Source organism: Eretmochelys imbricata, chromosome 9 (assembly GCF_965152235.1).
Source record: "Eretmochelys imbricata isolate rEreImb1 chromosome 9, rEreImb1.hap1, whole genome shotgun sequence".
Taxonomy (NCBI): Eukaryota; Metazoa; Chordata; order Testudines; family Cheloniidae; genus Eretmochelys; species Eretmochelys imbricata.
The window spans coordinates 74,553,767-74,697,945 of NC_135580.1; the positions used below are offsets into that span (position 1 = coordinate 74,553,767).

The window sequence follows — 144,179 nt, forward strand, 5'->3', positions numbered from 1 at the left end:
ACAGCTAAAACAATTCTTTCTGAGTACCCTTGTCATGGTGGCATTCTGGAAAAGAGCTGGTCTGTGAAGTAACTGGGACCCTTTTAAGGCTTACAGACAGTAGAAAGTTACTTGAATTTCATCCAGAAGTGAATTGGCAGGCAGTGTAGAATATACAGCAAAGAAGCAACATGATCCTTTTGATCTGTCCTACCTAAAAGGCAGACAGCTACATTCTACACTACCTGAAGCTTTTAAGTACATCAAAGTTAGTCCCAGATAGAGTAAGTTGGAGTGGGCATCGCTTTAAGATAACAAAGGCATTGATGATGGTGGCTAGGCCTCCATCTAGAAAGAATTGGCATACTATCTTAGCCAAACAGAGATGAAAAGGGAATTTTCTTGATACTTGGGCTATCTGAAACTTCAGAGAAAAGAGGCATCTAGCAGAAGCCGAGCACTACTAATTACTTTGAGAAAAAGGTGGGCAAGTGCCAACATTTGGAAAAGAGATGTAGTTTTTTGCCATTACTTTAAAATTCTCTCTTTCAGGACCATACCCTTACAAGCCAATGGGCTCAGTGACCTAATACATATCTTCCAAATCGCTACTGTATCTATTTATGTCGGAGACACAAGTCGGTAGAAACAGTACCTGAGCATCTCAACCTTCTATGTATTTATCCTCCTACAGGTAGGGCTATTATCCCCATTTTATATATGACAAACTGAGGCACCAAGGGGCTAAATGACTTGCTCAAGATTACACAGGAAGTCTGTGGCAGAACAGGGAACTGAACCCACATCCTAGACTAGTGCCATTAATCACTAGACAACCTTTACTCTTTCCAACTTCTCCTCACCTACCTGTGCTATAATAAATTGGCAAGTGTATGGTTTGGATGGAGTAGAAGAACAGATATTTCATCTCATATAATAAGTGAGACACATTCTGGGACTAGCTGAGGTGCCAAGGGCAATCACTACCACCTGCTAACAGCAGGAGCAAGTCCTATCCATGCTCCAGCCTCTGGCTATTAGAAATTCAGGCATGCAGCTCTGAGATCCACAACCCCGCCTCTTTCTCTAAGCAGGTTAGCAATGCATACATGCTACTTTATCTTCTGGACACCTGCAATGTACTGATCTGCAGCCTCTGTGGAAGCAGTGCATGCCTGTCCCCTGGTTTCACCTCTCTTCAGCACTCTCCTTAGCATAAGGCATTTAGATGTGCCTATAGTAAAACCAAACTGAAGATTATTTAACAGAGCTTGAGTTAGAGATTCAAATTAAGGCAAATATAATGGTTTTGAAACATAAGGTTTCAAGTAAAACAAAAATGTAAGACAATCTATAGCCTATACTTATAAACAAGTTACTTCTTAGTCTAATAGGGTATTGCTCACCCAAAGATCAGTCCTTGCAGCACTTGCCCAGCCCAGAGAGCTGGGATCCCCCTTTCATGAGCTACCCCCATGACAGAGAATCTCCACCTGTAACACGGTGGATTGAAGATCTTCCTGAAAACGCCATCCTGGCCACTATGGATGTAGAAGCCCTCTACACCAACATTCCACACAAAGATGGACTACAAGCCGTCAGGAACACTATCCCCGATAATGTCACGGCTAACCTGGTGGCTGAACTTTGTGACTTTGTCCTTACCCATAACTATTTCACATTTGTGGACAATGTATACCTTCAGATCAGCGGCACTGCTATGGGTACCCGCATGGCCCCACAGTATGCCAACATTTTTATGGCTGATTTAGAACAACGCTTCCTCAGCTCTCGTCCCCTAAACCCCCTACTCTACTTGCGCTACATTGATGACATCTTCATCATCTGGACCCATGGAAAAGAAGCCCTTGAGGAATTCCACCATGATTTCAACAATTTCCATCCTACCACCAACCTCAGCCTGGTCCAGTCCACACAAGAGATCCACTTCCTGGACACTACAGTGCTAATAAACAATGGTCACATAAACACCACCCTATACCGGAAACCTACTGACCGCTATTCCTACCTACATGCCTCCAGCTTTCACCCTGACCACACCACACGATCCATCGTCTACAGCCAAGCTCTGCGATACAACCGCATTTGCTCCAACCCCTCAGACAGAGACAAACACCTACAAGATCTCTGTCAAGCTTTCTTACAACTACAATACCCACCTGCGGAAGTAAAGAAACAGATTAATAGAGCCAGAAGAGTTCCCAGAAGTTACCTACTACAGGACAGGCCTAACAAAGAAAATAACAGAACGCCACTAGCCGTCACCTTCAGCCCCCAACTAAAACCCCTCCAACGCATTATTAAGGATCTACAACCTATCCTAAAGGATGACCCAACACTCTCACAAATCTTGGGAGACAGGCCAGTCCTTGCCTACAGACAGCCCCGCAACCTGAAGCAAATATTCACCAACAACCACATACCACACAACAGAACCACTAACCCAGGAACTTATCCTTGCAACAAAGCCCGTTGCCAATTGTGCCCACATATCTATTCAGGGGACACCATCACAGGGCCTAATAACATCAGCCACACTATCAGAGGCTCGTTCACCTGCACATCCACCAATGTGATTTATGCCATCATGTGCCAGCAATGCCCCTCTGCCATGTACATTGGTCAAACTGGACAGTCTCTACGTAAAAGAATAAATGGACACAAATCAGATGTCAAGAATTATAACATTCATAAACCAGTCGGAGAACACTTCAATCTCTCTGGTCACGCAATCACAGACATGAAGGTTGCTATCTTAAAACAAAAAAACTTCAAATCCAGACTCCAGCGAGAAACTGCTGAATTGGAATTCATTTGCAAATTGGATACTATTAATTTAGGCTTAAATAGAGACTGGGAGTGGCTAAGTCATTATGCAAGGTAGCCTATTTCCTCTTGTTTTTTCCTACCCCCCGCCTCCCCCCCAGATGTTCTGGTTTAACTTGGATTTAAACTTGGAGAGTGGTCAGTTTGGATGAGCTATTACCAGCAGGAGAGTGAGTTTGTGTGTGTATGGGGGTGGGTTTTTGGAGGGGGGTGAGGGAGTGAGAGAACCTGGATTTGTGCAGGAAATGGCCTAACTTGATTATCATGCACATTGTGTAAAGAGTTGTCACTTTGGATGGGCTATCACCAGCAGGAGAGTGAATTTGTGCGTGGGGGTGGAGGGTGAGAAAACCTGGATTTGTGCTGGAAATGGCCTAACCTGATGATTACTTTAGATAAGCTATTACCAGCAGGACAGTGGGGTGGGAGGAGGTACTGTTTCATATTCTCTGTGTATATATAAAGTCTGCTGCAGTTTCCACGGTATGCATCTGATGAAGTGAGCTGTAGCTCACGAAAGCTCATGCTCAAATAAATTGGTTAGTCTCTAAGGTGCCACAAGTACTCCTTTTCTTTTTGCGAATACAGACTAACACGGCTGTTACTCTGAAACCTTACAGTAAGTGTGACAACCAGCTAGTTCTTAGCTCTCAGCAGAGAACACACGGTATTAACCCCTTCAGTGTAATATCAAGAAAATGGTCAGACACAGATGTAACACACCTGCCAGAGCATGTCTGCGTCACAATAAGGAATACAGTTAGTCACAGTGGGCTTATGTTCCCATGAAAGGCAGTAGCAGGGACGTGAGTAAATAGTATAAAGAGTCCTTTGGAGTAAGTCACTCAGCTCCTGTCTTAAGCAACCAAGCGCACTGTGTATATTTACATATGCATTTTTGTCCAAAACATCAAGCTAAAGTTCAAAACAAAAATCATGATATATAGCTGCTAGCTTCAAGGATGTCCCATGGCTTTCGTGATAGGTAGCTTTTACTATTAATTCCCCTTCACCTACCTTCTCTCCCTCATAGTCTATGCGTCTCGGTTTGCTTTTCTACACTGTAAAACAAACCCCAGGGACTGTCTACAGTGAAAGAAAAAAAATTACCACAATTAATTTTAAAAATTCACTGATCCTTTTTTCTTCTTTACCATCCCTCCCCTTTACACTTTTCCATTCCACTTATTGAATACAGACCTCTTAAGCTTCAGCTCCATCATGAACTTGTATACCTAGGCAAACTTCTACTACTGTAAACTACTTTTTTTTTTTAATGTGGCCACAAGTGTGCATATTAACGTATTTTTATATACACATATATATATATATATATATATATTTCTGGTTATTTGATACAAAGTATAGAAATAGCAGCTGTGAACCTATTCTCAGTCCAGAACAGAAAAGGACCTTTGACATGTTTCATTCTATATTAAGGAAGAGTATTTTAATCCAAGAACGTTGTTTCTTCTTCTTCTTCTTCTTCAGGGAATTTAAGAGATATTGTATCATTCCAAAGGAGAAAGCCATGGTAATGTTTATATAATATGACACATTTAAAAACCATTGTGGTTCCCCTGTCCTCAGGGAATAAGAGAGGCAATGTGTCAAAATTTGGAGTCTTGACTCCCTGGCTCAGCACAAGGAATTCCCAGACAAAGTTTTCTGTGATGTCCTCAAGTGTAGAGGTTTTTATGGGGGTTGTTTTATTTATTTTTATCATAGCAAGTGTTAAAAGCTCACTGGAGAAGGAAGGGGAATATATAAAGGGAAAGCAGCAGCAGCATAAAAGATTAAGGATTATTATATACAAAATGTATGGACATAAATAAGGTGACAAGCTTGTTATAAGTCTTAATTAAAGTTTGTACACCACTTTGAAATCCTCAAATGGAGAGCGCTGTAGAAGTGAATAATTATATTGTCCGCCTACTGGCTGTTTTCTCTAACTATATCCTCTTTCCATTCAGATAGCTGAATAACATATGCTTGTGTGCCATCCTGCCAACCAAGCTGAGATTTTCTAGGGCCAGTAGAATTTGGGAGTGATTATCAAATTGTCAGGAAAAGAAAAGGACCTTATTCTATCCAGAATACATGAAATTGGAGGGGGCATATATCTGAACTCCAGCCCTCCAAGCTGGGAATGAATTCTCACACTCCTAAACTATTCTCTTTACCAGGGTTTACTTTAAAGCTATATTTAAAGGGGTAAATGTTTCCTTAATAGAATTTTGGTAGCTGAAGAATATAGGAGCATCTTAGTGTCCTCTTCCTAACTAGTACCTCCCTTTCTTCTGCAATCAGGTAGTTCCTTTGGCTAGCATAGGATCAAGATCCAGGTACAACACTTGACCACAGTTTGTGAAAATGACATGAAAAGTGTTCTCGCTACACATTAAGGGAAGTAGAGGACGGGAAGAGGTGCTATTGTGCTTTTGCAAAAGATATTCAAATAAATATTTTAACTATTAAAGGAGGAGAGAATTAAATGTATATTGTCAAACACCTTATAAAGATTTTAAAATAATAGAAGATGTCCTTCTCAAAACAAAGACCAAACAAACAACTTTTGAATGAAATGACTTCAAACTTTGGATGTAGATTGGTATGCCAAACGTGTAGTGAATTTCTACAACTCAGATCCAAACCTCTAGAAAGAATGGGGAATATTATTATGTTTTAATAATTATACTGCAGTAGTACTGAGAGCCCCAATCAAATTGGGGCCCTTTTGTGTTTGACACTGGATCACCACATAGAAAGACATGATCCCTGCCTCTAAGCATTTGTAATCCAGACCCTCCACCTGCAAACACAGATGTCGTTAATTTTAAGCATGAGAGGAATCCTTTTCTTCCAAAGGGAACATGTAAAATTAAGTATATGAATAATTGTTTGCAGGATCAGAATCTTTGGCTGCGAAGTCTACACTGAAGGCTTGTCTTCACTACAGAAGTAAATCAACCTAAGTTATGCTACTCCAGCTGCACGAATAACGTAGCTGGAGTTGATGTAGCTTAGGTCAACTTACCCTGGTGTCTTCACTGCGCTGTGTCGACAGGAGATGCTCTCTGGTCGACTTCCCTTACTCTTCTTGGAGAGCTGAGTACCAGGGTCGACCGGAGAGTGCTCTGCCACCATTTTAGTAGGTCTTTAGTAGACCCACTAAATCGATCCCTTCTGCATTGGTTGCCAGCCCAGAATAGTACAGGATCTGGACTAAGAAAACAAATGACATACAAAAAAAAAGGGTGGGGGGGAGATATAATATATACAATTATATACATTTGGGGCTTGATTCTCTGTCTGGTTTCAATGGAGAAGGAAGGCTTTCAGGGAGCCAGTCCAAGCTCTCTGATTCTCATCTGCAGATGCCATGAGGTTCTTCAGGTACCTTACGCCAGACGAGAATTAGCTATAGTGGAGCTTTTGCTTATCATGCCCCCTGTCATTTCCTCTCCTACTATGCCTACCCTGTTCCCTTACACAGGGGGATGGTTCTGGTGTAGGAAGCAGCAGAACCACCACCAGTTTTATCCCAGCAGAAATGCACAATGAACAGGGGGAATTTCCCAATGGGAATCTTCAGGAACTTTAGGTTCTCTTTATGCTGTATAAGTGTATGTAGGACAAAATGATATTGGGGGGACTGGAAAATCTGGCTCTTGAAATTATAAATAAATAAAATAAAGTGAATGCTGCTATTCCTATCAGCTCCTCAACTAGGCTTTATTCATTGGCTAATTCCCTATAGGTGTTGCAGAAAAGATGTGTCTGGAGGAGCGATTTGAAGGAAGACATGATGGAACTTCTTACAGAAGCTTAACTTATAACACTAATGGGAGAGTTATTTTTGCTGAACAATTGAAAGAGACGTATTTTAATACCGCTAGAAAGATATTTTGTGCTCAAGCAAATGTATGCCAAAGTGTTCAGTACATATGCCAAAAACTTGTGATTAGAAATAGTAAAATTATACTTTGAAAAACTTCAGGTAGCATGAAAATATAGTTGAAAAATCTCAAAATCACTGTTTAAATTTATGCAACTAAGATATTACATGGTTTGCCAGTAGATGGCATATTATCTTATTATATCACAGTAGGAAATATTCTCATTATCCTCACAAAAGAAAAAACTAGTAGAAAATCATTTGAATTTTCCACACATAAAAATGCTTACATCACACATAGCCTTGTACTGCCTGTTGTATAATTTGTGTGTGTGTGTTTTATAATCTCATTAAAATGAAATTTTGTCTCTCTCAAACAGGATTAAATTTATAACAGTTATATTTAGGTATATTGTTGTTGAAAGCAGGCTCAGCAAAATGTGGTGGGCGGGACACGTGGCCTGACTCAGCAACAACAGATGGACCGCAGCTATATCTGAGTGGTATCCGCAAGAACAGAAATGGCCACGCGGTCGGCCTTCAAAGATGTGGGCTGACTTCCTAACAAGGAGATATGAACAAGCATGGGGAAGGATGGCCAGAGCGAGAGAAGATTGGAAGACATGTTGTGATCGGCTCAGTCTCAACTGATGAAGCACCAACAGTCTACGCATTTAGGTATATTGTCAGTATTTTTTTGCATCTGTGTTTAATGGATTTAAAATTACTGATTTTGTGTAAAGGTCTCTGAAAGGCTAAAGCACAGAATAATCTTACAGCAACTGAAAAACCTTCCAGCAGTTCACAATAAAGTAAAATCTACAAATCTCTCTCTCCTGTGGGAGAAAAGCTATATACTGGATAACAGTTCCCTCTGCTTACACAAGCAGAAAACTCCATTCAACCCTAAGAAAAGGGTATAGAGATGATTAATTATATCCTAGGTCCCAGTTTAGGCCATCTGAAATGTTGAGTACTGATGCATGGGTTATTACATCTTCTAGAAATATATATTAAAACAGCAAAATATTTTACTAGCTTAAAGGACTCAATCATACAGTAAAAAAAACAAACAAGAAAGACCATGTAGACTCGCCATTCCATATAAAAGAATTCTGTATGGGTTCATCCCTTTTAAAATTTTGCTAGATGTTGAAGGGTTCATCAAAAATTAGAGTTATTTTAGGAGCTATATAATAGTTGTTCATTTGAGACCCCACAGAAAAATCAATATGAACTCAGTCCTGCAGCCCTCAGAGGCAAAACTTCCATTAAATTAGTTTTGCCTGTGTAACAAGTACAGAATTGAACCCACTCTGAGATGCAGCTTTGTCCCTTTATGAGAAGATCCCTTATTCTGGATACATTGCAAGACAGTTTTTAAAATATATTTTACGATTTTTCAATGTGTGTTCCAATAAGATATTTAATCTCTCTCAATTTAGACTATTACAGCTTGCACAAATCTGGAAATATTTTTCCTTTATATGAATATTGTTTTATACATTGTATCCGAGTACTTAAAAACATTTTCACTAACATGCACTAAAAATAAATTCTGAATGTGTATGATCTCTAAATTTGTAATAAGAACGAGGAGTACTTGTGGCACCTTAGAGACTAACAAATTTATTTGAGCATAAGCTTTCGTGGGCTAAAGCCCATTTCAATTTATGGTCAAATAAATTTGTTAGTCTCTAAGGTGCCACAAGTACTCCTTGTTCTTAACAAATTTATTTGACCATAAATTGAAATGGGCTTTAGCCCACGAAAGCTTATGCTCAAATAAATTTGTTAGTCTCTAAGGTGCCACAAGTACTCCTCGTTCTTTTTGCTGATATAGACTAACATGGCTACCGCTCTGAAACCTAAATTTGTAATCTACATGCAAATCTGCCACTTTACACTATTGATGCACATTACTTGTATCCCTATTACACTGACCCTACATATAACACGTGCTTTCTTTGGCCACCATTACTGCAAAGTTTTATGCCCAAGTACTCCAATGAAAGTTATTGGTACTATTCATGTGCATAAAGTTAAGCCCCTGCATAAATCTCTTTAGGATCGGGAGTCTTAGAATGTAAATTCTTGAAGCAAGGAGCTTGTATCTGTCTGAATCTGCACAATAGGCCCCAAATCCCAACTGGGGCTTCTGGGTGCTGCTGCGATATAAGCAGCAAATAATAATTTTACATGACCGTCAATGATTCTAACTATTTTTCTCTAGCCCCAATCCTGCAAACAGATGAGTTGGTATGGTGCCTCATGTTTATGTGTAGTCTCATTGACTGCAGTGTGTTCCTGTCATTTCAATGGGTCTTCAGGTGAAGGTGAGGGTCTGCATCAGTGTGGCTCTTTGCAGGTTCAGGATTTATATGAATACAGCACGGTGATACAGCCACCTCAGGGATGGTGAAACACCACCTTAACAACAGTAGAAACCTTAAGCGGTGGGGTGGCTGAAAATAGTGAGACAAAACACTTCACTTGTACGAGAAGTACCCCAAGACTTTTGATGCCCACATAAAGCAGGCAGGGCTTTGGTTGCGTCTCACCTGAAAGATACAAACAAAACATCATAGCAGACTTCTCTCTGTGGAGAAAGTGGAGGAAGGGGTCAGTTGCCCCTGCTAGAAGGCAAAGGAGTCGTTAGGAAAGCCCAGCTATTTCAGACTCCAATGACTGAGCCAGCCCTCCCAGGAGAACTTACTGCCCCACGGAAGAGTCCGCATGCCATGACTACCCTCAGCAAAAGGCGGCAGTGGGAGCCCCGGGACTGACAAGGGAGGAATAGCCACCATGGCCACCGTGCAAGGCTCCTCTCCCAAGCCAAGCAGGGCCGAGAACGCTGCAAGGCAGCCAGTCCTGCCCATGGCCCAGGAGGCCGGGCCCCGCTAGCCTCTGCGCGTGAAACACTTCGACCCTGCCCCACCCATCACCAGCGCCGCGCGGCGGAAGCGGGGCGGCTCCCTGGCAGGGGAGGGGGGCGAGGGCAATGCCGGCCGGGCTCGCGCTCGCGCGCGGCGAAGGCGGCAGCAGCACGCCGGCCAAACCGCCGCTGGCACGCTGTGATGAGCGCAGCTGAGCACAGGTTGCGCGGGAGCGCCCGTGGCCGCGGCAGGCAGGCGGGAGGAAGAGCCCGCCCCCTCCCCAAGGGGCGCAGCAGGGCGTGCTGCGGGTCAGCGGCGTTCCCACAAGGAGGCGAGGGGCGCAGCCCCGCCCCCGTAGGCTGGGGAGGAGGCAGACGACTCCCACCGCCTTCCGCCCGTCTGTGCCCCGCCTCTTCCCTGGGCCTCGCGCTCCGAGCTGGGCGGGGCTGTTTCCTGAGGCAGGCACCCACCCATCGCAGCAGCGCGGCTGTTCCTTGTATTGGCCTCCCCTCCCACCTCAGGCGGGCTGTTCTCTGTACCAGGCGCTCCCCCTGGCGGGAGGGGCGGGGGCAAGGACTGTCCCGGCCGGCGCTGATCTTAGGCTGCCATTGGCCGCTGTCTGCGCTGACGTCACGATCATGATGAGAATTAATGATCGGAGGCGCTGATTTCATTGTGTGACGCCGGGACCGACCCAGCCGAAACCGGCTGAATCCGGAGCCCCCCGGACCAACTCCGCCCGCCCCGCAGAGCACGGTAAGTCCGGCACTGTCCGCGGGGGGCGGGGTATGTGTGCGAGCCCCCAAGGAGGGAGGGGAAGCGCTGAAGCGCTCAGCCTGGGCAGGCAGGGCAGCCAGCCTTGGCTGGGACTGGGGAAGATGCCCCTTGGCTGGGGGCCTGGATGTGGGGGAGGGCAGCCGCTTGGGCTGGTGCTCGCAAAGCAAACTCAGGCACGCATGCGCACTACGGCTCGGTTCTGCTGCGGCAGATGCTGGCTAGCCCCATCCGCCGTTGCGAAGGAAGTGCGCATGTGTACTACCGATGTGTTCTGTATGGGCTGGCAGCTGCGCATGCTCTGCGGCTGTTGAGCTCTGCTGGAGTGAGTGCGCATGCGTATTCACAGTCACTTGAGTGATTTCTGACTTTGTCCGGTCGGAGTGCGAGGCGCTGATTGCAGCTCTGCGCGCTCGCACGTTACTGCGTCTTAGTAGCTGGTCCATGGGCGTTTGCACAGTTAGGGCGTCTTTAAGTCTTTGGAAAATCTTGCGCATGCGCAATGAAGGCTCCTTGATTTGCCATATGTGGGCTGTTAGGACTCAGTGACGCTTTCTAGCTGCAATCTCCTAGTGGCAGGGTTGGGTGCGTGGGCTGGGATTGTGGGTGTCCATCCTGCCTGGATCCCCTTTCCTGGCTCGGTAGTATAAACACTCATTGCTGGTAGCATGGCAGCCTACGCAGTGGGGTGAAGCTGTGGGCATGATGGGGGGTGGCAAGAAAATAATTCAAAGCTCATTCTCCCTTGTCTTGGGGCAAGAGGGGTTGTGGAGGTGCTATGTGCTCTACTTGAGGTGTAAGAGAGTATCCGCAGAAGGCGGGGTAGTGGTGGTGGAGGAGGAGAGATTGGGCAAATAACATTGCTCCTATTGCTGCTGTTGTGACACTCTCACAGATCTTAGGAGACAGGGCAGTCCTTGCTTATAGACAGCCCCCCAACCTGAAGCAAATACTCAGCAGCAGCCACACAACAAAACCACTAACCCAGGAACCTATCCTTGCAACAAAGCCCGTTGCCAAGTGTGTCCACATATCTATTCAGGGGACACCATCATAGGGCCGAATCACATCAGCCACACTCTCAGAGGCTCATTCACCTGCGCATATACCAATGTGATATATGCTATCATGTGCCAGCAGTGCCCCTCTGCCATATACATTGGCCAAACTGGACAGTTTCTACGTAAAAGAATAAATGGACACAAATCAGACATCAATAATTATAACATTCAAAAACCACTTGGAGAACGCTTCAATCTCTTTGGTCATTCGATTACAGACCTAAAAGTGGCAATTCTTCAACAAAAAAACTTCAAAAACAGACTCCAACGAGAGACTGCTGAATTGGAATTAATTTGCAAACTGGATACAATTAATTTAGGCTTGAATAGAGACTGGGAGTGGATGGGTCATTGCACAAAGTAAAATGATTTCCCCTTATTTATTTCCCCTCCTACTGTTCTTGTCAACTGCTGGAAATGGCCCACCTTGATTATTACTACAAAAGGTTCCCCCCCCGCCCCTCACTCTGCTGCTGGTAATAGCTCACCTTTCCTGTTCACTCTTGTTACAGTCTGTATGGTAACACCCATTGTTTCATGTTCTCTCTGTATATAAAATCTCCCCACTATATTGTCCACTGTATGCATCCGATGAAGTGAGCTGTAGCTCACGAAAGCTTTTGCTCTAATAAATTTGTTAGTCTCTAAGGTGCCACAAGTACTCCTTTTCTTTTTGCGGATACAGACTAACACGGCTGCTACTCTGAAATTTAGCCCTTGGGTATTTGCTGGTGAAGGGAGATGGTGGGTGGCATGCAAGTCTTCCAGCTTGTGTTTTGAGGTGGTGCTCAGTGCTGATGGTGTGAGCCTTGGTTTAGGAGCATCAATATGCAGTGGATAAAGAAAATTGCTTCATGCTGCATCCCAGAAGCCTGAGATATGTCACTCTGTTTAATAAGGCCCTTGATACTGTAATGAGTTAAGAATATGCACAATCTACATAAGGAATTGAGCGACCACATGAGCTATTACTGTATAACTGTGCTTGTAAAATTCCCTGTGTAGATGAGGTGTGAAATGTCTGAGTACTGTATTTGCTTTAAAAGGAATACTCGTGTGTAAAGTTATGGATATGTTCAAATTGTTGCAAGATGCAGGTCTAAGGAAAAACCTGTTTTGTCAAGCAAGATTTACTTTAAAATATTTTGATCAGATTTGCTATTAATTACCTATTTTTTTTTTACGAACACTTTGTTGCAGAAGCTGAATGTAAATCTTTATATTTATTAGTGTTTCTAAATGAAGATCCTGTTTTGTGGCTCCTAGCAGTTAGTTGCCCATGGAGCACACTCAGACTCTTAAAATGTTTATGGCACTATCTTCCCATGTGCTCCTTTAAATTATTTGCAAGTAGTGTTAATTCTGCAGATACAGTAAACTAAGAACCAATTACTTTTTGCTTTGCACACGAGTACAACGCCTATTTTGAGTAGTGAGTAAAGTAAGAACGGCCTTATTGGATTAGACCAATGATCCACCCAGCTCAGTATCCTGTCTTCCAACAGTGGCCAGTACCAGGTGCTTCAGAGGGCATGAACAGAACAGGCAATCATCATGTGATCCATCCCCTGTCATCCACTCCCCCCCATCCACTTCTGGCAGTCAGAGGCTAGGGACACTCAGAGTATGGAGTTGCATTTCTGACCATCTTGGCTAATAGCTATTGATGGACCTCCTCCATGAACTTATCTAATTCTTTTTTGAACCACATTATAGTTTTGGCCTTTACAACATACCCTGGCAATGAGTGCCACAGGTTGACTCTGGGTTGTGGGAAGAAATACTTCCTTTTGTTTGTTTTAGACCTGCTGCCTATTAATTTCATTGGATGACCCTGATTCTTGTGTTGTGTGAAGGAGTAAATAACACTTATTCACTTTCTCCACACTATTCATGATTGACTTGGATATATCATATGGGCCCTGATCCTGCTAAGATTTAAGCATGTACATAGCTTGGATACGCCTACTGGACATAATGGGACTACTCATGCTTAAACTTAAGCATTTGCCTAAGTGTCTGCAGGATACTTCTTACTATGTTTTTTTGCATTTCTCTTGGCTTGGAAACGAAAACAGGCTAGTCTACCATGAGAACTTACTGACTTCTGGTAGTATTATTCAAAACACTTTTCATGGAAAAAATTCTGTTGATATCCATATTTAGTAAATTGTCTTTTAGAACTTTTATAAAACCCAAATTTTAGGCAGACCTTTTCTGATGGTGACCTTTTAAAACAACCCGCCCCTTTGGAGCAATTGTAGTTAATTGTTCCTTGCTTGCTTGGAGTATCGTAGTTTTATGAAGTAGGCAACAATAGTGCAAACTTATGTACAAGCTTAACTTCAAGCAGGTGACTAATCCAGTTGATGTCATTAGAACTTTCAAGAGTAAAGTAAAGCACATGCATAAGTGTTAGCAGAATTGGGGCCAACTCTAGTTGGATCCACACATAGAAACATTGCTCAGCTTCAATACAGGATTGAGTTCTAAAAGTTAAAGTGCTGGTAATTCAATGACTGTAGCCCAGGGGTTCTCAAACTGGGGTTTGGGACCCCTCAGGAGGTTGCAAGTTTATTACATGGGGGGGTCGTGAGCTGTCAGCCTCCACCCCAAACTCCGCTTTGCCTCCAGCATTTATAATGGTGTTAAATATATAAAAAGTGTTTTTAATTTATAAGGGGGGGTCACACGCAGAGGATTGCAATGTGAAAGGGGTCACCAGTACAAAAGTTTGAGAACCACTGCTGTAGCCTATTACACAGTGAGCACTTTAGGTAGTGAAAAAGGATGTCAATATACAGTAAAAGCTGTTTTATCCAGCATGTTGGGGGAATGGTGGGTGCTAGTAAGTGAAAAATGCCGGTTAACTAAGAGAGAGGGAGTTTGGATGTGGGAGCGGGTGTGGGGCTGGAGGTTGTGGTGCAGGAGGGTGTGCGAGGCAAGGCTCTGGGAGGTAGTTTGGGTGCAGGAGGGGGAGCTGGGTGCTGGATCCAGGAGGCACTCACTTCAGCGGCTCCCCACAAGCAATGACTTGTCCCAGCTGCTCATAGGCGGAGGTGCAGCAGGCGCCTCTGCCCGCAGCCTCCGCCTGCAGGCGCCTCTGCCCGCAGTTCCCATTGGCTGCAGTTCCCAGCCAATGGGAGCTGCGGACCTAGTGCTTGGGGTGGTGACAGCACATAGAGCTGCCTCTGCCTAGGAGCAGCTGGGACAAGTCGCCGCTTGTGGGGAGCTGCCTGAGGTGAGCATCCCCCTTATCTGGCACCCCGCACCTCCTCCTGTTCCCCAACCTGCTGCTCCGAGCCCTCTCCAGCACCCAAACTCCTTCCCAGAGCCCATGTCCCGCACCCCCTCCTCCGTCCCAACCTCCTGCCGTCCCCACACCGACCAGACTATAAACTGGAATTTCAGTGAAGATCAGAAATGCCGATTTATAGAGCTTTCCAGTTGGTGAAGTGCTTGATAAAACTGCTTTTACTATAGTTAAAAGTAACAGTATCAAATCAATTAGAATACCACATAGTTATTTGGAGTTCTGCTTATTATAGATAACTGCTGCCTTTCCTTTATGTAACTCACATAATATATAATATTCAGGTTATTGTAATTTTGGTCCCTTGTATGCTTGCATACAGACTGTGTCCTTTATTTTTTTTTATGATTTTATGGCAAACATAGAACAGAAAACTTTTGAACTGTTGAGTGGGAGTTGAAAGGGAAGTGAATGAATATAATTTTAAAATGCAGGGCTCTAATTCTGTGGCTGATTCCTAGCATCTGTACTGACAGTTTATTTTGTTTGTATATGTATCTTTAAATATGTTTTACTATTTGCAATTGTCTCATTTTTAGTTTTTTTGTATCAGACTCTTTGGAGATTATAGCGCTTCTGGAAATCTGCATTGTCAAAAATAGAGCATAAAGAGTGACATTGTATCTGCTTTGAGTATCCAGACTATAATAAGTATGAGGGAATATTTACAGGCCAATATGGCATGTGAAAAGATAATTTATGATAAAGAAAGAAGAATTCTGTGGGGGTAAGGTTTACCTGTTAAAATGGATGGAGTAGAAATGGCAAGGAATGAGTACTGTACTTCAAGCCCTGATGCTTCCATTATGTCCATTAATGGTAACATTCTCTTTCCTTGACTATCAACACACTAACTTAATCTGTGTTTTTTCATTTTAAATGATGATTTCTTTGTTTAAGACTATAGAGGCTCCTAGCGGCTCCATAGTTAAGGTTGTGTTGAGTTTTGCACTAAAGTATATATCCTTTTAAATATAATTTTGAGAAATCAATCTGAGAGATGGACTATTTGAAGGATGAACTTTAATTTTCTAAAAAAGAAAAGGAGTACTTGTGGCACCTTAGAGACTAACCAATTTATTTGAGCATAAGCTTTCGTGAGCTACAGCTCACTTCATCAGATGCATTCTGCTCAAATAAATTGGTTAGTCTCTAAGGTGCCACAAGTACTCCTTTTCTTTTTGCGAATACAGACTAACACAGCTGCTACTCTGAAACCTTTAATTTTCTAGGCATTTTTCAAACTCTGAGCTTTCAGTGTGTTCATTCTAAAAGGCTTAACATTCTTAAAACCATCCTAGAGACCTCAATGCTTAGGGTCCCTATAACATCGCAATCTCAAAAGTCAGAAATTACACACAAGGCTTCATAGTTGGAAAAACTGAATTCAGTTTAAATTCTGGGGGAGGAAAAAAACACCTTAAAATACAAACAGTCATTTGACTGCTTTGTGGTAACTGAATATATCTTTTGCCATTGAGCGCTGAATCTTCAGGGAGGACTCCCATTTTTCAATGGCCCTCGTGCTGTGGTTTTCTCCTGAGACACCAAGATATACACCTTTGTTCCTAATTATATGTCTCTAGGTTCCACCCAGTCTCACTTATACAAACTACAAGAACCTCCCACAAAGGGAGCCCTAGTCCTATATACCAAATATCGGCTTTGTCTACACTACCACTTTTGTTGGTAAAACTTTTGTTGGTCAGGGGTGTGAAAAAACCACACCCTGACCTACATAAGTGTCACCGGCAAAAGTGCTGCTGTGGACAGCACTATGTCAGCAGGAGATAACGCTAACGCTGCTTGTTGGGAGTGGTTTGATTATGCTGGCAGGAGAGAGCTCTCCTGCTGTCAAAGAGTGGCTACATGGTAGACCTTACAGCAGGACAGTTGTAGTGGTACAGGTGTGCAGCTGTAGGGTCCATAGTATATAGACATAACCTAAAAGTGGAGGGAGTGGTGGTCACCTCAGGCAAGCTATAGGAGATTCACTCCATTAGGAACTTACCTTTCAACAGGAGCTATGTGCTATGTTTCTCAGGCCAATTTCCTGTGTCTCCTTTTCCCCCACTCCCACCTGTCCTAGCTCCTGCTACAAATAGGGCACATTGACAGCTGGAGAAAGAGGGGGAGTTGTAGCCAAAGATGCTTGAAAAATGAAGTTTCAGCACTGCTGGAGAAGAATCCTCTGCATGTAGAGAACCTACTGTGGCTCATGAGAGGTTGGGTACTGCTTGGACAGACTTCACAAAAGCATTTAGATTTGACTCTTAATGTTCATATTAAACAAAGCTTCAGAGAAGCTGCAAGAGGATGGAGCTTGACTTTTTTGGCCCCTGATACTCACCATCCTTTTTGCCTAGGTCAGTTCCTTGGCCCTGGTGCCTGGCTCCCTGGTTCTTTGGCTTCACTTAGATTCCCTCACTTAACCTCTCTCTGTAGACTGTGTTTTTTGTGTTCATTACATTTAGAAAAAGCCTCTCGAAATGAAGCAAGGGGAGTAGTGGGGCTGGTCATCTAGGCTCAGGATAAGTGAGCAGCAGGGGCTAGAGAACTAGTAGGGAGACCTACTTCCTAGCTTATATTGACTGTTTAGGTCAATCAGCTTTTGTCAAACATGGGAAAAGCTAATACAGATACAAATGAGTATGTCAGCACTGACATGTTAGACATAAAACTGAGTTCTAAATTCCACACGTGTGATACAATGTTAAAACAAATTATAAATGGTATAAAATATAATTGTGCTTTGACACCATAACATTTAGCAAACATAACACTTGATGAAAATTGTCTATCTTACTAGCAAGATAGGCAAATTGCAACTGTTCTAATTATTTCCTCATTATTGTTATCCTGCTTCAAGAAAAAATAACCAGTGCAACCTCAACTCTCACGCCTTGTCACCTAAACATAATACCCAAATTCACAGACTCTTCTACTCTACAAGAAACTACCTTTCAATTCCAACTACCAACTATACAGACATCCAGTTCTTCAGATGCACACTTCACAGGAACATTGTTATTTTAGTCTTGCTGAAGTCAAAAGTCCATGTTTCTAACTTAAAAGTCTGAGATCCAAGTTCTGGTGAAATTGTGAGATACTGGATATGTGCTTTGTGGGTGGCTGTAATTGGAAATGGAGCTGGTTTAAACTGAGGAGTCTGTATTTGAGGCTGATCTGGGTGTTAATGTTGTCTTAACTGCTGACTTTTTTTTTTTTTTTTATGTGATTGCAGTGATAGGAAATACAGTTAAGTTTGCTTTAGTGCAAGTTAAAGATGTCTTGTGCATGGATTTGTATACACATTTTCCCCTGCTTATCAGTGGACTTCTCAAATAAGAAGGTTACAGGCTAAATAATATCATCTCAGACTTTTATGTACCTGTAGCAATTATCTAGTTAATACAAGCTGATTATGTTTCACAAAAGGAAATAAGTGAAATATAGACCTTTGAGAAATCATAAAGATCTTAGAGAAAAATTTTCCATTTAATGGGTTATTCTTCATAAACACAGTTGTGGGAGTTATGGTTAGGGTATTCTGAAATTTTAAAGTTTTCTGCTGGAGAACTCTATTACAGTGAATTGAAGTTTTCTTCATTGTGGCATAGTGAAGTAGTGCCCAGTCTAAATGATGAATTTTAGAACATGTATTGGAGACAGGAAACAGTCAAATTTTGTGAGGTTTTGGTATCCGCAAATATATTTAATTTTTCGGTTTTGTTTCCTGACAGTACTTGGGAGCCTCTTTATTTTAGTGCTCAGTTTTTAAGGGCAGTTATTGACTTCCAAATAAAACTGGATGTTTGTTTATGAAAAAATCCAAGGTAGCAAAATTTCACTTCTAATGAGCTGTTACTGTGTACAAGAACCTATGGATTTTTATATTGTTAAGTAACCAATGTCGACTTATTTTACAATAGCTGCTAGGCTTGTACATCTGTGATGTTTGTTTACTCAGCATTTATTAATTTAACATAAACATTCTTTACATACTTATTTTGGTGGGTTTTAGGGTTTTTTTTCCCTCTCCATGTCAGTACTTTGAAACCCTCATTAGTTCAAATATGGGAAATGTGACTCACTGCAGCTCTTGTATTTTGCAGGATGACTTTCACTTGGTCTAATTAACTTAACTAAGGGATTTAAAACAAAATGCTTCTCATTTATCTCAGTGCAGCTCCTGAAAGTTAATATAGTTCCCTCAAATCTGATAACTTTTATAAAGTTTAACATTTTAAATAGGTACTTGAGGCTCTAGCTATGAGTTACGTAGCTATATTTCTGAAGTGTGAATTAATTACTGGCAAAAATCCAGTGTGAAAAGCACTAGGTGTAAACTGACTTCCAACTACACTTATTTTAATAACTGGAAAAGAAATGTTGCTGATTGCACCTTGGATACTTATTAAACCAGTATTAAAACAGAATGACAACTGGCATACCTTGTATGACTGAATGTTCAGGGCTTCCTACTGTTAATGTCACAAATGGTGTCCCTTTTTGGCATTATGCTCATGGCCAAAAAGATCTCCAAATGGAAAACTTTACTTTTGCTTACTATTCAGTTCCTAAATTGAGACTAGCAGATGGATGCAACTTTTTTAAAATTCTCTTCTAATGTCTTGGGAGACAGTGTGTTTTCCATCTTGCTATGAACATAGACTCCAAACTTTCCTCATTCCTGGGTTTTGCTTTATTTGTAACTCAAATAACAACCAATTATGAACCTCAGTTTAAGCTTTCTCTCCAGTTTGGTCATTTCTAGGTTTTTGCTAAGACCTCCAACCCAGACCTTGGCTCACTTTTCTCGGTGAGATGCTACAACTCTTCTTGTGTCATGGCTGAAACAACAAAAAAAATCCACCTGCTAGTATGACTTAGCAGTAGTAACTACAATGCAGTGTTCAAACACTAATATTAGAGTGTCTCAACAAAGCAGCAGCCCTGTCACCATCCTGTTAATTTCCTTTGGGTTTAAATAATTTGAGAGACTTTTTTGTGTTTTTCATCTGGTTTTCTTTCAGAGTTTTATCACTGAAAATTTCGGCTCAGACTCAAGTGGAACACTGCTTGTGCAACAAACTAACTCAGTTGCTGGGTAACATAGAGAAAAGTCTTCACATCTGCAGTTGTCATTCACTACCCGTATTAGATATATGTTGGACAAGAAAATAGACATGAGGGAAATATCCAGATAATGGATCATTTAAGTTGTTGCACTATTAGTTTAATACATTATATATAAACTTAAACGTGTGTGTGTGTGTGTATAAAAACTAAAGGGATCAAGTCACTGCTCTTTCGTTTCTAAGATTTCAGTTCAATTTAATATAATTTCTGAGATGTAAATAAGTTTGTTCTCAGCTGAAATCTATATTGTAATGTCACAATTTTAATTTTTAATTTAGAATTTCTGCTCACTAAAGAACCTTATACGAAACAAGATTAAGCCTAAATTTGTTCTGCCTCTGGAAAAGGACAGTACTTAAACGTTAGGACAGATGAATTTGAAGAGCAGTGTGAATAAAGTGGATATTCTGTCTTTTTATTTCTCTCTCCATTGACTAGGAGTATCATTGGATAGGTCTTTGAATGAATGGATTTGTCATCCATAGAAATTTAGGAAATGAAAAGAAACTAAAATTAAGGGGGAGAAATCAATGCAGACCCATTTGTTGGCTCTCACTCTTAACAGGTTTATTCAATAAACCTTAGATGCAAATTGCTCTAGTGAACTAATGCTCATCTGTTCTCTTAGGGCTGGATCCTGCATTCCTTGGGCAACCAAAACCTCCAAGTAAGTTAATGATTCAAAACATAACCCTGCTATATAGTTTGATTCCAAAATATCTGTAGGGTTATCTAACAGTCTTCCTGGCAGGAAGTAGGCTCTTGTGAATCTGTTTAGATAGTAATCCTGCAAAGCTACTGTTGAAAGTAATATCAGGAGTAAGAATCCTACCCACCTTGGAAAGTCTCCTCACTTACTCCATTTGTTATGTCTGTTGATTATCAAGATCCTTTGTGGAGGGGGAACCTAATCATTTAGTGACTTTTTGTGGGGTTCTGTGCAAGGGTTTACCTACTGCTTGTCTTGGCAGGATTGGGGCATAGTGTATAACTGCCACATTTGTGCAGCACCATGTATGATATTTTATGCAAATTATTTAAATAGGCTAACATGTCTATGGAAATTCACACATAACTATTAAACACCATAAAAAATGTGCAAGTTCAGTGCAGGTGAGAGGCATGTAGTTGACAGCCCTGATGGATGAAGTTCTCTCTCAGTAGAGCAACTGCAGGAGAAGCAGGGACAAGCTTCTTACACATACCGGCTGCCAGCACAGCTATGTTGGGAAGGGGAGAATTCTTTTAAGAGTAACAGGTAGTGCCAACTCTATGGCCATTTTGAGACTGAGGTAGGCTTCCTGAAAGGATCTTTCTTTTAGTAAATTTTTACCTATAGGGGGATTACATAGGTAGGTTCACCAGCTCTGCACTCACAGGCAAAATCTCCCACATTGTTCTTGCTGTTCTTCAGACAAACTCTATAATTTAAATGCTCCACCCTGTTCCTTATAGATATCTACCATTATCTAAAAATATACAGGTACTAAAAAAAAGAATAAAACAAATACTAGCATAGATCTTAATTCACTTCTAAATGCAACATTTTGCAATATAAAATTACTTCAAAAACTATTTTAGGGTCCTCAAACAAACTTCTATTTCTCCCTCCCCCTTCCCACATAGGTGATCATCAGGACTTGACCCCACAATATTCAGATCCACAGAGAGACCTCTTCTATACACTTTAAGAGAAACTGCTAGGGCAAACATGCTCCTATCATTTTAGTGAACCAGCCCATAGGAGGAGACATAACATGATTTGCCAGTTATACAACTGTTTGTGACATTACTCCTGGGGGAATTCTGAACCACTGTGTGTGCGCAGAATCCATGTCCCCTGCAGATTTCTTTGCTTCCCCGCAGAAAAATGACTTTCTGAAGCAAAGGGAAGCTGCAAGAGCAGTCATGCACCATTCCCTAGCATTGCAGGTACATCATTTCAGGCACCTGGAGCAGCCAGCAGATAGGTAAATCACCATGGGGCTGAGGACAACCCAGCCAGTGGCTCCTATCCTGAGCTGAGATCAGCTGCTAGTCCTGGCTGGGCTGGAGACAGGAGAGGATGGGACTTCCTCTTCCCCTGCAGGGAGTGGCTGGGGCTGTGTCAGACCCACCTGCAGAAACCTCCCCCAGCTGCAGGAAGCTCAGTATCCTCCCCTGCTTCCTGCCCCCATCACTTGTCAGCTGTGTGGGGAAGGGTCACTGTACGGGGAGTTGCTCCCCCATCCACCCAACCCCTATGCATCTGGATCTCCCATACCCAGACACCCCTGCCAAGTCTTACCCTGTACACCCAGAACCCCTATCACTCCATACCTGAACCCCACCTCACTGCACCTCAACCCCTTCATCTGGAACCCCCACAATGAGCTGCTGTGCATCCAGATCCCCCCATATCTAGACCCCCCCCCCACTGAGCTGCCTGCACCCAGATTGTCCCACACAGAACCCTCTCACCCCACACAGGTATCCCCCCACACTGAGGCCCTTCACACTTTGGATCCTGCCTCATTGAGTCTGCCTTCCCCACACCTAGTGCATCTGGTGCAGAGCCCAGTGTGTTTATGGGGCAGGTCCAGGCCTTGTGTTGTGTCAGGGTTAGCCACACCGCTGAGTCTGTGTCCCAGGGGTAGATGGGGGCTGAGGGGAGGCCTGCAGGGTGATCTCCCACCTTCATGCAGCCAGTGGCCTGTGCTCCCCACTGCCATGCTGGAGCCTCTGCATTTATTTATTGACAAATAAAACTTGCAGAATTTTTAATTTTTTTGTGCAGAATGCCCTCAGGTGTATGACATACAGTGGCATGTTGAGTTATCAGGATTTGGTTTCTGGCTCTGTGATGAGAGTGGGTTCTAGTTGTGAGAGCCAGCATCACCAAGTATAACAGATCAATTTGGTCATCTATAGGAACTGAACCTGGGATCTCTATCATTTGAGTTCCATTCATATCGAGGCAGCAGAAGACTCATAAACTGTACACGTGGTCTAGCGTCCAGATAGGGACAAAGATACCAGGGTTCAAATACTTCTTCAGAAAGGCAGTGTGAATCAGTGGATGAAATTTAGGTCTGTAGTATCAGAGAACTGGGTTCTATTTCTAGCACTATTTGTGGGGGGCCTTACGAAAACTCTGTTACCTTATTTGTAAAATGTATGAATGATAGTTGCCTCTCTTATGAAAGGGGTGTGAAGTCTTGCTCGTTAGTGGAAGAGATGCTCTCATATCTTTTGCCTTGTAGTTTGTTGTACATTCCTCAAGGCTACAGAGTATTGGGAGGGATGGTCTCTCCCTCCCCCCAGTGTATGACATTTTACTAGTTCTGCCTGGTGCACGATAGACCTTGGTGCAAAAATGCATGACGCTTGGCAGGTTTGTTAGTGCTGTAAACAACATAACTTCTGTTAGACTGACAGTCTGAGGTAAGGGACGGGAGGGGAGGTGAAATATGGTATGGACAAATCATCTTCAGTCTGCACTGTTGGAAGGAAAGGAATTAACCACCTAATTTTTGAAAGCCACATTAAAAAACTTTGCGAAAATGCCTCTTTTCCCCCATTCTATTTTTTTCCATTATTAGCATTTGGAGGAAAATAAACTTTGCCATTAAAGCTCTGGCCTAGGGAAATAGTGGAATTTTACGTTAATGACTGATGATATTGGTGGTGAAACACCCTGTTGAAGTTTGACAGATTTCAGATCAGAGTATTAAAAAAAATTCCGATCATTGCTTTGACACCTACATTTAAAGAAAATAAATCTCTAGTTTTTCAGCCTGATAGTTTGTAAAGGTACAGTGTTTTCAGTTAACTGTAACATGATTTTCTATTTCTTTTTATTTTAAAGAATTATTTTGCTGAGGGTCAAGTTTTTTCTCTTGTTCAGAAATGTCAGTCTAACATTCTGTTTTGTATAAAACAAGCTGAATTTATTGTTTCTACATGAAATTTTTTTACTTTATAGGAAACTAATGATTGTGGTTATAGTCAAGATTCTGTCTAATATCTACAACCAATTACAATTTTTAGATGTTTTAAATTTTATTTTGAACAAAAATTATTTTAACAGTTTTCTCCTTAAAATATCCCACTAGCTGGGATTGATTTTTTTTTTCTTCCTCTTTTCCCACGAAATGGACTCCTTGTTTTTCTTTTTACTGTGTTCTGCATTTACTTAAAAGTGTAAAAAGAATTTGTATGGTCAGTTGTTCTTTGCTTCCTGAGGCACTATATCAGGTACTTCCAAAACTGGCATCACATGCTATCATGCTCTTCTCCCGCTGCCATCTTTTATTTAAAGCCAAATAAAGGGCCTAGTCCTGAATTGCATGTGTGCTTAAAATTCCCACTAATGTTTTGGATGCATAGGGGTAGTAGGATCAGGCAATAAAATGTTAAATGGTGATAAAGTGAAAAAGCATCCTTTGAGGTAACAACTTCATCTTGCCAGGAGTGAGGGTTTTTTTGGATGATGATGTAAAATAGCATTAGGTTTATGTGGAGTGTGTATTCTTAATTTTATGGAAAAGGTGGACATGTAGACTTTATGCCTGGACTAGTACGTTTTTATGAAGATTTAGCAAAGTTGACTTAGGGCATGTCTACACTACAGCACCACACTATGATGCTGCAGTGCCGCTATGTAGACACTTCCTACATCTACTAAAGGTTTTTTCCGTCAGTGTAGTTGATCTGTCTCTCTGAGAAGCAGTAGATAGGTCAATGGAAGAATTCTTCTGTCAACCTAACAGCTTCTATACAAGGTATTTGGTCCATCTAACTGCTGCATTCAGGATGTGAAATTTTTCACAGCTCTGAGTGACATAGCTTTTTAGTGTAGACCAGGCCTTTACAGCCTTGGTTAAATGTTTGATGAGTCTTCACTGCCCCCAAGGTGACAGTTTGACTTCATCTCATCCTTTGTGCTGCTCCATAGAGAATTTACTAGTGGTTGTTACAAGCAACATTAGCATCTTCAGGAAGAAGCCTTTTTAACTGAAATTAGTTAGAAGAGGTTTTTAGTTAGTATTGCTATAAAAAGGTGACAGCCTTTTTTGATTATATAATTTAACAGCTCAGGTTAAATCCATCTCATAAAGGAAAACTACGAACATAGTTCGTATCAGAAGTTTTGAAAAGTAAATAAAAATATCAGTATGGATAAATTTTTTTTTTTTTTTTTTAGGAAAAAAGTGAGATGTATACACTAGTTTTATGATTGTTTGGATAAATGAGTAATTTCTACAAGTATTAAAATATTTATTCCAACTTTCAGAGTATCTTCTTTTATTTTTAGATGAATCTGCGTTCTGTATTTACTGTAGAACAACAAAGGATATTACAGCGTTATTATGAAAATGGAATGACAAATCAAAGTAAAAATTGCTTTCAGCTCATATTACAGTGTGCACAAGAAACTAAGCTGGACTTCAGTGTAGTCAGGGTAAGTACTGAGGCCTTCCACACTTGAATTTACATAATTATTTAACAAGTACATTTGTTTACATAAAATATCTGTAGGGGATGGAATCATTAACTTTATTTTTTTTAAAAAGGCTTCCATCCCCAGCTGTAATATATGCTCATTTTTTCCTGAGAGAGGGCTGCTTGTAGTCTGTGTTCCTATGAACGCTTTGACGTTATTCAAGTATTAGTAGGGACTTTCATACTGTGCAAGCAGCAGGGGTCTCTTCAAGAAAGTTAAACTCCAAATAGGGTTTTCCTGCTGAAAACCTAGATTATATACTACATAAAGTGAATGTTGTTTATATCAGGAAACCACTTTGGAATAGAATAGAAATTTTGTGTCCTTTAAAAATGACATTGAGAGAGAGAGAGAGAAAACTGCTGTCTTCTCATGTTTGTGTTCCTTGTCATAAGTAGATGGCATTGCTGCTTACTGGTATTTACAGTTATCTCTAAACAATAATATCATTGAGTAGCTTAGTGCTTCTGGGGTCTCTTCTGTAGACACTGAATTCCATGAGAGCGGGATAATGCTCCCTCTATGAAAGAAGAGCCATTTTGTTATCTAATGTTTCACAAGGAAGTAGAAATCATGAAGCAATAATTGAGAGTTGGTACAACGATCAAGCAGGCAGGAGCAGATACAAGCAGCTGCAGGGGGTACATCCACAACACCGTGTGGGAGGGAGGAAGGAGATTAGACCCATTTAGTTATTTCCCAACCCTGTGGACCCAGAACCATGTAGGGGAGTGCCCCTCCCCTCCCATCCCCCCACTCCAGGGGCACCAGCTTCTAAGTAGCCTTGTCTCTCTGGAGAAACCTGAGCTCAGGATAGGAAAAAAAAAAAAAAAAACCCAGGGAGCTCACCAGAAACTCAGACTGGCAGGAGCAGACAAGTAGCTGCAGTAGGGAACTTGGGATGCTTTCTACAGTTTTTGCTCTGGACATTCTCTCCCCTGTGCTGATTGTCTGTTTGCATCAGGTCCCTCACAGTCTCTTTGCCTCACTCTACCTGTAGTACTTACTCCCTGCCTTCCATCCCTCTTCTTTCTTCTCCAATCCCCTTTGCTCTGTTCCCTGAAGGTCCATTCTTCCTTCAGTTTTCTGCCTGTTTAGCCATCACCTTCCTGAAAAAAGCATTTCCACAAAATTTGTGGCAGTAACATGCCATTTGCAGACCAACATACCGTTTGCTGTGCTGGCATTTTGTAATCCCGACCCCTCCTTGTCTAACTGGTCTGTTTAGATTGTAGAAGCAAAGACTATCTCTTACTGTGTATAGTGCCTAGCACAGTGGGACCTAGATCTCAGTTGGGACGCATAGATGCTACCATAGTACTGGAAAAAATTAATAATAATGTAAAAGTCATACAGAAAATACCGTAGTGTTTCTGATGTTAATCTCTGTATGGAGTCTTTGTTAGTTTTATGGGTTAGTATATTGCCATCTTGACAAATTCTTGAATTGGTTTGGGGATAAGGTAAAGACTTATTTTGAGATTCTCTTTAATGACTTATTTTGGTTTGTGATACCAAAAATAAAAATATGCTTTATGACAAAAGTAGATGATGCAATATATTGGTTGTTTCCAAATTAGGACCTGTACAGCCAGTCCTACAAAGAAAGAGGATTTTTTCCTTGCTGGGATACTTAAGCATTCAAACCAAAAGGGATTTGGACGTTCCCAACATAAAAAGTTCAGAAATAAGCTATTTCTTTAATAATTAACATAACTATAGTTGTAAAATATTTTACCAAAGCAGTTTTACTTCAATTTATTGTATGTGTTTTAAAATAACCTTGATTTGACAACTGAGTATTAATTTTGCTGAACGATGAGGTGACTTTTCTATAAGTTCCAAGCTGTGGGGGGTGGTATTTTTTTTTAATATATTTTACAGTTTTTTCTTTTGATATAATTTCAATTTGAAAAGGATGTTATCTGAATAGAAGTAAAACAAATAGTACCACAGGATGCAATAATTTTTCAATTATCCATCTCAAATTTATGTCTGTGATTGTGAGCTAATGGGGAGAGAAATTAATTTGCTTTTTCCTGAAACTTGTGGCTAGTCATTTTGGGGTTGTAGGCTGCTTGTTTCTGTTTTTTCCTCTTAAGAAGAGAGCAGAACTAAAAACATAATGTGAGGAATTTAAGCCCTTCCGAAACCAAACACTTATATACGTAACTATTGAAGTCAATGAGATGATTTGCATGCTTTATCTTGTGCTTAACTTCAAGTGCTTTGCTGGATCGAGGGCTACATATCATTATAATTGTTAAATTTATGTTTTTATACTGATCATTAGAGCTTGTAAATGAGATGTCATCATTGGTATCATTCTTTATTTTGCATGATACATACTAGTAGATGGATGGTAATGCAGAAAGTTGCTCTCTTCTGTTAACATGAGTGTCAGATTACTTTTGTATTGGGGTGAGATTTCCAGTGAAATTCTATAGGTATGAGGTTCAAATATTAAAAAACCAAAACCAACTATGTGGGTGTATCAGAATGTAAGGTGGGGTTGGCTGCTTTTTTTTTTTTTTTTAAGTGCTTTTATAGAAATCCAGAGTAAGTACAGAATAAAATCTCCCTTTAGTTCTGTGTAAAATTGATCACTTGGTTTGCTGAATTTTCAGCTCTTGTTTGAGTTAACTGGTCACCATTTTGCTGCACACCAAAGATCAGCAAAGGGGAACAGCAGAAAAAAAAAATTGCACTATATGCTCTATGTACACACTTAAGGTCTGATCCTGCACCCATAGATGTCTAAGGAGATTTGTCACTAGCTTGAATGTGAGCAGAAGGAAGCCCTTGTTTTCTGGTGGTTCCTTATATATGTAATTCTCCTCTTTATACTGAAGCATATAAATTAGCAGAAATCGACAGTTACAAATCTGAAGTCCAATTTACAGCTTGTATATACTTAAAATGCTTGTGGTACAGCTGCACCACGGCAGCTGTGCCACTGTAGTGCTTCAGTCTAGATGCAACCTATATAATGGGAGGGGTTCTCCCATTGGTTTGGTCAATGGAAGAATTCTTCTGTCGGCCTAATGCTGTCTACACGGGGACTTAGGGCGGTTTAATGCCGCTGCTCAGGGGGGTAGATTTTTTACCCCCTGACCAACATAGTTAAGCCAGCCTGATTTTTCTAGTGTAGACCAGGTCTCAATAGGCAAGAGACAGGATGAGTGAGGTAGTATCTTTGATTGGACCAACTTCTGTTGGTGAGAGAGACAAGCTTTCGAGCTACACACAGCTCTTCTTCAGGTCTGGGAAAGGTACAAAAATGTCACAGCTAAAGAGAAGGTGGAACAGGTTGTTTTGTATAAGTAGTTAACATATTGTACGAGATCATTCAGTGTGGAGTGACCAATTAACACCTCTGCAGTCACAGGACAATAAAAGGAGGATTAGTGGGTTACAGACTGTTGTAATAAGGCATAATCCAGTGTTTTTATTAAAACTGTTATTTTTAGGGTCTAGCAAAGTTATAAATTTAAGCTCCCAGGCTCATCTTTTAAATGTGTTTGTGCAGATTTTCTTTGAGGATGAGGCCGGAGAGGTCAGTTATGTAATGATCTGAAAATTGTGATATTGTGGTTTTTTGTCTTTTTTATAATTTTTCTGTGTGAGTTCATTCAAGAGCATAGTGATTGTCTGGTTTCACCCACATAGTTGTTATTGGGGCACATGTTGTGATAGGCATGTTCAGCATCTTTGTCTACATTTAATTTAAGCCTGGGAGTTTGAATCCATAACTTCGCCAGACAGCGAAAATCATGGTCTTAATAAAGATATTGGATTTATGGCTTATTACTACAATTTGTAACATACTAACCACTGTTTTTTTTCTTGTGACAGCATAGGTGTTAAGTGGCCACTTCACCTTAAATGGTCTCTTAGAATACATGGTAACTATTTTATGTTAAACAACCTATTTCACCTTCTGTTTAGCTGTGACCCTGAGTACCTTTCCCAGACCTGAAGAGCTCTGGGGTAGTCTATGCTGGCAGCAGTGCTTTAACGTGGCTTGTGTGGTCATGGCAGAGTGCTGGGAGAGAGCTCTTCCAGCGCTCTAAAAAAACCACCTCCACGAAGGGCATAGCTACCAGCCCCGGGAACTACACTGGTGTCTACACTGGTGCTTTACAGTGCTGAAACTTGCTGCACCCCTGAGCGAGAAAGTTGCAGTGCTATAAAGTGCCAGTGTAGACAAGCCCTCTCTGTAGCACAGAAGTTGATTCAATAAAAGAGATTGTCTCACCCACCTTGTCTCTCTAATATCCTGACACCAACATGGCTACAATGCTGCAGACAACTTAATACGAAACTGTTATGAGTGTGTAAATTCATCCCACCGCTCTCATGGTAAAGGTTGTTTTTGTAGTACGGATATTGTAACACCATACATGCTGTCAGAGGCGCCGACTTTCTAATGTGCCGGAGTGGTGCTCCCCTCCTGCCCCGCCCCCACTCCACCCCTTCCTGCAAGGCCCCACCCCACCTTGCCTCTTCCTGTCCCTGCCCCGCCCTTGCTCTTCTTCCCTCCCTCCCAGTGCCTCTGCATGCCGCGGATCAGCTGTTCCATGGCGGGCGGGAGGTGCTGGGGGGAGCAGGAGGTTCTGATAGAGGGACTACCAGTAAGTGCTCAGCACCCACCATTTTTTTTTTCCCACGGGTGCTCCAGCCCTGGAGTACTCATGGAGCTGGCACCTAGGCATGCTGCTTCTAATAAGTTACTAGCAACACTCTGTTGAAATGCTGAAATTAGTGTTCCCCACGACTTTCTTAAATATATTTTTATTCATTGGCTTCAGAGCAAGTTTTCCTAAGGATATATTTTGTTTGAAACCAGTCATGTGTTTTTGGAACAATTTTGTACAAAATCACTAAAGAACTCTAGCTTGTTTTCTTCAAAAGAGAGAGACTTTCGCATAAAACACCCTCTACCGTTTTAAATATCTTGAATATAATGCTATATATCTTCACTGTTAGTTTCAGAAATATCTGTAATGGGAAATTATTCCGTCTGTTGAACCTAATCCCCTTAGTCTGTATTATGTTTGTGTAATCAAATCAATTTCTCACTAAAAGCAGCTCTGGAGGTATATGATATAAAAATGTTTGTCTTTTTAATTTAACTTTTTAAAATTCTTTTTTGACCAATCTTCAATTCAGTCCCTTTCTATTGGAAAACTTTTTCCCTTCTTGGGTTTCATTCGTACTTTGAGGACTATGCTTGTATTTTTTTTTATTAAATTAAAAAATAAGAGACAATGGAAGTGTCTGTAGTGTAGCAATTTTGAAAACATTTCCTCAGCTATTGGATAGTAAAGATACTGATTATGCTGAATCTCTCAGTATAGTGACTGATTTCAGGAGTACCTTATTTTCACTAGATGTAAAAGTTGAAATTAGGAAGGGGAAGGAATTAAACACCTAGTGTATCCTTGTTTGTTTGTTTTTCACAATAAAAAATGAAAGGTAAAACCAAGTCCAAATATGTGGAGGAGAAAACCACAAGCTGCTGCCATATTTATGCAAAGATAATTTTAGGGCAAGAAGAGGGGAGATGCAACAAGTTGTATATTCTTTTCTGAGATGGGCCAGAATTGGAAATCTGCACTCTACTGAACTTCAGGCATTTGGATAAAATGGGACCTGGATCCCCATTGTCTGTGGGTTTTGTTTTTGCATAATCAAGACATGTCTCTTTCCCCTCCCCCAAAACTATTTTTGATTGCTACCCATTTCTAATGTATTAGTAATTTAAATCTTAATTGTAAAGACTCTATACATGCTGAAGTCTTTGTAAGATTGTAGCTTTGAATATTAAAAAAAACTGACTGGCTAACATTCTTGTATATTAATATTTTGTATTTGCAGACTTGGGTTGGCAATAAAAGAAGAAAGATGAGCAGCAAGAATGTTGCAGAATCTGGAGGCACCCCACCAAGGACTGTTCCTAGCACCCCTACAGTGCCTCCAGAAGTAGCAGTCAGAAATGTGGTAAACATTGCTCGATCCCAAAGCCAGCAGTCTTCTTGGACATCATCTAACAATGATGTAATAGTAACTGGTATATATAGCCCAGCTAGTTCATCCAGCAGGCAGGGATCCACAAAACAGACTAATACTTCAATGACTGAGATACATAAAAACTCTAATCAGAGACCACCTGGAAAAAGTGATACAGAATTTCAGCAGCAGCATATCCCTGTAGGACGACAAGCACCACATTGTAAAGGTGCTTCGCTGCTCCTGGGGGAAAAAACTATTATTTTGTCAAGACAAACAAGTGTGTTGAATTCTGCAAACTCCATATACAATCATACTAAGAAAAATTATGGTGGTTCATCAGTCCAGACTGCAGAGTTGGTGTTACCTCAAAAGCCAATAATATGCCACAGGCCATGTAAAGCTGAACCAGTGGGGAATCAGAGATTACACAAAACAGAACACACAGCCCTTGCATCACACATCCCATCTGGACAAAGAGCCAATGTTCGAGACCCTTCTTGTAGCACACAAAACTTGGAAATTCGTGAAGTTTTTTCCTTAGCAGTTACCAATCAACCTCAAAGAATTATGGGAGGAAATACAACACAGAAGCCTTGTTCAGTCGAAGGCAGTTGCCTGTCCATTGCAATGGAAACAGGAGATGCTGATGATGAATATGCTAGAGAAGAAGAGCTTGCATCTATGGGAGCACAAATACAAAGTTATTCAAGATTTTGTGAAAATAGCAGTTCCCTTCGAGTGGAGAACCAAAGCACAGCTTTGTCTGGACCAGGCAGAAATGTGAGCTGCAGTTCACAGATGGTGAATGCCAGGGACTTGCCTGACAATATATTATATCATAACAGAGACTATCGCTTGCCTCCACGGACCTCATTACATACACCATCCAGTACACTGTATAGTAGTGCTAATCCATCAAGAAGTAACTTTTCTCCTCATTTTACATCTTCAAATCAATTGAGGCTGTCACAAAACCAAAACAACTACCAGGTAATCTGTAAATTTATTTTTGCCTTTCAGATTTTCAGGACAGTCTTCTCCTGTGAAAGCTGAGAATGTAGACTAATACATCTATGTAGACTAATATATCTTGATCCATTGATGAAAGTTTACACTGTTCCTTGGCACTGTTTCAGGTTTTCTCCTTACATACTATAAGCTGAGTCTGGCATATAGGTCAAATCATATCATTCGCTCCCTCCTTTTTGAGTGCACCCATCCCCTGTCCTTGAAATGAAAGTTTTTGGATTCATTGTTAGAAATGATAAGCATCAGTTCCTCCTTCTATACTACCCCGCTCACTAAACTACCATCTACTCTTTTTTGCTTCCTGTTTTTTTGATGGGGATTGGGATCTCCTTCCAACTATTCAGGGTGTTGGCAGATACCAGTTACAAGGAGGTGAGTCCTTCACCCTTGCAGTTTAGTTTACTCCATTTGTGTTACAGGAAATGTAATGAGGGCATCTCCAGGACCCAAGTTGCATCTCGTTCCCATAAAATATGCTTATAGGGGTAAAAGAGAGAGGAGAAATGTGAGTTCAGGTTACTGGGGGGCTGAAAAAAGAAAAAAGACCTGTGTCCAGCAGTGGCTGGAGCATTGCAAACCATTGTGGATTCATTTGTTGGAGGAAGAGAAACTTCAGGAAGCGTCAGAGTTGGTTTCAAAGTGGCAGAACTGCTGTGCTTTCCAGCATAGCACAGAGCCTGGAGCCTGAGTTAAGGTGCTCTTGATGATCATGATGGGGAGATAGCATTGAGCATTGTCTCCTGACATGATATTGGTTGCTGTTCCTCTTTCAGAGGAACTGTAGTCTTCTAATGGGAACTTCTGGGATGCCTCAACTTTCAACATCTTTTTCTAAATACTTTTCTCACTACTGTGGTTTGTTAACTCTTCAAATATATGTCACTTTTCATCATAAGGTACTACCAGGAATGTCACAGTTCTGTGACAGTTGCAAGTTTTGAAGGCCCATTTTGTGCTAGCATAGACTCTGTCTATAGTTTTTGTGATCTCTATTAATAGGAATTGCAAATCCTCTCAAGCATCTTCTTGCCATTTTGGGTGCATGTGCTATGCTCACCTCTCCTTTCATGGATAGAGCTTTTCTCCTCTCTAGAGGTGGTCAGTTAGCACTTGCTATTAACAAAGTGCTTTTACTTAAGAAAAACCAGATTTGTGACAATGAAGAAAAGCCTGTAAACATATTTTTATTTAGTCATGAGCTGTTAAAAGCTGCAACAGCTTAAGCTGTTAAAAGGCAGTACAGCTTAAGAATTGAAACTTCACGTACCTAAATGTATTTTCTTGTTTTTCTTCACTGTTGTTGCAAACAAATGACATTCTTGGTTTAAAAGAAAAAGAGTACACCTTACAGCTGTAGCTCACGAAAGCTTATGCTCAAATAAATTGGTTAATCTCTAAGGTGCCACAAGTACTCCTTTTCTGTTTGCTAATATAGACTAACACGGCTGCTACTCTGAAACCTGTCATTCTTGGTTTAGTTCATGACATGGTGGCAGTTGTAGAGTCTTTTTGGTGTCTACTCATCATTGGTCTTAGGAAACTAGATATCAAAAGTCCTCCTTAACTTGTTAAGCATTAGGCCAGCTGTTCACTTGAGAAATTAGCAAACCTGTAACCAGCCTTCCCATATAATACATCTCCATTATTATTTTATAATCAGGAGGCTTGAATCAGGTTATTTTTCCACTGCACAAATAGACCAGTTCTTCCTCATATTGCTATAAGAAGACTTCAGACAGCATCAGCCTATTTCAAAGGATTCTTTTGTTCCTGGGAAAGGGAGTCTTTCTATTTAGTCTGAATAGTATGGCTTTGTACTAGTTACCAGTGGTTCAGTATATTCTTTTCTAAAGTATATCTCCTAGGAATGCATCCCTTCCTAGGGAAAGAGCCCTTTTGAATGAAAACTGACTGGCCCTTTGTGTGCAGTGTAGTTGTAGCCATATTGGTCCCAGGATATTAGAGAGACAAGGTGGGTGAGGTAATATCTTTTTTTGGACCAACCTTCTGGTAGTGAATGAGACAAGCTTTTGAGCTGCACAGAGCTCTTCTTCAGGTCTAGGAAAGATACTCCCAGTTTCACAGTAACATGCAAGGTGGAACAGATTGTTTAGCGTAAGTAGTTAGCTACTATCATCTCTTACAATATGTACTAACTACTTACGCTAAACAATCTGTTCCACCTTGCATGTTACTGTGAAGCTGGGAGTACCTTTCCAGACCCGAAAAGAGCTCTGTGTGGCTCAAAAGCTTGTCTTGCTCACCAACAGAAGTTGGTCCAATAAAAGATATTACCTCACCCCTCTGGTCTGTTTTGTTTCCCCTTTTGGAAGATGTTGAGATTCCTCATGCTGGTTCATGGTGCCTGCGGTAGGGTAACATACAGTATAATACAGATCAGAACATTCCAATCATTATAACTTGTACAGATTTGTTACAGTTATGTCAGGAAAAACTAACAAATGCAATTGAACTATTACAATCAAACCTGGCTCTTCATTTAGGGATTCCTTTTCATTCCCTTTTTTTCTATGGCTAGTGGGATGAAAATAAGGTGTATCCTGGTCGGTGAGCCTTAGAAAGGGGCCAGTTTTGCCTCTGTATTTCCTCTGACTTTTTTGTGTATGTCCCTCATGCATGTTTTGCAATGTGCAGTTTTTGGCAAGGCCAGGAGTCAGGGTGTCACCATGACAGGTATGGCTCCAGATATGAGTGCCAATCTCAGGTCAGACTGTCAGAAAACAAGACAGACACCCCAAACTGGTGGTGTATTTTATTATTCTATTTCACCAAGCTAGTAACAAGTGTGAACTTCTGGATCACTGTATTAGTCTTACCACGGAGCTACAGAGAGTCCTCTTTTGGCTCTCCAACCCCTACTTTACCACCAAGACAAACTGGAATTTATGATAAAAGGTTATTAAAACCAAAAGTCACCACACATTAGGCCACTCCTGACCCCAAAGGGCCAGTCACTTACCCTATTTCACTGAAAAAAGAAAAGGAGTACTTGTGGCACCTTAGAGACTAACCAATTTATTTGAGCATAAGCTTTCGTGAGCTACAGCTCACTTCATCGGATGCATACAGTGGAAAATACAGAAGATGTTTGTTTTTAAACACCCATTTTTTCATGATTTGTGTGTATATCACTACAAAAGGTTTTCTCTCCCCCCACCCCACTCTCCTGCTGGTAATAGCTTATCTAAAGTTATCACTCTCCTTACAATGTGTGTGATAATCAAGGTGGGCCATTTCCAGCACAAATCCAGGGTTTAACAAGAACATCTGGGGGGGGGGTGTGTTTAGAAAACAAGGGGAAATAGGTTATCTTGCATAATGACTTAGAAACTCCCAGTCTCTATTCAAGCCTAAGTTAATTGTATCCAATTTGCAAATGAATTCTAATTCAGCAGTCTCTCGCTGGAGTCTGGATTTGAAGTTTTTCTGTTGTAATATCGCAGCTTTCATGTCTGTAATCACTTGACCAGAGAGATTGAAGTGTTCTCCAACTGGTTTATGAATGTTATAATTCTTGACATCTGATTTGTGTCCATTCATTCTTTTATGTAGAGACTGTCCAGTTTGCCCAATGTACATGGCAGAGGGGCATTGCTGGCACATGATGGCATATATCACATTGGTAGATGTGCAGGTGAACGAGCCTCTGATAGTGTGGCTGATTTTATTAGGCCCTGTGATGGTGTCCCCTGAATAGATATGTGGGCACAGTTGGCAACAGGCTTTGTTGCAAGGATAGGTTCCTGGGTTAGTGGTTCTGTTGTGTGGTATGTGGTTGTTGGTGAGTATTCGCTTCAGGTTGGGGGGCTGTCTGTAGGCAAGGACTGGCCTGTCTCCCAAGATTTGTGAGAGTGTTGGGTCATCCTTCAGGATAGGTTGTAGATCCTTGATAATGTGTTGGAGGGGTTTTAGTTGGGGGCTGAAGGTGACGGCTAGTGGCGTTCTGTTATTTTCGTTGTTGGGCCTGTCCTGTAGTAGGTGACGTCTGGGAACTCTTCTGCCTCTATCAATCTGTTTCTTCACTTCCGCAGGTGGTATTGTAGTTGTAAGAATGCTTGATAGAGATCTTGTAGGTGTTTGTCTCTGTCTGAGGGGTTGAGCAAATGCGGTTGTATCACAGAGCTTGGCTGTAGACAATGGACCGTGTGGTGTGGTCAGGGTGAAAGCTGGAGGCATGTAGGTAGGAATAGCGGTCAGTAGGTTTCCGGTATAGGGTGGTGTTTATGTGACCATCGTTTATTAGCACTGTGTAGTGTCCAGGAAGTGGATCTCTTGTGTGGACTGGACCAGGCTGAGGTTGATGGTGGGATGGAAATTGTTGAAATCATGGTGGAATTCCTCAAGAGCTTCTTTTCCATGGGTCCAGATGATGAAGATGTCATCAATATAGCGCAAGTAGAGTAGGGGCGTTAGGGGACGAGAGCTGAGGATGTTGTTGATCTCACACCAAAGACAATGCCGTAGCCAATTACTCTATTAAACTAACTAAAGATTTATTAGCTAAGAAGAAGAAATGAGAGTTACTGAGATATTAAAGCAGGTAAAATACATTACAGGTGAGTTAGAGTTTTTACTCCAAATGATAGCAGAGCTGTAGTATGCTAGTTCTCCATGAGTCTCTCAAGGTTACCCAAAATGGCTTTGGTGACCTTTCCAATTGCTCAGGTTTCCCCCTGTTGGAATCCATCAGTCCAGAGATATTGGATCACTCCTAGCATTTCTTCTGATAGCTACTTTCCCCAGAAGGCAATCTGGCAACTTCCCATCACAGGATGAGCCCTCCCTTTGCTGACTAAAACAGACAAAGTTTTTGTGAATTTTCCATTGTTGAACATAATGATCTATACTTTGAAGTTAACATGCTTCTTCATTTACAGTTCAATCCTGTTTGATGGGCAATTCAGTTACATACATGCACAATGCATTCAGTTACAGCAATCAAGACAATCTTCATTAGTTTTCATGAACAATGTGATAGCCAGAAACAATCCTTCATTAGTCTTCATGCAGTTTCACACATTAAATAAATTCTCATCTACACGCTAGGGACGTAAAATAGTAAACAGTTAACCGGTAAGCATTAGTATTACCGGATAACCCAGTCTAACCATTAACCCCCAGCCCTGGGTGGGCCGGCACAGCACCAGCTGCACTGCCCTGCCGACCCCAGCCCCCGGCCCAATGGAGCAGCCTCAGCCCCGCGCTAACAGGAGCAGCCCCAGCAGCAGCCCTGAGCCAGGAGGCCAGGAGTCGGGGTGGCCCCTGGCCCCTCTCCCTTTAATCGGTTAACCAGTTAAACGATATAATTTTAATGGTTTAACTGGTTAACTTTTAAAACGATATTTACATCCCTATTACATGCTAATACATCCTTCTGATCTAGGGCTAATTAACTACAAGGACAAAGATAATGTGAATCAACAAGTTACAGATGAATGAAGACAATAACATTAACATTTCTTTGAACTACTTTAGCAAACTAGTGAATTAGTCTGATCACAGTACAATATCTTTTGACACTCCTTTGAGTTCTATTAGCATTGGAATGAATTAGCCTGCTGCCTTGGTCTGAGCTGGCAACCTGCTAGGCAGCATCACAGAGGGAACAGCTATATTTTTTTTTCTTAGTGCCTTTGACCCTGCGCCCATTTCCAGCCTTGCAAAAATGTTGTGACTAAGTTAAAACAGACCTGTCAGCATTAATTTACTTGACACTGGCCTCTTTGCTGTGAAATCCAAGATGGTAGATTTGGGGGGTAGCAGTGTGTGATGAGGGGGAAGGCAGGAGCTCCTGGCATCCTGGTTCTGCAGAAAGCATGTGTCCGTGGTGGGGATATTGGCACAGGTACTGTGTAGATCCCACGGGATCTTGAGGGAATCTGCTGGTTTTTGGGAGCTGAGTACTATGATGCTTTCTGGGGGTACACAGGGTTGGGAGGCATTTCACTACCACCTGCCCTTAATATAAGGAAGCCTTGTCGGTGTCTGCAGTGAGTCAGTTCCCCATCACCACCAGGCTCTGGCGTCGCAGGCCCTGCATTCGAGGCCTCCACAGGTCCCGCTTTCTCTTTGCAGGTTAATGATAGGCACACTCCAACTTCTGAGCGTCTCCCTGGAGTTTCCTAGCCCCTGCTACTCAGGACACTTTCAGAATTCCCAGGTCCTCTGTTTCTAAAGGAACAGTATACCACAGCTTACTAGTTAAGCTGTAGAGCACAGTTCTGCTTATCACATAGCACTTAGATTTGTTTACGGAGAAAGCAAGTGTAAGTTTATTTAACAAAGAACAGAGATTCCAATGATAGCAATCATAAACACTGGAAACAGAGCGTTACAGATGAAATAAAATTGCCTACTAAACTTACAGCCTAAACTTAACTAATAAGACATTATGTCATAAGAGCAAAAGCTCACCCAAAATCCTTCCAGTGTATTAAAGCCAGGGTTGTGATTTTTTGTTCATGAAGCAAGCCCACTGTCAGCGTACTCCCTAGGTGAAAATTATTGTGTGTCTCCTTGCATTCTTCTGATATACCAAACTAATTCTTTGATCTTAGTCATAAACTGGCAACCCTGCTGTCATGTATTTCTTCCTGTAGATTTTGTGGTCTCTTGTAAACTTTGCAATCTTGATTAGCTGGTGATACCGTGTTCCATCAGACTTCTCTTGTAAGACACACAAATGTCTCCTATGAAGATAAGTGTCTGTTATCTCTTGCCTGAACAGAACCAATTTATCACCTTCTGGTGACCTGTCTCGTTTGCCTTAAGAACACAGTTTTCAGCATATATACATATTACTGTACATGCACTTTTCAGTGATGATCAGTGTGAAAGAGGCTTTCAGTAGAGACCTTACATGACACTCTTTGAAAGAAATATGGAGCTACCAGACCCAGGGGATCCCAAACCATATGCAGCCCTATGCCTTCTGCCATTTGGCACCAAGAGGTTCCTGAGTCACAGGCAGCCTACCACTTCCTCAAGTGGGGCTTCTAGAACATTTACCACTTAACTTTACTTATGCACTGCAGTAATTTATGTGTTGATTATTTTCTTATATACATTTTTGTACGTGGCAAGGATCCACTTTTAAATTTGATCTGTTTTTAATACTTAAAACAAAAAGGCACATGTCTAAAGCTCTGATTATCCTTTAAAATCACATGCATCATTGGATAGTAGAGCACCCCAACAAGTGAGTAACCAATTCCATCTCTGACCCTTTCCCCACAGAGGGTATTTCTTGATGGCAATAATTTCATAGTGAGAAAACTGCCAAGATAGGCTGGCTTTTTGGCTAAGAGCTAGGATGGTATCCCATTAAGAAAATCTACTTTCATGAATATTTATGACATATTATGCTTTTACATATTAAAAGCTTGAGGGAACATAAAGCATATTTTGGTAATGGTTTTTCAGTGTCAGCTTTTATTGTTCTTTTGAAGAGGCATTAGAAAGAACCTGGAAAAAAAGAAAAAGATTTTAGATTTTTGTGGTCTGACACTCTAGCACATGCAGTCATTTATTGTTCATGTTTTTGCTCAAGTGTAATATAATTTAATCCATCAACCTGGGAATGAATATCCTTATTCTTAAATTCCTGGGAAATCCTTCAGATTCAGAACATATGAAGCTTGAGTTACTGAATTGTTTGAATGCTCAGTTATTATAACAGGTAGCAATTGAGAGCAAGAAGTGATGAATTCATTACTGTTAAACGTTGGTGGGATATCTAATAAGCAATTAGTCATAACCTCCCCAATTGAAATCATTTAATCAAATTCATGCTAATCTAACATAAGAACAAATGTAATAATCAATTTTTATGACACAAAGGGGTTCCTTGGAATTATTTATCCAGTTATTTATTCATCAGAAATTTTCTGCTCAAACTATTAAAAATGAGTAATCAGTGTCTTAAGACTTTTTTAACATGGAGCAAGGCAATTTTACCAAGTTGCATGACTTGCAGGACTAAATTAATGTCTGACTTTTATTTGGGGGCTGGGAGGAGGGAATAAAGTGAAATTATGTATTTAAGCTTCTTTGTAGAAAATGTTAGGATTTCATTTTAGCTAAATGTAAATGAACATGGGATGCTTTTTTGTTTAATACATTAGCTTTCCTTGTTTGGAAACATTATTGTTAATCCTGTACTGTGCTGTCTGTAATTTGCCCTTATTTTGTACATGAAAACGTAAAACATTGCAGCTAGGTACAGAGGAGGGCTGGGATACCTCTTTAAAATGTTAGTTATAAAGCTATTAGTTTATTTAGTGATATGGCAATTATGGGTTATGTTTTCTACATTCTTTTTGAAAAAAAGAACTGGTCCCACTTTATTTTTCTTATGAAGAGTTGTTGAACACATGAAAATGTCAAGATAGACATTCTAGATTTATCTGAAATTAACAGTAGACTGACAGATATAGAAATTGAAAACACCACCTGTAGTAGAGAATGGTGCTTTTTTTTTTTTTTTTTTTTTTTTAAGCAAAACAAGTATGGTGTGGGGCCTTTTATTGTCTAACGTGATTTATGTCAATTAGGACAGTTCTCTGTAAATATCAGCTTTTATGTATTTGTCTATTCATACTACTGTGTTAATGTAGGGCCAGGTTCTGATACTCTTACTCACATTGAGTAGTCCCATTTAAATCCAGTGTGATTGCTCAAGGAGCTAGATACTGTTCTTCATGAGTATGAGTACTGCAGTTTAGCACCTAAAAATTAATGTGAATCACATAAGCAGTATAACAGTTTGGTTTAGCTTCTTAAAATTATGTTAAAATGAATTGGTGGACAAATGTTAAAAATATACATAGTATCTTTAAATTCTTGATTTTTTTTTCTTCTTGTTTTGTATTGAAAACCCTACCTGACAAACTGCAGATACTATGTAAATACAAACATTGCCTTTACCTTACATAATGGTGAAAGTAAGCAATCATTGATACAGTTTACCAAGGATTGTGGTAGATTCTCCATCACTGACCATTTTAAAATCAAGAATTTTTTTTTTAAGAGAGATGTTCTGGAAATTATTTTGGGGAAGTTCTATGGCCTGTGTTGTACAAGAGGTTAGACTAGATGTTCACAATAATCCCTTCTGGCCTTAGAATCTGTGAAAAGGACAATGTGTGCATGCAGCAACCACAGAATGGTATTTTGACAAAAACACTGGTGATGTTGACTTTCCTCTTTCCCTCCCCTTATAGGGTGGCCAGGTGTCTGGGTTTCGACCGGAAAGTCCGGTTGAAAAGCGGACCGCCACAGTGGATACCCAAAGTCCAGTTACTGCAGGTGGGGAGGCACCGGGTCATTACCCGCGCCAGCCCCTACTCAGCCAGGGCCGCCTCCTACCTGTGTTGGGCAGCTGCAGCTCCCAGCCCCGGCTCTGCAGGCGAGTCCCTCCGCGGGGGGAAGAGAGCAAATGGAGGCGAGGCCTTGGGGGAAGAGATGGAGCAGGGGCGGGACCTCGCGGGGAAGAGGTGGTGATGGGGGTGTTCCAGCACTCCTGCTGGAGTGTCACGTTTTTAAATATTACAGAGTTGGCAACCCTACCCCATTGTGGTCCAAAGTGAGTGGGCATCCTAATCAAGCTAGAAGACGGCTGGCTAAACAGGAAGTTTGGAGAATCTTAAAGTGTATTTTTCTGTACAGAAGTGTCTTAGGTAGCAAGTACAAAGGATAAACTTTTAGCTGAGGAAGATATAATTATATTTTTGGATATGCATTTGTTCAGAAATTAGTAAATGTTTTTAATGATGAGTATAATTCAGAGGGAAATATTATATTTACCATATTTTGAAATAGGTGGATTAAACCTATGATGGATTTCTTGTCTTCCTTTTATTGAACTGTTTGAGAGTCTCTTCAGTTTCTGTTGTGCATAAAAAATGCTTGTACCAGAATCTAAAACCAGCCTAGAATGTTATTTCATACCCTGCATGTTTCAGTCAGAGAGAGAAAGAAGTACACTTCAGGTTTATGTAAGCAAATGCCTCTTTGGAAGGGTGGGAATTTGTGGTGATCAAGAGGAGAGATCCCCTGAAAAAGATCACTTATTACTCTAAAATGCAAATTTCTGCTATCTAGAAAAGTTTGATGCTGAAAACCACCTGTTCTGGATCTGGTACATTTATTAATGTTCCTGGAACATTACACGAAAAGCAGTACACATAACAGATACAATTGGAAGGTGTGTTTCGGCAGTGAGTGGTTTCATTCACTTGGCCCATGAGCCAGATCCAGCCTGCTTGATGGGCCTCTATGACAAACTCAAATGATGTAGAATTCAAGTTTTCATTTCAGATTTCTAGGCCTCATCTGAATGTGTCATGTAACTTTGTCTTAGCCTGAAACAACTATTTTCCAAATTTTGACTTTTACTTTCATCTTGTTGAGGTGTTACTTCTGAAACCTAACAGTGACACTTTAAAAACAAGAAAATTTAAAATAATTTGGGTGTACAACTTTGCCTAACTTGCAGTTACTGTAATTGTGCGTTGAAATTGGGTAATGGCACATGCCACTAGTCGTATATACAAAGGGCAGAAGTGATACTGATTTTAGTGCTTTGTATCCTTTTTTCCTGCCACGTGCAACAGTAGCTTTATTAAGAGCCAAATTCTGCTTTCTGCTCTCAGTTCCACTGGTGCATCTTCAACTACAATAAATGAAAGTTGCATCCATATAACTGACTGAACAAATTGGCCCTTAAATAATAGTTATTACTGAGGACCATATTCTACCCATAGTCTTTATGCAAATCTCCCACTGGGCCCGATCCAACGAGGTGCTAAATCTTTGTAACTCAATGATAGTATTCAGAGTAACAGCCGTGTTAGTCTGTATTCGCAAAAAGAAAAGGAGTACTTGTGGCACCTTAGAGACTAACAAATTTATTTGAGCATAAGCTTTTGTGAGCTCACTTCATCAGATGCATACTGTGGAAAGTGTAGAAGATCTTTTTATACACACAAAGCATGAAAAAATACCTCCCCCCACCCCACTCTCCTGCTGGTAATAGCTTATCTAAAGTGATCACTCTCCTTACAATGTGTATGATAATCAAGTTGGGCCATTTCCAGCACAAATCCAGGTCCCCCCCCCCCCCGGAGTGGCTAAGTCATTATGCAAGGTAACCTATTTCCCCTTGTTTTTTCCTACTACCCCCCCCCAGACGTTCTTGTTAAACCCTGGATTTGTACTGGAAATGGCCCACCTTGATTATCATACACATTGTAAGGAGAGTGATCACTTTAGATAAGCTATTACCAGCAGGAGAGTGGGGTGGGGGGAGGTATTTTTTCATGCTTTGTGTGTATAAAAAGATCTTCTACACTTTCCACAGTATGCATCCGATGAAGTGAGCTGTAGCTCACGAAAACTTATGCTCAAATAAATTGGTTAGTCTCTAAGGTGCCACAAGTACTCCTTTTCTTTTTTCAATGATAGTAGTAGGTGCTCAGCAGCACTCAGTATTGTGGCCACTTTTATTAACGGGAGATTGGCTGGCTGTTGATTTAATTTAGTAGTTCTGTTCTACAGACTATAATAAAAAATGTATTTTGGCCAGTGCTACAGAATAAATTTGATACTCTTTTAGTAAGGGCTCTGTAAATGTTTTGATTTCCACATCATTTAAAAAAAAACGTTTTAGGACTGGTGTTACTATAATATAGGACAAAGTTAGTCCTGAAACTTTAGTTCAATAAGAGCAACTCTGCTCACCTAACTTGTCAAAGGAGTCCCACAGTAATCAGGCTACTCACATGAATAACACACAGAATTTGGCCCCCTCTGAAAATCTTGCAAGCATTTTTCTTAAGCAGAAAGGAAGAGTATTTAGATCTGGACTCATGTTTATAGACACTTATCACAATGAATACACACTCTTGAAGCTGGATTATTTTGCACAAGTCATGCAAAAGCTGTGTACATAGTATTATTTGCCATACCAGCAGTCTGAGAGTGTGCCTTATTGGTAATTGTTTTTTTGCTTCCACAGATTTCAGGAAACCTCACTGTGCCTTGGATTACAGGGTGTTCCAGAAAAAGAGCAGTAAGTACATTTCACTTGAAGCAGCAAATGAGCTAAGTAAAGGCATGAAAACACATTTAAAAAAAAATTGAATGACCTCTAGAAAAATGTCACTTTGAGTATTTGGTAAAACAGAAATGTGTGTTTTTTGATTTATTTTATTTTTTGTTCATAGTAGCCACAAACAGTAGCCTGTAAATATACCCCATAAATAGCTGTACAGTATCTAGTGTGTTAAAAGCCCAAAATTGAAATCCTAGGTCCCATCATGCCACCTTTGCACATGTAAGTAGTCCAAGTATCTGAAGTGCACAAATAGGGATTATTTCCATGAGTAAAGACTGCAAGACTTGATGTGATTTGTGTTAAAAATGAAACAAAGGCTGGTCATGACTCAAAAATTCAGAGAGGGAAAACTAAACTCATAAGGAGACAAATCCTAGTTTGTCAGCCTGCTAGATCCTATCTGTATGTCTATATATAAAATATGAGAAGCAGGATTTAGTCTAAAATGTATGTCATAGTTATCTCAGGTGTATTTTTTATCCACATTTTAGTTTTTATACCGTTTCCTATTAAGCGAAATCAACCAGATTGGTGTTCTGAAGTCATAAGGCATTCCTAAATATAGTATAAAACTATACTTCTGTTCATATTTACGAACTTTTATTGAAAATGTCATAACTTTCTTGTCTTCCAGCTCAAAGTCTATTTTTCTAAAATAATCAGGGTCAGTGTTGCGGTATAACAGTGGGAGGAAAAATATTTGCTCTCAGTTATTTACATGTAGTAAGGTTCTGAGTGATAGAATGTATCAATTCAGCCATCAGTAAATCCTAACTAGATATAAAAGCACCTCTATTTAATACATCTAATATTACTTTTTAAAGATAAAAAGTTAGAGACAGCTGTTCGTGCTTACATGTTTCCCAAAGCATAAAAAGAACTTTAAGATAAAGATGAGAAATAGATATGCTTTACACAAAGGAATTTTTAGTAAAACATTGTAGTTTTTAAAAAAAATTTAAAAAAACCCTAAACCTAAATGTTGTGAGCTGGATAATTCAGAGACATTCCACATTTTTAATAACTTTGCCCTTATATTCTATTATGCTGTGCACTCTACACATAAAATTAGTCTGAGCTTGTGATAAGCATGAAAACGGTTGAATTTCACATTTGAAAAATGATTAAAATAGGGGGAAAAATGTTTTTCATATTGTAAGCACATGCCAGTTTCTTTGATGTCTGTTAGCAGTTCCAGTGATGGGCCATGGAGGACTTTCTGGCAGACTACAGATGTTCAGTGAGTCACATGTGGCCTGCTCCGAAATCCATTGAAGTCAATGGGAGTTTTTCCATTGACTTAAATGGGATTTGATCAGGCCTATGATATTGCCTGTCATCCTCATTCTCAGCTGCTAAATTACATTAAAAGACAGCTAAAATTAATTAAATACTTGTCTAATTGCTTTTTCATGTAATCAATTGCTGTAGTTGCCAGACGGGCTTTATGCTATCCTGCTTGGGAGGGCAGGTGGGCACAAGACAATCCCTAGTAAGTTGCATTCCACACTATGGGGGAAAAGTGGGAGCTTCCCCTGCTGTGTAGAGTAAATAGTTCTAGCCTTTGGGACAATGAGATATTTAGGGGGCAATATTTGCAGAGAGGGTTAGAATGGTTGTATGGATTCTGTATGGTTAAAGGGGTGTTTGAATCCATGTCAGGCATAAGATCAAGAGAAGTATAGTGCTGTTTTTAGACTTCAAAATGTTCAAGGGATAGGATGTATTGTGGTTCACAGTGAAATAGTGGTTAGAAGGGTGGGTGTTTATAGAATGTATGTAGAGGGTAAGATAGATATGTTGTGATCTCATTAGTGAGAAGGTAGGATATCAGAATGATCGTTCTTAGCCAATATATGAAGGATAGGAGATGAGATAATGATACAAAGGGAGAGCAATCTGCAGGAGGGTGTGTTCTGGTGTAGGTGGATAATGGTTGCACATGTTGTGGAGTAACACAATATGAAGAGTATGGGATAGTATCAAGGGTACTTTATATAGGAACGTAGCTTATACTAGAAATGGTGAAAGGATACAATATGAGGGTATAAAGGGGCTTTGGGCATGTAATAGGATGGTCAGGGATGTGAGAGTGCACGGTTAAAAAGTTGTCTGACAAACCAGAAAGGACAGTTAACTTCATTTTCTCCCCATCCCTCACTTACAAAAGACATGTAAGTATTTCCCTGTTTGCTGTTAATGACCCATCCAATTTGACTGCATCCATTGTTCCCACATAGAGTAAGTATTTAATTAACTCAAAATTGAGCTGGTTCATTTCTGTAGTGGCTGCCAGTGCCTACAGGAGGAAATTTCCACAGTCCATTTATCTCCGACATGGCTTAATAAACACACGTGTTTCATATCTTTACTACTCTTGTCACAAGAATGTTTTTGCTTCAAGATTTGTCTTCACTGCAATGTTAGCTTGAGTTCTCTACACTTCGGTAACTACTCTCGAGTTTCCTTAGTTCAAATGAGCGTGGTAACACTGCAAAACAACATCTGAGCAGCACAAAGTGGTAGTATGAGCAGCACAGAGTAGCTGCATCGTTAGCAGGACTCATGCTTTTTTGTAAGCTCTCCGGGAAAGGAGCCATGTACTACTCTGTATTTTGTACAGTGCTTTCAACAATGGGGCCCTGTTCGCGGTTGGTTGGCACTACCATAATAGACATGATTAACAATTCATATACCCTCTGATGGGTCAGTCAGCACTTGAGCTGGAAATTTTTGTGCATGAGTGGGAATCTGGTATGGGGCAGCACTCAAGTTATATTTCTAGCTAACACTGCAGTGTAGAGAAGTCCTCAGTCTCCTGAGCTGACCCTGACTGCATGTGTGCACGTGTATGCACATATTTATAAAAAATAATTTTCTGAATGAAACTAAAACTGACGTAGCTCTTCTCCTGATTTCCTGCTCTTGGAATGTGCAGGAATATTCTCTGGCATTATTTTCCTGGGGAATAATCGTGTTCCATAAATATAATGTCAAGATGGATTAGTTTTGTGTAATGGCCTCAGAAACCATTGTTTTCCTCATGTACCACTGTGACGATTGGAGTTACAGTCCCTAGAGTTAAGCATCACAAGGTTGATGGTGAGGTGCTCAGCTCTAGCATTCGTTTCCCATCTAATCAAAAAGCTCATGTTTTATATATATTTAAAAAAAAAAAAAGTGAGGTTTGGGGCCCATGGCAAGATCTCTGTCTTCTGATAGGCTACTTCACCAGGGGTAGAAAGCTGAGGGGTTCTTTTAAATGTAGGTTTAACTTGTCTGTATGTCCCTGCTTTGGCTTTCATTACTGCTATCTACAGAGAAGCTAATTTGTTTTACAGTAGGTTGCATAATTTACAGCAGTCAGTTTCAGAAACAATGTAATAGTGAGATACTTTAAAGTCACTATTAGCAGTCCTCCCTCTGTAAGTCAGAATGCAGTAGATTTTCAACGGTAGAATAACTCTAGTGACAGACTGATGTCACAAAGAGCAACTGGGAAACCCAGTGGAGTGAAAAATAGCTCAGCACAGTTCTTTAGAAATGCAGCATAAGACTTTGTTTTCATTTTTTTTTTTAAAGCCCTGCTAATGGAAAGAGCAACGAAGCTCCCTCCAAGAGAGCTCCCTCAAAATGAAACTTTTTACCTACAGTTTCTAAAATTAGTTTAAAAGTAATGTAAAGTTCTTATTCTCCTAAATCTTAGATAATCCTTTAAATAAGCTTTGAAATATTCTTCTGTTTTTATTTATTTTGCTTTATTTCATTTTAATTTACATGAACTGAAATCTTAGATTGTAGATTAGCTTGGCATGTACAGGAACTAAAATGTGCTGATGTAGATCCATAAATGTTTTAGCTTATGTAGTAACTGTAAATCTGCTCTGGACATACAATAATGTGTGTGCCAAGACTGCTGTTTAGTAACCTTGGTTAACTATCTTGCTATTAATCTGTGTTGTTAAATAGCCTGAATCAGTGCAGTTGAAGATGCTTTGTAAACCATTTTTGACTGTTGCAGATTTACTAGTCTAATGAATGACCTCAGTTTCCCATCTTTCACATAATCTCACACAAGGCAAATTGTCTTCTAATGAGATTCAAGAAAAGGACAAAATAATTTGTATTTGTCTGAACATGTGGTAGGAAAACAAAATATCTAATTTTGTGTTGTGATTTAGAATAATCTAGGGTGGGGTTCTAAATAGAGTTGTGTAGAGAGAAATTGGAGAAAAACAGAAGGCTGTACAGTGTTAGTAGGTTTTTAGCGTGTACAGTTGAACTTAATTTGAAGTGGTATTTCTGGCAGCCTTTAAATTTAGGGGTTGTTTCCACATGGAGTTGTTCCCAATTAGCTGTTCCTGATTATTCAGGAACAAGTCTATGTGTGGATAAGCCCTCAGATTATCTCTAAAGCAAAAAATAACTTTGCAATCGAGAAAAATAGTAGGCTATATGTAACATCTGTTTAGTTCAAATATCTGAAACTTTCGGGAGGTAATATATTAAACATTCAACACCCGATCCCTTCAGTTAAGGGCAAAGAAAGTTCACAATCCGCATCTGTCCGAGGAGACCTCCGTGGACAGAGAAGAATTAAGACTCCTCATGTGTTTCAGACAGAACATTTCTATTTAAAAGAAAGCAAAAAACCCCTACTACGTTGTTTGTTTGTGAAAGGTGCCCTGAGTAGTAGATGGATTCCTCTTCATGTCATTATAAGAAATAATCACAAAAAGAATACACATACATACTCTTGGTAGATCACCTTTAAAAACCGATAAAACTAATAAACTAATAAAAAATGAGGAAGGAAAGCAAAAATAGAAAATATTGTTGTGGAGTTTCCTTGTAGACTTATGTCATTTGACTTTCTGCTATCTATAATAGTATCCACAGGCCCTTCTGAGGAACTGATCTAGAGTCAAAACCACAGTCCTTTTCCACACCCATGGGCTGTAGATTGGAAATCCTATTGGTGCTTCCTGTGAGATCTGTTTCCCTTGAGAGTTTTAACCTAATATAAGTAATTGGTAATTTACAGAAGAAGAAAATAAATAAAATTGTTGGATATTAAATATGTGGATTATATATGCTGATGCTTCTGTCATTTGTGTACACTAGTGGCAAGTTTGTATGTACACACATGGAGGACCTGGTATGAAAAACAAACCCTGGGAATTTAGGTGAGAAATGTAGTTTCATCTGAACAACTAATTTTTTCTTATGATCTACAGCTTTAACACTAGATCAGGGATTGGCAACCTTTGGCACGCGGCCCATCAGGGAAATTCGCTGGCTGGCTGGGACAGTTTGTTTACCAGCAGTGTCCGCAGGTTCGGCCGATCGCAGCTCCCACTGGCTGCGGTTTGGCATTCCAGACCAATGGGGGCCACAGGAAGTGGCGGCCAGCGCATCCTTTGGTCCGCACCACTTCCTGCAGCCCCCATTGGGCTGGAACGGCGAACTGCGGCCAGTGGGAGCTGCGATCAGCTGAACCTGCGGACGCTGCAGGTAACTAAACCATCCCGGCCTGCCAGCGGATTTCCCTGACAGGCCGCGTGCCAAAGGTTGCCGATTCCTGCACTAGACACTTCATCAGCTTTTAAACTACTATTTTCAGTGGCAGATACTAGTGTTCATTTTGAAGTAACTCCTACATACTTGCTTTCTTGCTTGCATTTTAATTGAGTGGCATGATGGATAAATTGCACTCATTCTAAAAGAATATTCACAAGTCTTTCAGTATGGTTTTAGGTTTCCATCTGTAACAGGTCATCAGAAGGAGAAATGGAAATGACTTAGTCTGATCTTCAAGCTCAGGACCCCAGGTGGGAAAGCAAATGTCGATTAAGGCCACCTTTGTCCTCCTTTGGCATCAGTAAGAGCAGCCTCAGGGCTGCTGTTACACATTTTGGATGCAGTGGCCCCATGGGGCTGCTCTGCTGGCTGGAGATTGCCAGAGGGCCTCCTCTCCCATCCTTGACACATTCCTGACAAGTCTCCTGTGAGGGGAGGAGGCTGGGAGTGGATGGCACAGACTTAATGTATAATGGGTGCTCAGCACCTTCAAAAAATCAGGGCACTTATGGCCTTGCCTAGGTATGGACCGACTTGCCTAACTTTAAACATTCAGGTTTGAAAATTTTTGCCAAAGTGTGCCCATGAGATTTGCCCTCATCCTACCTGAAAACATATCCCTCCGTTCATTCTTTCTTGTCTTAAAAACTTTCCCTATGTGGCTGAGTTAGCTGGATATGTAAGTGTTGTTCAGCCTTACTTCTCTGTACAGTGGCATGAATATAACCCTCACTGAAGAGAAATGCTTTTAAGTGTTCTAGTGAAATGTGGTTGATTTAACCAATTCTTGACTGAAAAATTACATGCTCTGTATGCAAAGTTATTAGAGTGATGGCATGTGTCCATTACACAATGGTTGCGTGCATCTCATGCAATGGTGCCAGAGGGTTTTCTCTAATGGTGCCCATGGGGGTGGCCGTATTTATTCACTGGTGCTCCTTGTGCTCCCTCTGAAGCTATAAAGGGGTGAAGCTTTCCTCATCCTTCAGTTCCTTCCTACCATCCATGTTCGATCGGAGTATTCTGTCTGTCTGTTCCTTCAGTGGAGATTGCAGTGAATGTTCAGTTTTTAGTTAGTCCTACTTAAATAGTAGGAAACCATCCGCAAGTGCTACATACCTTAATAAGTGGAAACATTTCTTTATCTGGGTGTGTATGCCTACACTGCAATTAAACACCTGCAGTTGGCCTATATCAGCTGACTCAGGCTCACAGGGCTCTGGCTGTGGGGCTGTAAAATTGTGGTGTAGATGTTTGGTGTCCCGCCTGGACCCTGAGCTCTGGGACCCTTCCCCGTTGCGGAGTCCCAAAGCTGGGCTCCAGCCCAAGCCTGAACATCTACACTGCAGTTTTATAGCCCACAACCTGAGCACCGTGAGCCTGAGTCAGCTGACATGGGCTAGATCTGGGCATTTAATTGCGGAGTAAATATCCCCTGGGTCTCCTATGCAATCTACTATTCAATAGATTTTTGATTATTTCTTACACTTAAGAGTAAGGTTGGTGGTCAGCTCTATATAAAAGTGCACCTTGTCACAATTTTGGAGTTTCACTCTCACGTCATGGGACCGCATTCTCCAATCCTATGACCACCTTAACGGTTTCTTAAAGGCCTAGAAAGATTGTTCCCTCCTATCAGGGACCCTGCTTCATATTGGGATTGGAATTTAGTGTTGTGAGCCCTTATGGGCTCCCTTTCGAACTGTTAATTACCCATTTGTTGCACCTTTCTGCAAAGATGGCCTATCTAATAGCCATTGCCTCAGCAAGAAGAATGGGGGAATTACATGCTCTAGTGACCGTCCGTATAGTTTTTTTACAAGAATGCTGTACAGTTTAGGCTAAACCCTAAGTTTCTCTCCAAAGTAGTATCTGATTCCACCCCAACCTATCTATATATTTACCAGTCTTCTTTGCAGGGCCTCATACTCAAAAAGATGAGCAAAAGCTCTGCACTCTGGATGTTTGCTGAGCACGAGCTTTTTATCTGAAAAGAACAAAGTCTTGTGGGTCTCTTCCCAGTTGTTTGTCTCCTACTCAGGATGAATAGGAAGGCATCCTATCACAGTACAACTTTCCAAATGGATCACTAGCTGAATTGTTATGCGCTACAGGATCCAGAACATCGCGCTTGTAGAAAAGCTCTCTGCACACTCAGTCTGTACAGTATTTGTGGGAAATGTTCCTGTCGTGGGTGTCTGTATAGAGCGTCAACATGGTCTGCAGTCCACACTTTTGCTAGACATTACAACCACATCAAGAGAAGATGCTCATGTAAGAAAAGCAGTTCTGCAGTCTCTCTTCCACTGAGACTCCTAGCTCCCCCAGAAACTGCTTGGGAGTCACCTGGTGTAATAGACATATGCAGTTACTCAAAGAAGAAAAAACAATTACTCACCTTTGTGTACCTTTCACCCATTGAGATGTGTTGCATGTGTCCGTTACCTGACCCACCCTCCTTCCGCAATGCAGCGAAGTCTATCATCTAAAAGTCTGGTACGAAGGAACTGAAGGACACACAGGGCAGCTCTGCCCCTTAATATTCTCAGCTTGGTGCATGAGGAACACCAGGGTGAAGGCATGGCTGCCCCTATGTGTCTTGCCAGGGGAAGCCCTCTGGCACAGGTACCTGGGAGGTACACACACTTAGTGTAATGGACACATACAAAACCCCTCGAAGAACAACAGTAGGCGAAGGTGGATAACTGTTTTTTATGTTTGCACAACTTATTCACAAAGCTTATAAAATGTACAGAGAAGGAAGGCTGCACTAGGCATACAGGTGCGGCTGCACAGTAAAAAGTTTTTCTGACCAGGAAAAATTCCTGCCCATTTCAGCTATAGTATGGTCTTTTATTTTTAAGTTGAAGAAATGTGTGTTGTGTTTTGCTTTTCTTAAAGTGACTGGATCATTCTTGCTAAAACTTCCTTTAAAATCACAAAGATAGAAGCAAATCCTGGAAAATTTCAGCCCCAAATGTGAAAATTCGAAAAAACAAAGCTGAACAATTGAGAAACTAGAGTGGAAACAGTAATATAATCTTAACCATAGCTGTTACTGCTACTCCACATGTAATTAAGGTTATTGAGACTTGTGTTTTGATATGAGTGAAAGCTTGGATATTTTTGGGTGTTGTGGGTTTTTAACTTCTGCAGTTTAAAAAGAAACAAGTATTCATCCAACAGCTGTGATAAACAAGACAGTGTTGCAAAATCTCTACTCTAGTTTATTCACTCGCACTCTGAGATGGACATTGTAGTACCCATTAAACCAAAATAAGTTAACTAGAATGATACTTCCAGACTCCCCTATCTTTACTCCATCTACAAGAGTGAAGCTGGAATTCTGGTATTCCTTAGTTCTGTTTTAGTTGCCCACAGTCAAGGGTAGAAGTTGGTCTTTTTGAGCCACAGCATTGAAGTTTTGCCTAGAACATGGAATCACAATGTGAGGGGTTATGGGCTAAGCATTGCTGGAATACAAAGACACTCTGAACACAAGTTCAGATCTCAGCAGAGGCCTTTCAGCCCTTCTTCCTTCTCAGACAGATGGGTTAAGTCTATGCAGTTTACTGTATGTGTGTGTTATGAATGAGATCTTAAAAACAGAGGTTCTGTCTGCTTTCCGTGTATGATAAGAGTCAGACTGTGGCTGGTCCATGTGTGGGTCATGGAGAAGCATCAAAGCTGCAGGAGACCTGCAAGGGAACTTGTCCTGAATTGCAAAAAGAAAAGGAGTACTTGTGGCACCTTAGAGACTAACCAATTTATCTGAGCATAAGCTTTCGTGAGCTACAGCTCACTTCATCTGATGCATAAAAGTGGAAAATGCAGTGAGGATGTTTTTATACACACAGACCATGAAAAAATGGGTGCTTATAACTTCAAAAGGTTTTCTCCCCCCACCCTACTCTCCTGCTGGTAATAGCTTATCTAAAGTTATCACTCTCCTTACAATGTATATGATAATCAAGGTGGGCCATTTCCAGCACAAATCCAGGTTTTCTCTCGCCCCACCCCACTCTCCTGATGCTCAAATAAATTGGTTAGTCTCTAAGTACTAGAGCCACAAGTACTCCTTTTCTTTTTGCGAATACAGACTAACACAACTGCTATTCTGAAACCTGTCCTGAATTGCAGGAGCTTTGGGCAAATTTATTTTGGAGGACAATTCTGCTACCTTTTGAATAGGTGCAATGTATACCTCCCCCACCTTGTACTAACAGTTCTGCTGGCTAATGGGTAAGAAATCAGGAGCAATGGGACTAGACTCACCCCATCCTATCCCAGTCTTGTCAGAGTAGCTGATGCTGGTGATGGCTGGAAGCAGTCCATATGCTAAGGGAGTTCAAGGACTATTATTACTGGCCTTTGTATGTAGACACCAGAGTAAAGGGATGAAGACCCTTTTGTGTCTTCTTTCACCACCTCCCATTCCTCAGACCAAGCAACAGTTTAGGCCAAAAGATTTCATGGCATTTCTTTGTTGGTTTGACTCAGTGTCTGTGGCTACAAAGTTTCGCTCACCTTACGCTGTGAACTGTGCTATGAGACAGATGGGTGCTGCCCTTCATCCCAGAGATGGTTGCACTTTGCTGGTATCCTGGCATCAATGAAAAATGCATTTCTCACTTCCCAAATGGATTGCGGCAGTGTTACTCTGGTGGTCCCTTCTAGCCCTGTGATTCTATCTACTTGGGTGCAGATTGTCAGTCTCAAGAAAACTCCATCTAGTCTAGTACAGAATGCATTAGCACATCTCCTCGGTAACTTGGTTTGCCATAAGTACATCAGACCTGTCCTCTGCTCTTTACACTGGCTCCCCATTGAATAGTATGTCAAATTCAAGGTCTGCGTCCTCCTCTTCAAGACACTCAATGATCTGGGCCCAGGATACCTAAAAGGTAACCTCCTGCTTTGTGGTAAGAGCCATGGCCACTCAGGCACAATGGAACTGACTCTTGCAAGGTAAAGCTCTTTGGAGACAGTTTTCTTTGGGATCAGTCCAAAACAGGAATGAACTCCCATAAGAATAAGAACCACTACTAGCTTCACCATATTCCAGTCAAAGCGTACTTCAGCCTTGCTTTTGCTAGCATAAACAGACAGCAGTGTACATATACTATATTAAATTATTGGTGGTGTGGGGAGACCACACAGTTTCTCCTTGGGAAGACAAAGAAAGAAACCCACACATTACACATCCTAGTCATGTCGCATAATGAGAAGAGGCATTCAGATTCTTATGAACCTGAATAGAATGGAAGGTCACAATGGTTAATGTATTTGCATTGTTGAATTACTGTTAGGATTCTCCGGGTTTACGGTTCTTTGCTGTAATCTCTGGATCACTGACGAACTCTTCTTTCCTCCTCGAAGATTCCTATACATCTCTATAGAGAGTCCCTCATTATTTCCCCAACCTGCTTTTTTTTTTTTTTTGTATTTACTTTGCATTGAACTATCCTCACCTGCAAAGCCCCTATTGTAGGCAACATTCTTTTGGACAAAATAGGCAATCAGTACTGCCTCTTAACAGCAATCTTCTTAATTGAGGTGAAGGAAGGCAAGTTTGAAGATCTCTAAAATTCAAGCAATATAATCTTTTTTGGGGCCTTGTTTATTTCATGGCAAGCTGGACCTAAGTTCCACTGCAAGGTTCCCTGGTTTCTGTGGTAGGCCAGTGCAGCTGACAGGAAATTCTTTGGCAGCTGCAGGCAAACTCAAAAAGTGAGGTTCAAAATGAATTAAATACGAAAACAAATAGAATCAGTATGGAACCACTCTGATATCTATTTTGCTGTCAATTTCTATTTACTTTACTTTGACCTTGAATTTTCAGCATTCAGTGTCTTGCAAATTTTTGTATTGAAAACACGTAACTGAATTATAGTTATGGGGTTGGCGGATGGGTGTGGAAGTTGATGGGTTTGGAAACTCTGTAGTGGGGCAGTTGGCAGTTATAGCCTTCAAGAGGCCTGGGAGGCAGTTTGTTTATAAACAATACCTCTGTTTTTGCACTGATTTAACTATGTTGGTTTAGAAACTGATACAGTTAAATTGGTGTAATGACCTTGTATGGATGCAGTTCTGTCAGTATAAAAGTGTTTATTGGTAGGGCTAGATAACACTTCTATATTGATATAACTGCAGTAGCTTGGTTTCTAAGCCAGTATAGCTAAATCAGTGCAAAAACTGTGTGTAGACCAGCCCTGAGACTAGGGGATGAGTATCCTGGTTGAATGGTTCTAAAACAGGGGTGGGCAAACTTTTTGGCCTGAGGGCCACATCACAGCATGGAAATTGTATGGAGGGCTGGCTGGGGCAGGGGATTGGGGCTCACGGGAAGGATGAGGGTTCTGGCTGGGGATACAGATTCTGTGGTGGGGCTGGGGATGAGAGGTTTGGGCTGCAGGAGGATGCTCCAGCCTGGGATCAAAGGGTTTGGAGGACAATCAGGGCTTGGGCAGGCAGTTGGGGCATCGGGGGGGGAGGGCGGCTCGGGTGCAGGATCCGGGTGGCCCTTACCTGAAGCGGCTCCTGGAAACAGCGTCCTGCCCCTGCCTCCGACGCAGAGACGGGACCATGCTGGTCTTCGTGCTGCCCCGTCCTCAGTTCCTGGCCAATGGGAGCTGCAGAGCCAACCCTTGGGGTGGGGCAACGTGTGGAGCCCCCTGGCTGCCCCTGTTTCCGGAAGCCAAATGGAGCTGCTGCATGTGTGGAGCAGAGCCAGGCAAGCCACCGACCCTGCTCCCCAGCTGGAGCACCGGAGCGGGGAAAGCTCCCAACTCTGCTCCCCAGTAGGAACTCAGGGGCCGGATTAAAAGGTCTGGTGAGCCGGATGCGGCTTGTGGGCCATAGTTTGCCCACCCCTGTTCTAAAATCATCAGTGAAATAGTTGGCAAAATATCAACACTCTGAAATGAAGACAGGCAGTTTGCACTGTTTTTGGCCTATTGTTTCAGGCTGATCCCAGACTTCTTCCATGCTTCTCCCGCCAATCAGGTTCCAGTCTCAGCAGAGGTCTACAGATGCCCCCCAATTTACGCAATCGTTCCATTCCAGAAAGCCTTGCATAACTCAAATTTTGTGTAAGTCGGAAACATATACCCGTATGTTACTCAAAAATTTCCACAACTCGAAAATCCTATGTCTGGCTTATGGAACTTTTCTGTAAGTACGAATTTGCATAAGTCGGGTGTTGTGTAACCCCGGGGAGTGTCTGTATAAGGTTTTATGTAGCTCTAGGGAGAGTCAAGAACTAGTAACCTCTTAGTGTAACGTGCTCCCCTAGCTATGTGTGGATTCCAAGTGGACGATCTCCTGCCCCACATGCTGAAGTTATTTGTGGTTGTGGTTCACCAGTACCTCCATTTCTAAAAATAAAATGCGCGCGCACACACTCTCTCTCTCTCTCTCTCTCACAACGAGAGTCGGGTGGAGTGTCCCCACTAATTTACCTATATTAATGGGGACTGGAGTGTATGATGGCTTCTGAGGAGGAGTGTTAGAAAGAACTATAGATCTGTTCTTCTGATATAGCTATCCATTACAGGAAACCTATAAAGGATGTACATTTTAATCCAAACACTTGGAACAAAGCTGTTAGGTTTTTGTGGATGTGTTATAATGCAGCTAATCTGGCATAGTGCTAATGGGTCAGTGCTTAAAAAGGGAGGGCATTCTGACTTCTGAAATGAAATAAAGTAAAAACTGAATTTTATATGTTTGAGTAATATGTATGGTCAAAAGATGACCTATCTCTTTTATAAAAAAACAGGCAGTAACTTGTGTTACTGTGGTTAAATATATAGATATAATTTATGGAGTATTTAAAGATACAATATGAGAACATGTAGGGGTATGTGTCCTAAAATCAAGAAGAAATAATGGATAAAAACAGACGTATTATTCTGTTGTCTGAAATGAGTAAAAAAGCACATTGAAATAAAACTATTTTAGTAGGCTTTTGAGATTGATAATCTGCATGCACTAATAAAATATGTTTTATTAAAGTATTTGTTTTTCCCATCTGAGTCTCAGTGATAGAGTTTATGAGGGACAGAGGGGGTATTTGTTTTTAAGCAATTTCATTAATTTAAATTAAATCAAGTCTTGCCTCTGCTACTGATCAAATTTCAGATTTTCATAAAACAAGACATAACTTCTATAAAAGCCATCTTGTTATCATGACAAATACAATGAGACAAAACTAATGAATGATAGATTCCTAATAGAAACTTTATAAAATTGCTCAGCGAACAATTGAGTCTTTCATTTCTCAGGATATAGGTTTGGTCTGTACATCAGAATGAAGTAGATTGTATCTTTAAAGAATAGGAAGGTAATTCTGGATTGTCATATGTCTGTTTTGGGTGAAAGAAAGAAATGAACGTTTTAGTGAGGTGGGGTTTTTTTGATATGGTTTAAAACAGTGAATTTCAGAAGCAATAAATGCAAATTCAGTCTACTTTAAATAAACCAACTTGGGTAAATGGTATTTTTTAGGTGTAAACATCTCCTTTTATGGAAGCTACAACATATAATACCCAGAATTGATATTTAAAAATTCTAATTATTTAATATTGATTTTATTAAATAACTTCAAGTTAAAATGAAGTTATACTGTTCCTGTATAGCTTTGGTACATTTGCTCTGAAACATCTTCAACAAATGCATAAAAGTTGGGAAGTCAGAGCCAGTGCTCAAAAGGCAGTAACATGATAGGAAAGTGCCATTGAAATTTGATGGATCTTACCAACTTTAGGTATTGGTTTTGCACCAAAACTTTTAGATATGTTGTGCATATTCTGTGACACTTGACTGAATGCCAGCAGTGCCCATAATATGCAAACTGGATAATTTCTTATGAAAAATGTTGCCTTCACACACACACACACAGCCATTGTATAAGCCAGTGGTTCTCAACTAGGAGTCGGGGGGCCATGGGCAGGTTTCAGAGGGTTCGACAAATAGGGTAGGTGGTAGTAGATTCACTGAGGCCCAGGGCAGAAAGCTAGTCCCCCACCGCATGGGTCTGAAGCCCAGGGTCCTGAACCTCATCGCTCGGAGTTGAAGCCGAAGCGTGAGCAATATAGCTTTATGGGGGCCCCCTGTGGCATGGGGCCCCAGGCAACTGCCCTGTTTGCTCCCCCCTAATGCTGGCCCAGGCTTTTATATGCAGAAAAACAGTTGTGGTGGCACAGGTAGGCCATGGAGTTTTTATAGCATGTTGAGAGGGCCTCCGAAAGAAAAAGATTGAGAATCCCTGGTATAAGCAGCATATAACCCAGAGTCTGGCAGAGTTGTTGACTCAGTTTGCTCACTAGGACTGCTTTCTGAAGCTAATTTTTGAAGCTTTTCACCAGAAAACTGTCTCACAATCTGCTTTTCAGAATATGGATAACAAAACTGATAAATTTAATTACAGGGGGTAAATATTTAGCCATCATTTGATACCTGGAAGTACAAAGCAAAGACTTGGACCAAAAAGTGAAGAGGTGTAAGAGGAGGAAACAGAAGTTAAAGCAGAAGAGAAGTAAGAGATGGCTTGCAGATGCAAAGGTCTTGCTAGAATTGGGGTTCTAGGGTCTTGTGATGAGGCTTCCCCTTTCAAGGTTTTGAGAGAAATATATATTTCCATTGTGATGTAAAACTTTCCTAGTAAGAATCATTTTCTAACTGAGTACCCTGTCTTGTGTTTAAATATATTTCTTTTCCCCCACCGTCAAATTTGTCTCTGCTATCTGGAATCCTTAGAGTAGATTTTATTTCCTATTTTGGTTGTCATGTGAAGAAACTTGTCCCCCCTATTTCTGCCTAGAAGCAATATCAGCATGCTTTTCCTTATACTTGCTCTTGAAGGAGATGTACAGTAGCAATTTAAAATACCTGATTTGGCATGTAAATGAAGCAAAATGTTATTTGGCTAGTGGCATCTTAAAGACTAGAGTTTATTTCTGACAAGGAGGTAAAACCAAAACTGTCTTAAATTTCTTCTGTATGACAGCAGTAAGTGGAAAAAACAAGGTTTCTGTAGGGATGTTGCCAATGGGCATTTCCCACAGTTTTACTTCAAGACATATTTGCTTTGATTGAGTCCATTCAGACTTTTTTTTTCCTACAGGCAGCGACCCACTAGGTACTTTTTCTGTTGTCTGTGGTGCTTAACAATGACAGGGAGCAAACTACCGTAATTTGATTTCTCTAATAAAAATTCCATAAAAACAATTGTAGGAGATTGCTAACACATCATACAGAGTGCTTATCTAGCTAGAAAGGGTCACTGTACATATGGGTAGGACAAAAGGAGATGACATTGGCTGTACAAGTATAAGCACTGAAGGACAGACAATAGACAAGTGTGAGGTCATTGTGGCCCCCAGGAAGTAATGCCAAAATGTTCTCTCTCACTTGTCTGTCTTTACTATTCCTTTTTCATTGACACACAGCCAAGCACTCTGCTCAAGGCAGACTGGAGTCTTAATTAGCTTGCCCATCTCTACTATTGTGGTCACAACAGCAGGGCTTTTTTTAAAATGCCTTGTGAGAAATGTCAGTGCCACAGATACATTCATCACTTTAAAATATTCTGTTTATTAATATAAAAAAATTAAAACAAGATTTGGTACTTGGGCTGAATTGCTACTTCAGTGTTTTTTCATTTGTCAGAGGGAAAGCATACTGTTAATGTCTGTCACAAATTGTCCAGGGAAAGAGAGTTAACACTCCCTACTTAATTTCTTCATATTTTAAAACACAAAACATCATTGTAAGTAGTTAGGGTTGCTATACACATAACCTACCTGGCTCAAACCCACAAAAATGAGGAAATGAAAAATTAAGTTACTTAACAGAACTTACCCTCTATACTTTCTCTCTTCTCCCTCCCCCTGGAATCATCCTACTGTTCTCACAATTTACTGTACACTGCAACTTTAGCTCTGCCCCCAGTTCTCCACACCACACACCTCATTGCAAAATTAACCACTGCTAATACAGTTAGTAGTGGATGTTTGATCAAGCTATGTGTTGTGTGGGTGGTCAACCTGTGGAACTCCTTGCCATAAGATGTGAAGGCCAAGACTATAACCGGGTTCATATCTTCATAAGTTCTTGGAGGATAGGTCCATCAATCGTTATTAACCAGGATGGGCAGGAATGGTGTCCCTAAGCTTCTGTTTGTCAGAAGCTGGGAATGGGCGACGGGGATGGATTACTTGATGATTACCTGTTATGTTCATTCCCTCTGGGGCACCTGGTATTAGCCACAGGATACAGGGCTAGATGGACCTTTGGTCTGACACAGTAGGGCCATTCTTATGTTCTTATGGGTAATAGAATTCTCGCATAAGGTTGTAGGTATATACTGTTAGGTGGTTTAATTTTAGCAACAGAACCTGCCCTGTCTTGCAGTGGTTGTGTTTTCTCACTTTCACCTTGAAAAAGCTGCCATATTGCTCTGTTACCTTGCAGCAAGAGAACTGTCATCCTAGAATATTGTGAAACATTGGGAACCAGATATCTAAACTGGACTTTGAGCCTTACTACAACTTGGAATAGGCTAATTTAACTCCTGGAGGTTTTCCTTTGCCTCCACCCTCCTCTTTGCGATACAGTAGTGGCTTCCCTCTTCTCTACCCCCAAGGAATAACAGTATAGGGGAGAAAGTGAAATGGTATCTGTTCATGGCCATGAACTGAATCATTGTGTTGACAGACAGCTGCATGGTTTGCTCCCAGGAATTTTTCTCCAGCAGCCAAAGGGTCCAATCGCTTAGAAGGCAATCCAGAAATCCTGGTTCCCTCTCCTCTGCTGTCAGCCAACTCTCAGGCAAAGACAATGTAGGGCTGCCTGAGTGGCAAGTAGCTACAGCAATGATTCCTATGGTATCCGCAGAAGCAGGAGCAGATGCAGTACTTCTTTACTGTCAAGGTTTTAAAAAAAAAATCAGCCTTGAAGTTGAACTAGCTGTGAGAGGGGTTCTCAAACTGGGGGTCATGACCCCGCAAGGGGTCATGTGGTTATTGCCTGGGGGGTCATGAGCTGTCAGCCTCCACCCCCAAACCTACTTCACCTCCAGTATTTGTAATATTAAATATAAAAAATGTGTTTTTAATTTACGGGCGGGGGTCATCGCACTCAGAGGCGTGCTGTGTGAGAAGGGGTCACCAATTCAAAAGTTTGAGAACCACTGAGCTATGAGCAGTCTAATGTCCCCATGTTTTTACTGAAACATTCTTAAATGTCTTCCATCATGCACCTACTCTTACCTTCAGCAGTTCCTTCCGTTCTTTCAGTCACTGGGCTGCTCCTTATCCTCACACCTGTTCCAAGCAGGCAGAATAAGAATGAGGCAGAATACCTCCAGTCATTTTTAGAAGCCAAAAACACCCCATCCTAGTAGGTATAAAAAGGGGGTATTTGATCAGTGGGCCTGGAAGTATCTACTCTGTCATTTTGCTCAAATTAAGTCCATAGGAAAAAAGTGGAACAGTTCAGATATTTGCAGAGCCCTCAGTCTCAGAACAGAGTCCGTTAGGAAGTCGGCATTCCTCTTCTCTTTCACTTCTGAATGGTAGATTGTGAAGAAAGGTTCTGAATTGACTGTACCTAGATGGATGAAACTGTACATAGCAGGGGAGTATTTGGAGTATTTTTTGGTAGTGAGTATAATCTGTTAATACTACACTATACATGTGCTGAATTACATAATCACTCTAAACAGGACATTTTTTTTTTTAGAAAACAAACTATAATTCGCAGAAAGAAAAGGAGTACTAGTGGCACCTTAGAGACTAACCAATTTATCTGAGCATAAGCTTTCGTGAGATGCATCCGATGAAGTGAGCTGTAGCTCACGAAAGCTTATGCTCAAATAAATTGGTTAGTCTCTAAGGTGCCACTAGTACTCCTTTTCTTTCTGTGAATACAGACTAACACAGCTGCTACTCTGAAACTATAATTTGGCACACCTATTTTATATTAATTTAGCACTGAAGAAGCTGGAGTTCTTTTAATGACTTGTTAAGCATTTATTTAAAAAGGGAGAAAACAGCAGATACTTATAACTAAAGAGGTAGATGACATTACTGGATTCTATCAAAAATTTTGTTCCACTAATTTTGCTGACTCATTTTAAAATTAATGTTTTAATAGCTTTTTATTTGAAAATTCTCTTCTCTTTTGATATAGAAATCTTGGGTTTAAATATATAATTCCAGTAATTGGTGTAAATAACAAGTAACTAAGCATCTGCAGATGTGTTTCTGCTATCTCTTCATGTAGACTTCAAAAGTAGCTGCCTCTATGGATTCTTCGCAGCAAGAGGTGGCAAATCTGTTTGTCAGCGTGAGGAAATGGAAACAATGATTAAGATAGTTGGACTAACAAGAGTTACTGGAGCTAATGGTTTTACTTGCAGCGCAGTACAACATACATAACACATTTTTAATACACAACCATACAAATCAAGGAAATGGTAGGTAACCTCGGAATCATTTTGCAGTGTCCTTGTTTATATCTATTGTCTACTATTGTGCAGTTTTATCAAAACACAACATTTGGTAAATCATAAATAGTGAAAACAATTTAAGCTCCAGAGCCTACCATATAAACATAAAAGGATTCCCTTTAGGGGGCTTGGAATCCTTTGAATTATGCATGTATTGTAGTTATCAGTAAGATAAAAGGGTTCTGGCAAAAACAAAAAAAAAAAAGGCAACTTTCTCCTCCCCCAAGGGATAATACGCATAATGGGGTGAAGAGAAAGTAAACAGCTGAAGCAAAAAATACCCCATGATTACTCATGAAACCTTATAAAAATGAAATAAAGCAAATCAAATAAGATGGAATTAAACAATGCTAGCACATTTAAAACGTGCATTGGCTCTAAAACCACCAACAGAGGTGAATCCCAGAGAACTCTGTGACAATCTAGATTGAAAAATTGACATCTTCAGGGAAACTAATATGAGAGAATTTAAAGAACAGAAAAGCTAAGGAAATGGAAGGCCATGAAGTGATTTTTGCTTTTGTAATTCCAAAGTACTTCGTTTGTGAACAAGGCAGTATCACCTGAAAGCCTTTTTTTATATCTTGTTCTAATCATAACTTCTTGTCTTACAGCTACAGGACCGCACACAGTTTAGTGACCGAGATTTAGCTACTCTCAAGAAATACTGGGACAATGGCATGACCAGCCTGGGCTCAGTCTGCAGAGAAAAAATTGAAGCTGTTGCTGCAGAATTAAATGTTGACTGTGAAATAGTGCGGGTAAGAAATGTACAGTCTCTCCCTTCTCTTGTTTCAGAAGCAAAAATAGCATAGATAAAAAAAACCTTTTAAAATTGCTTGAGGTAGCCAGAAATATATTTCACCATATTAAATAATGAATGGCCTGCAAGGATGTACTCTTGCTCTTTCACCAGTCTATATATAGATAAAAGCCCTCAGGTGATTTTTTTAAATTTCTTTCTTTCTTTCTTTCTTAGCAGCAAGAGCAGCTTTACAAAAATTTGACATTCCATTTAGAGTGGAATTTATATAAGATTTTAAATGAGCAGGGCTATCCCAGCAGATTGAAAAGAACTAGCAGTTATGATGGGACTAAAATACAAAGTCCCTCTAGGGATAAGAGAATGCTTTTGGTGTAAAATCAAAAACATGTGAAAGAAATTGATCAAAATGGGCGGGGGAGAAATACTTTGCAGGAACCAGGACAAGATGTGACAAAGTGGGCAAAGGATATTCTGAGGGATACTGGGGAATTTCCATTTAGTAGTCCACATAGTCATCAATGATTCCTTAGGGAAGAGAAATGAATACAGGGTTGATGTGGTTGATCATTTTAGAGAGCCATGCAATATAATTGAAGTAAATAGTAAAATGTTACTGGACACCAGTGAACAGACGTTCCAAAGGTGTAGAGAGGAATGCAATCCTGCGGGCATTCTAAAATATCTGGATTTCAGGATCTGTTCTACCTTAAACTTGGAATGTGGATACTACAGCAGAAGACAGAACTGCAGAATTGTGATCAACATGATGGTCACATATGGGTAGAGTTTATACAGATGCATCATGCCCATGGGTTAGGAAAGTGATAATCTCGTCATTCAATACTAGTGAAATTCTGCCTAAAGTAAAGCCTAAAATTCTGAGCCCTGACTAATAGAAAGTCGGGAGGAATTTAGAGCAATTAGAGGTGGAGGAATTGACTTAAGAGTTCAAAAAAAATGTAATGTGTGTAGTTTGGCTGTATGATGACTAAGAGGGAGCGCAGTTGGAACAGTTTACAAATATTGAACTTGGGTTTGCCAAATCAAGTGATGGAAGTTCTTTTGCCTTACTGTTTTAGAGTAATTGGAGAAAAATGCAGGACAGTATAGTGTAGAGAACAGTCTTTTATTAGCAGAAAGATGGATGTGACAAGTTACTTTGACCTTCACTTTTCATGGTTCTGACAAGTAGGTGTTAATCACAGGATTATTTTTTTATCTTGAGTCCAAGCTAACTGTATGACGATCTTTCATTTTAGTTAACTTGATGTTTCATCATCTTTCTTTAGGAGCTCTACTAAGCACTAATGAAAATATTTATTATTTAGTTAAGTAGCATTTATAGTTTTTTATAAACTATGTGGGGGGGCATGCATAAAATTTTCATCATAAATTGAAATATACACAAGCACTTAAAGGAATGTTTCATTTGTTGTAATTCTGGAATTTTTGGATTAAAGGCTTTTTACCATTGTGTGACCAAAATTTTTTTATTTCCTTTTATGTAAATTTACTTAAATCTCTTTGTGCCCCAGGAGACACTCTAGTGTCATATTAAGTACTGACCAGTACTTGTTAAAATAGAAAACATTAGAACTGAAAAATATAGTCTTGTACATTAATTCATTTTTGAAAGGTTAATTACTGAGACCACTCTCTACATTCACATTTAATAGTGTTGGGAGTTTTTTGAGACTGGAGGTGCTAGAAGAGGGATAGGTAATACATAATACGCTGGGATTTAGGCTACTGAAAAGGTATTATCCTTTCTCAAATATTTGGGTGTTTTACACTGGTCTGTGGAAATGATCAGATACTGAGCATGGTACTGCACTCTTTGGAGATTAGTAAATCAATATTTTTTTGGGCATTATGGGCCCAATTATTTATTTAATAGGACATCTTGGATAGAGTTTGATGGGTCAAGCCCTTTGATCCCTCAATTCTGCAAGCCACAATATGCCTCAGGATGCCTGTGAATTGAAGTCAGTGGAATATTGTATGGATGCAGGGGTCTGGCTGTGTGGTTTTGTTTTCAGCATCAGGCCTTGTGCTCATAAGAGCGTGTTCAATAATAGAAATTATCTAGTGTATTTGACCACCATCTATGGCATTTGTAATTGGGCAGCAGTACACTGACTGAAAAAGATGGGTCTGGATGGGAGAAAGCCACTTCTTGCCTCACCCTTGTCCCTATATAGCCATGACAAACAACTTAATCCCATCAGTAGTAATCACATTGATACCAAAGAAATTCCCCAGATTCTATTTTGTATTTGTGACCCGCTTTTGAATAAGCAAGAATCACTCCACCGTTGGAAACTGCAGGTCACATGGTACTAGGATGACCAGATAGCCAGTGTGAAAAATCGGGATAGGGGATAATAGGAGCCTATATAAGACAAAGCCCCGAATATCAGGACTGTCCCTATAAAATCGGGACATCTGGTCACCCTACATGATACTTCAAAAGTAGGGGAAAGGTCAGCTGAGGTAAACAACAGCTGCATGCTAAAAATAGAACTGGCCATGAGCATGCATGGAATGCTGGCGGTGAGCATGTGCAGTAAAGATCTGACAGGAAGAAATTATCAAAGGTGTCTAAAAAGTTTTGGCAGGACAGTCAGCATGTCAGTGGGCTGATAGGAGGAGAGAATAGGAGCTGACAGGCAAGAAGGACAGAGAAGAAGAGCAAAGCTTGCCTGAGCAGTCCATTGACAGCAGCAGCAGTAGCAGCAGCAGAATATCCTGCCCGATCCAGCAGCAGAGGGAGAAGAAGTAAAAACAACACAGCAGCAGAGAGAGAGAGAGTTCAGAAGAAACAGTCAGCAAGCGTGGAGTGAGTCTGTCAGAAAATATTACAGAATAATATAGTGTAGTGAGTATCGGTATGTATGTGTGCGCTTAGGTTAATAAAGATGTGTGTTTGCGGTGTGCTGTTTGTTAAGAGAATGTATATACATAGGATTTAAAGAAAATTTAAAACTGGTGTCAGCGACCTCTGAACTACTGATCACCATAAGCAGGGCACATCACTTAGGATCATCTCAACTGTAAGGCAGTATGGTTTGGGGAGTTCTTTAACTTGCTATAAGAGATTTGTGTTTTAGATTATTATTGTATTAGGGATTATTATTTGCACCAATAAAAAGGTGCCTTGTTTTGAAAAGAACACTGTCTTTGTGTCAGTCATTTATCAGAAGCCTGTGTCCTCCAGGTATTTCCTTAGCCACCCTGGAGACCCATACATCAGGAAAACAGATTGGTTAGTAGGTGAGCTATTCTGGGGGTACCCTAAATCTGTTTTCGGGGTAACAATATCTGGAATGCACTGCTCTTAATCAAACTCTGCTCTACTTTACAACGATATACAAAAGAATATATATTTTACCAATTCCTGATTGTACCAGTAGGAGTGAGATGGCTATCAGTCCCTCTTCTTCAGTAAAAAATGTATCTATGTGTTTTAGGGTTTTGAAGGTGCTGTGATATGTAAACACCAGTATAATTGATGTGACAATTACAAGTATTTTTCAGCTCAGAGCTAGTGGTCCTATGTGTATAAATCTTCTAGGCCTGACAGTACACCACTATCCAAATTTCAAAGGAGATAAGGCAGTTGACGTGGTGTTGCTACTGGGTCAATATGTGGACATCTTAATATGGAAAAAGATTTTCACCATAATCAGCAAACTTCTGAAAGCCCTTTTTAAATATGCTTCATATCAGAATAACAGATGTTATCATTTAGAGGTTTTACAGGAGCAGGAACTAGCTATGAAAGCCACAAATCATGAAAGATTGGAGGCTGGCAGGACTGCAAGGGCTGAGTTTTTTAAGATTGCTTAACAGACACAGATTTGCAGTCTATGCCTTCATTTAAGTCTGCTGTCAGAACTGTACGTTTAACATCAGCTGGTGACTGCGTGTTTGTTTTTTTTTAAATATTGTTTTCATTGAGCATATTGTTTAGAGTAATACTTCTCAGCCTTAACTTTTAGCTAACAAAGATTTTTTGGGGAGTAATTCCTGTAATCAATGAATTAATAATTTATTGGTTACATTGTTTCAAAGAAGTGAGTACCAAACTTGAATCATAGCACTGAGGTATAGTTACATGAAACAAAAACAAATATTCCCTGTGTTCTTTCACTTTGTGAAGAAGTGTGACAAAAATAAATGGTTTAATGTACATACACAATTTTCACATTTTATGTCTTTTTTTTAAATTTTACTTTTGTTTTAATTTTATTCAGTTGTGTCCTTCCCCCTCCCATCCCCCCAGGCTTTACCCCGTTGCAGTAGGTTTTTAAGGGGGATCATTTTTTCTTAATGATTTATCCCCAGCAAGAAATGTTGTTCTGGAAATGCACACATACGTGATCTATAAACATGGCCCCGTGTATAATTAGAATTCTTTAGCGCAAAGAGTATGAGTAAAAACTATTGCTTTTTCTTTCTCACATAAGAATGACATTTCACGCCTGTGCACCATCAAATTCGAGCAGATTCAGTCCTTTCAGGTTCAATGGTTTAGTTTGTCCCCTGGCTCCAATGTTTCCAAAGGGATTGTGGTCACATAGAGTGACTGCAGGCTGTACATTAATTTTACATATGTTTTGACACCCCCAGATGGTCTTTCATGGATTTCCAAGGTACCAGAAGAAAAGCTGGTTATTTTGTGGTATTCTCAGACATGTGAACTCTGTACCAAAACCTCATAAAATTGTCCAATACTTCTTTCATTTCTTTTTTGATTAATTACGTAGCTTTTTGTGTCTAATGAGAAGTTTGTTTCTTTTTAATCCTCCTTCTCTTGACTGATTTATTCATTCATACCAAAGTTCGGTGTTTTACATTAGAAGAGCTTTCATGGTGATGACCAGGGCTCTCAGACATCTGAATGTCTTGGGAACACAAGGATGATGACTAGAAAAGAAAAACCTTCTTTGCACAATTTCATAATCAGAAATAATTTGAGGAATAGAGGACAGATGCAGGACAATGGAGTTTTGTAAGTAATTAAAGTTTGCATTCTTTGTAGAGTGTTGATTTGAGTTTCTCAAGGAGATAGTATAATGAAGAAATTCAATTAGAATATGTTTAAATCAGTATTCCTCCTAGGGGTGAAGCCAGTTGGTTTAAGGAAAAGAGAAATGTATATATTTAGGTGCATTTCTCAATGCACTGCTCCAAAATATTCATTCTAGAGTGGTGTTTTTTATAGGAAAGCCTACAAATACATGGCATATATTTTCTTTTCTAATTTTAACTTTGGATGCTACAGAAGTGGATACATGTATTTCAAAGGGCATGTTCAACATACAGTAGTGAATGCACGGTTCTATTTTGGCAGAATTTTGAAAGCAGAAATGACACATCAAAAAGAAAAATAAACAGTCTGCCTTGTCCATATGTTCCAATAACTTCTTGCTGGATTTTTTTCAGTAATTCACTGTAGAAGGGAATAAAGAGGCAGACTCACTCTTAAATAAAGGAAAGATAAATTGTGGTAATGTGGCAGGAACCCTACAGTAGTTAGCACCATGCATTGCTGCCATAAGCACAAGGAAGTTAAATATATGGCAAATTATTTTATGAGAAAGTCCTTAACTTCAAATAATTTGCCCATTTTTGGAACTATTGTACATTTTTTATTATGAAAATGTAGATTAGGGGAAGGGGCATATTATCCAAGAGACATCAGAAACAATGTGACGAGTAACCAGTTGGAACTTTTTAAAAATAATTTTGTTTCAAAAGTACTTGATTTTGAAAAAAGCTACATACAGCATGGCAAAGTCTTGTAGGTAAAGCTGGTATCCCTATCTGTTATTAAAGTTGCCAGACACTTTGCATTATAAGACCCTGTTTTTAGTTTCTTATATCTTTGTAAAACTTTAACACTTTGGGCTCAAATTTTCCATGCCGAGTGTCTTCAGGCTTTTTTAAATTTCAGCCAAAACAGTTGAGATGTTTCTGAGAACGAGGCAAGGAAAAATAAATTATTTTGCCAATGTTAAAAAATGTTGGCAACTATTTTTTATTTTTTTAAGCTTTCGTACGCCCATGCATTGGAGCCAGGACTAGAAATTTATCAGAGGATGTGCCTTTTCCATCTCTGTGAAAATCTGCCCAATTTTGGCCAAATTATAAACCTTTGAAGAAAATCCCAATTTGCACATGCTCATTAGAGATGACTTGAATATAGCTGCTAAAAATATCTGAAGATTCCATCTTCACTGAGCATGTTACAGTGCCTCTCAGCTCCTAGTGCTGACCAGACTCTGCATGTGCCATCCACACAAAAAACTGAGCCTGCTCCATTCCCTCACAGCTCATACATCTGACCAGACTCTGCCTGTGCCATCCCAAAGTCAGGGTGGGGCTGGGAATGGAAACTGATCCCAGAGACCTTGTGTCTCCTGTGCTTTCAGTGACTCCCCTGATGACACCCAGGTAGCAAGGAGGAAGAAGTTGCCTGATTTGAATACAGAGGAAACAAAAAAACCAGACTTTAGAGGGAAAGAAGAGGAGTGGAGTGGATTGGAACAAGAAGTTTGTTGAGACTGGGACTGGAGGGGCAAGAAACATGGACTGGCTGGGTACAGAGACCAAGAGTGGGAGCTCATGGAGAAGCTGGGACTGGTTGGGCAAGGAGACTGGGACAAGGAACCAGTTTGGGGAGGAACGGAGGTGAGGGGAGATTAGGTGGGAAGAAAGCCTGAGACTGGCTGGGCAAAGAGACTGGGACATGGAGATAGGGTGGGGTTGTAAAGGGATGACCAACACTGGATGCAGAGCCTGGGTCTGGGACTGAGAGCCAGTGTGGGTGGGGAGGGAAGAGACAGATCAGACAAGAAGCCACAGGCAACCTTAATTATGGCATTTAAAATTTTTGAATGCTTGACTTTTGTAATCTTAAAAATGTTCTTTTAACGTTTTTTGTTCATAATTTAGGAAAAAGAATAAGCATGTTTATTACCAGCTATATGGTCATACTTGTATACTTTTAAGTGTAAATCTTTATCTGTTGAGAGGTGTGGTGACTTGGATTATGTGAAAGGAATGTGAATGGAATGTAAGGTTGTGTTGTCTGATTCTAAGTCACCTTAAGGTTACTTGACCCTGAGGCTACCCCAGGTTCCTGCGTAGTTTGGAGTGGCCTGAAGGTTGCTCTTAAAACCTCGTAAGATTATCTAGTCCAGTCCCCTGCACTCAAGGCAGGACTAAGTATTATCCAGACCATCCCTGAGAGGTGTTTATCTAAACTGCTCTTAAAAATCACCAATGATGGAGATTCCACAGCATCCCTGGGCAATGTGACTGATAACTCCTAAAGGCTATTCTTACTACAGTGGAAAGCCAAAGCATAGTGGTGCTCTGGCTCTGCCCAGTTTTCTCTGGCTATATCCTCTTTGTGGAGGGGAATGAGAGAGAGCTATACCACTGGAGGATTTACAATATGCTGTGCGTTTTGGGCTGCTTTGTTCCACTGGCATGTGGTAGAGCAGTGGAAATTGGGCCAAGGATCTTGCCCTCTCCCTGTCGCACAGAAACGTTCATTACTCTTGGTTTTAGGACTGAGACTTTTGTTACTATTTCTGATATCATCCATTTGTATTTCTCTCTATAAGACTTGGATTGGGAATCGAAGACGAAAATATCGTTTAATGGGGATTGAAGTCCCACCCCCTAGAGGAGGCCCTGCTGATTTCTGTGACCATTCTGAATCTGGTGCTAAATCAGCACTTACTCCAGGAGAGGAAACTGCTACTGAAGTGGGAGATGATAATGATAGGAATGATGAAGTGTCAATCTGCTTATCTGAAGGAAGTTCACAAGGTATTTGAAACTGCAATTGCTACTGTTTTGTTAATTATATTTTGCAATTTGTGTGCTTTTCATCTCTCTCTAGTGTATACATTCAGAAGTGCTTGAAACAGTTGCTTTTCTTACCTATGAAATGAACAGCCTTCTGAAATGCAAACCAGTATTTTTAAAATTACAGTCATTTGGCATTGTCCTTGCCAAGGTGGCAGAGGCAAGTTTTTGAGCTATTATGTAGATTTATACAAACTGTAGCACCCATTCAGCACTCTGACCACTCTTAACAATTTTTTTTCTAAAACACTAAAATAAGTAGACCTGTCAGTTCCTCTTGATCAGTGGTTCTCAATTTATTTACCATTGTGGGCCGCATATGCAGCTCTCTGTGCATTATGTGGGCCACATCCACACTAATCTATATACACACACACCCTACCTGTAGATCTAAATAAAAAAATAAAATAAGGTTTAGTATTTGTTATATGACAGCAGTATGATTCAAACTGATATAGTACCTTTCATTTCAACACTGGCAAATGTTTACCAAGAGCATTTTAAATTAGCAAAATAAGTCAAAAATTAACTGTTAAAATGAATTAATTTACTGTAAGGGTGGCATGGTATGGTGTATTGCCACCTTCACTTCCTCGCTGCTGCTGGCAGCACAGCTGCGGAGCCTGCCTGAAAAGATGGCACCCCCCAAGCCAGGGACTTCCCCCTCGCCCCTCATGTGCCGAGCCACCCCCATCTAGGGACTGCCCCCCAGCCCCTCCCCACATTTTACCCCCAGCCAGGGAATGCCCCCCATCACTCAACCCACCTGGGATTTTACCCCCAGCATCCAGACCCCCTACCCCAACACTTGGGTGGCACACGTGCCTGCCCTGCAGAGACAGGGTGCCCTGTCCAGTGCTGACCCCCCTGCCCACAACACTGCCCTGCTCCAAGGAACTGTCCCCTCCTTCATCTAGTCCCCCACCCAGCACCCTCAAGGACTGCCCCCCCAGCACTGAACCTTCCCGTCCAGGGACTGTGCCCTAATATCTAGCCCCCCATCCAGGGACTGCTCCCAGCCAGCAGTCCTCAATCTAGAGTCTGTCCCCCATGCACCAGCTGCACCCCCCTCCCCGCAACTGTACCCACCTGCATCCTCCTCCCTGCGCAGGCTGGTCTCCTACCTCGACAGTAGCTCAGCTGCCCAGCTGCCCTACCCACCTGCTACTGTGGTCCTACTGATGGGGAGCCTGCTCTAGCTGGGGTCAATGGACCTGCGATCTTGCAGAGTCTGGGGAGTGCTGAGCACCCAGGCCTCCTGCCGATGCGCCTGGGCCAAATCCTACAGAAGGGGGCAGACGCTTGGCCTCATCCTGCACTGCCCCATTTTGGAACTCCCCTCCTGCTGGCTCTGTGCCTGGGGTGGGTGCAGCCCCTGCTCTGCCCTAGTTATGGCCCTGAGAATGTCACGTGGGCCACAGCTGTGTGCTGATTGGGCTGCAAGCAGGTTGAGAATCACTGCTCTAGATCAACTCAAATACACAATCATGTTGTTTAACTAGAGTTACAACACAACCAGAACAGTCTAGTCCAAACAAACCTACAATAGTATTAAAGCCTCTTTAAATAGCCTGGTAACAATGCAGAGAATTAGGCAGCAGAGTCAGTAACACTGGGCTGTTTGGAGGGCACCTAAAGTGTGTGTGTGAGAGAGAGAGAGAGAGAATGAATTTGTTTTCCCACCCCCACAATTTCATGAGTTTGAGTGTTAAATGGGAATTAGATGATCAACTCATTTGCTCTGTCGCACAAAATAGAATGACCAAAACCAGTCTTCTGTGTCCATAAAATTAAAACTCTAGGCCCTAAAGGAGATGAACTGCCACCTTTGCACGTTTCACTGGCTTCAAAAGTTGAACTAATTGCTCCCAGTGCTTCTGATTAGAAGTGATCAATAAGCCCTGGGCTGGCTAAACTAAAAGGAAGTCTGTTTTAGTGCACACTGTTGGAGCTTTGTATGCCACATATGATCTTGTCAATTTGTTTGAATGGTATAGAGGAAAGAGTTAGGGACATTGAGAACTGTTGTGAACAAACTCGTGATGTCTTTGTCAAATTCAACTATAAATAGAATAAGATGATACAGAATTGGGTAGAACTGATTGAAATCCAGGGAAGATGCCAAAGTATGAGAATCCTTGACTTGCCTGAGGGAGAAGGAACTGGTCCAGTAGGATGTTTATTTTAAAGAAAGAAAAGTGAATGTTATGCCATTTAAAGTGAAGGATGACTCAATATTCATTGAGCTAGGGCTTTTGAAGCTGAACACAGAGCTGTAAGGGATCCAGGCAAGGAGAATATCACTATAATAAAGCTTATGGAGCTATGGACAAACACAGGATTTCTTTAGTAACAAAAATGAAAGAGATTTTTATTTTCAACATAAAGATTATTTTCCTACCAGCCACAACCCAGAAAGTAGTTCAAAATAGGTTAGGAGGCAGTAAAGAGAACCTTTATTGGAAATTAAAATGGGTTAATTAAGAATAAGTAAACTACTTTATTAGACCCTGCCCAAGTCTGTGGAAATGCTGTTGGACTAAATTGTAACTAAACCCCCTTTGATATAGTAGTGGACTTTGACTCTGATAATTCTTAAAACTTGAATCTATTTGTGTGCCAAAATGATGATTTCAGTTTTATTGTTGGGTTGCAGACATTATGTCTTTTATTGGCACTGACTGTCACTTGACTTTAAGTCTCCAGTCTGCTAACCCCATAATAAAGACTTTCTGAGAGGAGAGAGAGAGAGGCTAATTATATCAATGAGGGCTTGAAAAAAGAGCTGACACTCCTGGAGAAGATAAGTAGTCCAGAATTACACGCAACAGCTGTTTTATCAGAGCTGTGTAATCACCCTTTTAACTTTTTCGGAAAATACAACTCTAGGTTCCAAAAGGACTTTCAGAGAGTTGAAAAGAAGTACTCCTGCGGGAATTCTGCACCAAAAAAGTAAAAATTCTGCACACGATATTTTAATAATCTGCAAAATTCTGCATATTTAACACAATATAATCACAGCAGTTTCAATAATTTTTGGTCATTTTATTTCAAAATACCTGTCAGCAAGTATGTCTATAACAATACAGGCGACAAAAACAATTCAGGAAATGTTTTTTGACAAATAGATTCCATATTAGGCATATTAATACATAACTCTGAGTAATAATTCATTTAAACTACAATGCAGAACCGTATTTCCTGCACCCCTCAGAAGCAGTGCAAAGGCTTGGGGGAGTCAGGGGTAACAGAGGAGCTGAGGGAGAGGGAAGTGTAATTGCTGGGAAGGAGCCTGGGTGTGAACTTGGGGTTGTTGAGTATGGGTGGGAAAAGTATGGAATAGATTTTTGAGGGGGGCAGGGAGGGTTTGTTAGGGACCTTCTCCCATGCAGACCCTGGCTGACCCCAGCCTCTCCCATTCAGTCAGGCACACCTGCCCCATCTCTGTGTCCTTTCACCCCCATGTGTCTTTGCCCCCTGGCCAAATGTGTCCCTCCACCCCCACTCAGACACCCACTCCCCCCATCCTCATGTGGCACTGTACCCCCTCCTCCATCCCCATGTGGCCCTGCACCTTCCTCACCCCTGTGGCCCGGTGCTGTGAAGAAGGCACTACAGGCTCTTTCTCTTCCCTAGCTAGCCTTGAGTGGTGGCTCTGTTCCAATGCCACAGCACTCTCTGGTGGGAAAAAGACGAAACTGCAGCAACTTTCCAGCCGAAGTTATTTTCTGCTGAGGCTGCTCTGGTCTAGCGCCATAGCACCCTCTAGTGAGCAAAAGGTAGAACTTCAATAAATTTCCAACAGAAGCTATTTTCGGTCACACAAAAAAATATGCATGGCACATGAATTATGCGCACGTGCAGTGGTGCAAAATTCCCCCAGGGGTAAAAGAACTAACTAGGTAAGTGAAATAAGTGGAATGAGGCTGGTGAATGCTGCTAGTCTTTAAAAGTAGCTGATGAAAAAACAAAAATCAAAACCATAACTTGATGCAAAATTAAGGTTATATACTTTATCAAAATGAGAAAATGGAAAACGTTAAGGTTCACTTGTAACATTAACTGGCCCTTTTGTCTTTTGCGTTAGTTATATCCACATTAGGTGTAAATTGGTGCGGCTCTGAGGTCAGTGAGCTGTGCCAATTTACACTAGTTGAAGAACTGATTCTTCATATTGAACATTTGGATTCACTGGTCAAACTAAACAAATGGTGACTGTTGAGATTACAGGGCAAGTTACGCTTTAGATCCTTTTTCAGTCCCCCTCATGTGCACCCCTCTGGTGACAGCTTTTGCTTCCTTCACCCTTGTCTGGATGGAACCAGTTGGTCTACTACTCTTAGACTAGATCTCTGGGCTGCAGTCCAATTGTTTACCACCAGTGATAAATTGACAGACTTAACTGTTTTCAGCACCTGCAAGAACTTTCTCCAGAAGCCTGTGACAAACAGGCGATTGAAGTGACACAAAACAGCTTCATCAAAACAAAATATTAATGCTACATTGCAGCCAGAGAAGTGAGTTAAAACAACAAAAGTCTATGAGAAAATTAAATATCCATCTGGTAAAACTGAGATACATATCCTATGCGTATAAAATAATAAAGATGTCTCCCTTGTTTTCCACAATGACCCTGGACAGTGCAGTAGGATTTTGTAGCTCTTATGATTCAGGGCCCCAGAGGAGCTATGAAGCTTCCTGAATTGAAGCGGCTGCCTTGCACAGATCCATAGTTACTGTGAATATATGTCTGCAATTAGAGCAGTATGAATTAACTGGGAATATAGGGATTGCCATACAGGTACAAACCAATGAGCCATCCAATCAGCTGTTCTGTTTATACCGAAATAATTCTGTATTGTAGACCAGGGTTTAGTGGTTCCAGTACACCAACATGGGGGTGTATGCATGTATGTGAGTAAGATACACAGACAGGCAAACTCACACATATATGTACCCCATATCTTTTAGGCTGGAATTTTCAAAGGCTTAGGGAGTTTGACACCCAACTCCTGTTGAAATTCAGTGGGTGTTGGGTGCCAGACTCCCTTAAGCTCCTTTGAAAACCCAAGCCTGAAGCTATAAGCAGTGAGAAATTGGTGTATATTGTAGGAGAGTAATAATGTCAGGAATAATGTCTGTCTTCTCAGGCAGTGATTGGTATAAATGTGATTTTGAAATGTTTGTGTCAAACATTAATTATATGCAATTTTTTAAATTACAAATAAACTTTGGCTTAAAAGTCATAGAAGACATATCTTAAAGGAATTCCATAAAAAGGGCATAGGGTACTAAAGCTAACATTCCAAGGAAGATATAATAGCTCATTTATTTCTGCAGAAGAAACCAGTGAAGTTATTCAAAATGAAGAAATTGGTCACAAAGAAGAGGACCAAAATACATTATCTGCAGATAATGTGGTATGTACACTTTTTTCATATCCTACCAATTCGACTTTCTTAATTATTACTGTATAAACTGTCTTCCAAAGGCAGTACGTCTAAGTTAGTGAAGATTTTTCATGTCCTGTTAAAAAGAACCCTGTTTTATAACTTTAATACTAAAAATAAGCAGTTATTGATAGAATTGTGCATATTCAATCAAAAAATTTAAAAATATTTTCCATATAATATAATGAGTAGAAATCTTGTGTTTTAGGAGGCTACTTAGTGTAACTGCATTACTACATTCTAGTCTCTCTCATCTCCAAAGTCCTGAGTAATTCTTCTACTCTACTTAGCTCTGGAACACTCTCCCTTCAGTAGAGTTATGCTCTGTGTACAGGGACATGTGGAAGTACTGAAAGAGTGTTTTGTCCTGCTTAGTTTTGGTGTACTAGCTAGGCCTGAAACAGTTTAAATTCAGGTTGATTGGTTAGGCCCTGATCCAGGAAGGAACTTCTGTGTGGTTGTAGAGGTGCCATATGGAGCTCCTCCCAGTACGGATACCTTATTTGATTATAGCTACCCTAAGATATTCTGTAAACCTGAGAGACCAGATGCCCCAGAGACCTCGGTACATGTCTCACTATAATGTGTTTAATAATTTTGTGTCTTGGAAAGCCCAGTGTACTGCATGACAGTATAGGGGCAAATTCACCATTGAGTAATTAGGTACAACTCCATTGACTACACTGAGGTAGCCTTACTTCTGCTGTTGATGAATTTGGTTCATATACTTTTACTATCAATTTATTTTTAATTCTGTCAAGTAATAAGATTTTTATCTGGGTGTTTTTACCTAATTCTATGAAAAATTGGGAGGTTTACACTTTTCAAACATATATCTAATTAAGAATGTAAAAGGCCAGTGTGTTAAACATAAATTCTGTGTTAATCATAAATTCTTTCAATCACAATACAGTATTACTACCATATTTCATGTTGAAAAATGTTTATTTTGACAGTATTTAGCACTTATGCGGTATTTTCTAATGTGTTATATTTTTGAGAAAAAACTCAGTGAGGTGAGAATGATTCTGAAAGTGTGTTATGACAGAACAAAGTGTGTCACGTTTATGGGTTTTTACAATGCCCATGAGGTTGTTTTTATTTTTATTCATATCTAAATTAGATTTTGAGCAGATGGAATGAATATAAATCAGTTTGTGATAGGAGGCTGGCATTCTTGCCAATAAATCAAAGAGATAAACTGCAAACAGCTGAAATTACTGAATCTATATTTCTCGGCTTTTGGATGTGGTGGGATCAATGAGGAAGATAATGGTGTTAGGGCAGGCTTTTATTCTACTATTTCAATCAGTATTTAATCTCTGTGGGCTAAGGTATAATAAATTTAACCAATTTTATTGCTGTTTAATAGAACAGTGTTTGAATTAAATCATTTTCAAGGTTATAAAAATAAACACTGAGATAAAAAGGTGAAGGACATAAATCCACACCGTGTAGAGGTCAACCACAGGAATTTATTACGTACAGCACTGATGGAGTGTCACCTTATTAGGCTCAGAGACACTGTCAATCAATTGATTACAATGGAATATATGGATTTTCCATGGGCGGGGGAAAGTGACGGGGTAGGCAGTCCCACAACCTCGGACAGGTCTAGCAGCAAGACATGATAGCACAATAGCCAATGGTCAAAGGTTACATCATTTCTCTGCCCATGGTCTCAAGTTAACAAATTAACATTTAATTAGTACTTTAATAAATGTATTACTATAAAATATGTATGTTGAATTCTGATTTGGGGTCCATAGGAATGAAGTAGCTCCTTTGATTGTCCAACAGATACATATCTAGGGGTAAAATCAAAGAAACAGTGAAAGTATATGGCAATAAAGATTGTCTTTCAAGTTGTTCATTTGTGTTTTTAGGGCAGGCATTGGTCCCTGGGAAAGGAAGGTGGGAGGAGACCATATCTTATACTGACATGCTTGAACCTTTCATAAACTCACGGTTGGATGTGTGGGAAGAAAATTTCCCTACAGAAGAAACTAACTTCTTTGTTCTATTTGCAACTTTGAATAAGACAATTATTGCCCCCAACATCTGGTGTTTTGCTGACCAGGCATATCTTAGCAAAAGCAAGGCTATTTTTGGTTATTCTGCTTTCTCTTAGCTATTGCTAGGCCTCTGACCTCTTGACCAAACTCTGGACTTTGGGCCTGTACACAAATCCATATACTAGGTTATTACATCAGCAATGGATTTTAACCCTTCAAAAGGGCAGTAGGCTATAGAATTTAGGAAAAATATGTTAATTTTTATGGTAAAATTTAAATACCTTAGAATTAGTGATGTGTGAGATCTCCATAGTTAAGTCACAGTTGAGTTTCTATCATAAACTGGATTTTAGCCTTCCTGCTCCTCTCCCAATCTGACAAACAAAGGAATATTCGCTTCAGGATTGATGGTTGGATCTCAGATAGTTATCGGGATCCATTTGGGGGAAAAAAAACTGAGTCAGCCCTGATGAACCAGTAGAGGCTCTTCAGAAGGCTGAAGATCCTATGTATGTTCATCGGCTGGCAAGCAATACAAGTTTAACTAGAAATTCAAGAGTTTAGTTTTCTGAATGAAATACCTTTCACTTCTATTTCAGAAAATAGAAATTATAGATGATGAAGAAAGTGATATGATTAGTAATTCTGAAGTGGATCAGATGAGCTCTCTTTTGGATTATAAGGTAAGTGATTGAGATCTTGCAATGCTGAGAGAGACATTCCCTTTACACAGAAAGCTCAAACAGGTTTTTTGCAGGGAGGAATGTGGAAGGGTGGAATTCACCCCAACCACAGGAAGACCTCTGTTCCAGCATTCAAACTGTGATAGTAGCTCCGTCATCTATTTGTGGGTTCTTAGCCATTGGATCTTTGTTTCTGCAAAATGAAAGGAACACAGAAAGAAGCAGCAGCATCAGTCCTTCATAGCAGCTAAATTACTATGATTCTAGCAGCTTACAGCTTCCACTGGGTATCTCACACCGAGGCAATTTATTTAGCATTTAAAACATACCATCTTTTTCCTTTAATTTTTTAAGTGAAATCTGCATTTTGTTGACCTGAATTTGATGGGTTAGTTGTTACGGCTCGCCACTGATCGCATCTGACCAGAAGATTTATAGGTTCTTATTCAATTCATACTACAGAGCTGAAGAACTCAGAGAGGTCTATATTGGGAGAGGATTCTTGGGGTGCTTGGCAAGAACACGCACTGAGGACAATACCAAATTGATAAAATCTTTATTGAAATTAACATAAAAATAAGAAATGCAATGAAACTTATAACTGCAAAACAGTAAAAGAATTCCAAAACTCCTGGTGGTACCATTTCTATTATAAGTACCTTAACATACTCACACCCTTCTTTGAGGACCTGGTAATAGGAGGTGAAGGACCAGCCTCGCTCCTGGCATGCCCAATCACGTGATGGTGCTGGCTTTCCCAATGGTTAGGAATGTTGAGTAGTTATACTATACTGCACAAGCTGAGCTGATAGCGTGATAGTAGATAGATAGAGCTTAGAACTTATAAGAGCTGAACTTAGCAGAACCGAACTCAACTACTAAGAACTCAGGCCCAACCTATTATACCCAAATCTTATTTCTGTACCCTAAGAAATTCCGTAGAAGGGTACCCTTCTATAGGTTCGTGGATTATGACACTTACTTTTTCTAAATATATTAATAAGGATTATCTCATTCCAAAACTGGCAACCTAGGCTCTCTTGACGACCTCCCAAGTTGTGGTGTACCCTGCGGTTACCAACTGGTTGTAGAAGCCAGATAAACCTGTGATGTGATGTGGATAGTTCCTCCCTTTGGTTTCCCAAAGTTAAGGGACCATTTTTATCTGTGCCAAAGGTTGCCAGCGTTTATGCTGACATATTTATAACTGATCATACTTTTTTGTTATATAGCAGATCTTACTGGATCTTACAGGCCAGTAGGCTTCTTGCATTTCAGCAAAACTTATTATTAGGAAACACATGCCTCAACACATTTTCCAAGGAATTAATACTGATAAAATATAAGAATAAAATGGATTAATTTCAGAAAAAGAAACATATTAATTGATACTGCTGGCCGGATTAGTAGGATATAATAGCTAGCAAAATAAACCTATGAGCTACAGTTTTCATCAAATACAAACATTCTTTGTGCCAGGAGTCTGTTCTTTTGGGTTTTATTTTAAATATATAGCCTAATACTGCCAGCATTGGGAGGCAACATAACAGCTAGAGTCCTCTAATAAAGTAGGGAGGTCCAAGAAAGCAATGGCTTTAATAACGTAGACCACAGTATAACAACATTGCTGCCCATTCTAGTTATAATATGACTATATAGAGTTGTCTTTGAAACAGTAACATGAAAAAAATGCTGGATACCCTGACATTCAGGATCTTCTGCCAAAATTGTAACGGTTACATGTTTGTTATAGCTCACGTAAGAGTTGCCATGGCTTCATTTTATACCTTGTGTTTTCTGTGTGAAACTGACAAATTTGTAACTTCGTTGTTTGTGAAATATACAGCTTTTATTAGAATGGAACCTGTTTCTAAAAGAATAAAATATTTTAAAAAGTAAAATAGACTATATCCTTAGGGGCACAAAAATGAATCCTCTGGGCAGTGTGTTCAGGGTAAGGGCAATGCAGGATGAATATGGATGGCGAATGACCTTTTCTTAATGTCACTTGTCACTGAATTGAATGGCTTGTTGTGACAGCATGCCCTACAGAATCTTGTTTGTTTTTTTATTAGGTTTTGACATAAACTATTAGTCTTCATGGTCACATGTTCTCTGCATAAATATGCATGCTAGCTTTTACTGGACCAAAGCCCTGAGTAAATTGCTGACTTGCAAGCTTTCATCAGCAACAAATCCCATGAAGCTGATTTTTCTACCAAAAGGGAATATTTTCTTTAAGCTACTATATTAAATGTATTGTTAGGACCAACTCTTCAGCAAGCCTGTAAAAGTCAGCTCACAATGTTTGTCAATTACATTAGGGCTTGCATAATGGCAAATGCATGTTTAACTGTCCATTTTGTTCATGGAAAATGTGTTTGTATACAAAAATAGCTACACCAACCAACGTTGGGTCTGCTGAAAATTCATCCCGGATTGTTAGGCATAGATGGGAAATTGATTATCACTTAATCTTAACTGAAAGACAGGTTTTATTAATGTGAAATGATAGCCAGTCTGTAACAAATCTGTGTGCAAAACTTTCATGTCCAGAACATAGTATTAAGTCTCACAGGTTTTTAAAATAATACAATAAAATAAATTAATGCCTGTTCTGCAGAACTTTTTTGCACAATCTTTTGGCAAAGTTTTCAGATGCCTTTTAACTAGATTTGTAAATTTGCACATGCAATAATTTCTCACTACCAAAACCTGAAAGTTTCTGTAGGAATTGGTTTATATGCATCATTGCAGGCCCAAATAATCATGTGAACAGATGTGTGGACCTAATTTTAAATGATTTTGAAATTTGGCTTTTTATATTGATTATGTAAAGGAAAAATAAAATCGTGCTAACACAATTTCCTTAATTTCTTGCTGTCAGAATAGTTGTACTTTATCATTTGTTCATCGTAAATTATGCATAGGAGGATTGTACAAAATGGCTACAAATTCTGGTGTCTGCAGCAAACTACAATTCCACATCTTAAATCCGCAAACATGCACATTTATACATTCACAGATGTTTTTTGAAATTAATTTACAGTTTGAGCCAAACAACTAGGATATGCCTTCAAAAATTATTAGATCAAAAAGAGCCACTTTGAGTTCTGATTTGCATTTTATCCATCCAATAAGAAAAACATAATCATGCCTGGTTGTTGAAATATATAGTGTATGCAAAAAGAAAAGGAGTACTTGTGGCACCTTAGAGACTAACCAATTTATTTGAGCATAAGCTTTCGTGAGCTACAGCTCACTTCATCGGATGCATACCGTGGAAAATACAGAAGATGTTTTTATATACACAGACCATGAAAAAATGGGTGTTTATCACTACAAAAGGTTTTCTCTCCCCCCATCCCACTCTCCTGCTGGTAATAGCTTATCTAAAGTGATCACTCTCCTTACAATGTGTATGATAATCAAGGTTGGCCATTTCCAGCACAAATCCAGGGTTTAACAAGAATGTCTGAGGAATGGGAGGGGAGGAGTAAACAAGGGGAAATAGGTTACTTTTTATAATGAATCAACCATTCCCAGTCTCTATTGAAGCCTAAGTTAATTGTATCCAATTTGCAAATTAATTCTAATTCAGCAGTCTCTCGTTGGAGTCTGTTTTCGAAGTTTTTTTGTTGAAGGATAGTCACTTTGAGATCAGAAATCGAGTGACCAGAGAGACTGAAGTGTTCTCCGACTGGTTTATGAATGTTATAATTCTTGACATCTGATTTGTGTCCATTTATTCTTTTACGTAGAGACTGTCCAGTTTGACCAATGTACATGGCAGAGGGGCATTTCTGGCACATGATGGCATATATCACATTGGTAGATGTGCAGGTGAACGAGCCTCTGATAGTGTGGCTGATGTGATTAGGCCCTATGATGGTGTCCTCTGAATAGATATGTGGGCACAGTTGGCAACGGGCTTTGTTGCAAGGATAGGTTCCTGGGTTAGTGGTTCTGTTGTGTGGTATGTGGTTGCTAGCGAGTATTTGCTTCAGGTTGGGGGCCTGTCTGTAGGCAAGGACTGGCCTATCTCCCAAGATTTGTGAGAGTTTACCTACACCTCTTCAATTTAGGAAGGCTTACATTTTTTTAGAGAAGAATGTGTAATGAATCCTTAACTGAAATGATGTTTTGCTATGTTTATTTTAGTGGCATGTTAACTCCAATGTTTGTTGAAAGAATTACTTTGTAACATCACTATTTATGGCACCAGCATTCAAGCTTCCTGGTGCTAATTATTAATTCTTTATTTCTAAGTGCTCTATGTTGTGAAGTTTTATACGTATTTCTCCCGGAAGCTTAATGAACAGTGTAACAGTGAAAGCACGTTGTGTGTATGCATGGATTATTATTAACTTTGCATTCAGAAATTCTTAGCTAGGGATGAATAAATGTAGGAAGAAAAAAACATGGTTGCAAAATAATTTGATGTTCTCAGTTCAGTTTCTAGCAGACATGAATCTATATGCCAAAAACTTCTACCAAAAGCTGACAATCCCTTGGGAGTCACAGCAAAAAGAAAACACTAAATTAACATGGATACCAAATTACCCTCTCATCCCTAAAACTGAGTCTTCCAGAACAGAACTGAGGCACATGTGGTGAGGAAGGCTGAAGACTACATATGGGAGAAATCTTGCACTGGCTGTGATGTAGTTTCTGCATATTTGTATCTGTTGTTATCTTGTGGAAAACTGGTGTTCAGCGCCATCATTTGGACACCTTTTGCAGAGACACCATTTTCTTAATCTTGAAAATCTAAACAGAACACAGGTAGTTAATTACATATAATCTTCACATAACCTGATCTTTGCAAAGGGATTAAATACCTAGGGAAAATTACATTTTTATATGCAAGAAATTAACTTAGAATATATACAGTGCAGTAAGTCTAGTAAGGCCTATGTGGGAATTAGCTGAAGTACTTACTGAACCTGAAGTTAAATCTGAACTTTTGATTTAAGAGATTTGTCATCTAGATATCAAACTTGTGCTTTGTAAATCCAATAATATGTGTTGTTCATTGTTTATAGAATGGCTGAGAAATGCCTGGCTTAAGCCTTCTTGTTCATCTACTGTGTTGGCACTGTCAATGCTTCCCCACACTCCCTTACCAGAATGCCACAAATCTGACATCAAGGGACCATCTTGAGAGAGAGAGACACTAGTACACTGCTGTTTTGCTTGCCCTGTCAATGAGGATGTTAGTTGTGGTGGTTTTTCTTTTCTATTTGGGTATTTATAGTGTGCATGTCACTGTAGTATCTGAGGTGCTATGGATAGTGGAAACTGGGAATTTGAAACCACCAGCTCATTTCACATAGGCTATTTTAAGCAATCAGATGCTGACTTTCCAGCCACTACGTTCCTAGGCTGGATTTCAGTTATCCAGGGAATAGCTATTGGAGGCATAGAATCATAGAATATCAGGGTTGGAAGGGACCTCAGGAGGTCATCTAGTCCAACCCCCTGCTCAAAGCAGGACCAATCCCCAATTAAATCATCCCAGCCAGGGCTTTGACAAGCCTGACCTTAAAAACTTCTAAAGAAGGAGATTCTACCACCTCCCTAGGTAACGCATTCCAGTGTTTCACCACCCACCTAGTGAAGAAGTTTTTCCTAATATCCAACCTAAACCTCCCCCACTGCAACTTGAGACCATTATTCCTTGTCCTGTCCTCTTCTACCACTGAGAATAGTCTAGAACCATCCTCTCTGGAACCGCCTCTCAGGTAGTTGAAAGCAGCTATCAAATCCCCCCTCATTCTTCTCTTCTGCAGACTAAACAATCCCAGTTCCCTCAGCCTCTCCTCATAAGTCATGTGTTCCAGACCCCTAATCATTTTTGTTGCCCTTCGCTGGACTCTCTCCAATTTATCCACATCCTTCTTGTAGTGTGGGGCCCAAAACTGGACACAGTACTCCAGATGAGGCCTCACCAATGTCGAATAGAGGGGGACGATCACGTCCCTCGATCTGCTGGCTATGCCCCTACTTATACATCCCAAAATGGCATTGGCCTTCTTGGCAACAAGGGCACACTGCTGACTCATATCCAGCTTCTCGTCCACTGTCACCCCTATATCCTTTTCTGCAGAACTGCTGCCTAGCCATTCGGTCCCTAGTCTGTAGCTGTGCATTGGGTTCTTCCGTCCTAAGTGCAGGACCCTGCACTTATCCTTATTGAACCTCATCAGATTTCTTTCGGCCCAATCCTCCAATTTGTCTAGGTCCCTCTGTATCCTATCCCTGCCCTCCAGCATATCTACCACTCCTCCCAGTTTAGTATCATCCGCAAATTTGCTGAGAGTGCAATCCACACCATCCTCCAGATCATTTATGAAGATATTGAACAAAACTGGCCCCAGGACCGACCCCTGGGGCACTCCACTTGACACCGGCTGCCAACTAGACATGGAGCCATTGATCACTACCCGTTGAGCCCAACAATCTAGCCAACTTTCTACCCACCTTATAGTGCATTCATCCAGCCCATACTTCTTTAACTTGCTGACAAGAATACTGTGGGAGACCGTGTCAAAAGCTTTGCTAAAGTCAAGAAACAATACATCCACTGCTTTCCCTTCATCCACAGAACCAGTAATCTCATCATAGAAGGCAATTAGATTAGTCAGGCATGACCTTCCCTTGGTAAATCCATGCTGACTGTTCCTGATCACTTTCCTCTCATGTAAGTGCTTCAGGATTGATTCTTTGAGGACCTGCTACATGATTTTTCCGGCGACTGAGGTGAGGCTGACTGGCCTGTAGTTCCCAGGATCCTCCTCCTTCCCTTTTTTAAAGACTGGCACTACATTAGCCTTTTTCTAGTCATCCGGGACTTCCCCCGTTCGCCACGAGTTTTCAAAGATAATGGCCAATGGCTATGCAATCACAGCCGCCAATTCCTTTAGCACTCTCGGATGCAACTCGTCCGGCCCCATGGACTTGTGCATGTCCAGCTTTTCTAAATAGTCCCTAACCACCTCTTTCTCCACAGAGGGCTGGCCATCTATTCCCCTTGTTGTGATGCCCAGTGCAGCAGTCTGGGAGCTGACCTTGTTAGTGAAGACAGAGGCAAAAAAAGCATTGAGTACATTAGCTTTTTCCACATCCTCTGTCAGTAGGTTGCCTCCCTCATTCAGTAAGGGGCCCACACTTTCCTTGGCTTTCTTCTTGTTGCCAACATACCTGAAGAAACCCTTCTTGTTACTCTTGACATCTCTCGCTAGCTGCAGCTCCAGGTGCGATTTGGCCCTCCTGATTTCATTCCTACATGCCCGAGCAATATTTTTATACTCTTCCCTGGTCATATGTCCAACCTTCCACTTCTTGTAAGCTTCTTTTTTATGTTTAAGATCCGCTAGGATTTCACCGTTAAGCCAAGCTGGTCGCCTGCCATATTTACTATTCTTTCGACACATCGGGATGGTTTGTCCCTGTAACCTCAACAGGGATTCCTTGAAATACAGACAGCTCTCCTGGACTCCTTTCCCCTTCATGTTAGTCCCCCAGGGGATCCTACCCATCCGTTCCCTGAGGGAGTCGAAGTCTGCTTTCCTGAAGTCCAGAGTCTGTATCCTGCTGCTTACCTTTCTTCCCTGTGTCAGGATCCTGAACTCAACCAACCATGAACTCAACCATGGAAAGGGGAGTTAAATGTGTAAAGATTCATTCCTTTATCGGCATTGGTGGCAATAAATTGGCTGTGGAGTGGTTTGGCAGGTCCCCTCCAATGATGGGCTAGGTTATTGGTTAGGGATGACTACTCTTTGGCTTTTGGCTTTGGCTTTTGAATTAGGTGGGTTGGTGTCTCCTAATTAGTGCAGGAGCAGATAAAGAAGAGGGTTTTCTTGGGTAGGAGTCAGGGTTGGTAGGGGAAAACAGTTTATAGACTCCCCTCTAATACTGTCTCTGTAAACAATGAGAGACAAGGTGGATGAAGTAATATCTGTGATTGGACTAATAAAAGGTATTACCTCACCCACACTGTCTCTCTAATATCCTGTGATCACATCTAAGATGATACTATCTGCAAACTATAGGCAGGCAAACAGTGGTGGAAAAGAGGCAGGCTTCAAGACCTCCACTCTGTGTAGCACCAGCTTGATCCCAGCTCTTCTCCTTGTACTCTATTGGAGCAGCTGGTGGATTGGTGCCAGGAGCAGCAATAGTGCATCCAACTTGTGGCTCAGTAGCTGTCTGAATGAGCAGTGTCTGGCTCAGTCCCAACCTCAGAAAGTTAAGCAGACAAGCGTTAGTATTTTGGGTGAGCCTTTGAAAAAACTATCTTCCCATTCTCCAAACAAAACAGTTTACTGTGAATGCATCACTATTTACATGGCTGGCTTTTGGATTTTGAGGAAGGTTATTGAGGTGATCCTTTGGTGTACAAACTTAGCTGACTCCACATAACACGTGTTTTTCTGGGTGCCATGGAATTAGGGAATTTTAGGGATTTTTCCCTCAATTCTTCCCATTTCAAGCTTCCTGCGGCAGTAGAGGAGCCTAGCTGCTGTCTGTGTCTCACAATTGGTTTACATTTTCAAGACTAACTTTGCGAGGGAGAGAGGTAGAAATTTCCTTTAAGGTGATAGAGGAGATTCTCCTCTCTGGGGCCAAAAGACAGTGCTTATTAAAAGTGCTCTAGAGGTGTACAGTAATTCCCCTGAAATGCTTTGTCTGTAGTGTGATTGCTATTGTGCATGGAGTTAATATGCAAAATGACTCAGCTTTCTGGAGGTCTTCGTGCCTTGAACATCATTGATTGTATATGTCAAATAAATAAATAGAGTTTATATAGGATCAGAAGAAATGGTTTGGCCTATGCATTTACTGGGCATTATAAGCCTAGTATGACATCACTCACAGCCAGTTAGAATGCCCCAATTGTGTTAATTTCTAAAGCCTTATAAAACATGCCTTGTTCTGTCTTAATGCCTAATTATCAAACCAAAGTAATAAAATCAGACAGTGAGGAATTTTTCCATGATGATACTTTCACAGGAAATCTTTATTCTCTAGAATTATTTGGTTTTACCCTATTTTACTTTTATCATAACAATAAGAAACTCATTATTATTCCTTTTTATTTGAATATAGGTACATTTAATATCATAATTTTATCCAATACTAATTATTTATTTGGAGAATTATATCTATTTTTTCCCCTCAGAATGAAGAAGTTAGGTTCATTGAAAATGAACTGGAGAATCACAAACAGAAATATTTTGAACTACAGACATTCACTAGGAGCTTGATACTTGCTATTAAATCAGATGATAAAGAACAGCAGCAGGTAAGTCTAAGAAGTAGGCAGAAACTATGTCAGACATTTTTTCTTTTGTCATTTTTGTACTTACTTATATTATGGTAGTGTTTACAGGCCCCAACTTAGATTGGGGCCCTATGGTGATCAACACTGTATGGACACATAGGGTATGTCTACACTGCAATTAAATACTCATGGGACTCTGTGAGGGGTGGGTGCCGCAGCCTGGGCTCTAATCTGAGCCCAGATGTCTACACTGCAATTTTACAGCCTCACATCCCAAGCCAGTTGACACGAGCCAGCCTCAGATGTTTAATTGCAGTGTAGACATCCCCACAGTAAGACTGTTCCTGCCCCTGACATTCTGCAGTCTAGACAGACAATACAGGCAAAGGATAAGAGAGCGAAAGTATTATCTTCATTTTCCAGAGAGGGAACTGAGGCCCAGACCAAAAAGCGACTTACCCAAGGTTACATAAGAAGTCTGTGGCAGAACTGGGAATTAAAACCAGATCTCCTCAATTTCTGCCAGTGTCTTAACTACGCTCTTTAGTCTTAGTTTGCTCTGAGGGATCAGTATTTTTGTACCGTGTCAAGTGGCTTTCGGAAGGCCAGATCTTCAGCTGATGTAGTGTAGTCTCCAGGGATGTCAGTGTAGACGTATACCTGCTGAGGATCTGGTATTCTGTGGTAACGCATAATATGATACCAATAAGATAGTAGAGTTTCTTCTAGTCATTCATAAAAACATTACCATTTTCCTCCTCAGTTTGTTAGGTGGAACTGTGGCCCCAATCTAGCAAAACATTTTAATATATTACTTCACTTTAAGCACATGCTTTGGTACATTGTTGGATCAGGGTTTATGTGTACAGGCTGAATACTGATTCAGGGGTGTGTGTAGGTTTGTTCAGCTTTCCAGTCACAAACTGTAAGTTGTGGGGATCATCCACAAACAGTAAATGAATACTGCTGTACAAAAAATATCAAATCTCCAATATCTCTTTTTGTTACATAGCTTTTGATGTTAAATAGTGCAACATTTTGAAGCTAAATTTATACATTCTAATAATTTCTTTTAAAGTAATAATGCTCCTTGTTTATTACAGTATTTAATTTAAGGAATGAGCACAGCTGACAATGTACAATAAAGCTTAATTTGGAGTCTTGGAGGTGTCTCAAACTATGAAACTGAAACATCAATTACAGCAAACTACTAATGATGTTGTACATATGGCCCAGTCCCATGTCCCTTACTCACATGATGTAGGATCAGATCCGTAGAGATGGTCTTATATATTCCCTTTTTTATATAGTTATTATAATATAGTAATTCATTGTCATACTTGAAAAATTTAAATCTTGAGGTAATTGTGCATTAAAATAATCACATTTTTCAAATGAATTTTTAACATACTATAATACTAGAAATAACATTGGACATCAATCTGCTTTTGAAGTCAATGCAATTCAGTACAGTTCCTTTCAGATCTGGAACTATCAAGGCCCCAAGAAAATACCTGTCTGTGCAAATCTTTAGACTGTAAGCCCTCCAAGGCAGGGATTGTCTCATCTGTGTTTGTATAGACCCCAGCACAATGGGGCCCCAATCCCAACTGGTGCTATCTTAATATAAATATTGACAATAAAAATAAGTACTCCAAATTTAAACAGTAAGTCCAGACATTTATCTTATATAAGCCAACTGTCAGTATTTCTTAAAAAATTATAGTTTCTGCTTCTGACACACCTATAAATCAATAGTACAGAGCCAAGCTATTCATTTGTTACATCATATAAACCACAGAACAGGATCTAATTTCATGAAAACATTCTGGGAATCCTTCACTATATGTAGTTTCTTTCTTTTTCTTTGTGAGCAAAGGGTATGGTTTGTAGCATTTATTGTAACTGAAACAATTAGCAAGTCTGCATATGTATTGTAAAATATAATCATCCTAAAAATGTCTTTGTTCGGAAAAAAAATGTAGTGGCTAAACTTCTTTAGTTTGTCCTTGAATGTATTCACTCTAAGGTACAAAGAAAATCTAAAATAAATATATGCCATACAAACTAGAAAAGTGTTACTGTTAATGGAAGAACTACAATATAGACTATATCACTGTGATGAACAGACATTGTAGGAGTAGAAAGGAGTCACTGACCAGTATATTAAGGCATTTTTCTTGTGTCCCAAGAAGAAAAGATTAAATTATGAATTTCCCTCTTCAACTACTGATGGTGGGAGGTTCACCTTTGGATAGCCTCCTATGTATGCATCTCAGGATACAGTAGTTTCTATTTTGAAATATGGTAATTTGCCATCACTTATTATGTTTTCATTTTATAGCTGAGATATCACTGTTTTCCTCTGTGCTTGCCAGCAGTAAGCTTGTTATCTGGCAATAGTACAGTGGTTACATCATTTTTGGACAGCATTCTGTTTCTCCTTTAGTGTTGGAAATTTCACCATTTTCAGTGAAAAAATCATAAAAAGTGATCCTTTACTGTACAAAGTACTTAATGAGTTAACATGAAACTTGAAAAACGTGTCCAAATACTAATTTTAAAAAAAGTTGTTTTTTTTTAAACATAGGCACTGCTGTCAGATTTACCTCCTGAATTAGAAGAGATGGATTTCAATCATGTATCTCCAGAGCCTGATGATACCTCATTCAGCTTGTCGTCTTTATCAGAGAAAAATGCCTCAGACAGTTTGTGATCTTTGGAGAAAAATAATATATATATATATACACACAATCTTAGACTGCCTAACAGGTGTGCATTTCAAGATAACTGCATTTTGTTACCTGATATCATTCAGTCAACAAAAACCTGGGTTAACTAGGCAGACCTTGTTGAAGGTTGAATGTGATGTGATATGACTGCAACTTGTGGTGACAAGGAATATGGAACTTTGTTTTTGGCAAGTGATAAAGCTACATGGAAAAAGTTTTAGTTTTTAGCATCACAGCCTTGATTAAGGTCATTTATAATTTTCCAGAATAATTCTTGCTTTGTAGCAAAATCTATTCTGAGCAGGGATCCAAGAATGGAAAATAAATTGCAGTTACACAGCCAGGTAACATTTCAGCGTTGCTTGTCATGTAATATTCACCAGTCCTGTTTGTGATCATTGCCTTTTCCCTTGCCCCTTCTAACTCAGGTAGGTGGACTGAAAATTGGGAATCCAGATGGAAAAATGAGCTTGTTATGGGCAAATGGGCAGCGTTGTTCTTGGACCCCTGAAAAAATCTGAATTAAAAGATTAAACTAAGGTGCATATTGGTATATAAGTGCAACTTGTTGAGTCTCCCATTATCTCATAAAAATGTCTGAAAAACACTTGGAAGACGAAGTGAATAAATTTAATTGGCTTCAATAAATTACTAATGTACAGAAGCAGACCTAAATGTTGTAAACCATTAGGCTTTTACTGGAAACTCTTGATTGCTGGAGAAGGCAACTGTTTCTGGTATTCTTACTATAGTGATGGGATTAGATAATGTTACACCAATATTTAGAGTTCTACAGTCATAGTGATGTTTTTATTTCACTTCATTTTATAAAACCTGAACAGTAAAGGCTCTGGTTCATGAAGATTCAAGAATCAGCTACATGGATTTTCTACAAACTATACTCTATTTCATTGCAACAGTGCTGTCAGCCAAGGACAGTTTTCATCCTGTCTCCCTCCGAAGCTGTTTTAGTGTTGGAATCTGGGCCCCACAAATTTCCTCAGCGTGATTCATTGACTAATTAGCCCAATTTAATACATTGTGTCATTCCGCCAGCAGACTCCAGGTGCTGACAAAGAATAAATTTAGCTGAAGTTTCTAAACTGTGTGCCTGATAACTTTAGCCACTCTCTGCTAACTTATCCTTTCTCAGCGCTCATTCATACTAAATCTCACATCTCATTTGAATAAATACATTCACCCTGACACATTCAAATAAGTTCAGTATGGTAAACAGTACTGCGGCATACAGCTAGAACTTGGTAATTTCTAGTCTGAATCTTTACAAACTGGCCTCACTAAAACCTTAGGTCACACCAGCTTGAGAGCTAGATTCTTTCACCCTTACGCTGAATGGTACCTTATTCTGTAGTAGTCCCACTGAAATTAATGAGACTATTTACTGTATAATGGGAGTAAGGGTTGAACAATCTGGTCTTTCTAAATGAAAACAGTCTTAAATGTCCAAAAAGGAAAATCAATGCAGAGCTTGCACCCTCTGTCCATCTTCTCTCTTAAACTGAATTCCTGTTCCTAGGTGTTCAACAAACTGCCGTCAGAACTTTTTCTGAGGGACAAATGTATTCTATCATAAATATGGTGTTAATGTATTAACTTCCTTCCAGCCCTAAATCTGACAGTCATTTCAACCCAGTACTGTGAGAAACAATCACTGTACTGTATTTAAATATATTATACATTTAATTTACATTACTATACACCCTAAGACAATAGGTGTGATTTATGATAGGTTTTCTGCTCTGAGTTATTAACTGTACTTTCTCTAGATAGGAAGATCCAGCAACTGACAATAAACCCTCATGTTTTCAGGAAGCTTTACTGAAAAAATTTAAAATGTGGTGTCTGGCCCTCATGCTCCAAAACTTGGACCTTAATTCCCTGTTACTTCTCTTTGACATGTTATGACAAAAGGCAGCATCTTCTTAAAGCTAATTCTTAATTTTGTGGTCTATGAATCTTTTTGCAATTTCACCTTTTACACTAGGTTTCAGAGTAGCAGCCGTGTTAGTCTGTATCCGCAAAAAGAAAAGGAGTACTTGTGGCACCTTAGAGACTAACAAATTTATTTGAGCATAAGCTTTCGTGAGCTACAGCTCACTTCATCGAATGCATGCAGTGGAAAACACTGCATGCGTCCAATACAGTGAGCTATAGCTCACGAAAGCTTATGCTCAAATAAATTTGTTAGTCTCTAAGGTGCCACAAGTATTCCTTATCTTTTACACTAGTAGCCAAGTAGAATTTTATCACTGCCATTAGTAATTTTTTATTGTTCTGACCTGCTTTTTTCCTGACACAACATCAAACTAAATCAGCAAGTTCAAATTGGATGAACTGTGCCAAAAACAGAATTCAGTAAACTAGAATCCTGGTTCATGATATACATCTAAAATCCTAGGCTCCACACTCCTTGGCTGGAGTCTGTACTCAGTGTATTCCTTTGAGCAAAATATGCTTTGACTCTTTCTGCAATATAGGATAACAGAACATTTATAATAAAATAGTCATGCTTTCACGTCCAGAAACAATCAGCAGCAATGTAGGATGATCAAGAAGAAATATTGAATATGAAGTATGTTCCTATGTAATAAGATGCTCTAGAGAGCAGTACTATACAGTTGTATGAGTACCTCCATGCTTCTCCTCAAAATAACCTTCATCCATAATACCTGCAGCACGAAAAACAAAACTCTTAATGGTGAGTTATTACCAGTGCTAGTTAAAAATATTGAGGAAATATATATTTACAGGACAGAGGCTGCAGAACAGCAGATTTGCTCTTTTACTGCACGGTATGGTAAAAACTCGGAAGAACAATTATCTCTGAAAGTCATGAGTGGCCATTTCTGAATATTGCATTCCAGCCATGCTCTGTCACCACACATATCTCAAGGCTTCATGATCTGATGTTCTGTTCTCCAGAAAGACGGCTAGATATAATAATTAAATTCACAGGTTCAGATTAGTAAGCATGACATCAGCAAGTCCCCCTATGTCTCTGTCCAGTTCTTTATTTGCTGCACCCTTTCTCTTGTTTTGGCATCTGGTTGGGGAGCAGTGCTTGTCTAGGAAGGTGCACACACTTTTCATATTAAATGTTTGTGGAGGGTGAGGTTGGAAGGTGCTTCTCCAGTTCTGTGATCAAACACAGGGCTATAGTCTTGGCCAAATTCAGTCCCGACCTCAATGGGTGCATCTTCTATTCACTTAAATAATAGAGAATTGTGACCATGGAAGATAGGGCAGAATTTGGTCCTAAGACGTCATATTGTCCATCCATACTTCCAGCTAAATTTGTCATGATAGCTAGCTGATCTGTGTCTAATGCCCAGAAGAGAACACCTTGATGTTCGTCTCCTGAATGAATTCTAGGTATTCTCCAGCTGACAGAAAGCAATGATGGCTCTGTTGATCTTGGACATTTTTAGGATTTTGGTTTACAGTTATTTCCTTTGTTCAGAGGCAGATGCTAATTCATCTTCCACTGCACTATAGATTGCAAGGAGGATTTATTTTTCCATAAAAAATGGGAGAAATAATCATAGCTGGTACTATGGTACCACAGAGGAAGTATTAAAAAGCAGCCATTTCACTTCTTTGGATCATAAAGTTAAACAACAGATACAGCAAGAGTGCCATGAGTTGAAGAACCTTCCATCAACTTCCTGCTTTGTCAGTGAGGGATGACTTTAGAGACATTGTTTATTCCTGACACATCTTTTGCAACGTGGATTATAGAAGAGTATACAGTAATTCCTCACTTAACATTGTAGTCATGTTCCTGAAAAATGCAACTTTAAGCTAAATGATGTTAAGCAAATCCAATTTCCCTGTAAGAATTCATTTAAATAGGGGCGGGGTTAGGTTTCAGGGATTTTTTTTTTGCCAGACAAAAGGCATTATATACATTTTAAACAATTTTAAACAAGCAATTTAATACTACAGTCATCATTGCTGAGTATGAAACTTGGTTGAGGTGGTGGAGTCAGAGAATGGAAGAGGGTAGATTGTCCCCCTGCTCCTCTTGCAAGCATAGGCACTGACTTTGCCAGGGACGGGGGGCTCAACCCTCGGCCCGCCCACTCCATCCCTTCCCCCAAACCCCCACCCTTAACCCACCTCTTCTCCTTCCCCTTTACTCCGTGCGTTGTGTCCTCGCTTCTCCCTCTCCTGCCCACGGCAATCAGCTGGTTTGCAGCGTTCAGGAGGCAGGGGGGAGGGGGATGGAGGGAGAACTTGGCGCGCAGCCTCCTCTGCCTCCTGCCCACAGCAATCAGCTGGTTTGCGGCGTTGAGGAGGCAGGGGAGGGAGAGGGAGCCTGCGCGTTGCGTCCTTTCTCCTGCCTCCTGAGCACCGCAAACCAGCTGATTGCTGTGGCTAGGAGGCGGGGGGAACAGAGGGAAGGCACTGATCCGCGGGGTCCGCCAGCAGGTGGGAGGCGCTGGGAGGGTGCGTGGGGGTGCTGATAGGTGGGCTGCCAGCCGTGGACAAAGCAGGCGGCCAAACGACGTTATAGCGGAGCATTGCACAACTTTAAACAAGCATGTTCTGTAATGGAGAAGGGATGTAAATTCAAAACAATGTTAAGCGGGAGGATGTTAAGTGGGGAGTTACTGTATCCTACTTGGAAAAAGCCTAACATGAAAAAAGGCAATTGATAACAGACATGCATTTTAAACCAGCAATAAGGCGCTATCTACCTGTAGGGAGAAATGAAAGTATGTCTCATGCTAGTCAACTTGCTATACCTAGGGAAAGTTGTACCCTTGAGAGATGCTTGTCTTCATTTCCTGAAAATGTTTCCTGTATTGCCTACAGTGCTAACAGGAGTGAGTAGTAATGAATATTTCTAGTCAGTAAATTAAGCAGGTAAGGCTTTAAATACACATGGAGAATTGATCTATTAAGAAGGTGTTCCTTTTCTTAAGTAGTCACTTTTGAGAGTAGCATTGGACTTTAATATTAAAGTACCTTTTGTGTGACCGAAGTCAGTACTAAAAATGATAAGAAAAAAAGAGCTTTGCAGCTCCTCAGAGACAAAGTGGGGAGCAAAATAAGGAGATAAACCAAAAATGTAACATGCCAGCTTAAATTAGGAAGCAGTTAATCACCTCTACCCACCAAATGAAGAGAGAGTATGGGTGTCAAATAACAATGCAGTTATACAATCAGAATTATATGGCAGGAATATGTGTGTTGAAAATCTTACTGCTGCACAGTGGTCACCTATCTAATAGCAGAACTGTACTATTGTTACCATATTAGTAAGCATTAACCCTTTAAAAACTAGTTGGGTAGTGCTGCTTTTCTCATTGGCACTTAACCATAGCAGATTCTCACTCTCAGGATTCTGATGGCATGAGGAAAGAAAATAATTAATGCACATGAATGGAAAATTAAGCAGAGCATCTGAAAAATCAAAATTTAGTTTACTGATAACATTACAACCAAAAGCTTAATTTACTGTACTGTACTTTACTACCTCCAGTTCCACTACCCAGACCTGTCAGCAACAACCAGTTATACAGTAGGCTGGCTTATTTATAGAACAGTGTATCTTTATCTTTGAAGCATTCTTTCAACTTTAATATGAGGTTCTGCTTTCTTTGTCTAAAAATCCAAGACTGCATGAGTTAATCAGTTATCAGATTTCTGATCAAAGTCAGAAAATGGCTGGAACAAAATCTCTGACTAACTACTCGTCAGAAGGCATCAATGCCACATTTTGGCATCTGATTTGTCCAGCAAGTTAATATTTTACCACACTGGCTGACCAAATTTTGCAGCCTCAGAAAAGCTATGGGCAAAAAACTAAATTGTACCAGAAGACTGGAACAACCTTTGGCAGATTGCACTGTACCACATTTCACCAAAGCAGAACCCACAGTTTTATTCAAATCTAAAAGCCTATTTCCCTGTGACCAAAAATGGCTAGCATTCTGCTTAGAGGATGCAAGATACAAAAAAAAGAGTGATTTAACAAAAAAGCAAATCTCTAATCAAGAAATATTAAAAGAATGTTCCTTTAAGGTGAATGCTTTCTGGTAATTTCTGTGGTAATGTTAATCATTTTCACTGTATCACTGAATAAGTCCTTTAGAATCCTGTGTTACATTTTACACATACTACCTCTGAAACATACCATCTTAAGACCACATCAAAAAATGTGAACTTTTTTTGTTTTTTAACTTTATAATGGGCAATAACTTCCAATAGACATATTTTCCTTCAGCTTTATACTCATTTTTAGTAAAGTGTTTGTGTTGCATTTAAGATTTATGCTTTTTAGTTTTGTATATTTTTCTTTAGTTTTCCCTTTTTTTTTTTTTCTCTTCCAAGCTACTCAAACTTTTGACAAAGGAAAGCAATGAATGATGACATGACTCCTAGCAGCAAATATCTCCAATGGCTGGTGATGGGACACTATATGGGGAGGGCTCTGAATTACAATAGAGAATTCTTTCCCAGGTGTCTGGCTGGTGGGTCTTCCCCACGTGCTCAGGGTCTAACAGATAGCCATATTTGGGATCCAGATGGAATTTTCCCCAGGGTCAGATTGGCAGAGACTTTGGGGTTTTTTTGCCTTCTTCTGCAGCATGGGGCATGGGTCACTTTCAGGTTTAAACTCGTGTAAATGGTGGATTCTCTGCAACTTGGAAGTCTTTAAATCATGATTTGAGGGCTTCAGTAACTCAGCCAGAGGTTATGGGTCTATTACAGGAGTGGGAGGGTGAGGTTCTGTGGCCTGCGATGTGCAGGAGGTCAGACTAGATGATCGTGATGGTCCCTGACCTTTGAGTCTACAATATGGGGAAGAAAATATGGCATGTATATGTTAGGGTCAGTGGAAATGTTACCATCTTCTGGGTTCAAATACTGTTAAGATAGTAAATAGCTGTTATGTGTTTGGTGCAGCTATTGCAGGCAATAGATATTGCACTTAGAGAGCTCAATCAGTGCCAAAGGACTAATGTGACATTTCCTAACATAAAACAAATTAATTTCTGTGATGGAGAGCAGCCAAGTGATGAATCTCAGCTACAAACTGAAAAGAGTAAGATTTAAAATCTAATGGGTACATCACTATATGGGATTAAACTAATCTATCTTTAGTTTTTGTTTGCATCTACACTTGTCTGCACAGAAAGAGAGTATTTTTATTTGCATGCAATAAAGGGTCAAATCCTAGTCTAAGAATAATCAGTGGCAAAGCTCTCAATTTTAACTGGATCAGGATTTGGGGCCAAGTGCAGACCAAACTGCCTATAAAAGTTTCACATCAAAAAGAAAAGTGCCCTTGTAATTTCCCAACAACCCATGAAATAGTTTGCAGACTGTTTTAAAACAAAAAAATTAAAAGGTGTTAGGTGTGGGGAGAAAGTCAGGTGCCCATAAACATGTCAGTTGAATCAACAAAATTAACAAACTTTTTAAAAAATATTTGGGTTTTAATTCAATAAAGCATGGATATAAATTGAATGCGAAGGATCTCTTAAGTGGAAAATTTGGCTTTTGGAAGGTGGAAGTGCTTAAATATTATAAAATGAAAAGTATAAAATTATGGAAACTCCATTGAAAATGTGTCTTATGATAAACTGTGCTCTCATAGAAATTAAATACAATTTACTAAGTTTATTACATACATCATTTGTGTGTGTTTTGTGTGTGTGTACACACATATAGATATAAAACACTAAGTTAAATATGATTCACTCACATTAGCACCATCAAAGGCATTTTCACTTGAGGAAATTCCAAATGCAATACTTGTAAAGTAAATATCAGTTGTAACAGGTAACTACCACCTCATTTTTGTTGTTTCTCATATTCAAGACATACTTTTGGATTAAATTGAACTCATCCATATAAATATTGATTATAGTTAATCTTTCATAATTCAGAATAATGCTGCTAGGTTTAGGCTTAAAACTATCTTGAAAAGCCCAGTATAATACTACACCTAAGTAATCTCAGCACACAAACTGTGCTGAACTCATGAAGAGTTTAAACAATCTTCAACCAAGACAGAGTCCACTTTAGTTTCACTAAAGTTTGAAAAAGGTGACTTCACTGAAAGTTTAAGTGTTACTATATAAGCTGGTATGCTATTTTAATTTGCCTACAAAGTGTTAAGGTAACTCATTCTCTTTAACTTAATATGATGTCCTTTTGAGCCAATTTGGCAAGTTTTGTAAATTTAGTATAATACTGAATTTCTCTGTGAAAATCAATATTTATATTGCATTTTTATTGTATGTATCAGTATGTGTAGCAAAAAGATTTACCAATCTTGAACTTGAGTACCTCTATTAAGATCCAGGATATATGATCTTGGTTTATTTGAAAGATGGATGCCAAGTGAAATATTCCATCCACTTTTATTGATCTTGTCTGTATATATAAGGGTATTTATAATCTTATGTTAACAAAACTCATAATGAAAAATGGTTATTTCCTTCTTTAGAAACCTGCCCAGCTATTTTTATATAAATGTTGGTCTCTGCCTTAACTTTTTTGTGAAAATTTGTGCCATAGAATATTCTAACTTAACTACAGATAGTTTATAGAACTTGCTTTGGCTCATCTTTGGTTCACATTTAAGTAAACTGTGACCAATTTTATGTGGTTATTTGATAGTTAAATTAATCTTTTTTGCTTAAAGTTGTTTTAATTTATTTATCCTGTATATCTGCATCAAGGGTTTCTTCCCTAATCTTTTTTGTCCTTTAAAGCTTTTGAATCTATCCTCATATGCACGCTTTGTTAGTTTAAGTAGTAATAACTTTTCATTAGTTTATCATATATAGTTTGGCAAAACCTTTAAGAAATTGAGTCAATGGTTATAAAAAAAATGTATCTATATTGACCCAATTGGTCAGAGTAAAGGGCTATTTACCTTTGGTAAATTTGTCTACTAGACTCAAGGATATTTTTCTAAGTCGATCAGGTTTGGGAATCTGGAGAAATGAAATAAAGGTTAACGAATTCATTTTCCTACATAAAGTTCTCAGTTTCTATATTTTTAATCATTACTAACCTGTAAAAATCAGTACAACCAGATGTTTAAAACCAGATACTACATTCTTGTGTCCCCAATTCCTCCCCTTTTAAGTCAATGGAAACTTTGTATGCAACCAGGGCCTTATTAAAGCACTGTGTTGGGAAAAGGGAGAGGCATGTTGTAGGGTTGCTTGTCTCACTGTTCAGTAGATTCATCACCAATATGGCAGTAACCACCTGGATTACAAAGACCTGATAATTTTGCAAATTATGGTATGAAAAAAAGTTCCTTTTCAGCACAATAAGCAGGTGGCATCAACGGGTATACAGGGGCCATAGCTGAATAGCATCTTGACATTTTGAAGCATCATGTTAAAGAAATATTAATTTTTAACAGCTCACAGTCTCAGTAGATAATGTATTGCCTTACAGTACATGGTAGACCTGGGTTCATCATTGTCCTCTGGATTCTTACAGCTCAGGCTGGCTAAATTTCATGGAGGGGATGTTTTAACCTATGGGGATTGCAATTTTGTGTCCCCAAGGGAAATAGTTTTCTGATTTATCAACTTCAAAGAGAGCTGCTTATCTTCCCAGCATCAGCAGGGCAACTACTAAATAACAGCTACTACTCTCAGAGCAGGGTATTACAGAGAAAAAAAGAATAAGAATTAAATGATATATGACAGGCCCAAGAGTCTCAGACACTGTAGGTCAGACACTGTAGGACTTTGCTGGAGTCATGAGCTGAAACAAAGATCATATTCAAAAGTTCAGGACATTCTGCATTAAAAAAAAAATTTAAGTTGTAAAAGGAACTCTCTCTCCTTTTGATGGAATAGCTCTGAATGAATCTCTCATGCTCTAATTTTTCAGTATAAGCACTCAGGTCAAAATAATGCTCTGTACATAATATCATAGCACAAAACTTAAACCTTCTCAGTTATTTTTCTCTTTGTACAATACACATGGCTTACTTATAAGGTGGGGCTAGTTTACTAGCAAGGGCCCTACTCGCTTGCAATCAGAGCTGTGTGGGAAACCAAATGGCAGGATCAGAGCCTAAATATGGCTGTCCACTTTAAGGGTTTCATAAAGAAGTTCCTTTTATTCAATCTAAGCTTTATCGTTTAAAATGTTTAAAATTTATTTACAATTAATTCAGACCAGGTCCTCTATTTCTAATTCATAAAAATGTCAATCACACACACACAAAATATGTTTAAATGATTAAATGCCTTGATGAAGAGGTTTTGGGAATGGGATGATTCAGACAATGAAAACTTTCATCTGAATGAAAGTTCTCTTCCTATTGGTTTTGTAGAAAAGTGTGTTAAAATGGTTCAATAGCTCAGCTGAAGATTTCCCAGAGAGCTGAAGTTGAGTACAGATACTTGAATTCATGTATATGTTTGCTGAATTTACTTACGGTCTAACTGAAAATATATATGCCTGCTTTCTGCCCTGAAGACAATCTAGATGCTGTTCTCCTGAAAGTAGCATGCTTCACTGCAAAAGCCTGATTATTGCTAGCTTACAACCATGTTGCCAACCAACTTTAATAATAAAGGTTAAATTCATGCATATGAACATGTGCTGTTTAATACTAAACAATCTACTGCAGTCCCAGATTTCAAAAATAAACCATACTGTTGATTACTTAAAATCAATTTTTTCCTAAATAGTGAATAAATTGTAAAGTGCAATATAGAGAGAAGAATCATTATCCAAATAGCTGGGTGCAGTGGAATTTATTTGCCTGAACAACAGACTATTTGATGCAAATGATGCATGTTGAGGGACATAACCAAGTTTCAGATTATGAGAGATTTTGAGTAAATGAGATGAATATTCCTTTCTTTTAGTCATAGTTTGGCAGTAAATATTTTTGTAAAATACATCTTCAGAGGGGTGTGTGTTTTAAGAAGCTGAGGTACAGGCCAGGTGCATGGTTCTCAAAGCTGTAAGAGACCTACAGTATGTTGGGGGAGGAGGGGAAGCTGAATTGTCAGTGCATTGATACATATTTTTCATGTAAAGTTTTGTTAATTTTTACCAATATAGCAGTTAATTTGGCATAAAAATATCCAAGAGAAGTACGGATTTTAATGTTTGTAGTGTTCTAGAGATGTACTAAAATGTGGGTGGATGTGTGTTGCTTAGACATCCATCTGTTGTTAAGCTAATGTATATATAACAGACAAACTCTACCTCAGTACTGCAGAAGGGAAATGAGTGTGCCTGTTAAGTACTCCCAGTGGGAAGTTCAGCCTGTAAAAATATGAAAGGCAATTGGCCCAGTTCATTCCTAGTATAACTCCACTTTTCCCCATTGTCTTGTATCCTAGTAGTCTAAATTAGGTCTCCTGTGTTCAGTCTTCCTTCTTTTTTGGAAGGATTTCTCAAGCCACTTCGAATACTTTTATAAAAAAAAAAAATATTTGATTTTAAAAAAAAAATCCCTTCAGACCTTCCCTAAATGCATTTGAATGTTGACCTTTTATTATATTTTTAAATAAATACAAATGACACTTGAACATTTTTATATCATCAGTGCCTGCCCACCAAGCATTTTGATGGTAGGAACCAGTTCCTGAGAGAAAATTTCTTATAAATAGAGAAATGGAACCTAATGTAGTTCTGTTAAGACCAGCGTGCTCGGTTGCACTATGTATAAACACAAAGGGATTAAATTCAGTTTAGGGCAGAGAGCCAGCACCAGCCTATGTGCTCCTTAAGTCCTACTCAAACTGTATAATTCATCATCAGCTATCTAATTCAGCGTCATCAAGACACAAAGAAATTGCAGTCAGAATATAAAGAAATAAAGCAAATGCACAAGGCTCTTTGCATCATCTAGATCGAAGAATGTGTAACTGGGCAATAATTTAAAGGCTGAAATAGGAATATAAAATTGAGTAGCCAGACTCTTTTGAATTATTAAGTATAATGACACTTGAGATGACACACTGCCAATAAAACATAGGTAAGAAACTGTTCACTGAGCAATCAAGCTGGAATATCCTCTACCTTCCTGATATTTGATTGGATTTAATTATTCATCCTCCAGCTTTTATCCCTAGCGAAAAGGACCAATATTGAGATGGAATACATTTCACTAAAAAATACCATTTGCTTATCATTGACCTGAACATGAAAATCTCCACAAATAATACTGGAGCAGAATATAGATCAGGAACACAATGAGGCCTAGATTAGACTCTTGTGATGTCTTTTAAATGAGGTAATGGGATGCTAACAAAACTTTGCCATTACTAATTGGCCTCAATCAGAAGACAACATTGACTGCTCTTGTGCTCATAAGCTGTCTACCAGGTAGAGCTCTTTTTTCAAAGACGACCAGTTCTAAAGACCCCAGATGAAAATAACTGTGACGCTAAATCATTTAGGGGGAGATTTGCAAAAGCAGGTACAGAATTTCAACAGATCTTGTGCTCCTAAGTCCCTTGGGCATTTTTGAAAATCTTCATTTTATACATTCTTGCTACAGTGCTGAGAGAAATCAAACAAATTTGCACACCTCAATCATAACTCCTTAAATTATATCAAGGGATCCTCAAGGGAAACTTAAATGCCAGCTCTTTAAAGTGTCAAACTATAATGTTCCTAAATTATTCAGAACAGTACTGCTGATAACACTACTTAGCACTTACATAGCACATTCCAAACATGTATGAGCTAACTGCTACTAGTTACCTTTAGCCACAAATAGAACTGCAGGTTGGTGATTAGCTGTATCGTGGAATTCAGGCAAAAATGATTAATACTAATTTTTATTTATTTTTTAAACCAGTGGCAAATGTACTCAGTACCGCAGAGCATATAGAATAGATGAAGCCTCTTCCCCAAGGACTTTGCAGTAAAAAAAATTGTGACAGGGTCAGGCCAGATGACTATAGGAGAGTAATCTTATTGGGATCCAGGAAGTGGGCCGGCAAAGCCCGCCCACTGTTAAAGGATTCCCCCCCCCCCCCCAGCCTCAGAAGGAGGTCCACAGGACCTGGAAAACCAAATGATTACGGGGGACAACTAATGAACAACAGGGACAGGAGTGTGGTCAAAGGGTCAAACGAAGGGAACTGGACGGGGACACCAAGCAGAGAACCCCGGACAGTGCCCACTGCTCCTCAAAGGCGTCAAGGGAGTCAGTGGATGCCGCCCAGAGGAACTCTGCCCGGAGGCATGAATGGATGGAGGATATAGGAGAGTAATTTTTTTTTTTTTTTTTGCATAACACACTTACAAAACAACAGCATATGCAATGTGTAACACAGCAACCAATCACAATTGTTTTCTCATTAACTTCAGGGGAGGGAATTGTTCAAGCTTGCCTGGGCCCAGAGTGGGGAGCTTCCTCAACTCTCGTGGTCTTCCACCCTTCCGAGTTACCTGGTGGTCTAGAGTGAGGGGGCTTCATCTATTCTCAAGGTCTGGCACCCCCTCGAGTTACCTGGTGCCATGCCCGAGTCACCAACAATTCCCTCCTCTGAAAGCACCCAACAAAAGGGGCAGGCTGTGGGGTGGACAACCCGGGGGGGGGCACGTGCACCCACGTGTGAAAGGACCCCTCTAAGGTGGTGGTGTCCGCAGCAGCAATGGCTGGGACTGCGGTCCCTTACTCTCTCCCCCAATCAAAGGGTCAAAACAAAGGGAGCCGGACGGGGACACCGAGCAGAGAGCCTCGGACAGTGCCCACCGCTCTTCAAAAGCATCAAGGGAGTCGGTGGACGCTGTCCAGAAGAACTCCGCCCGGATATGTGAACGGACAGAGGATCGGAAAACGGCCCCACAGTCAGAGGAAACTCCATCGACCAACCTCCTCTCTCTGGTTTTATAGATGGCCGTTTTAGCCAGGGCCAGGAGGAGGTTAACTAGGAGATCCTGCAACTTTGTGAGGCGACAGATGGGGAGTGCATAAATAAAAAGGTGAGGGGAAAAATGCAACCAGAAACATAATAAAAGATTTGTGAGGAGCCGGAACAGGGGCTGCAGCCTGGCGCACTCCAAATATACGTGCTTCAGGGTTTCCCTCACACCACAAAAGGGACAAGTATCTGGGATGGGGTTGAACTGCGCCAAGTATGTGTCTGTGCTCACAGCTCCATGAAGGAGCCGCCAACTGATGTCCCCGATGGGCCTCGGAAGCAAGGTGGAATATAAGCTGGCCCACCGGGGCTGCTCACCCTCCAAAGATGGCAGAAGGTCTTGCCACTTTGTGTCAGGGCGGGACACTAGGGTGAGGGCGTGAAGGGTGTGGAGCACGAGCGTGTATAGATGTTTCCTTGGCGTGGTATGGAAGCATACCGGCTGCAGTTCATGCAGCCGGCTCGCCGTAAAGGGGTGAGGGGGTTGATTGGGTCTACGGGGCAGGGGTCCAATTAAAAGGTCCGGCGGCCCTGGGGTAGAGGGTGGGCGGGGTGTGCCTCGAGCAGGACCCAATCAAGGTAAGCTCTAGTAGCGGGTGGCAAAGCCTCCTGAAGTACGCGCCGGGAGTATGAGGTCTGGAGAGCCCCATGCGCTGAGCGAGCGTCAGGGGATCCAGCCAGTCTACCCGGTCGTAGTCCAGGAGGTCTCAGACTCTCATGACTTCTGCCAGGATCAAGCTCTGGCACACTGAGCGGGACTCCGCCACCTGCACACGGAGCTGAGGGTTGTGTAGCAGGGGCTCCGCGAGGAGATCTGCCCCCTCGGTGGCCGCCACAGACCTGGTCATTGAAAACAGTTTCCAAGTCCGGAGGAGGTCCTGGTAGAAAACCGGCAGCTCAGAGAGGTCTCGTGGAAGACCTCCTGGACAGAGATAAAAGAGCTGCCGGTCATATCGGAGCCCTCGGATGCGGCGCAGGAAGGCGTGCGCCAGTATGCTCCACGCCGAACTGCCCGCACCATAAAGGAGCCTCTGTAGGGCCTGCAGGCGGAAGACGCGGACCTGAGTGTGCAGACATTTCAGGCCCTGTTCTCCTTCCTTCAGGGGTAGATGAAGAACCCCATACAGGAGCCCAGTGCATTCCTGACCAAAAGAACCCCAGAATCGATGTCCGGAGGTGGGTCAGGAAACCCGGGGCCGGGACCAGGGTGTTGAGCCGGTACCAGAGCTGGGACAGGATTAGTTGATTAAACACCAGCGCTCTCCCACGAAGGGAGAGACATCGGAGTAGTCCCGTCCATTTCCGGAGCTGCTCTATCACCCCGGCCTCTAAATTTTCCCAGTTCTCCAGCAGAGAGGGATGCGTGGCAGAAAGGTAAATGCTGAGGTAGAGCAGCAGACCCGCTCTCCACCGGATGGTCTGAAGCGCGGGTGGGAGGGAGCTCGCCTGCCGCCAGTCTCATACCACCAAGCCAGAGCTCTTGACCCAGTTGACCCGGGCAGAGGAGGCTGCCAAATAGATGGCCTGGCAAGCCTCCACCCGCGCCAAGTCCCCCGGGTCCTGGACCACAAGGAGCACGTCATCGGCGTATGCCGACTGGACCAGCCACAGCTCCGGCTCCCGCAGCACCAACCCTGTCAACCTCCTGCAGAGGAGGCAGAGGAAGGGCTTGATCTCCAGAGCGTACAGCTGGCCTGAGAGGGGGCACCTCTGCCGTACTCCTCACCCGAAGCTGACCGGTTCTGTCAGGGTCCAGTTGAGCTTAACCAGACACTCTGCGGAAGTGTACAGCACCCGGAGAAAACTCACAAACTGGGGTCCAAAGCTAAACGCCCGCAGAGTGCTCAGGAGGTACCCGTGGTCCACCCTATCTAACACCTTCTCCTGATCTAGGGACAGGAGGGAGAACGACAGACTGTCTCTACGCCTGAGTTCCAAAAGGTCCCGAACCAGAAATAGGTTATCAAAGATACTGCGGTCCGGGACGGTGTCGGTCTGGTCTGGGTGGATCATGTCCGCCAGCACAGACCCTAGCCGCAGCAAAATTGCTTTCGCTACGATTTTGTAGTCCGTGCTGAGGAGCGAGACGGGACACCAATTTCGTAAATCGCGGAGGTCCCCCTTCTTCGGCAATAAGGCGAGCACAGCTCGCCTGCACGAAAGAGGGAGGACCCCGCTCTGCAGAGACTCGGCCTAGACGGTGACTAGGTCTGGGCCGAGGACGTCCCAAAACACGTGGTAGAACTCCACAGTCAGCCCGTCCATGCCTGGAGACTTATTAGTGGACGTACGACGGAGGGCTTCCGAGAACTTGGCCAGATTGAGAGGCGACTCTAGCTGGTCTCGGTCGCTCGCGCTGACCATAGGGAGCTCCTCCCAAAGCACTCTGCAAGCGCTAGGGTCGGTTGGATCCAGGGAGAAAAGACTTGCGTAAAAGGCTCGGGTCCTCCTGCACATCTCCGCCGGTTCCATGAGGGGGGTGTCATCTTCTGCCAGGAGGCAGGTGACATGTTTCTTGGTCCCCCTCGTTTTCTCCAGGGCATAGAAGAAGCGGGAGCTGTGATCCATCTCCCGAAGGAGGCCGATGGTCCTCGAGGGCCCGGAGCTCCTCCCGCTTCTCCCGGCACGCTCCGCAGAGGAGCGGGTCCTCGGGGCTAGCAGCCAGACACCTCTCCAGCTCTAAGACCTCCCATTCCAACTGCTCTATCGCCACATTTCTCCGTTGGCTGGTGCCCCGGGTGTAGTCGTGGCAGAAAAGCCGGGCGCGCACCTTCCCCAGGTCCCACCATCGCCGCATCGAGGGAAAGGCATGCCGCTGCCCTCGCCAGGCCAGCCAGAATTCCCGGAAGGACGTCACGAAGCCCTCGTCCTCCAACAGGCTGTTGTTAAAATGCCAATAGGCCGGCCCCGGCCTCTTCACACAGAGGGAGGCTGTCACAGTGGCTAGGTGATGGTCAGAAAATGGGGCCAGCCGAATGCTGGAGGAGTCGGCTCATGAGAGATGGAAGCATGATAAATAAATGCGGTCCAACCTGGAGTGGCTCGACCGATGGGCTTCCACACGGACAAAGGTGAACGTGGAAGTGTCATCCGGGTGGTGGTCACGCCAGATGTCCACTAGGGAGTGATGTTCAACTATCTCCCGGAGGGTGTCCGCGGCGGCTGGGATCTGCTCGGTCCTCGAGCAGTCTCGCTCCTCAAGGGTGGTATTAAAATCCCCTCCCAGGATCAGGCACTAGTGAGAATCTAAGGTGCTGAGGAAGGCGGACGCCTGCTGATAGAATTGCAGCCGCTCCGGGCCCGATGTTGGGGCATAGACCTTAATGAGGTTAACCACGAGCCTCTCTATACGGACCCGGAGATGCAGCAGGCGACCCGGCACAGCCGCGGCGACCCCTAGCACCTCGGGCTGTAGGTCGGGGGAGAACAGGGTTGCCACTCCATCCTGTCGAACCGTGGAATGGCTGAAGTAGCTCCTGTCCCCACACTCCAGTCGCCAACTGTCTTCGGCGGTCGGATCTGTATGGGTCTCCTGCAGGAAAATCACAGAGTACCCTCCCTCCCGAAGGAAGGAGAGCACCTGGGACCTGCGGAGAGCCATCCTACAACCCCAGGTGTTCAACATTGCGATGGTGAGAGGTGTCATGGGGAGGGCTGGGGGGGGATCCTCACTGGCAGGGACGCTCGCATCCCCCAGCGGGCCGCGCAACAGTCCTTGACCCGTCCCGTAGGTGAGTAATTGCTCACGGAAGATGCGGACCCGCCAGTAGGCTGCGGCATCCTGCTTCCCCGTCCCTTTACCTTCCCCCATGAGGGCCCTGTGGCCCAGAGGATTTGAAAAAAGTCCCCTCATCGCTGGAGAGCAAGCTGTACCTTGTTGTGGGAGCCATGGACATCCTCTAAAAACTTCCGCAGCTCTCCTCGCAGCTCATGGAGGAATGGGCTTACAATTTCCCGGTTGTTCCCCGGCGGGGCCCTTGGTGCAGCCCATGGCCCACTAAAACGGGCAAGCAGGGTGCGGACCCCCGACGGGGTGCCTGATGGGCTGGAGCTTCTAGGCCCGCCTCAAGCCCTGGGGCAATAGGGGGCGGTGGAGGGAAAATAGCAGCCCCTAATGGGTCAGGGCAGGAGAATGCAAAGGCCGCTCCCTGGAGGTCATCAGTTGGAAAAGGGAAGGAAACAGCTCCGGGGGCGGCGATAGCATCGCAGGAGGTAGACTGGATAGGGGCAGGGGCAGGGGCAGGGGCAGGGGCAGGGGCAGGGGCAGAGGCGAGGTTCTGGGTTTCGGGAGGCAAGCAGCTGGATGGTGGCGCCTCCCAATCAGGCTCGAGTGTTAAGGGGGTGGGGAGGGAGCTCTCAGTGACGCAGGGCGCAGGATCTATGGTGGATTTAGCGGCCACAGCATCAGGAGGTGGATTATCTTCTGTTGGGCCCCCGCCCGGGAAGGAAGTCGATTGCGCCGCACCAACGGGGGGTGCACCGGCTGTCACCTGAGCAGGCTCGGTGGTCGTCAGCGGGGTGCCATCAGCGGTCGGGTCGATGAAGGAGTCCAGGGGCTCCTCGTAGGTGGGAGCAGAAGTAGCAGTTAGGGGGAGCGAACATGGGGAAAAGAGGGGTGGAGTGATGTCGCCCAAATCGAGGTTTACTGGCAAAAAGTCGTCCTCCCCCTGAGTGACCGGGGTCAGATCTAGGGCCTCGATCTCCACGAACATGGAGGAGAGGACTCTTTCCATCGCTCCGGGGTTCTCCCCGCTGGCACCCACCACGACGGTTGCCTTGGGGTTCACGGGGGCTTTGGGTAGTGTCAGAACAAAAGGGGCTTCCTCGAGGGTTTCAGAGGGGAGGGTCTCCTGTGGAGGGGAGACACTAACCTCCGGTGCTACCAAGTCTTTCCCGGCTGACACCAGTGGATGGGACGCACTCGTGGGCAAAGTGGAAGGTTCGGCATCGGTGCCTCCCTTCGTGGTCTTCCGGGGGGCCTCTGCCTCGGGTAGATGAGGTGGAGCTCAAGCCTTCCGCTTGCCTCGCTTCCCCTGGACTAGGGCCCAGCCCTCCATGGCATCATCTGCGGGCTGGTTAGCAGGGGTCATGTCAGGGGGTAAAGGCGATGGCTCAGGGACTTGAGGGGGAGGGTGGGGCGGCATAAGGGAGGGAGGATTCTCCCTGGGGCAGGCTCTCTCCTATGCCTGGTGGTATCTCTGCTACACCCTCCTCCATAGGCCCCGCCAGATTGTCAGCAGCGAGGGCCGGGCTCTTCCGCTTGTCTGGGCATTGTAGGGGAGGTGCCCCTTGCGTCTGAGCAGGAGAAGTGGTGGTCCAAAGAGGGGGGGGGGGGGCGGGTTCGGGTATCGGGCCACCAGGGGCGTCGGCAATGATGGGGCCGATGTCCTGCCGGGTCTCGGGGATCGCGGGTGCCCCTCTTTGCCAGGCTAAGGGGCAGTCCCTCCGGACATGCTGTGATGCCCGGCAGAGGTAGCACCGGGCTTCCCCCATGGAGAAATACACCCGGTAACAGGTCCCCTGGTGGGGGACTAGGAAGGACCCTTCGACCGCCTCTCCGTCACTTGCCGCCAATGGAAGGAAAAGATGTGACGGAGGGTGGGGTCCTTGCAGCCCAATGGGAGAGGGCTGATGACAGAAACAGGTTTCCCCAGGGTGGAAAGGGCGGGTAACAGGGCAGCACTGGAGAGAAAAGGAGGGACAGAGGTCAGGACTAGGTGGACGCCCAGGTCCTCTAGCGGCTCTAGGGGGACAAACACCCCCCCCCCACCAGGCCCCTCTCCACTGCCTCCTGGGCAGCAGCCTCCGATGCTCAGAAGAAGATGACCTTCCCATACATTTTGGAGGCCGCCACAATGGCCGAGGGCCCCACCACCCTCGCCAATGCCCGCACGTAGGTCTCCACGTGGGGCGAGGCGGGCACCAGGAGTCATCGGACACCGTGCTTCCTTGTCATGGTGGGGAAGGGGCCCCGGCTGCTGTTGATGGTGGCGGAGGCGGTGGGCGGGAGAGATGATGAGGCAGCAGGCGAGGGGGCTGCTGCCGCCTGGGCATACATCCTGAGGGGTGAGGGAGGGACACCCCCAGAGCTGGTGGAGGGGGTAGTGAGGAAGGACGCCGTGGTTGGTGGCGGGGCCGCAGCAGTGGGGGTGGCTCCTGCCATAGAGGGCCTGGAGGTATTAGCGGGGCCCTTTCCCTTCTTTTTGCCCTGACCTTTCCCGCCAGCTGGGGGGACTCCCCTAGAGTCTGGGGAGGCGGTGGGCATGGCAGTGGCGGAGGTCACCCACGTGCCCTCCATTGCCGATGCCCCAGCGGAGGCGGTGGCAGGTGGTTAACAGGAGTTGGGGTCAGGTGAAAAGGGACAGGGGCATGGGATGGGCAGTTCGGGGGGGAGCACCTGAACCACCGTATGCTTGTCCAGAGAGTCTTGTTTGGTTGGCTGGTGCTTCTGGCCCACACAGTGGAATCAGGGCGAGCAGCTAAGTCCAGAGGCAAATGTTAAACAGCCAGCAATGACGATGGAGGGGGCAGTGAGGAAGATCGTAGTGTGGGGGTTGGGAGGACACAGATGGATCGGGGGGCAGCTCTGTGCCACACCCCCTGTGTTCCTACAAACACAGTCAAGACACAGTCAAGGCCTCCCCCCACACGAGAGCACAGTTCAAAAGTTACTCAGTCTTGGGCCCCCTCCATGGCGATTTGTAAGTTCCCCAGCCGGTGTTCCTCCGGTAGATAGCTGTTTCTCTTTCTCTCTGTTCCGGGCTTTCTCCGCAGCTGCAAAATTCCAGGGATGCTGGAGCAGATGATAAAAGTTCCTCTCGGCCAAATACAGGTCCACAAACAAACAGCAAGCAGCTGGGTCTGGGGGCTGGGTCCTGCTCCCTGGAGGGGGGGGAGTGAAGGGTCAGCAGGCCCCCCTCTCTTGGGGGGGGTTTCAGCTGGAGCAGCAGCGGCGGGCGGGTGGGCGGGGGGCTAACAGCCGGCCAGCAGCTGGCCAGCACTCTAGCAACAGCAGAGAAAGAGAAAAAACAACAAAAAGAAAAGAAAGGGGGGAGAGCGTCTGGCCCGGTCGGGGGGGAAGCCAAAAGCAGGGGCAAAAAGCAAGGAAAACCCAGGCCAGAGGGCAGCAGCAGGAGAGCAGGCTAAGTAGGTCCCTTTTCCCTGGGTAAGGTAACAGGGAAGGGTTTTTTTTTTTTTTTTTGAAACAGAAAAGAAGTTTATTGGTAACACTTACAAAAATTACCAAAGGAAACAGAACAACTATGCAACAAAACAACGCAAACAGAGGGTATAACACAGCAGCTTTCAGGAGGGAGAAGTGTTCAGGCTAGCCTGGGCCCAGAGCGGGGGCTTCCTCGACACTCGTGGTCTTCCACCCTCCTGAGTTACCTGGTGGCCTAGAGCGGGGGGGCTTCCTCGACACTCGTGGTCTTCCACCCCCTCGAGTTACCTAGTGCCGCGCCCAGTGTCACCGATCCTCCCTTTCCTGAGAGTGCCCAGCAAGATGGGCACGGCTGCGGGGTGGGCGGTTTAGGGGTGGGGGGGTAGACACCATGTATTATAGGACCCCTCCTAGATGACAGTAATGATGGTATCCACAGCGGCAATGGCTGGGGCTGGCGTCTCTTGCTCTTCCCCTCAATCAAAGGGTCAGACGGAGGGAACCGGACGGGGTCACCGAGCAGAGAACCCCGGACAGCACCCACCGCTCCTCGAAGGCGTCAAGGGAGTCGGTGGACGCCGCCCAGAGGAACTCCGCCCGGATACGTGAATGTACTGAGGATCGGAAAAAGGCCCTACAATCACAGGACGTTTCATGGGCCAACCTCCTCTCTCTGGTTTTATAAATGGCTGTTTTAGCCGAGGCTAGGAGGAGGTTGACCAGGAGATCCTGCGACTTTGTGGGGCCATGGATGGGAAGTGTATAGATAAAAAGGTGAGGGGAGAAATGAAGCCAGAAGCGCAATAGAATATTTGTGAGGATCCGGAAAAGGGGCTGCAATCTGGCACACTCTAAATATACGAGTGCCAGGGTTTCCCTCACATTACAAAAAGGGCAAGTATCCGGGATAGGGGTAAACCGTGTCAGAAACGCCCGTGCTCACAGCTCTGTGAAGGAGCCGCCAACTGATGTCCCCGACGGGCCTCGGGACCAAGGTGGAATACAGGCTGGCCCATCGAGGTTGCTCACCCTCCAAAGGTGGCAGGAGGTCCCGCCACTTTGTATCGGGGCGGGACACCAGGGTGTGGGCGTGAAGGGTGTGAAGCGTGAGTGTGTATAAATATTTCCGTGGTGCAATTTGAAAACTGACCGGCTGCAGTTCATGCAGCCGGCTTGCAGTGAAAGGGTGAGGGGTTTGTTGGGATCTACGGGGTAGGGGCCCAATGGAAAGGTCCGGCGGGCCTGGGGTAGAGGATGGGCAGGGTGCGCCCTCGCGCAAGGCTCGGTTGACATAAGCCCGAGCAGCGGGGGTCAAGGCGGCCTTCACCTCCTGAAGTACGCGCCGGGAGGTACGGGGGCTGGAGAGCCCCATGCGCCGAGCGAGCTTCAGGGGATCCAGCCAGTCTCTCCGGTCGTAGTCCAGGAGGTCTCCGACGCTCGTGACTTCCGCCAGGACCAACCTCTGGCGCACCGAGCGGGACTCCGCCACCTGCACACGGAGCTGGGGGTTGTGTAGCAGGGGCTCCGTGAGGAGATCTGCTCCCACGGTGGTCGCCACGGACCTGGTCGTTAGAAACAGTTTCCAGGTCCGGGGGAGGTCCTGGTAGAAGACCGGGAGCCCGGAGAGGTCTCGCGGAAAATCCCTCGGAGAAAGATAAAAGAGCTGCCAGTCGTATCGAAGCCCTTGGAAGCGGCGCAGGAAGGCGTGCGCCAGTATGCTCCACGCCGAACTACGTGCACTATAAAAGAGCCTCTGCAGGGCCTGGAGGCGGAAAACGCGGACCTGAGTGTGCAGACACTTCAGGCCCTGCCCTCCTTCCTTCAGGGGTAGATGAAGAACTCCAACAGCGGCCCAGTGCATTCCTGACCAGAAGAACTCTAGAATCAATCTCCGGAGGTGGGTCAGGAAACCCGGGGCGAGGGCCAGGGTGTTTAGCCGGTACCAGAGCGTGGACAGGACTAGTTGGTTAAGCACCAGTGCTCTCCCTCGGAGGGAGAGACATCGGAGTAGCCCTGTCCATTTCCGGATCCGCTCTATCACCCCGCCCTCTAAATTTTGCCAGTTCTCCGGCGGGGAAGGGTGCGTGGCGGAAAGGTAAACGCCGAGATAGAGCAGTGGACCCGCACTCCACCGGATGGTCTGAAGTGCGGGTGGGAGGGAGCCTACCTGCCGCCAGTCCCCCACCGCCAAGCCAGAGCTCTTGACCCAGTTGACTCGGGCGGAGGAGGCTGCCGAATAGATGGCCTGGCATGCCTCCACTCGCGCCAAGTCCCCCGGGTCCTGGACCACGAGGAGTACGTCATCGGCGTACGCCGACAGGACCAGCCGCAGCTCCGGCTCCCGCAGCACCAACCCTGTCATCCTCCTGCAGAGGAGACAGAGGAAAGGCTCGATCGCCAGAGCGTACAACTGGCCTGAGAGGGGGCACCCTTGCCGCACTCCTCGCCCGAAGCTGACCGGTTCAGTCAGGGTCCAGTTGAGCCTAACCAAACACTCCGTGGAGGCATACAGCACCCGGAGAAAACTCACAAACTGAGGTCCGAATCCAAACGCCTGCAGAGTGCTCAGGAGGTACCCATGGTCTACTCTATCGAACGCCTTCTCCTGATCAAGAGACAGGAGGGCGAACGACAGACCATCTCTCCGCCCGAGTTCCAAAAGGTCTCGGACTAGAAAGAGGTTGTCAAATATGCTGCGACCCGGGACAGTATAGGTCTGGTCTGGGTGGATCACGTCTGCCATCACGGACCCTAGCCGCAGCGAGATTGCTTTCGCTACGATTTTGTAATCTGTGCTAAGGAGTGAGACGGGACGTCAGTTTCGTAGATCGTGGAGGTCCCCCTTCTTCGGCAGCAAAGCGAGCACCGCTCGCCTGCACGACAGAGGGAGGACCCCGCTCTGCAAGGACTCAGCCCAGACGGTGACTAGGTCTGGGCCGAGAATGTCCCAGAACGCCCGGTAAAACTCCACGGTCAGCCCGTCCATGCCGGAGATTTATTGGTGGGCATGCGACGGAGGGCTTCCGAGAACTCGGCCAGGGTGAGAGGCAGCTCTAGTCGGTCTTGGTCGCCCACGCTGACCGTGGGGAGTTCCTCCCAGAGCACCCTGCAAGCGCCAGGATAGGTCGGATCTGGGGAGAAAAGGCTTGTGTAGAAGTCACAGGCCCTCCCACACATCTCCTCCGGATCTGTGAGGGGGGTGCCGTCTTCCGCAAGAAGGCAGGTGACGTGTTTCTTGGCCCCCCCTCGTTTTCTCCAGGGCATAGAAGAAGCGGGAGCCGCGGTCCATCTCCCGAAGGAGGCGGATGCGGGACTGAACGAAGGCACCTCGGGTCCGGTGGTCCTCGAGGGCCCGGGAGCTCCTCCCGCTTCTCCCGGCACGCTCCGCAGAGGGACGGGTCCTCGGGACTGGCGGCCAGGCGCCTCTCCATCTCTAAGACCTCCCGTTCCAACTGCTCTATCACCGCATTTCGCCTTCGGCTGGTGCCCCGAGTGTAGTCATGGCAGAAGAGCTTGACGCGCACCTTCCTGAGATCCCACCATCTCCTCACCGAGGGAAAGGCACGCCACTGCTCTCACCAGGCCAGCCAGAACTCCCGGAAGGACGTCACAAAGCTCTCGTCCTCCAACAGGCTGTTATTAAAGTGCCAATAGGCCGGCCCCGGTCTCTCTGCACGGAGGGAGACCGTTACGGTGACTAAATGATGATCGGAGAATGGGGCCGGCCGAATGGCGGAGGAGTGGGCCTGTGAAAGATGGAAACGGGATAAGTAAATACAGTCCAACCGAGAGTGGTGTGACCGATGGGCCTCCACCCGGACAAAGGTGAACGTGGAGGTGTCATCTGGGTGATGGTCACACCAGATGTCCACTAGGGAGTGATTTTCAACTATCCCTTGGAGAATATTCGCAGCGGCCGGGCTCGGTTCGGCCCCTGAGCGGTCCCGTTCCTCGAGGGTGGTGTTAAAGTCCCCTCCCAGGACCAGGCACTCATGCGAATCCAGGGTGCCGAGAAAGTCGGACACCCGCTGATAAAATTGTGGCCGCCTGGAGCTCATTTGCGGGGCATAGATGTGAACAAGATTGACCACGAGCCCCTCCATACGGACTTGAAGGTGCAGCAGGTGGCCCGGCACGGCCTCATTGACCCCTAGCACCTCAGGCCGTAGGTTGGGGGAGAACAGGGTCGCCACTCCAGCTTGCCAGGTCGCGAAGTGGCTAAAGTATACCCCGTCCCCCCACTCCAGCCGCCACCTGTCCTCGGTGGCCAGGTCCGTATGGGTCTCCTGCAGGAAAACTACAGAGTACCTCCCTTCCCGAAGGTAAGAGAGCACCTGGGACCTGCGGAGAGCCATCCTACAGCCCCTGGTATTCAGGGTCGCAATAATAAGAGGCGTCATGCGGAGGGCTGGGGGGGGTGGGGGTTTCTTGTTGGCGGAGGTGTTCAGGGCCCCCGGCGGGTTGCACAGCAACCCGTGACCCATCCCGTGGATGAGTAGATCGTGTCGGAAGCCACAGGCTCGCTCGTAGGCCGCAGCACCGCGCCTTCCTTGCCCCCTGCCCTCCTGTATAAGGGCCCTTGTGGCCTGGAGGATTTGATCAAAGTCCCCCATAGCTGAAGAGCCAGCTGTACCCTATTGCGGGCGCCACGGGTGTGTTCTAGGAACTTCCGTAGTGCATGCCGCAGCTCATGGGGGGGTGGGGTTACAATTTCCGGGGTGTTCCCTGGTGGGACTCTTAATACAGCCTCGTGGTCCACTAAGGCGGGTAGACAGGGTGTGGACCACCGACAGGGCATCTGACAGGCTGGGGTTATTAAATTCATTTCACGCCTTGGGGTGGAGGGGGATGGCAGGGAAAAAATTGCAACTCCTAATGGGTCGTGACTAGAAAGTGCAAAGACTGCTCCCTGGGGGGAATCTGCAAAAGGCGGGAAGGAAATAACCCCAGGGGCAGCATTAACATTGCAGGAGGAGGGGTCTTGGGCAGGGACAGGGGTGGAGGCAGGGGCAGGGGTAAGGCTCTGGGGTTCAGGAGGCAAGCAGCTAAAGGAAAGTGCCTCCTGAGCAGAGTCAAGGGTTAAGGGGTAAGGGAAGGGGCTCCCAATAATGCTAGGCACTGGCTCCATGGTGGTCTTAGCGGCCATGGCATCAGGTGGTGGACCACCTTCTGCAGGGTGCTCGCCCGGGAAGGCAATTAGGGGGAGGGAGCATGGGGAAAGGGGGGCTGGGGTAAGTTTGTCCAGCTCGAGGCCAGCCGGCAGTAGATCATCCTCTCCCTGGGTGACCGGGGTCAAATCTAGGGCCTCAGTCTCCGCATACATGAGGGAGAGGCCAGATCCTGCTACCCCGGGGGCCTCTCCTCTAGGGGCCCGCCTCAACAGTCGCCTCAGGGTCCGCGGAGGTTTCAGGTGGTATCCAGGCAGACGGGGCGTCCTCAGGAGTCTCAGAGGGGAGGGTCTCCCGTGGAGGGGGGATTCTGTCCTCCAATGCCAGTCCGTCTTCCCCTCCCGACACCAGCGGATGGATCTCGCTCGTGGCCGTAGCGGGAGGCTCAATATCAGTGCCTCCTTTCCTGGTCTTCCGGGGGGCTTCCGCGTCGGATGGATGCAGCAGAGCTCAAGCCTTCCGCTTGCCTCGTTTCCCCTGGGCTAGGGTCCAGCCCTCCATAGCGTCATCTGGGGGTTGGTTAGCAGGGGTTGTGTCGGGGGGGCGGAGGAGATGGTTCAGGGGTTCGGAGGGGTAGCGGTGAGGCAGCATGAGGGGCGGGGGTTTCTCCTTGGGGCGGGCCCTCTCCTATACCAGGTAATATCCTTGCCACACCCTCCTCCATAGGCTCTGCTGGATTGGTAATACCAAGGGTGGAACTCCCTTGCTCGCCCGGGCGTTGTAGGGAAGGTATCTCTTGGGCCCGGACGGGAGCAGCGATGGGTCGAGTAGGAGGAGGGTTGGTTTCAGGTGCCGGGCAGCCAGGGGCGTAGGCAGCGACGGGGCCGATGACCTGCCGGGTCTCGGGGGTTTCGGGTGCCCCTCCCCCCCGGACCAAAGGGCAGTCTCTGTGGACATGCCCCGCTGAGCGGCAGAGGTAGCACCGGGCCTCTCTGGTGGAGTAAAAGACCCGATAGTGGGCTCCCTGGTAGGGGACTAGGAAGGACCCCTCGAGCGCCTCTCCGTCACGCGCCCCTGCCGGCGGTAGAAGCTGCACTTGCCGGCGGAACGAAAGGACGTGACGGAGGGTGGGGTCCTTGCAGCCCAACGGGAGAGGGCTGATGACAGAAACAAGTTTCCCCAGAGTGGAGAGAGCGGGTAACAGGGCAACATTGGGTAAGAAGGGAGGAACGGAGGTGAGGACGAGGCGAACGCCCAGGTCTTCTAGCGGCTCTAGGGGGACAAACACCCCCCCCCACCGCCAGGTCCCTCTCCACCGCCTCCTGGGCGGCAGCCTCCGAAGCTAAGAAAAAAACGACCTTCCCATACATCTTGGAGGCCGCCACAATAGCCGTGGGTCCTACCACCTTCGCCAATGCCTGCACGTATGTCTCCACGTGGGGCGAGGCGGGCACCAGGAGGCAACGGACACCGTGCCTCCTGGTCAAGGCAGGGAAAGGGCCCCGGCCGCTGGTGATGGTAGCGGAGGCGGGGGGGGGGGGCGGGCGAGATGACAAGGCGGCAGGCGGGGGGGGCCTGTCACCGCCCGGGCATACGTCTTGGGGGCCGGGGGAGGGACAATCGCAGAGCTGGTAGAGGGAAATGCAGGGAGGGGCGCCACGGTTGATGACGAATCCACAGCGGTGGGGGCAGCCCCTGCCATGGAGGGCTTAGTGGTTTTAGCGGGACCCTTTCCTTTCTTCCCGCTCTGGCCCTTCCGGCCAGCTGTGGGGGGTTTCCTAGAATCTGGGGGGGGGGTGGGCGCAGCAGCAGCAGTGATCACCCCGGTGCCTCCTGCCGCCGGTGCCCCAGCGGGGGGGGGGTGTGTGGCAAGTACCTTAACAATAGTGGTGGGGGGGGACCTTGGGGGTCAGGCAAGGGGGGAGGTGGGGGGGGGACAAATGATTTTGTTGGAGGGGCCTCGCCCCTCTCATTCCCTGCCATTGTGAGCAGGGAGAGACAGGGAGACACTGGAAGGAGGAGGAGGGAGGGGGAAGCAGAGTAACCACTCCTCCCCACTGGGCTGCAGGCGGGGGGGGAATGCCGAGGGGGTTGGACTGGGGGGGGAACAAAATCGGGGTCCGGTAATACGGGGAAGCTGTGGGATAAGCAATCCGGGGTGGGGGTGCAGACCCACACATGTTTGTCCAAAGAGTCTCGGTTGGTCGGCTGTTATGTCCGGTCCGAAAGGCAAAGTTCAAAGCGAACAGCTGGATCCGAAGGGAGATGGCAGGTTGCCAGCAGAGACGGACGGCGGGGGGGCCGTGACAGTTGTAGTAATGGTGGGGGGGGTTAGGGGCACCGATGGATCGGGGGGGGCTCTGTGCCACACCCCCTGTGCTGCCACAAACGCAAGTAAACCACAGTCAAACTCCCCCCCACGAGAGTATAATTCAGAAAATTACTCAGTCTTACGGCCCCCTTCACAATGATTTGCAGCTTCCCTGCGTTATTTCTCCTGTCTTCTGAAATCTTCTTCTCCAGCTGTGTTAGCTGTGTTCCAAGGCTTCCGGCATGCTGAGAATGTTGTAAAGTCCGAGCTGCCAGCAAAACGGCTGGGTCTGGGGGTTTCCACTCCCCCCTCCGGACAGCAAAATCGGCAATCTTCCCCACCCCCTCCTCCGGGGGGCTCAGCTGAGGCAAATAGCTGTGCCCGAAAGCAGGCGTGGGGGAGGGCGGGTGCTGGCGGCAAGCTGGAGGCCGACCAGCACGTAAACGGCAAGAAGAAAAAAATAACAAAATCAAATCAAAACAAAAAGTGTCTGGACCGGTCGGGGGGGAAAACTAAGGCAGACTCAAAAAGTAAGAAAAATCCAGGCCAGGGGGCTTTAGGAAAGAATAGAAAGCAGATAGCTGAGGAGCAAGCAAAGGACGTTCCGTTTCCCAACAGGGAAGGTTCCAGAACAATCAGGAACCTTCTGGAGACAATTAAGACAGGCTGATTAGAACACCTGCAGCCAATCAAGAAGCTGCTAGAATCAATTAAGGCAGGCTAATCAGGGCACCTGGGTTTAAAAAGGAGCTCACTTCAGTTCGCGGTGTGCTTGTGAGGAGCTGGGAGCAAGAGGCACTAGGAGCTGAGAGTGAGAATGTGGACTGTTGGAGGACTGAGGTGTATAAGCATTATCAGACACCAGGAGGAAGGTCCTATGGTGAGGATAAAGAAGGTGTTGGAAGGAGGCCATGAGGAAGTAGCCCAGGGAGTTGTAGCTGTCGCACGGCTGTTCCAGGAGGCACTCTAGACAGCTGCATTCCACAGGGCCCTGAGCTGGAACCCGGAGTAGAGGGCGGGCCCGCGTTCCCCCCAAATCCTCCCAACTCTTGGTCAGACACAGGAGGAGTTGGCTGTTTTTCTGAATTCACAGTCCAGGTCAAGCTGAGGGCTGCTGTGAAGCTCCAAGGCGAGCAAATCCGCCAATAAGAGCAAGACCCACCAAGGTAGAGCAGAAAATATTCTAACTAAAAGCTGTATGAAGATTTTTAAAAGTGATTTCAAGAATGTGGGTATTAACAAGCAAAGTTATTAACTGTGAAAAAGAGAACTTTTATGTAAGGCATCCTCAATCCATGGCATCTGAGCTTCAACTATAAATACAAAAAGTTGGTAAAGATTCTGATGCAAATTCCCAAGTTGTAGCCCATTGAAGTTAATGGGATATCACCATCTTACCAGAGGAGAATTTAGCCCATGGGACTGCACTCAACAATACAATGTCTTTGATTAGCCATTTTTATTCATCTGTCTCTTATGCACAGATGTTGCCAGGTGGCAGTATAGCAACACACATGACCAGTTCTTCCCTCTTAAAACTATAAAGGTATGTACCATAGTTACAGAACTAGCTGCCACTCTCTGACCCCATCTCTGATCTCTCAGAGTGCACCCCCTCAAGTATCAGGCCTCAAGCCTTTACTTCACTCACTGTGGAATCTCTCACTGTTAGACCAGGTCCTGGGCTTCAGTACCCTGAGTACCAACCATCCTTACCCTGCTGGTCCCACAAGGTTCAGGTACCTGCAGTTCTTCCCTGCTGGGGCTTGTGACCAGTGATCCAAAACAGCTTTCTAAAACAAAAGTACTGTTTGTTTAACCATGAGAACAAAACATGTAAAAGGAAAACAATTTTAAAACAACAAAACCTCAGAACAACACAACCTCCTCTACTGAGGGGGAAATAGAGAAGGTTTGGGGGAAAAATGATAAATTAAACAGCAATAAGTCACCAGGACCAGATGCTGTTCCATCCAAGAGTTCTGAAGGAATTCATATGAAACTGCAGAGCTATCACTTAAATCAGCTTCTCTACCAGATGACTGGTGGATAGCTAATGTGATATCAATTTTTAAAAGAGGCTCCAGAGGTAAGCCTGGCAATTACAGCCTAACTTTAGTACCAGGCTAATTGGTTGAAACTGTAATAAACAACAGAACTATCAGACGCATAGATAGACATGCTATGTTGCAGAAAAGTCAACACGGCTTTTGTAAAGGGAAATCATGCCTCAACATTAGAATTCTTTGAGTGGGTCAACAAAGGTGGATAAGGGTGATCCAGTGGATATAGTGTACTTGGACTTTCAGAAAGCTTTGATAAGGTTCCTCACCGAAGTCTCTTAAGCAAAACAAGCAGTCATGGGATAGTAGGAAAGGTCCTCTCATGGATCAGTAATTGGCTAAAAGACAGGAAACAAAGGGTAGAACTAAATGGTCAGTTCTCTGAATGGAGAGAGATAAATAGCAGTGTCACCCAAGGATCTGTACTGCGACCTATGCTGTTCAACATATTCATCGACTATCTGGAAAAGGGGGTAAACGATGAGATGACAAAGTCTGCAGATGATACAAAATTACTCAAGATAGTTAAGTCCAAAGCTGACTGTGAAGAGCTACAAAGAGATCTCATTAAATTGCATGACTGGGCAAGAAAATGGCAGATGAAATTCAGTGTTGATAAATGCAAAGTAATGCACGTTGGAAAATATAATCCCAACTATACATACAAAATGATGAAGTCTAAATTAGCTGTTACCACTTAAGAAAGAGACCTTGGAGTCACGGATAGTTCTCTGAAAACATTCACTCAGCATGCAGCAGCAATCAAAAAAACTAACAGAATGTTAGAAACCATTAGGAAAAGGATAGATAAGATAGGAAATACCATAATGCCACTATATAAATCTATGGTTTACCCACAGCTTGAATGCTGCATGCAGTTCTGTTCAACCAATCACAAAAAAGATATATTAGAATTGGAAAAGGTACAGAGAAGGGCAACAAAAATGACTAAGAGTATGGAACAGCTTCCATACCAGGAGAGATGAAAAAGACTAGGACTTTTCAGCTTGCAAAAGAGACAACTAAAGGGGGATGTGATAGAGATCTATAAAATCATGAATGGTGTGGAGAAAGTGAATAAGACAGTGTTGTTTACCCCTTCACATAACACAAGAACCAGGGGTCAACCAATGGAATTAATAGGCAACATGTTTAAAACAAACCTATGGCAGCACTTCTTCACACATTGCACAGTCAACATGTGGAACTAGTTACCAGGGGATGCTGTGAAGGCCAAAACTATAACAGGGTTAAAAAAAATTAGATAAGTTCATGGAGGACAGGTTCACTAATGGCTATTAGTCCAGATGGTCAGGGATGCAACCCCAGGCTTTAGGTGCCCCTAGCCTTTGACTGCCAGAAGCTGGGAGTGGACAACGGGGATAAATCACTTGAGGATTGTCTCTTCTGTTCATTCCCTCTGTAGCACCTGGCATCGGCCACTGTTGGAAGACCACTGGTCTGACCCAGTATCACCAATTTTTTGTTCTTATGTAAAAGGTCTATATGCAAGTCTATCTTCCTGAGTGGGACTCCAATAGGTCTAGCTCCACCTGCCCCGACCACATAGCAGGCTCATAAACCTGTGAGACTCTTGAAGGAATGTGTGCCTCTTTAAAGCCTCCTGGATCCTTTGTTCCCCCTTTCCCTCAGGGATGGCATCACTTTTGCAGAAACTGGTCTGGCAGGCAAGCAGGGGGGAGAAGTCAGGCAACAAAGTGGATGGCTCTTGCATCATCTCTCAGGTGTTTGCTGAGAAGAGTCTCTAAGGATCCACCCTCCCTTCCTGGATGCATTTCCTGACAATCCTGCTATTGAATCTACTCGGTATTTGCATACAGTAAGCATCACAATAACCTGGTCAAGAGCATGTTCATAAAACATTATAGGCATCTTCAAATCCTTCACCATATTTTAAAAAAATGAGGAGTCCTTTTAGCACCTTAGAGACTAACAAATTTATTTGAGCATAAGCTTTCATGGGCTAAAGCCCACTTGATCAGATACATGCAGTGGAAAATACAGTAGGAAGATATATATATATATGTACAGGCCATGTCTACACTACGAAAGTACTCCGATTTTACAGAAGTCGATTTTTGGGAGCAGATTGTATAAAGTCGAGTGCATGCGTCCACACTGAGCACATTAATTCAGCGGTGTGGGTCCACAGTACCGTGGCAAGCGTTGACACTCCCAGCGGTGCACTGCGGGTAGCTATCCCGCAGTTCCCACAGCCACTGGAATTCTGGGCTTAGCTCACAATGCCTGATGGAGCCAAAAATTTGTCATGGGTGGTTATGGGTCAATGTCATCAGTCAACCCTCCCTTCCTCCGTGAAAGCAACGGCAGACAATCATTTTGTGCCTTTTTCCCTGGATTGCCTGAGCAGATGCCATAGCACAGCAAGCATGGAGCCTGTTCAGCTCGCCACAGCAGTTATCACCACTGTAAACACCTCGCACATTATCGTGCAGTTTATGCAGAAGCAGCACCTGAAAAACCAGGCGAGGAGGCGATGGAAGCACAGTGATGAGGACATGAACACAGATTTCTCTAAAACCGCAGTCCCCAGCAATTTGGAGATCATGGTGTTACTGGTGCAGGCTCATGCTGTGGAACGCCGATTCTGGGCATGGGAAACAAGCACAGACTGGTGGGACTGCATAGTGTTGCAGGTCTGGGATGATTCCCAGTGGCTTCGAAACTTTCATATGCATAAGGGCACTTTCATGGAACTTTGTGACTTGCTTTCCCCTGCCCTGAAGCGCAAGAATACCAAGATGAGAGCAGCCCTCACAGTTCACAAGCGAGTGCCAATAGCCCTGTGGAAGCTTGCAACGCCAGACAGCTACCTGTCAGTCAGTAATCAATTTGGCAAATCTACTGTGGGGGTTGCTGTGATGCAAGTAGCCAATGCAATCACTGAACTGCTGCTATCAAAGGTAGTGACTCTGGGAAATGTGCAGGTCATAGTGGATGGCTTTGCTGCAATGGGATTCCCTAACTGTGGTGGGGCTATAGACGGAACGCATATCCCTATCTTGGACCCGGACCACCAGGGCAGCCAGTACATAAACCGAAAGGGGTACTTTTCAATGGTGCTGCAAGCACTGGTGGATCACAAGGGACATTTCATCAACATCAACGTGGGATGGCCGGGAAAGGTTCATGACACTCGCATCTTCAGGAATTCTGGTCTGTTTAAATGGCTGCAGGAAGGGGTTTACTTCCCAGACCAGAAAATAACTGTTGGGGATGTTGAATTGCCTATAGTTATCCTTGGGGACCCAGCCTACCCCTTAATGCCCTGGCTCATGAAGCCGTACACAGGCACCCTGGACAGTAGTAAGGAGCTGTTCAACTATAGGCTGAGCAAGTGCAGAATGGTGGTAGAATGTGCATTTGGACTTTTTAAAGGGTCGCTGGCGCAGTTTACTGACTCGCTCAGACCTCAGCGAAACCAATATTCTCATTGTTATTGCTGCTTGCTGTGTGCTCCACAATCTCTGTGAGAGTAAGGGGGAGACATTTATGGTGGGGTGGGAGGTTGAGGCAAATCGCCTGGCCACTGAATATGCGCAGCCAGACACCAGGGTGGTTAGAAGAGCACAGCAGGAAGCGCTGTGCATCAGAGAAGCTTTGAAAATCAGTTTCATGACTGGCCCGGGTACTGTGTGACACTTCTGTTTGTTTCTCCTTGATGAAAACCACCCCCTTGGTTGCCTCTAAATTCCCTGTAAGCCACCCACCCTCCCCCCTTCGATCACAGCTTGCTTGCAAAGGAAATAAAGTCACTGTCATTTAAAAAACATGTATTCTTTATTAATTGATTATAAAAATAGGGAGATAACTCACAAGGTAGCCCGGTGCGGTGTGGGAGGAGGGTAGGAGGGAAGGAAAAGGCCACTTTAAAACTTCTTGAATGACAGCCTTCTGTTGCTTGGGCTGTCCACTGGGGTCGAGTGGTTGGGTGCCCGGAGCCTCCCACCCCGTGTTCTGGGGCATCTGGGTGAGGAGGCTATGGAATTTGGGGAGGAGGGAGGGCGGTTAAACAGGCTGCAGCCGCAGTCTGTGATCCTGCTGCTGTTCACGAACCTCCACCAGATGCTGGAGCATGTCTGTTTGATCCCGCAGTAGCCCCAGCGTTGCCTAATGCCACCTCTGATCTGCCTCATGCCACCTCTCCTCACGTTCATCGGCCACTGTCCTGTACTCTGCTATTGTGTCCCTCCACACATTCTGCTGAGCTCTGTCAGTGCCAGATGACTGCATGAGCTCAGAGAACATTTCATCGCATGTGCGTTTTTTTCGCCGCCTTATCTGACATAGCCTTTGGGACGGAGGAGGGAGGCTTGAAACATTTGCAGCTGCTGGAGGAAAAAAAGGGAATGAAGTATTTAAAAAGATACATTTTACAGAACAATGGCTATACTCTTTCACGGTGAACAACACTATTCACATTACATAGCACGTGTGATTTTTGGTACAAGGTCGCATTTTGCATCTTATATTGAGTGCCTGCAGTTTTGGTATTAGAGATCACACATGCAGGGTCGGGCAACAGAATTCGGCTTGCAGGCAGCCATGGTAAGCTATAGTCTTTCAGCTTTTGCAACCTTCATAACAGCAGCGCCCTCCTCTCCCATACCAAGCAAAGCATGTTGAGTTGGCCATTTAGTGCTGCAATTTTCCTGTTAATGTACAGCAGCAGAAACCAAACTAACTCCCCGCCCATCCAATTCTCTGGGATGATCGCTTTACCCCTCCCCCCACCGCGTGGCTGGTAACAGGGAAGATCCTGGCTAGCCAAACGCGAGCAGCTCAACACCAATGCCCCTCCTCCCCCCCGCCACCGTGTGGCTAACTGTAGGAACTAGCCCAGTAGGAACGGCCACTTCTGAATGTCCCCTTTATTAAATTCCCCTACTTCAACCAGGTTACCATGAACGATATCACTCTCCTGAGGATAACACAGAGGTAAAGAACGGATGTTGCTTGAATGCCAGCAAACACCAGGACCATACGCTGCCAGGCTTTGTCATGCAATGATACCAGATTACTTGCTACTAGCACGGCGTGGTAAAGTGTCCTACCATGGAGGATGGAATAAGGCTGCTCTCCCAAGAAACCTTCTGCAAAGGATTTTAGAGTACCTTCAGGAGACCTTCATGGAGATGTCCCTGGAAGATTTCTGCTCCATCACCAGACACATTAACAGATTTTTCCAGTAGCTATACTGGCTACAAATGCATCCCAAGTCCTCAGGGCTACTTAATCATTAAAAAATGCTTGCTTTTATAACATATATTATATTTTAAAAGGTACACTCGCCAGAGGTCCCTTCTCCGGCTTTGTTGGGTTGGGAGGATATTTCAGTCAGTGTGATAAAAAGATCCTGGCTGTCAGGGAGAACAGTGTGCTGTGTGCTCTCCTCAAGCTTGTCCTTCTCCTCCTCATCTTCCCCGTCCACAAAATCTTCAGGCATGGCGGAGAGTACCCCATCATCAAAGTCCATGGAGAGGGGTGGAGGAGTGGTGACGGCCCCCCCCTAGAATTGCATGGAGCTCAGCGTAGAAGTGGCATGTCTGGGGCTCTGTCCCGGAGCATCCATTTGATTCTTTGGTTTTCTGGTACGCTCATCTGAGCTCCTTAAGTTTCACGCAGCACTGTGTTGTGTCCCTGATGTAGCCTCTGTCCTTCATAGCCTCGGAGATTTTTTGAAATGTTTTGGCATTTCATCTTTTGGAATGTAGTTCTGATAGCACGGATTCCTCTCCCCAAACAGCGATCAGATCCAGCACCTCCCGTTCGGTCCATGCTGGAGCTCTTTTTTGATTCTGGGACTGCATGGTCACCTGTGCTGATGAGCTCGCCTGGCCAAACAGGAAATGAGATTCAAAAGTTCCCAGGGCTTTTCCTGTACACCTGGCCAGTGCATCCGAGTTCAGAGTGCTGTCCAGAGCGGTCACAATGGTGCACTGTGGGATAGCTCCCGGAGGTCAATACCTTCGAATGGCGTCCACACTAATCCTATTTCGAAACAGCGATGTCGATTTCAGTGCTAATCCCCTCGTTGGGGAGGAGTACAGAAATCGGTTTTAAGAGCCCTTTCTGTCGAAAAAAATGGCTTCGTTGTGTGGACAGGTGCAGGGTTAATTCGATTTAATGCTGCTAAATCTGACATAAACTTGTAGTGTAGACCAGGCCACAGAGAACATGAAAAAATGGGGGTTGCCATACCAACTCTAAAGAGAGTAATCAATTAAGGTGGGCTATTAGCAGCAGGAGAAAAGAAACTTTTGTAGTGATAATCAGGATGGCCCATTTCAAACAGTTGATGAGAAGGTCTGAGTAACAGTAGGGGAAAATTAGCATGGGGAAATAGCTTTTAGTTTGTGTAATGACTCATCCACTCCCAGTCTTAATTTAATGGTGTCCAGTTTGCAAATTAATTCCAGTTCTGCAGTTTCTTGTTGGAGTCTGTTTTTGAAGGTTTTTTGTTGAATAATTGCAACTTTTAAGTCTGTAATTGAGTGTCCAGGGAAGCTGAAGTGTTCTCCGACTGGTTTTTGAATGTTATAATTCTTGACGTCTGATTTGTGTCCATTTATTCTTTTGCGTAGAGACTGTCTGGTTTGGCCAATGTACATGGCAGACGGGCATTGCTGCCACATGATGGCATATATCACATTGGTAGATGTGCTGGTGAATGAGCCTGTGATAGCGTGGCTGATGTGATTAGGCCCTATGATGGTGTCCCTTGAATAGATATGTGGACAGAGTTGGCAACGGGCTTTGTTGCAAGGATAGGTTCCTGGGTTAGTGTTTTTGTTGTGTGGTGTGTGTGGTTGCTGGTGAGTATTTGCTTCAGGTTGGAGACCTGATGATATATGCAATCATGTGCCAGCAATGCCCCTCTGTCATGTTCATTGGATTTCAGTGGGACCAGGATTTTACCTGAAACAATTTAGGCTAAGTTTAGTCTAGGAAAAATGGGTTGTCTGCTAAATATTTAATAAATAGCATTCTAACTAGCTGTGGGTGAACACTTCACAAAGCAATCATTCTATGTATGATCTCTCGGGTCCCATCCTCAAAGAAAACCTGCACAATACTTTCAAAAGTTGGGCCTGGGAGCTTAAATTCATAACTTTGCTAGACACTAAAAATCATGCACTCAATAGAGACACTGGATTTAGGGCTTATTACATCAATCTGTAACCAACTAAAAAAACCCCTCCTCCAGGTTCCTTTCCTTCTTAAGACTGGAAGGGTGTTAGGCCATGTCACCTTGAATTGTCCCTTTACATATTTGTTAACTACTTACGCTAAACAATCTGTTCGAACTTGTATTTAGCTGTGACACTCTGGGTATGTTTCCCAGGCCTGAAGAAGAGCTCTGTGGAGCCTGAAAGCTTGTCTCTTTCACCAACAGAAGTTGGTCTTCTAAAAGATACCTCCTCACCCACCTCATCTCTTTATATCCTGGGACCAACACAGCAACAACAACACTGCATACAACAATCTTAAACAGGTATTTTCACCTAATGTAGATAGGGCAAGTCATATTAAGATGCATTAGCTGGTTGTGGTCATGACTAAGGGGGTTTAAACTAGCTAACACTTTTAAACAAATCTTGCCTTGCCTACAGCTAATCTCAGTGCTGTGACTGAGATCAAAAGAAAGTTAATCCCCCAACAAGGCTGGGTACAGGATTCCTGGGGGGCTCAACCCCCAACCTTGTCGTGGTCATTTAGGCCAGGGGCTGGAGTGTCCCCACTCCGCGATGCTCCCTCTGCACTGGATGCTTCCCTGACCCACTGATCATTCCATACAGTTCAAAGCAAATACAATTTATTAAACAGAAATCAATTTTAAAAAATAAGGAAAAACTGGGAAAGGTGAAAGGAAAACACGTCACCCTGCTCTGTGGCATGGGGACATCACAACCAGCATCTCTGGAATGAAAGTTCAGTCTGTTCCTCACCAGTCCCAGGCCCCTTCTCAGGCCCTGGCTGTGCTGCAGGGATGCTGTGGGTCGGACACTTGCTCTAGAGATAGCCACATGCTCTCAGGCTCTGGGTGGCAGGACCCTTCTTCCCAGCGTCACCTCCACCCCGTCGGGGTTACGATCCTCCTCCAAGTTTGAGCTGCAAGGCCTCTTGGCTGGGGGCATCTCCCTGTGCCGGGCCCGCTGCCCAGGGTCCCCCTTGCTCTACCCAGCTGCTCATCACACCTGGCTCCGGACTGCTTCAGCTCCACTCTGCCTTAGCACTGCTGCTCGGCCTCCAGCTCCCTGGGCTGCTTCTCTGGCTCTGGTTGCTGCAGCTCTCCTCCCGCCACAGGTCTGCTCTGTGGGCTGCTTCTGTGACTCTGCTCCCAGCACTGACCTGCTTTCTGGGCTGCTTTTCTGGCCCCTCTGGATCTGGCACAGCTCTGCTCCCCAGCTCAGCTTGGGCCCTTGCTCTGTCCTTAGCTCAGCCCCGCTCTGTCTGACCCAACCAATTCCAGTTCACACAGAGGACAGGGACCCCCTGGCCGCCTGACTCCCTGATTAGCCCACTTGCCCTGTCAATCAGGCTGACCTGGAGCACTGGCCTCTCCCCATTGTTCCTGGGGACTGTCAGTCTCAGGGTCCTGATTTCCCATTGACCCTTCCCCTTTTTTTGGTACTGGGAGCTAGCCAACCAAAACACCCCCACTGAGTTTTAGTAAGGGGAGAACAGTTCCCTTACATTAGTATACAGGAGAATCAGCCTTCAGATCTGCTTTTATACAGTGCCTTTCATATTCAAAGTGTTCTGCAAAGTAATGAGCTAAACATTGATAGTTCAGTGACTACTGGATGTAGACAAACGGAGCAGCTAGAACTCAATCAATGGTAGCTTTCATGTAGTCTCCAATATTAGTTTGTTTTGTTATTAAAAAAAATGAATGTGGCCAAAAAGGTGAACTTATTCCCTACTATTTTTCATAAGTCCCATTATCTTGTTAGCTCCCACATGGCCCATCCACCTAAGATGGGCAGAAGGGACCAGCACAAGGCATGAAAATACAGCAGTTCCATGGCTCAAGCAATCAGAATTACTGAATAATTTTGTATAGAAGCTGCTTCTTCTATTACATTTAATTACTGCTCCCTGTGGCTTTAAATTGATGGCAACTTCAAAATGAGAGCCAGGTATATCAGGGGCATTTGGTAAACAGGTCTACCTTCTAGACCAGGGGTGGCCAACCTGTGACTTCAGAGCCACATGCGGCTCTTCAGAAGTTAATATGTGGCTCCCTGTACAGGCACCGACTCCGGGGCTGGAGATACAGGCGCCAACTTTCCAATGTGCCGGGGGGTGCTCAACCCCTGGCTCTGCTCAGGCCCTGCCGCCACTCCACCCCTTCCTGCCCCTGAGCCTGTTGTGTCCTCATTTCTTCCCCTCTCTCTCCCAGAGCCTCCTGCACGCCACGAAACAGCAGATCAGGAGGGAGGGGGAGGCGCTGATTGGTGAGGCTGCTGGTGGGTGGGAGACACTGGGAGCAGCTGGTTGGAGCTGCTGGGGGCTGCTGACATCTATAGCTCTTTGGCAATGTTCATTGGTAAATTATGGCTCCTTCTCAGGCTCAAGTTGGCCACCCCTGTTCTAGACAATGGAATGTGTATTTCCTTCTCTGACCAGTCAGGTCATCAGGCTGAGATAATGAAGGTCCAATTACATAATTAGATAAACAATGCTATTATGCAGGGAGGAAACAGTTTCCAGCAGGGAAGAGAAACTTTATCTGGGTTATAAAGATAGGGTGTGATCCTTAAGTGATAAGCAATTAAATCAGCTGATTGTATGCAATGTTACTGTACTATAAAAGTTTATCACGTGTGGTGTTTTATGAAAGCTTATGAGACACTGGTGATTAATATGATTGTAAAATGTATGTATTACCATTATATAAAGAATTATGGATACTCATTGATATTAGGCTTTACAGATTGTGTCCTAACAAATGGGAGAAACAGATCTTTCCCTGACAGGAGGGAATTTCACAGCTATTTATCTGTCTCTTATTAAATTAAGGTTGGTGGAATCAAAATGGAAGCCCCATGTACATACAGGGGGATGGGAAGCCCACAGGAAAGGAAAAACAGCATGAAGTCATCCTGCTTCTTGAAACAAGGTCATTGAACTTTGTAAGATGTAAGCAAACACAAAAGCTATCTTTGGCATCACTAGACAGACACAAGGCAACAGAGCTCTCGCAAGCAGAGAAAAATTGGTCTTGTACTTGGTCCAGCATCTTGTACTTCTGGGGAAGGTCCTTACTGAGGGAAAGTCAGCCATGGTTGGAAAGAAGAATGACTGGTGAGAGAAACCATCTTGACCAAAGTCTGTACCTTGCTAGATTAAATTTTAGACTTTTAGATGTGTGTTTTCACTTGTATTTGCTTTTGTAACCATTTCTAACTTTATTCCCTTGACTTGGCATCACTTAATTTATGTCCTGTTGTTAATAAATTTGTTTTATTTTTACTATCAATCAACTCAGTGCTGTATTTGAAGGGAAGGGTATGTTTACCTGAGTTAGCTTAATAATCTGTATTGTGCTTTTGTCTCTTTAAAGGAGCATCAAACTTTATTATGTCTCTCAGTTCCCCTGGGGAGGGCTGGACACCAGGGCACTTGGTTTGGGAGAAACCAAAGGACTGGGAGTGTGCTGGGTCAGCTTGCTGGTTGTAACCAAGGCTGGCGGAAACCAGGGTGGGACTGTACACAGGCTGCTGGGGTCAGAGGTGCTGAACCATGGCTGTCTAACACAAAGACACTCAGGGTGTGACCTGCATGCTTGTAGGCTGGCTGGGAACAGCCCAGGCTAGGAGCTACAGCAGCAAAGCATCATAAGGCACCCAGTGCTACAAGGCAAATGGTGACACAACCCCTTATTGGTCAGGATTGCACTTCAAAGCCTGTCAAAGCTATAAGAGGTAGTGTTTTCAGAGCTCCCTGTCCATCTGAATAAAGCAGTCTTTCACAACTCACATAGTATCAAGTTCCAGTACTCTCCTAAAGCATTGCTTCCCAAACTGTGGGCTGCAGGCCATTTTCTGGTGCTCTGTGAAGACCTGTCTGGTCACGTGGTGCTGACTTTCCTCATTTCAACTGCCACATCACATTAACACATACAACTCTTTCCTAGTATTGGGTTTCCATGTCTGCAATCGATGTAGCTGCCTCTGAGATGTATTTAATGACCCATGGGAAGGAATTTGGTCCATGACGTAATCTCAGTTATGATATAGGCTACACTGTGATAATGTCTGAGAATCTGCTTGGGTCAGAAGCTGGGTGGAGGGGAGGGGGTTCCCAAGATGGTAAATGAAGTGTTGGAGTAAACTGATTTAGGACTCAAATCCATCCCCCAGTCAATTCAGTGGAAAGTCTCCCATTGTGCTTTGAAAAGCAGCTTTGGTATTTTTAAAACTGATCATATGAATCTGAAAACTTTAATTTTTAGAAAAATAATCTCTTTGTTTTATTGGTTTGTGTGTTCTGACCAACTTATGCAATTTCTTGTGTGTAAATGTATCCAAAGGTGACAGGGGGTGGTATACAGAAAACACACCCTGTGTTATTGCTTACTTAGAAACCTCATTCAGCTTTTTGTTGTTTGACTTCAGGTCAAGCCAGTCTGTATTCAAGGGGACAGTATTTCACCTTTGTTATAAATCTCTTTTTCTTATTGTCTCATCAGAACTCTGAAGATACTATGCCTGGTTGCTTGCTTAATACAGCAGCAACGTAAGACAAAGATTAAAGTCATACACATCGCTGCTGCCTTTGTAGAGTTGTCTGATGCTCTCCATTCATACCAGCTGTTAATTAACACTACCTGAACGTGAATGGGCTAGTTCGAATGATCACTGCAGTGTAGATGGTTGTAGTAGCAGTCCACAAAAATTATACAAATGAGAAACTAAAATGAGCAGCTTTAATTAGAGGGAGCAAACATCCTATTTGTGGCATGAGTAGACACAAATTCAAGGCTCAGTTCAGAACTTTCCCTGAGTTCAGACACTGGGATTATGCCAAATTCTGACCTCATATACATCCACTCTGCTCCCATTGACTTTGATGTGTGGACACATATAAAGGAAAACTTTGTCTTCTGGTTGCTTCCTCATTTCCTGTAACAAACATTACAGAAGTTCTGCAATCTGCATCCAGCTTGTACTGTTAGATGACTGGTTTTGTGTATGGTCTGTACAGGAAGCTAACATGTATTTAGTTCTATGGTGTTGGGAATCAGGAGGTTTTGAAGCCAGTTTAATGCAGGCTCCTGCCATTAGTATGCTTGTCAGCTTCAGCAAGAGACGAACATACAGAAATAGCCTCATAATATGTGGCAGTAAATCAATGGGATCACTCATGCCTACATTAAGCATGTGCAAAAGTTCTTTGTTGAATTATGGTCTATACTGTGAAGAGCTTATCTCAGTGCTGTTGGTGTATGCAGCTCTTCAGCATGCTTCACAGATGTGTCTGGTTGTTTTGAAGTTCTTGTGTTCTTTTCTGGTCATGTTTTTTTTTACAGTAGCTGGATTTGATGGTATAGTACCTGTAAGTGTTGCTGGAAGAGCATCCACACTGTATGAAAGGCTGTGTGTTTCCTGCAGTGCTATAGAGAAATCTTGGGAAAACATGATATTCTTGCCATTGTCACTGATCCTTTTTTAACGGAAGCAGCTAAAACACCTGGACATCTTTGTAGTTGTGGAAGCAGAGTGACACAGAGGTCTTGGTCTTGTGTTGCCTGCAGATTTAGGGACAAGTAAGTATGTCATGTGCTCTTTCATTTTTCGGCTTCCTGGGTTTTGTTGGCATCTCAACTTAGTTTAGAACCAAGGAAACAAATAATGAAGCAGATGGAGGAAGCTCAGCACCTTCAGGCATTTGTATTATGCTAATGTTTTCCTAAAACCTTTGTTCTTGCTTTCTTCTACTTATTCTTCAGGCTGTTATAGTTTGTTTTACAGGGATCAGGAATCCCTGCTCCTGCGGAATGTCCCTCTCACTGATTCTCAGTCAGGTCTTCCAGTTTAGTAAAAAATCCCCTAGGATGGAATGCAGCGCAAACCGGAAATCTTAAAGCTTTCCCATTATCATGGCAAGGCTCTATAGAGTTTCTTTCACCTGCCTGGCTGCTAAGCTCTCTTGCTTAGTTTCAGTGGTGCTTGTGTCTGAGGACATACTGTTGGGGCCATCATTTTGTTTTGTATCAGTGGTCGGAAGATACCTCTTCTTCTGCTTTTGTGCTGATCTAAGTGTAAGGGGACCGTTGTCCCCTTACTAACATTCAGTGGGGGTGTTTTGGTTGGCTAGCTCCCAAGTGTCCAACCCACAGCATCCCTGCAGCACAGCCAGGGCCTGAGAAGAAGGCCTGGGACTTACAAGGAACAGACTGTGAACTGCCCTGACATTCCAGAGACACTGTTTGTTAAGTTCCCTGTCACAGAGCGGGTTGATGTGTTTCCTTTAACCTTTCCATTTTTCCTTATTCTTTTTAAAATTCATTGTTGATTAAATAACTTTCATTTGCTTTAAATTGTATGTAATGGTTAGTGGGTCAGAGAAGTGCCCAGTGCAGAGAGAGTACCCCGGAGTGGGGACACCCTAGCCCCTGTCCTAGGTGACCACAGCAGGGTTGGGGGTCAAACCCCACAGGAATGCTGGGCCCAGCCTTGTTGGGGTTACGAGGACTCTGCCAGACAGGAGAGTGGAAGGGGAGTCCTCAAGGGCAGGGAGGCCACTGGGTAAAGGAAGTGGGATCAAGGACTTGGATCCTTTTGCTAGCCCACTTCACCGGGGTAGTGCAGAAGCCAGGAAATTTCCCCACAGTAGCGGGACTATTCCCCTGCTTACATAAGTACCAGACCTTTTTAATGGATATGTGTACAAGGTTGTTTTTGACATTGTACGGTCCTAATTTTGCTTCTGCATCCTGCTGATTTAGATCCTTCGGAATGGGGCCAGGGCCCAGTGTTGAATGCAGCTGCCAACTAGGCCTGCATTATATGATTTGCCCCATACAAAAATAAAATAAATGGAAATATCAGCTTGTTAAACCAAAACCAGGTAACTTTACAGTCGAGTATTTAATCTTCCATTACCCACAAATAGAAAATGTGGTATAAATTAACCATTGTAACAGTGAAATAACCAGTGTTCTAAAGATCATCCTTCTGTATAACCAGTGCTCACTGCTGGTTGAAACATTTATCTTTCTGCTTTTCTCATTGTTATTCATGATCAGTGTGGTTCCTTGAGGGTCAAATTAGGGCCGATTCAGCCAGAGCTGTGGCATGACAGTTCTGTGTATCTGAGAAATCATTACAAACATTTACTTGCAGTATTCCCTGGGCAGTGCTTCATGTAGATAATTTACAATTTTAAACTTAGACCCACTTTGAAAGGCTAAAACCATCTCTTCCTTTTCCACTTGTACCCTCTGCCCTGATGAGAAGCTTCTTTTGGTGTATTTCTGTGACACCAGAATTCTGTTGGCCAAAATAAGGTAATTTAGTTATTGTGAAGCTATGGAAGCAATTTAGTACTTACAAGTGAGCTCTTACAAAAAACAAACCAACCCCATGATTCTTAGGAAGGGGACTAGGAGGCCCCATCACTGACAACTCCCAGTGAAACCAATGGGAGTGCTGTTTCTGCTAGGAGAACATGCTGGGACTCCATATGAACAGACAATTAAAGCAGGGCTATTGCATAATAATGTAATATGTTTGTTCTGACACACTTGATTTAGTTTTAATTATTTTGGATAATGTATCACAATGTAAATATTCTCTAGCTTGTTCTATAACAGTACTCAAGTTTTGCTGATGTGAGAATTCACTGTTACTTTGCTAGTAAATCATTGCTGGGAAGTGGGGAGAACCAGTGTTCGGTGTGCTTTATAAAGTGTGTAGATTTGTGTGGCCCACTTCTAGGCTTAAAGAGGACAGCGCATTTGCATTTTGTGAGCTATCTTGAATGTTGCCGTCTCAAAACTATATTGCTGAACTCGAAAGGGTTCAAAGACTGGTAATAAGAATGATCTAGAGTATGCAAAGCCTTTCATATAAAGAGAGATTGGGATTGTTTATCTTTAAAAAGGAGGTAACAAAAGGAGATGATAACAATACAGTATATAAAATAACGAGAGGCATAGAGAAGGTCGATCTCGGATGCCTGTTTGCCGTGTCTCACAACACAAGAAGGGAGCCAGAAGCCATAGAGAAGGTGCTCTTGCTGGATCACATGTAGGAAATACAGGTGCATTCGCTGTGAACTGTGATGAGGGCAAATTACCCTACATTTACCCGCTTCAGAGGAAGATGTGGGAATGCTTCATCGTCTAGTACTGGCCACTGTCTGATCCAGGATACTGGATTCGAGGGACTTTGTATGTTCCCATGCTCAGTGCAATTCTTGAATGCTGTATCAAGACTCTCCCATGGTAGCTAATGCAGGAGATGCATAAAATCCTGGCACTTACCAACAGATTAAAATAATTTTGACAACACTTGAATTTATTAGAAACTATAGGGTCTATTCTCTGCTCTGCCCATGGAGGTAGTTTCCATGCAAGTTAATGGTGGTTATGTCGATTATACCAAAGAAGGAATTGACCTGGTAGTCTCTGTACCTGTTTGTGTTGGTGCAGAGGTAGGTTTTAAAAGGTTTAAAAGGTTTTAAAAGATCGTGAGAGAGTTAAGACAAAAATGCAGAGGAATGAAGAGCAAGTTGATAACCTCTGACACTTAAATATTTGATGAAAAGTTTGAAGGTGGCACACTGACAACTATAGATCTCTTGGAAAATCAGTGATATTGAAGAGATGTATATTACTATACTGCCACGTGGTGGCAAGGGTACATAATAAACAACTGAATAAAAATGGTTGACCGAAAAACAGTACAATTTAGCAAATTTCATTTAAAAATACAAGCATTAATTTAACATCAAGGTTGAGAAACCAGGCACTCAGAAGTCAGCAGATTTAGTGGTAAGACTGAATGCTCAACCTTAACTCTGCCCTTTTGAGCTTATGCATTAAAATGGGTCTTAATTTCTATCTTAATAAACTTAAATATAGAATATATTCTACAAACTGGAGGTATAAGTCCTTATATATTGTCTTCAGGTCTGGCTTGTTTTTAAGTCTCAATGAGATCTACAGTAGAAGTCAACTTCAAAGAAAATTCGTTCAAAAGTTATAATGTTTTGAACATTAAGAGTTGATAAGTTGAAATCTTTTTTAATACATTCAGCAGTTTAAACCCAGCACAGGTTAGCATATTGAGGCCTGGGATGAACTTTGAACTGGTCTCATTTGTAGGCTCAGATGCCTCTGAGTTAAAAAGGAAGAGGCATATCTAGTGGACAAAGCACACAACAAACCATCAGGAGCTTTGGGTTCTAGTTCCAATTCAGTTTACACCCTGCTAAATAGACTCTCGTAGGGGGTGAAAAAAATAGCATGTCAGGAAGCGGGTCAGCAACAAACTTCACTGACTTATTTTCCCTCTACTCCACCAGTAGAGGCAGGGACTGGGAAATGCCTAATTCTATCTTTTTTTAAAAAAGTTGTTTTTCAGAGTTAAACAAACAAAACCAAACCAGAAATAAACCCAAACTGGGGCTTTGCAGCTAAATCCCTTTCAAAATGTAACTGTGGCTCTTGGGGGGAAACTGACAATATCTACACTTCAGCAAAGAAGAAAAACTTTTTCAAACTTTCGAATTTGCTTGTACATAAATTGTGACATTGAAAATGGGACCAAAATCTTATGAATATAAAACACAGACAAATTTATTTTATAGTTAGAGGCTCTGACCTTGCAAACACTTAGGCAGTTTCACTCGTGTGAGCAGTCCCATTAACTTGCATAAGTGATTGCAGACCTGGGTCTTAATACAATCTTCAGAACATAGTGAACTTCTAAAAAAATGTGGCTTTTCAATACTGTATCAGTTCTAATTGCCAGATATGCCTTGTAAATTTGGGCAATATGTTCTAGTGTGGCCCAAAACTACCCACTGACAAGAAATTATCCAGCTATGTCCAAAATTAGTAAAGATACTTCCTAGTAGCCCTAGTTTTAAATTCTGCCTACAGTATAGAGTAAGGTTACAAATGTATCTTAAAAATATATTATAATGCGGGAGCCCTCTGACTATCAATACAAAAAAATTGCCTTGAGGTAGAAATCTGAAGACTCATCTTCTGGATTAAGTTCAGGAAGAGAGTATATCTGTACTATCCCTAGCTGACAGCACTGATTTTGACTGGATTTGGGCTCTACCGAGAGAAACTTCAGAACTTTAAGCAACTGAGCAGCTTCTACTTTTTAAAAAATGTGTACAGCTGTTGGCATAATGCTTTGTTAGAAGAAATGACTGAATAGACTATTGGGATGTGCTCTCGGATTCTTTGTATTGTTGTATCTGTGGCAAATACCTGTATATGTATTAGGCCCTGATCCTGCAAACATATAGGCACACAGATTGCCTCATTTGAGTTCAATGGGACTATTCACATGTGTAAAGCTACCAGATGACTGGCAGATAGCTAATATGACACTATTTTTTTTAAAAGGCTCTAGAGGCGATCCTAGCAATTACAGGTGGGTAAACCTAACTTCAGTACCAAGCAAATGGGTTGCAATTATAATAAAGAACAGAATTATCAGATACATAGATAAACATGATTTGTTGGGGAAGAGTCAACAAGGCTTTTGTAAAGGGAAATCATGCCTCACCAATCTATTAGAATTCACTGATGGTGACAACAACAACATGTGAATAAGGGTGAGACAGGGGATATAGTGTACCTGGACTTTCAGAAAGCCTTTAACAAGGTCCCTAACCAAAGGCTCTTCAGCAAAGTAAGCAGTCATGGGATAAGAGGGAAGATCCTCTCATGGGTCAGTAACTGGTTAAAAGGCAGGACACACTGAGTCTTTTGAATGGAGAGAGATCCCCCAAGTGTCCCCCAAGGATCTGTACTGGGACCCGTGCTCTTCAACATATTCATAAATGATCTGGAAAAGGGGGTAAACAATGACATGGCAAAGTTTGCAGACAGTCCAAAATTACTCAAGATAGTTAAGTCCAAAGTGCACTGTGAAGAGTTATAAAGAGAGAAACTAGGTGATGGGGCTACAAAATGGCAGATGAAATTTAGTGCTGATAAATACAAATTAATTCACATTGGAAAACATAATCCCAAGTATATGTATAACATTATGGGGACTAAATTAGCTGTTACTAATCAAGAAAGAGATTGTGGACTCGTGTATAGTTCTCTGAAAACATCTGCTCAATGTGCAGCCACAGTAGAAGAAGCTAACAATGTTAGAAACCATTAGGAAAGGGATAGGTAAGAGAGTAAATATAATAATGCTGCTATATAAATCCATGATATGCATATACCTTGAATACTGTATGCAGTTCTGGTCACTCCATCTCAAAAAAGATCTGTTAGAATTGGAAAAAGTACAGAGAAGAGTGACAAAAATGATTAGGCTTATAGAACAGCTTCCATATGAGGAGAGATTAAAAAGACTGGGACTTTTCAGCTTAGAAAAGAAACAACTAACGGGAGGGCTCTAAAATCATGAATGGTGTGGAGAAAGTGAATAAGACAGTGTTGTTTACCCCTTCACATAACACAAGAACCAGGGGTCAACCAATGGAATTAATAGACAACAGGTTTAAAACAAACATAAGACAGCACTTCTTCACACATTGCACAGTCAACCTGTGGAACTCATTGCCAGGGGGTATTGTGAAGGCCAAAAGTATAACTTGATTCAAAAAAGAATTAGGTAAGTTCATGGAGGATAGGTCCATCCATGGGTAGTAGCCAAGATGGTCAGTGACACAACTCCATGCTCTGGGTGTCCCTAGCTTCTGACTGCTAGAAGCTGGGCCTGTTTGACGGGAAGAATCACTCTGTAATTGCTCTGTTCATTCCTTCTGAGGCATCTTGGAGTCATTGTGGATAGTTCTCTGAAAACATCCACTCAATGTGGAGCAGCAATCAAAAAAGCAAACAGAATGTTGGGAATCATTAAGCAAGGGATAAATAAGAAGACAGAAAATATCATATTTCCTGCAAGGACAGATTAAAAAGACTGGGGCTTTTTAGCTTGGAAAAGAGATGACAAAGGGGGGATATGCTAGAGGTCTATAAAATCATAACTGGTACAGAGAAAGTAAATAAGGAAGTGTTATAAGGTTCACCAAATGAAATTAATAGGCAGCTTATTTAAAACAAACAAAAGGAAGTATTTCTTCACACAATGCACAATCAACCTATGGAACTCTTAGCCATAGACGTTGTGAAGACTAAGACTATAATAGGGTTCAAAAAAGAACTAGATAAATTCATGGAGGATAGGTCCATCGATGGCTATTAGCCAGGATGGACAGGGTTGGTGTCCCTAGCCTCTGTTTGCCAGAAGCTGGGAATGGGTGACAGAGGATGGATCACTTCATGATTGCCTGTTCTGTTCATTCCTCTGAAGCACCTGGCATTAGCCCCTGTGAGAAGACAGGATACTGGGCTAGATGGACCATTGGTCTGACCCAGTATGGCCGTTCTTATATTCTTATGTTCGTGCTGTTCCTGCAATCAGAAGTTTCAATGGGAATGTCTGTGCCCATATGGTGCATCATTCATTGACGCTCCAGATGGTGTGGCAGTTCACAGTTGCAGGATCTGTACACAAGTTTGCACTATTTAAAATTGCCAAATTGCTGGCTTCCTGTTTCATTGTTAGTTACTGTGAGGTTTCTTCCATCTCCTATTTAAGACACTCCCGCCCCCTCCCCTGATTTACTCTTCTTTATAATTAGATATAGTGTTTAAAGGATCTTCTCTGTTATGCTGATTTATTCTGTTAATTTATTTTTAAATAGTTTTGTACATGTATATTTAACATCTTCCTTAAAACAAAAGCCTTTTTGTGCTACACTGTAGTAATTGCTTGTAATTGAATTGTTAGAGTACAATAGGTTAAAAATATATACACTTTTTTTGTTCAAGAAAATGTTATATTTTTGCTTCTGAAAGGTCAACTCAGTTTTCTGTCCCACATCCTTCAGAAAGGAACATTGCCAGATGTGAAACTGTGGCAGCTGATACATCTCATGTATTTAGACTTGTCCAAATGAGATGTATTCACTCTCAGTGAACTTTAAAGAGAGTGAAAGATGATTGTCTTTTCTCCATCCAGAGAAGTCTTGAAATGTTCCTGTCTCAAACATCTGATATAAAAACTGGGTTATGGTATAGGAAATTAGATTGCAATGGTCTAATTAGTGTTAGCTGGAATTTAGTCAGTGTAGATTCTATTAATAAGTAAGGAGCAAATTAACATTTGATATTTTCAGTGGAACCAGACTTTGCACTGGATTGCATGAAAGCATATGCACACTGACCTTGCATTGCAAGGGGAAAAAATAAACATTGCAGCACTGACTGTAAATCTCTAAACGTTAGGCAGAGGGAAGATAAAGTATCTTAATGTTCATGGAATACTGTATGCACATTTGTAAGTGACTTTTTACAGACATAAAGTGGGAAATATCATGTACTGTACACAATAGCCACATTCAGCCCTGGCATAAGCAGGCACAACTCCACTATCTTCCGTGGGGGAGCGGGGGGTTGTCTCTTCTTACAACACAGCTGCATTTGGCCCCCAATTTTTTGTGTGTGTCATTTGGTCTCCTCATAAAAACAGTCTAGACATTAGCAATGGACTATCAATTGATTTATAGTTTTATATATTGATTTATATAATAGTGTCAGAAAGAGGCTTCTGAAGAACAGTTAATTCTAGGAGTCCAATTTTGATCATATTTACTCCAGTGTAAATAAGGAATCACATCAGCATAAAATGCTAAGTGAGGTGAGAATTGGGCCCTAGATATCTCAGCAATGCCAGCTGGGAGAATAAATAGAAGCATGCATTTCTCCTCTTCCTTCTCCTCTTCATCATCATCATCACAGAAGACCTTTTACAAATTCTCCCTAAATGTATGTGTTCTTCTCTATTTTCCATTGAATTATTTATGTTGCCCTCTTGAAATGTTTATGGGTGAGGAGA

General features: G+C 42.8%; 1 protein-coding gene across 3 annotated transcripts; it reads left to right on the plus strand.

The window, feature by feature from the left end:
• The first annotated feature begins 10,168 nt into the window (after positions 1–10,168).
• HDX (highly divergent homeobox) lies at positions 10,169–93,537 on the plus strand. 3 transcript variants are annotated; one of them, XM_077827036.1, is made up of 10 exons: positions 10,169–10,356; positions 25,187–25,333; positions 31,256–32,380; positions 44,457–44,510; positions 64,263–64,409; positions 72,052–72,259; positions 77,639–77,718; positions 80,363–80,446; positions 89,634–89,756; positions 92,326–93,537. In XM_077827036.1, exons 2-10 carry the CDS (start codon positions 25,187–25,189, stop codon positions 92,449–92,451), a joined length of 2,094 nt encoding a protein of 697 aa, XP_077683162.1. In that variant the 5' UTR covers positions 10,169–10,356; the 3' UTR covers positions 92,452–93,537. The 3 variants fall into 3 exon arrangements, with proteins under 3 accessions (XP_077683162.1, XP_077683164.1, XP_077683163.1); XM_077827037.1 differs by lacking the exon at positions 10,169–10,356 and adding an exon at positions 20,542–20,557; XM_077827038.1 differs by lacking the exon at positions 25,187–25,333.
• The last annotated feature ends 50,642 nt before the right edge of the window (positions 93,538–144,179 follow it).

Coding starts and splice junctions, on each gene's coding strand:
- HDX (XM_077827036.1), top strand. CDS start 25,187: ATGAATCTGCGTTCTGTATTTACTGTAGAACAACAAAGGATATTACAG. Junction 64,410..72,051: donor TTGACTGTGAAATAGTGCGG/GTAAGAAATGTA, acceptor TCTCTCTATAAG/ACTTGGATTGGGAATCGAAG. Junction 72,260..77,638: donor ATCTGAAGGAAGTTCACAAG/GTATTTGAAACT, acceptor TTATTTCTGCAG/AAGAAACCAGTGAAGTTATT.